The sequence below is a fragment of the Trematomus bernacchii genome, unplaced genomic scaffold, assembly GCF_902827165.1.
Source record: "Trematomus bernacchii unplaced genomic scaffold, fTreBer1.1, whole genome shotgun sequence".
Lineage (NCBI taxonomy): Eukaryota > Metazoa > Chordata > Actinopteri > Perciformes > Nototheniidae > Trematomus > Trematomus bernacchii.
The window spans coordinates 5,373,326-5,517,504 of record NW_022987851.1 but is presented as its reverse complement, the minus strand read 5'-3'; the positions used below and the strand labels follow the sequence as shown (position 1 = coordinate 5,517,504).

The window sequence follows — 144,179 nt, the reverse complement described above, 5'->3', positions numbered from 1 at the left end:
ATATATCCTTGCTTAATGTTAAGGGTGTTTTTTTTCAACTAAAACAGAAGAATCCAAAAGTAAAATGTAGTCGTGATAGCCAAGAAAAATACTAGCTGCTGTAAAGTGGGTTAGGAGTCATTGCTAGTTTTGTAATGCTTCTTAGCTGAACAGTGTTGTGTGTAATAATGGCTTGTCAACCAAAAATACATGGATTGTATGGTCCCGATCAATGCCTCTCAAATAATGAATAACTCTATTTATCTAGCCTACTTGTAGAGCTTAGAATAGTTAGCTAAAACAAATGAATAACAGTTTTGAAAAGTTAGCTAAAATAATAAAATATTGGTTTGAAATAGTTTGCTAAAAACTATGGATAGCCAGTTTGAAATGGTTAACTTAATTGAGACATATCCTTATTTTCAGGTTTCAAAAACACATTTAGTGCCTGTCTCTTTAAGCCCCTCCTCCAGAAAACCTGTCAGCTTTGATTGGCTCCCATGATAAAGATGGTTCACCTTTGTAAAGGTAGCTCTCAGATCAGGGGGGATATAGTCTATAAGTCTGCCTAAACGTTGAGCCAAAACTGAATAGTTTATTGGATCCCACTCCAGAGACCCAAATGTACGTGCACTGAAAAAGTTTTCTTACAGTTTTTGTATTATGCCCCCTTTAAAGTAGTTGGTTAAATAGTTGAAATGTAAAGTTTCAGAATGAAAACAAACCTGACCAACCTTAACATGGACATTCAGATATATGAAAAAAAAGAAAAGACAGATTCAACAGTATTCACTTTTGCATAAAAGTGTTAAAGGGCCCCTATCATACTTTCCCTTTTCTTTAATGTGTTTTTTTTTGTGCCTGTGGTCTGTACAATACAACAATGAAACATATGCATAATTTGGCCCCCTTTTACATCTACTTCATTATTATTTTACAGAACATTTGGTGAAGAACAACTTGAACTTACCCGACAGGGCTGTGAGTAACACCAGACAAAAAAGTTTGGCATCACAGATTTTAAAGTATGAATAATTTAAAGCATTGCACTCAGTGTGTTAGAGTTCTTGGCTTTTTGACCTCAAGAGTGACTCTTTGCTGTATACTTTGTTCTATACAATTGTACTGCTGAGGATTGAGTGCAAGCAACAAGACACTGTTATATATGGTTTGTGATGAGGAACAAGCTCAGTGACCTCTAGATAGCAGCGTAGCAGAAAAGCATGCTCGCAGCATGATTCAGGAGGAAATTGTGACTTTAGCGATGGACTGAATATCCTGTTTTTGAATTGTAGGATATGTGTGTTTCTTAGACACAGAAAGTGTTCACCCTCACATGCACCCAGCATCCTGCTTAAATTACCCTGCATGCCTTATCTTTGAAAATGTACTTTGAAAACAACAGAAAAGTGCAGAATGATTGGTTGATACAATGCTGCTTGTTGTTTGGACAAAGGAAATGTCATATTTCACACACACATTACCTCTTTTTCATATTTAAAACCACAACGGCAGCCCCAATTTACTTTTTAATTCCCATCTCCGGCAAAGAACAAAACAGGAGGCTGACTTTGTAAACAACTGTCTCAGTTTTTTCCATCTCGGTGCTTTGATGTGACCCTCGGTGATGCCGATAGGATTGACAACACGCTCCTGCAGGGCTTTCGGATTTGGAATAAATCACAGAGACAGTCCCTATACCCTCTCGCTGAGGTGCTCCTGGACATTAATATATCTTCCATATAGCTCACTGCCCCAGTCACTCCGTTCAGATGAGAAAAACGACAAGGTGCCTTGGGGGAAATAAATTGCATGCATGCAATTTACTAATACATGGGAGAAATAACACCTCATAAATGTCGGTATGGTAAGCGGGAGAAAGTGTAGATTTGACAGCGATTAATTTATTCTCAGCAACTCGCTGCTTTTAAATACAGAATGAAGGCGCGAGACATCACAAACCTAAATCAAGGTTTACCGTCAAAACTGTAACAAATGAGAGACACATAAAATGGAGAGAGGAGACGTTTGATATCATACTTTTACATCAGAGAGATCACAAATTGTAAAAGCACATAATAAGGTCAATGATAGGTGAAGCTCACACTGCGTTTCTCACATTGTCTGAAAGGAAGATAACAAGCAGTTATTATTTGATATCATTTTTTAATGTGGTTCTACTGACTTAAAACAGCTGAACAAATTCAAACATAAGCACCTCAAGCTCCTAATGTGATGTGGTTCTTCAGAAATAACCCTGAAATCTGTTGTCGATTTAGTTGTCATGCATAGGGAAAATGAACCTTTAATTTTTTTGTGTGTTATGTTTGATTAGGTTTTTGCCAGAAACGGTCGCAGCAGGGGATTGAATATTGCTTTACACCCACATTAATGCAAAATCGGTTGGCAGATTATCCTATGGCTCCATCGCATCTTATTTCACGGGTAAATAAAGGATCAAGAACACATTAGAGACTACTGTGGTATTTAATCAAGTTACAGCTGAACACTATTTGCCTGACATGACATAATAAAGCGTTTCATTTCAAGTGGTTAAGCATTTATGCTATAAATCACATGACCTCTCAAAATATCTCTGCCTTTTACATATTTTATGCCTCCTGCCTAATTTAAAAGAAGGAATTAGAGCATAAAATTACTTAGCTGTGTATGGGGGAGGAGCAGTGGACACACACATGACGTTACCCGTTTCCTCACCCCGAGCTGATGCCTACAAACGAGATGTTTCTTTTATTGCTGAGGAAAATGTTTCATTTAAAGCCTCCTTGACATTGTGGAAGTCCAGTTTTCTTGAGGCAGATGTGGCAGTTTCCTTTCATGTGTTAACTTATTCAGCAGCAACAGATTCAAACGTTGGGGGATGAAGGATTACATGTTGCAGAATTACAATAATTTATAAATTATTAAAGTATCTGATTAATTCAGATGTAATCTGTTGCCAAAAAAGGATAGATCACAGTCATTGTGCAATATCAAATTCATTTGGAGATAATTTTAAATGCAGAAATTGAATTTTTAATTATACGTCTGTGAACACAAACAACGTTGTTCATGCTACACTTGTAATAAATTGTATTACGTTGTCCATCATATCTCAAATGTAAACTGACAACTACTGTACTTGACCCGGAAGTGACAGAAATCAAATGATATGCTGATTTGAGTTGTCCTCTGAATTATGTATATCAATTTAAATAGACTGCACAGCCTCAAGTCAGATTAACTGCATCTGTGAGTCATTTTTAACACTCAATCAACAAAGAAATATGAAACTAACCATTAAAAACCAGGCTGCATGCCTTTGAAAAATAGATTTGATAAATAGATAAAATGAGTTGCACCAATGTTTCTTTGGCTGAAATAATGTGTTTACCGGCATCCACAAATCAGATTGTTACTACACACATTTCGTGGCCAAAATAATTTGCGATAACATTTGTCAAGATATTTAGAATATTGGAAATCTAATAAAAGAGCTATATGTAAAAATAACTTAAAACTTTGTACGTGGAGAGATATTAGGTGCAATGTAGGAACCCACAAAAATAAGTAAAAAACTTTATTTAAAGGTCCCATGTCATGGCCATTTCTACTGATCATAATTCCATTGTTGAGGTCTACTAGAATAGATTTACATTGTTCAATGTTCTAAACTCACATTGGTTTCTCATACAGCATCTCTGTATAGTATGTGTATTCACTCTGCAGCTCCTGCACCCCCCTCCCCGTGAGCCCAGTGTGCTCTGATTGGTCAGCTCGCCCACTCTGTTCTAATGAGTCCACCACCGTTACAGCGGAACATCAGTGATTATGTGTTACAATGGCGTTTGTTAGCAACCAGAAAATGACACCAGTAATGACAAACAGATGAGAATGCTGCGTGGGGTCTGGGTGCCGTGTTGGCGGGACGTTGCGCGGCTCGCTGCTGTGAGGAGCGGACAGTGTGAGCTGGGCTCATTTCCTGCTTGCTGCGTGGGGTCTGCGAGAAAGAGAGACATCGCGAATGGACGCGGGAAGGGGGGGGCCATCTGCGAGGCTCCACTAGCATCCGCAACCTTCATAACACACAAGGGGACGGGTAATAACCGGAAAAGCATGACATGGGACCTTTAAAGACTAACTTTTCACCAGCAGATGCATACTCCTCTGAGTCACAGTGCAGCGAACGACTCTCATGTTTAATTTTGTTTATTGTGCCCTTTGTTTCATTTAAAGTAAATTAATAACACTCCTTTGTGTGTGGTGCGTGGGGGAGGATGAAAAACCAAGAACAGAAAGAAATATACATTATTTAAGAGAGGCTGAATCATTTACAGGACATATCAACTGTGAAATATTTTATTTTTTTAACATTACGGTTACTACTCTACACTGCAGCAATATAACATGCTGGGTCTCAGTTGAAGCTAAGAGAAAATACATATTCGGGAGTGACCCCTCTGGCTTGAGAGAAATTATTTTCTAACGGTTGACCAAGGATGAGTAGCCTACTAGCCTGGAGTATCCTGGGAGCATTGCTTGTATAAAAATATATATATCTATGACGCAGCCCACATTTAGATCGGGACTCAACTCCTGATAACAAGCAGCATTGTGTCTGCATCATTTCATTCACAGTATAAATAGCGATCTCAATGGGAGCAACCTGTCGATGTGTTAAAAATACCACAGGTGATGAAGGTAACAAAGGGAAGCTTTCCCCAAGCTGTGCCAGTGACAAAACAGCCAACCTAATTATGTTGCTCTAAATAAAGGATTGTGATTTGATGTCAGTTCATTGCAAATTAAATATTGTTGTGTTTTTTAACCCTTATTCAACCAGACAAGTTAAATGAGGATGCTTCCCTTTTCAGTGCAAGGCCTGCTGGGAGAAAAGCAGAAGGGAATGCATTTGCACAGAAAGACCCACCGAGAAACACATATATATTTAACCACACGCACATACAGTATACACACAGCTTACAATAAAAGCCTCATATTCCCAATGACAGGTTACACTTTGCTCTGTGATTTGCTGTAGCCCTGTAATCTTAATCTCTCTCTTTCAGATATATATAATGTCAGGACACGAGACGCGACTGCAGCTGTGTACACGAGGAAACCCGCCTATTTTCTACCTTGTGTAAAGAAAACACAGGTTCAGTTCACCTCATATAGGAGCTATATTTGCATCCACCGACACACACATGCTCCCAAGCAGGGTAGTATGTACGTTGATCCATTTGTATGTTAAAAAGTAGAGCAAATGGCATCGACCTCCGCAAGAGGAGTCACTTCTCAGCCTCCAGAGGTTCCAAAGACCAATCTCACAGCAGCATAACGGGATGTAAAACATGCATGAGTAGCTCGTAGCATCATGGGGAGTGTTAGCTAAGCCAGCCTTGACATCTCTTATATAATGCTAATGCAACTGTGGGATATAACCGGGCTTTTGCTGTCTCGTGGCGACTCCACCGCAGCTTTTTTCACAGGAAATATTCCATGTTATTCCGCCTCATCTGGAATTATTATTTTACTATCCTTCTTTTTTTCTCGCATAAATAAAATGAACGACCTGTGTGCCACAAATAGACTTAAATGCACTGCCTTGCTCCCAAAAGATTCATATGGTGCTCATTGCTCAGTCAGTCATTTCAAATGTGGAAAATTCATTACACACGCATCATTGATTTGAAGCTGCATTTGCATTGTGTGGAGCCTAAGGTGTTGACTGGGTTGGAGAAAAAACTGTTTCTATTAGCAAACAAAACTCAAGCTAAAGCACAATGAGTACTTTGTTGTGTAGCTTTTATGATAATATCTTTTCTTAGTTAATACAAGCAGGAGAAGATTAATAAAGATGACATTTCACACCATAGAGGCTTTGATTTTCTCAGGCCAGCTTGTTGAAGATTGATTGGTTTAATTCCAGATCTGGAGCACGACTGGCACAACAATTATAATGTTAAGACTTTTGAAGAACCGTCACACAATGTGTCAGTTTCACTAATCAGGTTTTATTTGGTCTTTTTTGGAGCACTGCAGTGTTTGTTTTGGTGCATGCACTGCTGGATCAACACTGTCAGGTTGTGGGATTTAATGCAGTCGTTAAGAAGTCAAATGTGGCACAGCCTACAGCTGCACCCCTCAACCTGTCTGGCAACAAGCCTCCAAACTTAAAGTGACAGACAGCTCTTTGGTGCAATGGAATGAATAAAGCCTTTACCTGGAAAAACAAAATTGCATCACAACCAGATGCAACACCAAATCTGGGCTATAGTGGAGGGGCTCCCTCCCAACACAAACTATAAAACCCCTTGTTGTTAAATACCAACTATGTGCAATATGTGCAATATATATATATATATGCCGTAATAACTGTGCAATATATACCTGGCTGCTATATCTTCAGAACTGTTACAGGATGTGTAATTTTTATATATTTTTTTATCTTTAATATTTTGTGTATGCATGCTTCTTAGTTAACATTAAGCTGTCATTGACTCTTTTCTGCTGTAACAAATATACATTTTCCCTCTGTAGGACAAATAAAGTTATTCTGATTCTGAACTTCGTACTACTTTCTGGGCCCTTTCTTGTATCACAACCATCCGCCGTAATTTAATCTCATCAACACATCTGTGAAGTTTCCTTCCCATGGTGTAATCTATACCAGCGTTGTTGTCGCGGGTCCTAAAGTTTCCGTTCATTACCAAGATGTGACACACAATTAAAAGTGCGTATTTTACCAGGCTTCCCACTTTTGAAACTGTGCCTGTTTGTAACATCACATTAATCAACGCCTGGTATTTAGATTAAAAGTTGGTGTTTTTAAACTTTAAAATCGCAATTTGCTAAAACGTCTGCTCTCTGATCAGCTGCTCAATACAGAACAGGAAGGAGGCTTAAATCATGGCGGTTGAAGTGTTATTATTTTCATGATTGACCCTCTGTTGGTGCTCTCCATTCTTGCATCAATTTAAGTCTCATTTCCTGATTGCATCCACATAAGATTTATTTGCATTTTGTTTACAGCAGGCATGGACAATTCGACTCCAGTGACCATGACATTGCCTCTCTGCAGGTTGGTGTAGTAGTGAGTTGGGAGACTATCCTAAAAATGGGCTAAAGTAACCCGGCAACCTCCTAAAGTGCCCTTGAGCAAGACACTGCAACAGCTCCAGGCTCACTGCGGGAACAACACTGTGACCTCTGTGGAAAAACTCATTCAGGAATATGTGGTCTCTCATGCATCTAGGAAGAAAAAAAAAATAGAAAAATATTGGAACTGAGCTCAACTCATGGGAAATAATGTTCCTTACGTAAGAGAAAGGTTTTCAGTTAAAATGAGGAAATTGCCCTTGGTGGTTGCAATGATTAGTCTAAGTGCTAATCAATGTCAGCCATAATTACTGAATGTTGCAATGTCTTTTGCTTTGTGGCTTGATAAACTGTTTTCCTATCTTGCCCCACTCCCATCACATTTTATTTTGTGTGTTGCTGGAGGACATAAAAACTGGGCTGTTCCTTCCCACAGGGAGAGGCCGGTCTCCAGGGAGAGTTAGCAACAGGCAGACGTGATTATCCTCCATCTGTTCAATTAACTGTCAGCTTTCTCAGAAATGAATGAAAAGGCTGCAAATATAAAGTACATTGATAAAGTCAGAAGACAAATTGAAATAGTGGCCTCATGCATTTAAAAGTGTGAAAAATGAAAATGGACATACAAAATGCAAACGGGGAAAGGAAAAGAAAGAAAGGATTTAGCTAATTTCCCGAGAAGAGCCTCAAAGAATATGCATAATATCGATATCTCGCCTCTCTGACAAGCGATAAGGATAATGAGCTTTTCTTCCTCCTCTGCCGGGTTCAAGGAAAATCACATTCTCTATGTTACAGATGTAAGTCTCATTATCTGACCTGAGTTTCTTCACTTCAATTCCCACAGTCTTTGCTCACTAAGCGCATCAGGCTGATTAAAGAACTTTTCCAGGAGACTAAGCCCGTGTTATGCGTGGGTCCAGCGTTATCACACCACAGCCCTGTGCTCTGGCAGTCAAACAGATAGTGTATCCCAAAGCTGGCTTTAACTCAGACAGCAGCTCATCACCTTCCTCCACACCTCAGGTTTCCTCTTCTTCAAACAGAAATACACACACACACACACACACACACACACACACACACACACACACACACACAGATATACACCCATCAAAGCATCCATGCAGTGAAATGCACTGAACACGTTCGCAAAGCTATACCAAACTGAATCACACAGCAGCTCTCGGATGTCTGGTTTGCTTGTATTTCCACTCATATGTTTAAATATTTTCTCAAGAGCAATAAATGTATCTCCATTCTGCAGACAGATAATACATTTTCATACGAAATTTGAATCAAATAATAACAACACATTTGTCAAAACTAAATTGCAAAATATTCGATGGTTCAAGTTTTTCAAATATGAGCAATTACTGCTTTTATCCCTTGAATATGAAAGAAAAAGGGAATCTTTGTAAGACCATTTTAATTTCTATCCAAGCCAATGAAAATAATCATGAATTAAAAAACAATTAATACAAAGATTATTCCATTTATAACGTTAGGAATGTTTTTCCTCAGACAAACATTTTGAGGATGTTAATATTCTTGCAGTCAAAAAATGATATGTATTAGGATATTTCTGACGCAATTACCCAATTACAAGCGATTTTCAAAAGAAAATTACTTTCAAAGGCTCTGGCATTTTGATGAAGACAACTCTCTGCACTACTGGGCTTGAACTGAATGCAACAATTACACTTTGCAGGCAGTACACAAAGGGACTGTAGTTATGTAACGGAACGATGACACATGAAAATGACTACAAAGCAAGCACCCTTAAGGAAACTTTAAATATATATTTTATGTTTGTCGTTGTCATAGAAACATAGCCAAATAGCCAGTCACACAAGGCTGCCAGACGCTGATGGTCTGAGGCTCTTTTTGACGTTAAGCCGACCTGACAGTTTTTTCACTGTCCCCATGGAAGTAGGAAGAAGCCATCACACAGGCTCGATCAAACCGGATCTCCAACACTATTTCACCCAGGAACACTGTCCTCTTTGGAAGTCAGAGACACATTTGCATAATGACCTTTCCAACGACAGAGGCCGCTGCAAGAGGATGTGTGGGATGTTTTGGATAACTACATTAAAGTATTAACCTCACTTTGGTGTTAAAAAACATTTGTTAAAATACACATTCTTAGGAAACGAAATAGTTTTGCTAATATAGTGTTCATAACTTCACAAGAAATCTATAGATTTTTTTGTTTGGTGTATTTGTAATAGCAAAAATACTCAAAAAAAATGCAGATTTTGCACTGGTTTGTCTAAAAATGTTGTGTATAACAAACGTTAAAAGACATACATACTCAAGAGATTGATCCTCATTGGACTATTGTGTGTATAAATAAAGGATGAAATGCATACATCACAGACACTTAGACTACAACTTGTAAAAGAGGTGCCTTGGGAGTAGGTCTATTTAAGGCTTGACTATGTTTTGTATTTGATGAATAAATGCTGGAAAGATGATAAATGCAGCTATTGTTCATCTTCCCCACAAGGACTTCATTCCATCAATAGACAGAGTGATGTTTGTTTTAAGCAAAATCACTAAGTGCCCTATTATCATTCCAACTAGAGCAGTGCCCATGCAAAGCAGTTCAAGACAGGCAGAATTCTTGGTCTGTGTTATTGCTGCTCTTCTCAAGAACAGCTCATACAAATAACTTCATATTCGACCATGGGCTTCCTCCAGTCCTTTGCAATTCCCCTGCCATGACATAGTTGCATCACACAAGTCTTGGTTACTCACAGTCAGAAACAGAGATGAAATACACTCTGGTTCAGGAGGAAAAACACACACGAGTCACAGTTACTTACTTTACAGTCAGAAACAGCAGTGAAACACACCCAGTGAAAGTAGTGAGCAGGGCAAAACTTACACAATTTGAGTTGCATTGGCAGATTGGTATTGTCCCTTAGGTTAACCGCTCCATGCTCGTTAATTTCAGGACAGCAAAGAAGAGTTCAGTTAGTGAATCGAACATCCATGTAGCGTTAGTGTTCCAACATCCATTTAACAAGAAGGTCCTGCATCAAGGTTACAAGTTGATACAGGTTGAATATTGAGCTTGATGTGGGTGTACCCTTTTGGCCTGACCAAGCACAGGTGTTGTTAATCACATTGACGATGGTGCCATTCGATTAAGAGTAGCAACCCATGTCAGTGAGTGAGCATGCACAGTAATAGAGCCCTGGTACTGGCTCACCTAAATGGAATGCAGCCATCGTTAATGTTATTCATTTCACTATTACATTGAATTAAACAAAACGGTATACCATAAAGTTTGTAGTGGATCTGATGAATGTTTTCCGATATATCAAAGCACAGACGGACGAACAGACAGGCAGTTAGTAAGGTTTTTAGACACCCATCTCTGCATCTGTGTACATTTTAAATGTTGCAGTTGCATATTCTGTTTATCAGGAATATCAAAACGGTGTTTTATTTCTTGGCTGGTTGGAAGGAGACATGGTGAATTAATCATTTGGGTGCAGATTGGTGGGACAGGCTTGGCTTCCGCTGGAGCTGTCTGGGCTATGTAGGGGGAGAAGTGGACAGAAGTCTAACAACATTGGCCCTTTTTGTAATGTATTATCTCTTCGATTTACACACGGCATCTATTGCACGTCTGTCCGTCCTGGGAGAGGGATCCCTCCTCTGTTGCTCTCCCTGAGGTTTCTCCCATGTTCCCCTTTAAACTGTGGGGTTTCTCCGGAAGTTTTTCCTTGTACGATGTGAGGGTCTAAGGACAGAGGGTGTCGTATTGTCAAACTGGTATTCTGTACAAACTGTGAAGTCCACTGAGACAAATGTAAAATGTGTGATATTGGGCTATATAAATAAACATTGATTGATTGATTGATTTTTAAGGAATTAATCACAATAACGAAGTTATAAATCGATATTGTGATAAAAGTCTAGATTTCGTCTTCCTGGTTTTAAAGGCTGCAATATAGTGATATTATTTTCTGACCTTACCAGACTGCTCTCGCTGTTCTAACATTTTTCTTTACCCACTAAAGATTTATTGTAGCCACCTCATTGATCATTATTCAACATAACATTATTGTTTAAATATATTACGTGAGCACCAATGGTCAACCGTATCGCTGCAATATGGATTTCGTAAAAATATTGTGATATTTGATTGTTGTGCTAACTTTGAACTCTGATAATACAATTATACCAAATACTTCCATTAATCATTTTTAGCGCTTCTCTCTAAATGCAAATGAATGTTTACATAGAGATAAGCCATCTGAAATAGCAATTATAGCTAACTATGAATTAATCCCTGCTGTTAATTCACATTGTACATTCTGTCTGAGGTTGACTTTCCCTGTAGTTATGATGTCTTCTAAGAGACTGAAAAATGTAATGCAATGGCTGGTTATCCCATGGACAATTATGAGGACTATTGTGAGTCTGTTCAATTGTTTCCACGGTGGGATGCTTCGTCAGTCATTCTGTCCATAGATGCAAGCCCTAACCTGTAGAAGCTGTATTTGTATTGGCTGCCAGATTGAGTCAGCCTCGGGGTTGAAGACTGAGCACCGTCCCGATCATCACCAGCTTGTACGCCCTTTCTAGGTGGTTGGAAGCCCGGGGGGACGTGCAGGGAGCAGCAGGGGGTCTTGCCTCACTTCCCCTCTCTATACATGTCAGACACATGCAGAGAAATATGCCTCCAGTGTTGGATCAGTCAGGGGAAGCCCCAGCACTCTCCTCCTCTGGCTTTGGGGAGAACATGAGTTAAAACGTGTGCACCACTTTTTTTGCAACCATGATAAATATTTAGAGTGAACATTGAAAGGATTGCAGTGATAGCTGAGTTTTGTCAACTGGCCCTCAGCGCCCATCACGTCCCAAAAGTGGCCCTTGAACCACGCTTTTGATTATCATAGATACAGGATGTTACAAGTCAACATCCATTCCTTTCTACTGTATTGTTCAGTAGATTTTCGTTAGATCAGCAACATTCACATGCTGAGAAAAATTGGTTGTAATCAGTTTCAGCATCCTGAGGTCTTATCAGCTCTGGCAGGTCCCCTTTTTTATTTTTTACTCTAGCTATCTCCGTATTCTTAAATGTTGCTACCTCTGCTAAAAAAAAATACTTTTTCCCAACAACTTCATACTGGTTGTTACCGGGAGGTGAATGCTGATAACCCCATGGCATGCTCAGAGGGTATTATTCAAACTCACGCAGGCACACAGGCTTTAGAAATTGGCTGGCGGACTGTTGGTGTTTCAAACAGAAACCAACATGACAGGATCACGTTTTTCTGATTGAGGCTGTGGATTTATTAATCTGTGGCTGTTGACTGGGTTTTATTTTCTGTCAGATGACTTATATTCCTGCAGCACGCCTGCTCCCTTTGAATCAGATTGCACCTTATCAGAAGGAACAGACTGCGCCGTGCTATCTTAAGATACTGCGGCAGGCTGAGCTCTCGATCCAACACGCCGCTCGATAGGCACATTAGCCACATCATTATTGCAGGCCCAGTGACACTGCTGCTACTTTGAGGTAACCCCCTGTTGTCGGGCTTGCTAAATATCTAATTGAAAACCAGATGTTTCTCTCACATAAGCATTAAAGAGGATTGATCTGGAGCTGATGCCTTGCCCCCACTGTGATAATACCAACATAAACAAGTCCTCCAGATACAAACAGATTTCCATCTCTATCTCTCTCAAACAGAATGTTTCTCTTCATCTTGTACGAAACAAAATGTTACACCTACTTGTAATACATCCTTCTGAGGTTTTACAACAGCAGAGAAATGATAATCCTATACATTCCTTGACTTATTTTACTAATGCTTCAGCCATGATTAAATATTATATTGAAAATTGCTGCTGCCCACAGCTAGAATTTATTCAGACAGACATAATATGCTGAAAAACCATGGATCACTAAGGGAATAGAAAATGCTTGTAAAAAGAAAAATGAATTATATAAAGACTTGTTAAAGAATAGAACAGTAGAGGCTGAACAAAAATACAAGACATACAAAAACAAATTAACAAAGATAATACGATGTAGCAAAATGGATCATTACAACAAATTATTGGAAGATAACAAAAATAATATTAAAAACACATGGAATGTATTAAATACCATTATTAAAAAAGGAAATGGAAAAGCACAGCACCCAAACAGTTTTCTGTCAAAAGACAATACAGTCATTTATGACATGACCTTAGTTGCTGAACAGTTTAATGAGTATTTTGTTAATGTTGGTCCTTGTCTAGCTGGGGAAATTCCAAATACTGGTAGTAGTGAAGGTGTAGAAAGTAAAGATATAAATGTGAAGGAAACTATATTCTTAAGAGGGACTGATGAAAATGAAATTATTGACACAGTTAAAAAAACTAAAGAGTAAAAGGTCTACAGACTGTCATGATATTGACATGTATACAGTTAAAAACATTATTGAATGTATAGCCAAACCACTAACTCACATCTGTAATCAGTCAATACAAACCGGTGTATTTCCAAATAAAATGAAAACTGCTAAAGTCATACCGATACATAAATCTGGAGATAAACATGTACTGTCAAACTATAGACCAATTTCATTGCTCCCACAGTTTTCTAAAATACTGGAAAAAATCTACTATGTAAGACTAAATGACTTCTTCACCAAACATAACATACTCTATGAACAACAATATGGTTTCAGAGCAAACAGAACCACATCATTTGCAGTTATAGAATTTATGGAACACATTACTAAGGCAATAGAAAAGAAAGAATATGCAATAGGGATATTTCTGGACCTTAAAAAAGCATTTGACACGGTTGACCATGAACTATTATTAAACAAACTACAGAGATATGGAATTAGAGGTGTTGCACTATCATGGCTATCCAGCTACCTACATAACAGGAATCAGTACGTTGAAATACAAAGTCATACATCACAACTACTACAGGTTACATGCGGCGTGCCTCAAGGCTCTGTCTTGGGGCCATTATTATTTATTCTGTATATTAACAACATATGTGAAGTATCAAAAACTGTTAAAACCATTCTTTTTGCAGATGACACAAGTCTACTCTGCTGTGGGGACAATCTAGAACAGCTATTGGTCACAATGGAAAAGGAACTGAGCAGGATGAAGATCTGGTTTGACCAAAATAAATTAACATTGAACGCAAGCAAAACCAAACTCATAATATTTGGGAATCGGTCGACCAATACAGAGAAGAAACTCACTATAAATGGCGTCCAACTAGAAAGAGTAACGGAAATAAAATTCCTTGGAATAATCATAGACAATAAATTAAGTTGGAAACCACATATAAGCTATATCAAAGCCAAAATATCCAAATCAATAGCAATTCTAAATAAAGCCAAATACCTAGTTAATCAAGCTTCCTTGTTTATGCTGTACTGCTCCTTCATACTTCCATACATGATGTATTGTGTGGAGGTTTGGGGGAACACATACAAAACAAATACACATCCTATCTTCATCCTGCAAAAAAGAGCAATACGAGTTATACACAAAACTTCGTACAGAGAACCAACAAATAAATTATTTATCAAACTAAAAACACTAAAACTACAAGACCTGGTTGACTATAAAACCATTCAAATTATGTACAAGGCCGCAAATCATCATTTGCCTCATGGTGTCCAGGGACTTTTTACACGGAGAGAAGGCATGCACATGTTGAGAGGAAACTGCATTTTCAAAAAACCACCCGTACGTACAAATGCCAAACTTCATTGCATCTCATCAAAAGGTGTTAGTCTGTGGAATAAATGTAGTGATGCACTGAAAAATTGTACAACTTTATATAAAATGAAAGTATTATTCAAGAGCCAAACCATTAGTGGTTATGAACAGTACCTGTAAAAATTATTTTTGTTATTTCCTGTAATTGTAAAAGTAATTACTTCCTGATTGTTTTTGTAAAAAAGTATCAAGACAAACATGTCGCTGATGACGATGACCTAATTACTTCATTTATACTGCAAGGAAAATGTAAGCTAGAAGGGGTAGGACCAGAAAAGTTTTTTAAGCTTCTTCTTGCCCCTGTTGAACACGACAGAGACTAATTTAAGATTTATTGTTGTTGTTTCTTTTTATTTATTTTTTTTTTTTTTGCATTATCATTATTATTTATTTTATTGTACTTTGGTATAATTATTATTATTATGAGTGAGAAGGAAGAAAAGGAAGAAGCAATATATATTATTATTAGTATTGATGTATGTTTTGTTTCTGACATGTTCAATAAATTGACATAAAAAAAAAAAAAAATAATAATTTATTCAGACAGAGTAATTTTATCCTGTGTGCACCTTCAAAATGGTCCCTTGTGATGAGCCCTGTGTCACTGCCCACCCATTTGCTGATAGCCCACTGGTCACTCACCAACTCTCTCATTTTCTCTCTGCAGGCTTTTGAAGCCCAAGACTGAAATTAAAGATCTCCAGATATACTCCTTTCTTGCAGCTCTGGGTTCTTCTTTCCTCTTCTTGCTCAGCAATTTAGCTCCTCAGATGCACAGTGACTTTTTTTGAAAAGGTAGGTAACTTAAATGCAATTATTTATTGAGCTGCATAATCAATGAATCTATGAATAATACATTCATTTATTTATGCTTTCAAGACAAGTCACAAAGTCTTTCACAAGACAATAAAAGCAGATGAATGAAGCAAAAGTAGAAACAAAAAGAACATCAAACAACATATCAATCACAGTATAATAGTACAATGGTAAAGTGATGAGAACAAATGTATACACAAAAATGTGTATAAACATAGCATACACATAATACATAAATGTACTGATACATCACCACACAAACCGTATATAAATCAACATATAGAAAGATGGATAACCTTGGGAACATGTACTGTACAAATGCTATCGAAAAGCTTTTGTAAAATAATCTGCATTATTTGATGCTCGTGTTTGTTTGTTAACCTTTTCTCCCTATTTTCAATAAAAATAACGCAATTGCAATCATAGCTTTGCTTTTTGAATTTTGCTCTTTATAACAAATAACTATGTAATGTGGTAATGTGTAATTAAGTGCAGTGTCTATTGCATTTCAATGGTTTAAATGGTGATATGTTCTTTTTGGTCAAATATCCATTTTTTAAATACAATAATCTTAAGGCAGGCAAAACATCATTTCAAATTCAGTTAAAGGGGGCCTATATGATAATGTTCAGGTTTCATATTAATATTTGCTTAGCTGGCCGGCTCTGTTGTGATTGATCAGGTACAATGTGTTTGACTGCTAGCCAATAGAAGTGCAGGGTATTACATAGTGTTGAAACTATGTAACAAAAGCAAAACAAAGGAGTCCAATCGAGGCGTTTCCCGCATTGTGCGATTGTGTTGGAGAGAATTGTTGCTTTTGCAGATCATTTACATGCACACAAACCTATTAAACAAACTACTGGAAAGGGAAAACCCCCAAAAGCATAACATAGCCTCTTTAACTTATCATAGCTAAAACTAGGAGATCATTAACAGAAGCTAACAAGTCCAGGAAGGAGCAGTCAGGGTCAGAGCGGGCGGATCAGATAAACAGACTAACACATTAATAAATGACTAAACATGTGTCGAGCTGACAGTAACACACAAGAGGATGTGGCAGGGACTAAGTGAAAGTGAACTGCTGAGGGGCTAATGAGGGAATGAGTAGCAGGTGAGGGGTATGAGAAGATTGCAAGTGTCGAAAGGAAGCCTGATCTTAAATGACTGGATAGTTAAAGATAAGGCAAACGCAGATGATAGCAAACTTAAAGTGGGTAGAATCCATGACAAGCAGAGAGAAGAAAAGTTACATATTCCTAAAACTTTTTTCATGTGGTGAGATTGTAGCCGCCAACTACAGATAATAATCCCACTCAAATGACAGAATAAAATATATCTCCTGCCTGCAGTGCATTTCCTGAGAGCTTAACATAACAGCTATTGATTGCATTTGGGTGCACATCTGATGGCTTTTATAATTGTTAATATTGATGGCACTGCAGAATAATACAATGAAATTTGCAAGAACACAAGCAGGGAAATTACTTTCTGTCTGCAGCCATGCTGTTAAAAGCATTAAAGTGTATTCATGGAGTGCAGACATGTCTGTCTACCTTATTACGAGAATAAATCAGCAGACCATAAAACAGTCAAATCATGTCCTTCCCTTACATCCAACACCGATTGATTCACCTTTTCCTACTCTGATAATATTATCCTAGTAAAATGAGACAAATGAAAGGAAATTGTATTTTTGCTTTGATGAGCAGCTATGGGAAATGCATCTTATGCAAAGTGCAATCCGTAACAGTCCAAGAGTCCTCTCATGTAATTCATTTATAAATTGGAAGCTTTTAAATGACTGCACATCTCTTCATCTCGTTTAAATCGGTAAATACATTACACAATCCTGTACCATGCCAACACATATTGGCACTACTGTTTTCAGGTACTATGCACCTTTTAAATGGAATGAACAGCAAACTTTCCCCAAAGTATGGTATTCCATTCAACTTGAAGATTTGTAATAACTATTTTTAATTCCTTATTTATTTTGTAGTTGTGTTTCTGTTTTGATGATTGTGTTCTTGTGCATGTGTCTTGCTCTTTAAAATCGTTACACTGGTTTACTGCTGCTGGTTTATAAAGCACTGAATGGTTTGGGGCCCAAAAACATATTTGATCTTCTGCTTCATTATGGACCCTCCAGAACCTGCAGGTGTTCTGGGTCAGGTCTGCTTTCTGTCCTTAGAGTCAGAACTAAAGAAGTAGCAATAAGTTATCATGCTCAATATATCTGGAACAAAGTACTGGGAAACTGCTGGTCCTTTTATAATGTGTTTCTGCTGCACTATATCTTAATGCTCCTAATGTTTTTCATTTTTTTGTATAGCACTTTGAAAAATGCCTTGTGTTGAAAGATGCTTTTAAAATTAAAATATGCCTTGCCTCTGAGGTCTTTTCGAAAAACAGATCTTAATCTGAAATAGAATGCCTGAATAAATAATCATCAAATAAAATAAAATAAATCATATGAGCAGACTTTGAACACATAGTTAGTGCACAATGTAACATCTGTTATCTGATCTCTACTACATTTTGGAGCATTGTGTTGACCAGCTTAAAAATGAAGTCTCATACTTTGTTCTTACTTTGAACCGCCAGCCTATTTAATAATTTGTGTTTGTTTGTTTTTGCAGTCTGGCCTTTTGTGTCACCCCTTCCAGATAAATATATGCTAATAACCCGTATGGTAAATAAATCATGAAATATAAATAGAAGTTAATAGGCACCAGCGAAAAGCATGTGTCTCTCTGAAAACACTTTTAATGATGTATTCCTTTGAAATAAAGAAATAAAATCACCCGCCTCGGGCAATAGTCTGGAGTAGCCTGAGCATGATTGCAGAAAGCTTTTCAAAATGTCCAATCTAGGTTTTTGTACATTTACTTTGCATTAATTTACATAGTCCAAAGAGGAACAAGATTTTCTTTAAATCCATTTCTTTTTCTGTCATCACCCAATTTCTGTTTGTTTGTCTGTTTGGATTATTTGCAGTCAAAAGCACAGACATGTTGAGTAAACAAACCCCCTTATTGCAATAACTGATATTTGTTGGTTACAAACAGCACATTGGGGGTGCAGCAATCTGGAAACATTCACTCAACAAGGGGTTTGGTTTAATGATCGTGTCGTAGTTGACACAGCAGATGATAGACAATATTATTATAAACAAGCAATTTGGTTAATGCTGAGTCATCAAGCATCCCAACTGAAGGATTGAGACTTGTACAGTACCACAGTGGCAGAGCCGCTGTGTCACCTTCAGGTGTCCTACCCAGTCAGACAGAAGGATATTTTCTTCCCCGTTATTACTCTGTGAAATCGCTGAATTATGTTAACAACATTGAGGAAGTTCTTTCCACATTGCTTTTTGGCCTTGTAGATATTTGCATCAACTCTACCCACTAGAGGTGTGGTTTGTGGGCGTAGCTGATTTTAAATATTCCTGTGGTGTCTGAAGCCAAGGTAATGGACAGTCTTTACTTTCTACAAGGCGTCCCTGGGTTGTTTTCCAGCATGCTGAATCCTTGTATAGTCCTAGGAAGGATGTAAATTATATTAGGCATGTTATCAGACTTCACAGGCTTGCCACATTTTCTGCAAATGTGTGAAGCACATGTGCTTAAACCCTGACTTTGAATGCTGACACAAAGCTGGATTCAAACCATTCTCCATTCAGCAATCAATTCAGCAAAATGGATATTCTTTCAAATTCAAAACAGTGAAAAGCTTTTGGCATGACAACTGTTATACGGAACCAGGAGATATCTGAGAGAGTACTGAACCATTAGCAAATGAGGCAGTTTCTATTTACAATTTGAATTGATTGGATTGAAAGCAAATCAACCCCGGCTGGCACATGTGGACATCAGTGACAGTAACCTGCCTTCCACAGCTTAAGAAGGAACAGCTATTCTAAACCACGTCTATTTTTAGCCCTGATGAGTGAAATAAATATGGCTTAATGCCATCACGAAGGTACTGTGATTATGAAACCTTGAGTGATTTAGGGATGGCTGATAGCACCCTCTGAATAATAATTCATTTTTCATGTGGGGATATTTAGTTGCTTCTGTATGACAGTGGAGACATCCACATTTTTAACAAGGCAGCCAGTCAAAGTGGAGACTGCCTTGGTAGGCTATAGGATGTCAAAGTGGCTTGAAAATGAGCACGTTGATAGATAGTTAAAACCATGTAACTTAGCAAGTGCTGCCATGCATGTAATCCATCTCATTATCCTCAGAGCAGAGATTTTATCCTGCTGTCGCTGCAAAAGCGCCTCCTTGCTGAGATGTAGCTGTTGGATCCACAGTTTGCAAAGATTGCAATCATACCACTTCGGCACATTTCAACTAGAGCTGAGAGTCGCAACAAGTCGAGGGTGAATGGATGAGAGTAGCTTTGAATATTGGAAAATATAGCAATCTGAAAAGAGTAAATGTGTGTCTCGAAATTGACACATTTTAAACAAGTTATAATTAGGTTTTGGATACTAGATGAAGCTCTAAATTCAGAAAATCATATAGAAACATTTTAATTCCCATTACATTTATGTGAGAGTATGTATTTTTATTTTTTATTTTAAATTTTAATAAGGAGCATTTACAAGTATACCAGACAAATAACAAAATATACATGGAGACAAAAAAAGAAAAGAAAAACTGTGTGTGTGTGTGTGTGTGTGTGTGTGTGTGTGTGTGTGTGTGTGTGTGTGTGTGTGTGTGTGTGTGTGTGTGTGTGTGTGTGTGTGTGTGTGTGTGTGTGTGTGTGTGTGTGTGTGTGTGTGTGCGTCTGGGGGATTGGACAAAAAGAGAGTAATAAATGACAAAATTATAATTAAAATGAAATGAGTAACAATATAATAGTCATATATCATAGGAAGGGGGGGCATATTGCATGACCTTAAAGAAATAGAATGGGATGGTGGGTGAAATCGGACTGAGGATTATCAATTAAATCTTTCAATAAATGGGTTCCAGATTGCATCAATATCATTAGCCGCTTTCAATTTACTCGGAAGGCTTCATAATTTATCATTGGGAGTATGGTAAGTGTTTCCACTACAGCGCGGAGCCCCGTTTAAGAGAGCTGTGACGTCAGCGGCCCGTCTTTGGTTGCGTTTCCAATTGGCCTAGTACCGGCTAGCGGGTCCTAATTCACAGTTTTTCTGGCCCCATAAAATCGTGGTTCTAGGGCCAGGAACAACCAGGCTGAGTCGGGCTGTGTATGCTAAACTAGAGAGAGAATTGCTGGCAAGGGGGCTACAACTACAACAAGATGAACATATTTGACCGTGATTTAATTGTAATACACGTTTCAAAATGATGCCGAAGTAACAACATACTGATACCGGTTAGTAAAAACCATGAATTAATGCTTTGACAAGTCTGCAGACAGACGGCAGGCGAAAAACCTTTTAAAATGCGTGTTTTCTAAATGGAGATTGGCTAAGCTAACACAATATATGCTCCGACCGTCCACACTCACAACAACGGCCTATACAGACATAAATAAACCAGCGACTGTATTCACCATGACACAGGCAGTCTGTGGTTTGTACTTGTTTAACTTTTGTCTAGTTTCTGAACAGATATGAGGAGCTGTGAGCTCTGAGTGCTAACAGCTAACGGCTGTGTTGTTTTTCTGGGGTTCTCATTGAAGATGACGTCACGGCTCCGCCTACACTGCGTTACTATAGATACTACCCCAGTTCCTAAACTGTAATGGAAATGCGCCATAAAGTGAGCCAGTCCTAACGAGGCCTAGCCATACCGAGCGAGGCCGAGCGAGGCCGTGTAGTGGAAATGCGCCATTCGTGTCTGGGGGAGTTTGTTCCAAAGCCTTGGGACCACCACCTCAAAGGCACGGTCCCCCTTAGTTTTTAGCCTGGTTCGGGGCACCCTTAGGAGGCCTTGCTCAGAGGACCTCAGGGCCCGGGTTGTGCTGTGAGGGAGGATCAGGTCATTGATGTAGGCTGGGGCTTGGCCATGGACAGCTCTATATGTGAAGACCAATACCTTGAATTGGGTTCTGAGATGGACAGGGAGCCAGTGCAGGGCAGAAAGAATCGGAGTGATGGTCATTTTGACTGTTGCAATTCTGCCTATAAGGGATATTGGGAGATTCATACAACGTTGAAGGTTGTCTTCTATTGTTTTGAGAAGTGGGGTGAAGTTCAGATTTACTAACTGTCAGCCTGGGGGAAATGTTGATTCCTAAATAAGTAAAATTACCAGTACGTAGAAAAGAAGGCGATGTTTGGACTGCCATCACACAGCTATTAGATTAGAGAGGAAGAAGGGTTGATTTAGACCAGTTAATAGTATAATCGGATAATTCAGAAAAGGTGTTTATGAGGCGGATGGTTTCAGGTAGCGGGGTAGAGGGATTTTGTAAATATAGTATAATGTCATCAGCATAAAGGCTACTCTTGTGGTGTATATTATTTGTTTGTATTCCTGTGATGTTAATGTGTTGACGGATAGCTGCAGCAAGTGGTTCAATGAATATAGCAAATAGTGATGGAGAGAGTGGACATCCTTGCCTAGTACCCCTGTGTAAAGTGAAGCATTGTGATATCAGTCCATTGGTGGTGATTGTGGCCATCCGTGTACAAGATCTTGACCCATTGAATAAAAGACTCACCGAATCTGAATTGTTTTAGTGCTGCAAATTAAAAAAAACAGTTTCCCTTGTCAAAGGCTTTTTCTGCATCTAATGATAAAATGGCTGTCGGTGAGTTTGTATTAGATGTGTAATGGATTATGTTAAAAAGTCTGCGTAGGTTATTGGAAGAGTGTCTTCCTTTAATAAAGCCTGTTTGGTCTGAGTGAATAAGAAATGGGAATACTGTTTCAATGCGACTTGCTAATGCTTTACTGATCATTTTTGTATCTGTATTGATCAGAGATAGGGGGCGATAGCTTGATGGGGAGGTGGGATCTTTATCAGGTTTCAATAATAAAGAGATAGTAGCAGTATTCATGGTATCAGGAAGTTTAGAATTGTGTTTGATTCCTACTGTTAATCTGTTGAAAACTGAGGCCAAAATATTCCAGAAGTGTTTATAGAACTCAGCAGGGAAGCCATCAGGACCTGGTGATTTTTTCTTAGGTATGAGTTTGAGTGCATTATAGAATTCGGTGATTGTTCAAGTGTTTTTTTTTTGGTCATCCTTTAGTCTTGGCAACTCAATATTGTTTAGGAATGTTTCAATGTCTTCCTTGTTTGGGTTATTTGTTGTAGAATATAAGTTACTGTAGAAATCTGGGTTTATTTATTTCTTCAGGTGCCTGAATGGTTTTCCCTGCTGCGTTCACAATTGTTGAAATAGTTGTTTTTTCTTTGTTTCGTTTGATTTGGTTTGCTAGGTATTTTCCAGATTTATTAATGTGTTCATTCCAAGGAAAAAAAACCTCTGTCTGTTAATTCACCTTTCTGCAATAGCTCTATCTTTGTTTAACAGCACATACTCACTTATTGGTGGCAGCTAGCTAGCCAACAGAGATACATTGTATTCCTAATTACATAAATGTGGCAATGCAGTACGCTGTGAGTTGTTTTTTCACCCATTTGCCAGCTTCTTAGTTAACTTGTTTAGTGTAGTAAGTGAGTAACAGGATGTGACTACTTTATTAGAGTTTGATTTCCTCTTTAAATTGAGAACTGGCATTTTTCTAAATGTTCCCTGAAGGAAATAATTAGCCAAATGTCTCTCACGTTCACACATACACACACACATTGCATACACTCATACAACCACACGCACAACAACATCATCCTCCCCTGTCTTGTAAGTGAAACACAGGATTCATAATAAAAAAACAGAATACCTGTTCTGCTCTGTATACATAATTTGCAATGCTGTAAGCTACAGCATGTCATCTTTATTGCTTTGGTTAGCCATCATTTTTGGGTTTAAAAACAAAAAAACACAACCGCACTGAACTATGGAAGCACATTACATTAGGCTTGACAGAGAAAAATCACTAGGCTTTCTTGCAGTAACAAGGTATTTTGTTATGATTAGGAAATATTTTCTCTACATGACTAAATCTGTTTCCATTCTTAAAGAAAAGGATCTATGTTTTTTCAAATAATTTGTTATCAGTGTTAAGCACCTATTTGGATCCTTGTCTTACCCTATGAAACATCAGTGCTTATCTTTAACCCCATTATACAGTTCAATCTACTGAATATCAATAACTTTGGCATGCCTTAAGTTAAACAAAAGTATAACATTATTTTTGTTAAAAAACTAAATACAGGGAAATTACAGTTTTACAGTTTTTTGTACAGTTTTTTGTATTGTTTTTAAGTATTTCTATAAGTTGATTTGTTTTGTGGAGAAGGAGAAGCTATGGGAGACCACAGATGCCATTTAAACAACTTCAGATCAGCTACAATTGTGCCTTGAAAGCTGCTAAGTAATAAAACCCAATTTTGTTCTGCAATACTGTTTGGTAGCACATTGTGAGTCACTATATCTTATTAAAAGAATTACGCTCCGGTAACCCCAAATTCCTAATTTCAACAATCAATAGGCTTTTAAAGCCTCCAACTACATATCAACATCCAAGATTTTAAAAACTTTCTGATAGTCAAAACTTGCAGAAATTAATATATTGATAGCAGCGTGTAGGCTTCGTTCCAGCCTGTCCTCCTACAAAAAACAACCATATAGGTCGATTGTTCAGCAGCTTAATACGACCCAGAGTCACGTTTTAAAGTGTAGCACCTCTAGTGGTCGTGTAAGAAACAACATGCTCCCGTTGATTGCAAACGCTCCGGAGGGTCGTTTATTCACAAATAACCCTCTCTGGAGAATCCTAAATTGAAAAACATCAGTTTATCCTTGTTAATTACACAATATTGATTGGTTTAAATTGTGTACAATGCTTTTGTGTTTTTAACTTTCGATTCGGAGAAACAAATAGTTTTTTCGGAGTTTAGACACTACAGAGTTTCCGAAGACACTACACAACCCAGAATCCTCAGCTATCGTTTGGGACTACAACATCCGCTTTGCTTTACAAACCCCGTGATTAGTCCTCAAGCTCTGTGATTGGATGTTGGAGTGGCAGTGCGACAAGGTTACGCCTTTAAAACGTGATTATAGGTCGTATTAAGCGCTTGAACAAACAACCTATTTGGTCGTAATAAGGGCTTGAACAATCGACCTATTTGGTCGTATGAGTTGGAGGACTTGTTGCTTCGTTCATGTCCCTACTCCCATTGATTTCCGTTGAGATCTGGTGGACTATCCAGTTTCAATAAAGTTATTTTTAACTACATCTCTAAACTGAATTTCACAATGAGGGCCATTACCCCTGGATCCTGTTGCCACTTCACGAAGGGGGAAATGGTATAGATTTAGAGGACCTCTGCAACTACAAAAATATATCCAATCTTCCCTTCCTGGCAAAAATGTTAGGATGCACAATTTCTGGGCAGCTCAGGTATTATCCCTCAACACGCTCAGTCATTTCATCCTACTCAATGTTCTGGACATATCAGGAACTGCACTGAGGCGGTTTATATCGAACCTGAAGGTTATGTGTTGGGCCCACTTGTTTTCTGTATCAACTGAAATGTTTTTTATCCCCATTGTCTTAAATGCATATTAAGCGAACAACTTCAAACTATTAACAATACTCCAGTAGTTGTCTTGAGTATGAAAACTTAGTGTCATGTTGATGTTTAACATCCATGTCTTGTCTTTATTATATATAACTCCATTGCAAAAATTAGGAGCCTTCTTGTCACCACCTAATGGTGAAAAGTTGGCTAATGCCCTTGTTGCCTCGAAATGTTATTACTGGAAGGCTTTGTTCTTCATCCTTCCATCAACTAGTAGACGTCCCAATTTTCCAAACTTTTTTGCTCATATTCTCAAACATGTCCAACCAAATACAAATACAGTGTACCACCAACCTTACACTGGTTTCTGTTCTCTTCCGCCTTTGGAACAAAATCATAACACCGACATACAAAGTTGTTCACCACTCTGCACTCCATTATCTCTGTGACCCTTTTCATACTCACACTACCACCCACTTTGCTGAAGACATCATTCACCAACAATGCTGCAATCTGAAAACTACAGACGACGGATCCCCAACTGTGCTCTGCATGAAGAGCTCGGGAATGCACTCTGTCTCCTTAGTGTTAAATAACTTCTTAAAACACACCTTTTAAAACATGTTCTTAGCACTTGCTTTTAAGCATAATATAGTTTTGTGTATCACTGTCTCTACCTACATTGTTGTGTGCTTTTAAGCTTAGTGTTCTCATTTTGTAATGTGCTTCATGCCTAATTTTATTGTTTGTGCTTTTGTGCATGATGTTTTTCGTTTTTTATATCCTGTCTGGTGCTGGGGTCTAAAAACTAGATTTTTTAACAAAACGTATGAATATTCATTATTGTTCATTTTCTGATATTGGACAGGTCAAAGAATTCTGTTAAATATGCTACATTAAACATAACACATCATAGAATATATGATACATTTCATGTGTCGGAGAGCCCAGTCCAGATGTTTTCATTTGCATTTTCCTCCTTTTGAAGTGCAGAATGTGGGCAGAGGTCAGGTATCAAATGTATTTAAAATACCGTTGTCCGCACTAGATACCTCATAAACCATTTATCTTTGGCCACAGAGGTATATTACCTCCAATTTGTCCAACACTGAGGCACCAGAGGTGAGAGGGGTACCAATGACTTGTCATATAATATTTTCTGGGATTTTCTTAGGACCCACTGACAGTTAAACTCTTTATACTTCCTCCTTTTTTATTTCGGTGATTTTAGAGCACTTGGTGCTACACTTGGTGCCAATGCCAGAAAACCAACAGATTTGATTGGTCTCTGGAGAAAGAAATAATGCTTTGACGAAATCAGCTGCCTCAACCATTGCAGTATTGGATTTTTTTTTCTCGATGATGTGTGTTTCGGGGTCCATGACTGTGTCACCAAATATCTAAATGGTATTTCCAGTTGAGTCCTTTTTTTTTAGCATGTCTTTTATATTTATATTCATTGTCTGTACGGGTAGCAGGGGCGCCGGAAGCAGGGGGGCCAAGGGGCCATTGGCCCCCCCACTTTACAGCCCTGCCCCACATTTTCACAGCGGCGGATGCCGCGGAACACTGTACATCCTGTTTCAAGAATTCCCCTCTACTCTACTCTAAAGTCGCATCTAAAAAGAACGCAATCTGATCTAGCTCTGTATATTTTGTTATTTTTGCAAATTGAGGGGATGGTAAGACAATCTCATTAGCTACAGGCAGCGACAGAGGCTCATATATTGCATTAGGTAAAATAAAGCAGGCACACATAACAGGAAGAATTACATTTTAATCCAATCAAAGAGGACATTGTCACACCGTTGAAATGTATCCATGTACATTACAACCAGTGTTGGGACTAACGCGTTACAAACTAACGCGTTACTGTAACGCAACTACCTTTTGCGGTAACTAATAACGTTACTAGTTACCTATTCCCATTAATTAATTTAGTAATTAATAAACTAACTAGTTACTTTTTTGAGAGCAGTAACTATAACTATTACTAGTTACTTTTTAAAAGTAACTTGCCCAACACTGATTACAACCAATAAAAAAGCTTAGATTTGTTTCTTTGTTACGTTGTTCTTTGTCAGCCTTGATATCGCAAACATGTCAGAAGAACCAGCGCATAATTAAATAAAATACAGTCAAGCAAAACTGAACTTCAACAACTTCAATGTCACATCCCTGACATCCACAACTCCGGAGCCTGGCCCTTCAACCCTAGAACCAGCGCAGCCAGATGCTGCTGTCAAACGGCTTGTAACTTTCTCCAAATGTGGAGATGACAGCTTTGTACATTCTGGACTTAATAACTGGAAAAAGTGCCCAAGCCACGAAAAGTCTCATTTTCACAGAGTGTGTTCAAAAAAAGTGCATAAGTGCATCAATTAATGTCGTCTTCTTCTGTTTGCTTTAATACAGGCTGCGTAGTTATGCAGCGCCCCCACTGCCAGTAAATGGAACTGCTACAAGGAACCTTGTTAATTATGTGCTGTTATTTCACGACTTTTATTATATACACCTTGAAAAAGTTACCGAGGTCCGGACCTCGGTGACCTCAATGGTGGATATGGCCATGCCTGTAGCCAGAGGCGGAGTGATTACCACTCCGCTAGTGCCTGTAGATTTAGCATTTCTTTGACCATCACATACACACGCACTTTTTGGCCCCCCCACTTCTGAAATGAATCCGGCGCCGCTGACGGGTGGCAGTATCACTCATATGCGATTCCCGTTCTAGCTCCGTGCTAGAGCTTTTCTGGTTCGGAACCGGTTTTTCTTTTCAGCCCCCGTTTTGTTCACACCACCCAGAGCCCGACTGGTGCTGCCGCTGCTGCGTCATGACGTCACCGTTTACGTCGCTGATTTTCTCCCCAACGGCGTTACGGCGCTCACTACAACAACAATGGGGGACTGCGTCGGGTCGATGATCGTGTTGCTTTTAATCATACGAAGCCAGATTAAATTAAATAACGACTTATCCAACCTTATACTTTTCTCCAGAGTGCCGTGATTCATTGTTTATTAATGTGTTTCAGCGGCATTTACCGACCGCTTCAGTGCTGCTCTTCCACCGGAGTTTATTCTCCCGTTAGCTTCGGATTAGCTCACACGGCAGCGGCCGCTGTAAAGTATTCACTGTCTGACTGTCACACAAGCAGCTGATACATATCCTCAGTTCCCCATACTGTAAGTGAATGTGTTTCAGTATGAATTGACGCTGTTTGGCATCACAACGCTGTTATTAAAGTTTCTCTGGTATAAAATGGGTGATGTTAGCATAGCAACCGAAGCTAAACTGACTATCTTGACTACTTGTTGTTGCTATCCTATTGTGGCGTAAACCGTTTTCTACAGGCACATTTTACCGGCGTATTTTTCATTATGATTCTACTTGTGATAGTCGGACATGACAACCTGTGCAGCCCATGTATTGATTCCATCCGATAGCTGCTATAATACAAAACAAAACGTCTGCCTGCTCTCCACAATGATCAATAACAGCGAACAGATGGTCAAAGTAAGGTACAAATAAACAGAATCACACAAAGCCTGGTTAGTGTTGCCTGACTTTATAAAGTGTGTTTTTTTTAATAAGTGTGTGGTTGCGTTCTAGTCACTTTGCTCAGCGCTACTGCTTGTTACAACTTTTATTTGCCGTACTCACCTTTAACTGTTAGCTCAGGTTAATCTCGCCCCCTCGACGTAAGCGTGACGTATGCGGTTCTTGCTTCTAGACCGACAATTTTTTTGTGCTTGAAACAAACCGGATTCCGGAGCTTAGAGGCGGCTCCGCTGCGGTGTGAACAGGAAAAACCGGTGCTTTTCAGGCTCTAGCTCCGAACCAGCCCTGGAACCGCGTTGGTGTGAAAGCCCCATCAGTTAGAATCATGGTCTAGTTTGGGTTGGAGCTACTGGCCTTAACATTGTTATTCCTGTAATAGTACTTCAATCTACAAATCATATATGATAAAGTCTTTAAAATGTGACTTTAAAATTAACCATTTGCTAATCCTCAATAAGTGTTTGCCTTTCAGAAAAGAAGACATTACCTATGTTTTGTGGATGAAACAATTACCATCCATTGCATGAAGTCAATACATAGATGTGGTTTGCAACCATATAATTGCAATGTAACAAATTATTATGTGAATGAGGTAAATCAGCCTAGCAGGGATGTACTGTTTGTTAATTCAAGATGTGAATATGAGCATCATGCTTTATAAAATATGTACAATGTGAAGTAAGAATATAATTTGTTCCAACATTGTCAGATATTATATACAGTAACATTGAAGATGTTCAGTTCAAAACAAACAGAGTTTCTGAGGACACAGATTTCTCTGTCACTGTTCATTCATGCCAGGGGAAGTAATAGTTTGGATCAAAAGGGTTGTCTGCTCTCCAGGGAGGAAGACTTGGGTCTGGCCCAATACAGATGTCATGCTACTATGGACTGCTAAATCCTGGATTGCGTTTTGCTCATCAGCACTTTGCCAAACTACTGCCATTCTTTTTCTGCTCAATATTGACAGCTCATATTAGGTCACCAAAACCACAGATGCCATGTTTTATATTTAAGTCAGTTTTTGCATCACTGACAGAGGTGATGACAGAATGTGGGACTTAAGCAAATTAGGCTCACACCCTGTGCAACAGCAGTTATTGATTGTTATGATGTAACTTAATTTAGTCGTTTTTCTACATGGTTTGTGTTTATAAAATGTGCCTTTTGAGTTTCATGAGATCGATATGAATTCAATTGTAATTTTGTTCCTATGTATCAAGTGTGAATCGGATTGGAGAACATTGTGTATGTCCAAAAAATATCACATGCTATCTGTGATCATTTTCACAGGTAGGACTGAAGTCTGATTTGACTGAATAGTCTATTTGTCTATTTGCTGTGGAAACTAAAAGTGACAACATATAAGTGCTTCTATATTTCTTAATTAATGCACTAGTAATACTATCATCAGCAAAATATCAGTAACTTTTCTCTCTGCAGTAAAATAAATGCAGCATCACCGTTTATTCGTAAGTGATGTGTTAATCAGTGAAACCCCTCATCTGTTACTTTCATTTATTTAGCCATCTGTACTTTTTTTATGCATCTACAAAATGACTATGCAGAACAGTTCCTACATCTCCACAGTGGCTCTGTCCCGGCCTTGAGCACTGGCAAAAGCTAGGAGCATATCAAATGTTATCAGCTAGCCTGTAAATCAATCATAACCCCAGACACTCAATAAAGAGGCCATCAGAGATAATGCGCCAAAGGCAAGGGGCAAATATGGAGTTGTTTTAGCCATTATGTGTCACAGGAAGGGGATGGAAGCTTTTTGTGACAATATTTAGTTTAAAAAAACTTCAAACCCTTGGTGTGTGAAACCACTGCTGATCAATGGGCTCCTGCAACTGGATTGCTACTTGTTAAGTGCCTTGCTCAAGGGTACATTTAAGGCAGTTGTCTTTCAAGGAGTGAATTTCCCTTCCTCCCAAATTGCCCAAATCTCAAATCAGATTGAGACTACTACCTCATTGCTGCTGCGCTGACCTTTAAAGCTTTTTTAAGTGATTATCTTCTCTAAGGTAAATACGTAGTATAACATTGAAATTGTCGATTCATACTGTGTATTTTATTCATAATCCTAGATACTCATGCTACCTTATGGGATACCATGAATGTCTCTTTTTCCATGTTTGACTGTTTCAGCTGCACACTACATAGCACATTCAGTTAACACGATTCCATTTGGCTAAAACCACCACTTTGGGATAAGCATGCAGAATTTCAAGTAGCAGTGGTTTCATTTTTCTTCGCAGTTTTTTATCTGGCAAAATGTGAAGTCTTACAGCTTATCTTTATGCTCCCAGTTCGGCTGCTCTACTCTGGTTTTTATTGTGTTTAACAGGATTGTAGGCATGTTTATTAACCACACATCCTTCACTTAGATAGAGTATGTCTCATGTGGTATTCCACTTTACACAGCATGATTTATGTTGCCGTGCTCCAATCACTATACTGACCCTAATAACCAATTGGCCCGGCGCAGTGCTCATTTTGTCATGCCAGGTCATTTCTCTTGTTGTTCAGCAGATAATTCCGTGGTCCTGATAGTGAATTACAGCCAAAGACAGGATTTTGACCACGTGCGAGCAAGCAAGATGGTCTTGGCATGCTGTAATTATCTGAACTATTGTCCACAAGAGGGAAGTGTTATCACATTCATCCTCCCATTCATTACAGGCAGTACCTGCAAAGGACTGATCCTGTTCGGTTGTTTCTGGAGAAATGGATGAACTAGCTTGGGAGTGAGGAGGAAGGAAGGATGGAAATAGGGGGGTTGGTTACTGTTTGTCAACTCCATCTCCCATGCACATGCATACACACATAAATAATTAAAAAAGTAAGAACATTCCCTCCAAAAGCACCATCCAGTTATTCTTCCCCTATTTTTAATTGACAACGTTACTTCACTATGAGAATATGTAAGGATGGATCATATTTTAGCTTTCAGTGCCCCACCCTGACATGCTTGTCAGACTTGTGGTTCACATGAGGTCTGGGGTGCTGCAGGGGTCATACAGGGTATCCCTGATGTTTCTTTGCATATGAAAAATACAACACTTTCTTACTTGATGAAGTAATGTAAAGGTTATGGCATAATAATTGGCACATGTAGGTGTTTTATTTCGAGGATGTGCTTCTCTTTGTCTCTGTTTGCCGATGACATTTAAATTACATAATTTAATATTTTGCATATGTTGCCACTTGGGATAAAATGAGGGAAACTGACATAATAAACAAACAAGTTAATTATTTATTTGATACTTTTAACTTCAAGATCAGTCAGTAATGGGATTTAGGCTTATTCCTTAACATATGAGGGAGGATATTTTTTTCTCCTTTAAGGAATTTGCTTCAGTCACGACTCTCCTCTATGTCAGTTTTGGTTTTGATTCTCGTTTCCCTTCAGTCTCACTGCATTTCAGGATTTAGTCATATGAACCGTATTTCACAATGCATTATTTCACTTCTGCATGACTGTACACGCTGCTGTTGTCCTGTTCTCACATTTCCACCCCGTACCTTCGATGGATCTATTTTAATCCTCCTATAATTGTTTTTCCATTTGCGCACAATGTTATCACCTTCTGTTACAGATGGAGTCATTTTGACCTGCTAGAAAAGTTTGAGATTCACTTATTTAGGGGGGCTACCAAGGCTTATGTGTTTCTTTCAGACGATGCATTTGCTTTTTTCGCAGTACAATCCAGGCTCCTCCCTTGCACAACGTCACCCGATCCCGATCTCTCCCAAAGCGTCAGCGATAGTCAGGAACACACTGTAGTGGCACATCAGCGGGGCGGTGCGCATAGCAGGATAAAGCTACACTGTATTTCATCCACATAAAAAAACGATAGAGGAAAGGGGGGTACATCCCACCATTTTCCAGAGTTACAACAACTTCACCGGCCTGCTGTGTCTGATCACTCCGGCTGTCCGTGTCTGCAGACAACCGGGAACTTAAGGAACTAAAACAGGGACGGTACCAGCAGAATATCTGTTAGGTGCTCTGTCAATATCAAACAGGAAGATCGAGGCGACATTTCCCCAGAGTAACTCTTCCAAGTGTTGGAAACTTCCCAGCGCAGCATCGATCGAGGACCTCCCGCCCACTTTACCTCTGATCCACAATCCTGGAAGGAGAGAGAGAGAGTCCTGCAGCCGCTGCAGTGGATGGAGCAACACAGGCTAGAGCTAGATGGTTAAACTGCTTTGAACACTCAACACAAGACTCCATCACCTTATCGCCAAATCTGCAGCTGTAATTGGATCTCATTTTTTGGGAGATCCGGCCAGGTTCCACTTAGTGCAAACTCTGCTCCAGCCAAAAAAAAAAAGGAAGTCGCCGCAGACGTGAAATTGATGCTTTGGTACGGAGAAGCGCAACACCGATCCTCTAGTTTTGCGAAAGTCTCATACTGATCAGTGAGGGACTAGTTCGAGCCGTAGTGGGATTTGCAGAAGTTGCATGCTTGGTCTTTGTCGTCTCGAGTGAGCCTCGTTCACCCACTCTCGGCTTATCAGACCGGATCCGGATAGTTGAGGTGCCATGGCGATGTGTGTGGGGATGTGGATACTCCTGCTAGCCCTGCACGTCCAAGGTAAGCCGCAGAATTTAAACAGGGAATCATTCGAGACATATGTGCATTATTATACCATCCCCTCCCTGCTTCTCAGTGTGTGTGTGTGCGTGTGTGTGTGCGCGTGCATGTGCAGCCCTGCATGAATGGGTGGATCGATGTAATGTGGTGTGATTTGCAACAACAGTGGGAAAATAAATGAGAGAAAATTGGAAAGTGTGCAGATTGAAAGCCACTCAAAAAAGGGCTGCAGAATACTTATTTGGCTGCAATACAATGAAGTAACCCCGGCAGCAGGCAGATGGCGTAATGTGCGAACCGTGTACTCTCCAAGTTTTCCAATATCTTATTGTGATGGCAAGTCGGAGTGCTTATGGATGATAATTGAAACTTGTGGCCTGTTATCATCTTCTTCTCTCTCAGATTTATACTCCAAACTATTAGAATTGAAGTTGATGATGTCCAATTCATTCATGTGAGAAACTGAGAATCAAATCCTAAGGCCTTTGCTGTTTGTTTTTAAATTCAATCTTGATATTGTCTGTGACTCATAATGTGGTGACATTTGTCTTTCCAGTTCTCTACTTTGCCCTGAATACATACTAGATTATAGCAGACGGAGAGAGATGGAGTGTGTCTTTTGGGGGCGCAGGATGAGGTGTTGAGGGAAACACTGGTGGTTGATAAATGGAGTGATCATTTGACATTGATCATCCTGACATTAAAGCTTCCTCAAGTGGGCCTAATTATTTAAACACATGCTCAGGAGGAGTATTTGACTGTTATCAGAAGAATAGCCATTATTCTTGTTAAATTTGACACCCTTCTAATTGGAAAACACAACAAGCCAACAGTAAAGCATCATGTATACGCCCAACTGTGTTTGTGTGTGGGTGTGTGTTGTTTGTCATCCATTATCCAGAGGCGTTTAAAGGCTTACTCTAAAGTTTACTCGTTTGTTTACATCATGGACAAGTATACTCGGTCTGGCGCCTCTATTTTAAGAAAGGAATGGAAGAGGGTCAAGTGTGGTCAAGAAATGTTTTGTATGTCACTGATGTCCTCATTTTCTCTGACAGGCTGCAGCTTGTACATGTTAACTCAATCTTACATATTGGTGATTTTTTTCTAGTCAAAAAACAGTTTTCTAGGGCAAATGTTTTTCGTCACATCTCGGTTGTTTTGTTCCCCAACTCTTATGAGCCGGAGAACAAACCAAGATGTTAACCTTGTTCGCAGCGAGGCTCCTTGTGGCGTCATGTGTTTAAGACCGATTGATCAAAAGCCCTGTCTGATTTACATTGAGATGATCCCTTTGCTTGTGGAGAAGATCAGGATTAACTGGTTCCCTTGGGATTCATCGTGGAAATCTTTTGAAGCTGTTCAATCAAGGGAGTGGAAAAATATTACGAAAATTGCTCTTAAAGCGTCCTGGAAATGTCTTATTTGAGCAAAGCAGGAGGTGTTTTTTAAGCCTAATTAGACATTGCATGAATAACTTTGCTCTTCTTTTTTTTTTATGGCTTAGGGTTATTTCAAACCAAAAGGACTGCACAATTCATGCTTTCAGACATCTTCTTTAAGGGAAGGGCTTGGAAAACGGTTTTATTGCAGCATTTGGTTTGGACCAATTTCTTTTGTGATGCAAAAACAAGAATCTGGTCTTTCACCCTGAGGTTAAAGGGCGTTGCCATAAATGCCCACGGTCTTTGATGGCCTAATTGATATACAGCATGTTCCAGACTCTTCCCTCATTACAAATGCACAAACAAGTGGTAAAATGGCACTAACAAATGGAAGTAGCAACACAACCCTGTTGCAGCTATCCATCACGGAAATCCATTTGTGCTTGTCGTGGCAATAACCATTTGTAGAAAACATAAGAGTGCCAAATTCATAAACAGAAAATATTCCGAGCTTCTCGCCAAATAGATTATCAAATAAAGGGAACGTTGAGAATAATGGATCTGTGAATAGTAACAGCCGCTCTGCTTTCTTACATTAGCACTCGGCCTCCCCAGTTCTCCAGTCTGATATTTAATTGAGTGCGAATTGAGTTTGCAACCAGGTGGTTGTTTATGGCATGGCTCCATCCTGGGGTCCTGGTGCTGTGCGAGCACATATAGATATCACTCTCAGCGGTGGGATGAAGAGATTTTCCAGCTCTAATTCCTAATTTTAGTTGGATTAAACATTTGGGAAATTAATGCTGAATAGTGGAGAGCATTAACTTTGAATGTAGTCTGTTCTTCAGGAAGGGAAATTATGCAGTTGTGTATTATAATCTTTGTAATGACTTGGCAGGCGTAACTCATTCGCCTGGAGACCCCTGTTGTTCAGTTCTGTCAGTCACTCAATGCAGTCTCTCATATGGGTTTTTTACAACACAGCTGCATTATCTTTTGTGTCTCTGCCCTTTTCTGTGTTTATTTGACTCTTTAGGGTTAATTGCGCAGCTAACTGCCTGATTTCTATGCACAAGCTTGTCACTGTAAGCCTGACGCACATGAGTTCATTTTGACTTATGACAACCGGCATTCACATGGTGTGCTGCCCCAGTGTGTATTTGTTGTTCAGACTCCTTTTAGCAGCACTGAAGTCTACCTTTGTGTATGAAATGTCACGTACTTCGCCAGCATTGATTGATTGAACAGTCAGGGGGTCTGAGCACAATGGTTGGCATGTTCATAAATAGATGTTTGATGTTGAACATTGAAACAGGCAGGAAAATGTTTCCTCCGATTGGGCATGGAGCGATGACCGCCAGACTATTGTAATTATCATTTGGACTTTCTCTCTTTTGAAGAAAAACTGTAATTGTCGGTCCATGGCATTTCACATTTCCTTTGGATGACAGTTGTGATATAGTGAAATAGAAAGAGTCACTGTGGGATTGTTGGGCCTTGATGGTTTGAGTGTGAATGCAAATGGCTCTGATCCTCATGCCTTTGGGGAGTCTCCCTTTGGTCCCTGCTGAGGTGATGGATGGGAGAGAGAGCTCCCGAGTCCTGGGAGACTAGCTTGAGGGGAGCTGACAGGAGATTAAGCTTCGCCTTCGCCGTAGAAACTAATGGAGGTACTTGGCCACTAAAACTTCATCTCTTTGAGCATTTAGCTCATTGTGGTTCTGCTGTCAGCTCTTTAGCAAATCCTCCCCCAAACACTGCATGAGATGTCTCTGCAAAGTGAAGTGGCTCTTTTCTTTGGAAGTTGCCCTTCATTATTTTCACTGATTTCTTTGGCAACATTTTTAAATGAGCTACGTTTTGTTCTTCTGCAGTTGATCCAAAAGACACATTTTCAGCTCTCTTCGTATGTTCACAATCCTCATTTTAAGCCCCTTTGGTCTCTGTTTAAAGGCTGCGTATTACAAAAAAGATTAATAAAACATGAACATAAGCACTGACCTTAAATAATGGAAAGGTTATGACAAAATGGAGTGTTCTCTGCGTGAATAAGACTGCACAAATACTATTCAATGAGTGGCCTCGAGTGAGGTGCTTACATGTCACTGTGTTTCCGCCAGACCAGGGCTGAGAGGGCGTCCACCCCGAGAGCGGGGGGTGTGACGTCACGTCTTGTCACGTGACTTGAATTTTGAATTGAGCCGTCCCTTTATAGATACTATCTATTTACGTATTAGTGATGGGAATTCCGGCTCTTTTTAGTGAGCCAGATCATTTGGCTCGGCTCACTAAGAAGAGCTGGCTCTTTCGGCTCCTAAGCGGCTCTTCATTTTACCACGGAGCCTCAGTTCCGCCGCTGCGAGGCATCGGCGCTCGCAGTTCACGCGCGTGCTCCACTAGCACCCCCCGTCAAGGCTCGCCGGCAGTACACTTTCCGTCACAGGAACACGCTTTGCTGGCGGCGAAAATAATCCCACCAGACTCCTTTGCCCCTCCAACAGAGGGATGTCCTTGTCCTTTTTCCTTTTCGTCATTTCAAGCAATATTTTTTTTTGGTCGCCCTCGGCTCGAGTTCAGGGCGTTCCGAGCTGAATAAGGGCATCAAATGACGGCAAGACGCCCCCCTGGCGGAAACGCTGGTTTGGATCTCTGAATAAAAACTATTTTAGGGGATATGAACAGATAGTCAAATATCAAAGTACTGTTTGTCCCAGACATTGGCTGTCTAGGGTTACATGATATCTTGTTTTGTCAGAACATGCAGTTCAGTATCATATGTTTCCATTGGGTTGTTATTTTGGCGTATAGTGTCTGTTAGGTGTCCTCTCTTTCTCCTCTGCTTTCTTCACACTACACTGTCACCATGTTGGATCAGGATGGAAAACACGTTTATCAGGAAGCGGCAGCTGCAATTTTCTGCTTTTAAATCCCTGAAATGTGTCTCTGTTTCAAGTCGAAACGCAGGATCAGCTAAGTAAGGAAAAAGGAAATCAATAACAGGGCTCATATCTCGCCATGAGCTTTTCTGATTTGGCATTAATCTGTCGGGTCGGTTCCTTTCTATTTAGCCGACTCTTGTCGAGGGATTAATTGGTTAAATTCTTGTTCTGCTCTTGAGAATGAGAATGTCATAGACTGAATACACCTTGTTCGGTATTTTCCTTGCCGTTTGTCAGATAGCTGTTCCAACATTGGAGGATAGGTTTATTATGGTTTCTGAGTCGATGTAAATCTTCCTTGAAGAAAAAGTAAATAATCTCACATGTCGGAGGGATTCTGACAGTCTGCACTGTTTCCATGTGACTGCGTCTTGGCTTGCCAATAGCTTTTTGAGTTTCTTTGCACTATTCCTCCCCTGGAGCTCCGTTACTATAGTTTCTACTTGCATAAGTCATATCAGATAAATGCATATCATAATTATTTCTTTACAGGAACTGCATACATAGCCGTGTCTTCCCGAGCCGTTAAGCTGCTTTTTTAATGCATCATTTAGAAATTGTTATGCAGTCGTCTTGTATTTTCTGCTTCACCGGTTTAAAATAAGAAATCTTTTGGGAATAGCATGCTTTGTGTCTGGGTTTACAACTGGGGCATTTAGTCACGGGTGGATCTGGGATTGAGAGAGTGAATAATTCCTTGTCTCTTCACTAAGGGAGTTTGCCTTTAAAATAAAGCAGATCTGATCAGTGCAGCTCCCACCCCCCTGTGTGACTGCCTGAGCAAGTCAATTTACAACAGGCAGCTGGGCTGATGGGCATCCATAAAACAGTAAAGGAGTCCCGAACTTTTCTGTGAACCACAAACTGGTTGGTGATGGTGGTGGAAAATGTATCCTATGATGTAGAAATAAAGTAGGTAGGTAGCCACATTTTGATCCAATACCAATGCTACAGAACCACCTTCAAGCAGGTTCAAACGTATATTGTATTCCTGTCACCTTATTGGCTTAATTCCTGTTACATTGGCTGCTCCTCTCTTGCGGCTCTACCTTGTGAACCAGTTGACATGGATTTGTTTTAAAAAGTTGATGGACTAGTCCAAGCTGTTGCCATGTTTTCTGACTCAGTTGAATTTTGTGCTGACTTGTGCAGCCTTTTGACAAGAGCTGGCCTGCAGCTGCCTCTTACTGTCCTGGGTCGGAATCTTTTAACAGCTGCCAGAGGTATTGGGCCAATAAAGGCCTTGAATTAAACATTTAATGGCGGTTTCTTCCTGAGAACACTGTCGATCTGATGTTCTTTGCCACTTTTATATAGATAAATGTTATCAAAGTATAATACAGTTTCGAAAGGCAATAAAGTATTTACATTTTTTTTTTTGATTGTCCGTTTATCTTGAGATTTCTGGAACTTTTGACACTCGACTGCTGAATAAATGGCTTTCCCATACTGTAAAATAAACTTCTGCTGACATTTCTGACTTTGTGACCGATCTAAGAAGGCATTCTAAACTGCCTCAAACCGAGAACTTCCGTGCCGCCTTCACAAAACATATCTGCCTGTCAATCCCATTACATGCCTTCCAGCTCACCCACATGCCATCCAACGATAGATATCCTCCAGGGTGAGGCTTAAATGGAATATTAGCTTGCAGAACACATTTGAATGAAAATATCGAGCATTTCTATAATTTAGCAGCGGTTTCAATCTTCTGTTGCGGTAATGTTCAGAATCAAAGTCTTATCAGAATTTCCGTCACTGTTACAGAGCACCCAGGGTTTCGCGAGGCTCAGGGCTGATCTCCTGGCAGAACTTTACATTTTTCCCCTTTTACTTCATACCAACTTGGGTGAATCCCCCAGCATCCCCCTCCCGCTCTATCTCTCCTCTCCCCTTCCCTCCTTCTCCAGTCTCCTCGCTCTACCTTTGAGGACGCTGAGAGTCGGCTTGCTTAGCACTTGATACAAAGGGGGGTTTGTTTCATGAAATGTTTCCCTTTTTAATGAGTGATGGTGTTCACTCATTTAATATTCCGCACTGATATCTCTCCGGGAGCTGACTCCGCTTCAAAGCAACAGCGTGGTTGTAAATGGGAGTAGGAGAAGGGGGGGTTGGCTGCAACAGAGGTGGTGTGGGTGATATAAAGGGGAGGGGGGGTGCTTGGAAAACACAAACACAGGTTTATTTATTCTCTCTGACATATAGCTAAGCTTCCCATGTGCTGCAGCTTGGTGCAAAGCTCCTTAGTGCCCTCATTCTGTGCAGACAGACGAGCAAAAGATGACTGATAGCAGGTCAGCTCGTTGTCTGTCATATTCTGCTCTGTGTGCGTCTTTCATTCATGCCTGCTCCTTTCGCCCGCTGCGATCGACTTTAAAGATAATTGCTCAATTCAAAGGGATCTCAATTACTCAGGTGTAAACATTTCAGAGAATATTTCAGCCATTATATGTCACTCCACATGTGCCACAGCTGACACCATAGTTTCCCGGTGCTTGCATTATACTGAGATTGAGGTCAACCAACAGGAGTGGTATAAATTCTCAATTGTTCACAGTGTTTGTTAGTGCACATGGTTCAACTCTGCTGTGAAAGGGATGCATATGAACAGAGATCGACTGAGGTTTGGCATTGATCCTTTCCGTTTTGTTTGTGGCGTCTATTGCCAAAGCAACTAATGTAGTCTGCTATTGATTCCCGAGTTTCAAGCCTGGCTGAATTTGACTTCAATGTTGCATTGTTTTCAGAAAATTAGCTGTTCCAAATGGCCTTCACCTCCTTCCTGTATGCACAGTTTGTAAAAAAGTTGGACAAGTGAGTAATGAAACTACTAGTCCCACCTCCTTGCGGGGAAAGGGTTTCTGTTTATCCTATTTATCTCGAGCTGTAACACACTGAGTCTGCGTCAGCACTGCCCCTATTTGAACTATTGACTCATATGCTACAAGCAGAGCTGTAGGGTATGGTTGTGCTACGTTTAAACTACATTTACTCCTCTAAATGCAGTGCACTTATCTTATATACACTATCCTATATGCCAGGAAAAAGAAAGAAACAAGGAGAACATGCATTAAGGCGAGACACCCCAGGTGAATAGGGTAATTTTTTTAACTTAAAGATATCAGCTAGAAATTTCTCCAGTTAATTACTTACAATAAGGCAATTGTTTTTTGTATTACAAGTTTTCTGAAATAGCATGTTTAAATATGCAAATGAACCATTATCTCATGAAATATGCGCATATTTGAACACATTTCAGGAACCGAAATCTGAACTTTGGATAAAGCCAGGATCAAAATTATTGTTTCATTTTGTAGTCATATTAGTATCTAAGGCTTTTACAGAAGGGATTTTGGATATCTCTTTGTATCACTCCATAAATCAGAAAATACTGTCAACAGCCCTAAAATATCAATTTTCACCATGTTTTTAGGTATAAAATGTTATATAATTCAGGCTATAAAGGATATATGAACAAACCCTTCTGTAAAAGCCTTCATAATATTGATAGGAATATAACTGGAAGGTTTGGTGTATGTAACTGCTACAGAAGTGGAAATTTCGAACTCAGAGTAGGAGAAAAAACTCATTTTGAGAAAACGACCTTTAAAGATTGCAGTGTGACGCTAGCTAAACCCTCCTGTTATCTGGATGATAGCTTGCGCATCGACGCACTCCGTGAAGGTATTTCATGTTCGGGGTCATTTGTTTTTTGTATAACCTTGCTTTGTGCAAGTGACAATTGTTGTCGTCTTCTCTGTGAACGTTTTTTTCGCCGTTATTTTGCCATTTTCAGATTTAAATTTAGAGCGGAAAGCTAACCACCACGTGACGCATCTGAACGAATCACGTTGTCAGAAATTGACACCAGCCAATGATATTTCGTTTCTTGGTTTAAGACCCCTTTGCACTTTCACGATTGGTTGCTGATACAAAGGAAATGACCATATTTGGATCCGATGAGATTGTGCAGGAGACACGGAGCTTTCCAACGATACCTCTGAGGACATGGTGCAAACAGCGGTCGCGGTACTTTATGTTACGTTAGTTACGGAGAAATCTACAGACGCAAATAGACAAAACTATAGTAAAATAAACACTTAAATGTGTATTTTGTACGTTTTCCTTCCAAAAGCCTGAAAGAAAACATGTTATGGAATCAAAATAGCACAAAATCTCAAAATTGACCAGTGCAGGAAAAACGATGTTTTTGCCTGCCGTGTCTCGCCTTAAGTTCACATAGAGAGTGCTCCTGCAGCATCCCTAATGCATTTTATCAGTGACAGGCAACGTCATGACCACCTGCTGCGGTACCAGTCTGACCTTTACAGTCCTTTTTATATTCTAGACCCAGTCCAATACGGTCCAAATGTGTATTTATAATATGTAAAATAAATTAGTATAACGTCAGCTGAAATATCTTGTTTTCTTATGAACAACTGCAACGTTATGTCAAATTAGTTGCAATATTGATGTGACTAAGGCAGGATATGTTACAGTATAGAAGGAGTTAGATTAACGTTGGTATCCAAGATGAGATAATAGTAGATTTTGGATTGCAAACCATAACACATTTATGTAAAATTACAAAAATGTGAAAATACAGGTCATGATGACACCAGTATTTTTGTGATATTATTGCAGTTTATGTTAATTTGCAACGGTTTTGCATGAACCCAATTTCCTAGTGTTCTTTAAAGTAGAATGATCCAACTTTCCAGAATTACAAAAATGTTCAGTATTAAACATTGTATTATGTCCCTGTCATTGCAGCTCATGACACTCAAATTGTAGGTGTAGGGTTAGGGTTAGTGTTACAATTATTACATTACATGTTACTTGTTAGACGCTTTTATCCAAAGCGACTTTTTGGCGACAATTTGGGGTGAAGTGTCTTGCCCAGGGACACAACGACATGCTGACTGCAGTGGGGTTTGAACCTGTGCTCTCCTGATCCGAACACCAATGCACTAGTCCACTGCGCCACAGCCTCCCAATTATATAAAATGTATGCTATATTAACATCAGAAAAACAAAAAACCTTTGCTTAAGGTTATGGAATGACCTGACGTGGCATTGATGTTTTGTCGGTGTTACTTTTTAATATAAATACAAAAGTTGCCTATAAATGTCCAGCGTACCCCACCCATCTCTCTCCTCCTCGCTTCTTTGTGTTTCTTGCTGCTGAATAACTTTGCCAGGGGTTTCCACATGGCAGCTCCCACTCTGGCAGCACACGTCCTGCTTGGGCTGCGGGTCTGCAAGGGGAATTAACCAGTCAGGAATCTGGAAAGGGCTTTGATACCAGTAAAGGAATCACGCAGGGCCATTTTGTAGTTCACAGCATTTGTCAGTTGAGGCACGAAGATGCCAAATGTCACGTCAGGCCAGAGAAACAGAAGGTTGGAGGGTCATGGGTCCCCCCCTCTCACGCCCACATGTCAAGCATGTGAGTTACACCATTTATATGATAATAAGTTATGCAGATATAAGTGGCAACAAGAACACCCACTCACTGACCCTGCACCACGTACTGTAGCTCAGACTCTCACCCACCGAGTGTGAAAAGTGCAGTTTCCTGCCTTTATTGATGTATCTGAGTAAAAGATCTCCTGCTTAAACCATATGTTCTCGGAGAATGGTAATATTTATCTGGAAACGGGAACTGGCATCTGTTCCCGGCACCGTGTATCTTCTTTGTCAGCATTAGAAAACTCAAAATAGAAGGTAAAGAGGTACAAATGTTGGAATGAGAAACTTGATATACAGTCTGTTTAATACTGCAGCAAAACCCTTAAAATACTTTCCCTCTTCTGGCCAGCAGACTCGTATACCTCAGGATGCCAAGTTTCAAATGGTTCTGCAGAATGGATTTAAGGATCCTACTTTCCTTCCTAAGTCGTGGAAGAACAAGGGAAAGTAACAGACTAATGTAAATCTAAATGTAAAGAGGAAATGGATATTTACATGTAGACCATGAGGGGGGATGGGAGTTTGCAGAGGGTCATGCTGAATGAGGCTATGTTCTTGGGGTGGGGGGGCTTGTAGTTTGCCTTCAACTAGTGTTCTTGGCATTGAAGTTCTATTTAGGCACATTGGGTCTGGTTGCTAGAAGAAAAGACTTGTGCAAATAAGAGTTCATTCAATTCTTTCCAGCTCATTAGGTCTTTTTTCTTCTCCTATGCGGGAAGCCGGTGGGCCCCCCTACACCAATTTATATTCTCCATTAAAGCTATCTTCAAACAAGCGCGTTGCCGGTTGCATAATTGAAGAATATTATGACACGTAAAACAGTAAATTAAATTAAAAGCTCCATAATGTGGGAAAGATCATATTGTCCTCGGAATTAGTTTAATTAAAGCTTTCTTAATTTGAGTAATGAGTGATTCAGAAGCTCAATCCGATCTTTCAAAGCAATGGGGTTCAAGTCAACATTAAATTGAAGTTCCTTTTTCAATAGACTGCTCAGTATGGGATAATAGTAGTGGCAAATTAATCTGATTGGATTTGCCCTTCATCGCCAGAGATGTTTCAACCCTGCTGATGGTAAAATGTTGGTGAAGCTAAAAGAAAAAAGAAGAACCAATTCCTTCCAGATTGAGTGGCACTCCAGTGGAAGTGATTCCAAATAACAGGGGGCTGACTCTGTATGTCGTTATATGGGATTTGAAGAGTTAATCCTATTGATTGGGTGGTGGGATTTGCCAATGTAATTCTGGGGGGAAGTTATTCTGACTTCTCACTATGGAAGAGATTCATTGTGTGAGTTTCGAGGGCAATCCCCTGTCGCCCTAAGCCCTCTTTTCATTCCCACACGGCTGACGCTTGGTTACTGGCGTGGGGTGGGTATTTGTTTTTGCTCCGAAGACTCTGGAAGGAGTTCACTGAGGCATGAACACACGTGTGTGTGCGTGCATTGCAGAGTGCACACATGCATGTGTCCGTGCGCAGGCCCAAGGCGGAGGCAGCTTCACGTTGCCTGCCCTGCTCCCCCCCTGATCCTGACCCACTTTCTTTCCCCCCGCTCCACGCTCCCTCTTTAATTGCCGCGCGGCACACTGAGGCCATCTGCTCGACTGAGGCCCGTCGCCATGGAGATGCAGGGAGGCTTTTCGGATTTGCTCTGGACTGACCAACAGGGAAATAGAGGTCAGGGAATGGGGGTAGGGTGTGGGACAGTCATCGGGGCACCAGAACTGTCTGACAGAGACTCATCTGACAGTACAAAAGTACAACTGTATTATTAAAATGAAGCAGTCAAATTAAGATTGTCTTAGGACTTAAAAAAACATATTGTTATCGGGCAAAATCAGCTTTTCAGGAAGTGTGATCCAATGGATTAAATGGCATGAGAAGTCTCCTAAAATGCAGGGGCTTAAAATATTAGACACCAATTTGAGTTATAATGTCCTAAACATAAAACATGAACTTCTTCACATACAATTGTATTACTAAGAGTCAAGAGTGGGAAACAAACTTTACTGAGTGCTGCAAATTACATTTTCATTCAATTTTGCCGTGTTAAGATTACTGTGTTGTCTCTGTCAGATGTGTATTTAGCATCGTCTCATCTGCCTGATTCGATCATACTGAGCTGTGTTCCTTCATCCTTGTGAGTGTCTTTGTATATTTTGATGCCCGTGTTTATTTCCTTCCCAATGACACGCCTCAGTGATGAAGCATTTGTGCTGTGTTTCCAATTAACACTCAGGCGTTTTTCAGAGCCGTGGTCTGCACGGCTAGGCCTCCTCTTTCTCCTTCGACTGTCAGCTGCACTTGCATCAAGCCCGCTTTGCTGTGTGTTGTTTCAACATTCAGATATTCCATGCCTGTTCCACAGGATCATTTGGCCAAATAGCTAAATGTGGCCTTTTATTCCAGGAGAATGTTTTACTTAAATGGCTCTAATGGAGTCGTGGTATTGACCTCTGGCACATGCACAGTGTCGAGCTTTGGGAGAAACTCTTTATATTTACTCCTCTTTTAAAGGTCAATATTGGTAGCTGTCATTTCTGAAGTGCCATTTATAGGTCAATAGCTCATTAGCATTCGGCAGAGTCAAATGCAGCTGCTGTCTTGTCTAAAACCAATTCCACTTTCAAGTTCAGAGCAAAGCCACAGGATTCAGTTACACTGATCCAGGGCCCCGATATGATTAATATCACTTGGAAAATCTGGGCTTATAATACTCCAAAACTGTAACTAATGATTATTTTCCCAATGTTCCATTATAGCTAAATTGGCTGATCTTCCATTATATATTTATTTAGCTATAAAACTGAAAGAAATAATGAAAACTCCAAATTGGAAACACCATTTTTGGTATTTCTTCATGATCACCCAATGTGTTAATTGTCAGTTCATGTTCAGTGCTTAATTTTAAATAAATTGACACATTGCTTCATCACTATAACATTAAGTACGCTACAGGAATTTCTGTTGCTGCAGGAGAGCTTTAGTTAGTGCTAATCTCACCAGTAATGCGTGTTGGTCTGTCGTGACAGACAAGCTATGGAGGCAAGTGTACGCCCCCTCCATGAAATTCTACTTCATGGTGGTGTCTGAGTTACAGTGTTTTTCTACCAGATTGCTTAACAAGAGTCAGACCTCCTACGAAGGCTGTCAGAATCCACAGACTTTGAAGTCCTCACTATCTGCATAGATGCCTCACTCACACCTCTGACAGCTTATTTTGCTCCTCCATCACCTGCCAGTGACAGAGTAACACAGGAGGCTGTGACAGCGGGAAAGGTAGCTCTCTCAATTTAAACCCCAGCGAAGGCTTGATCTCTGAGGTGCCCGAATGTACAGTCGAACAAGACAATGTGCCTGTAATTGGACCAGTTATTTTTCAGCAGTGTGAAAAGATAGAGACACCGTCAGTCAGCCTAATGCTCTCCAGTCAAGGTCACAATGTCGAGCGCTGAATGTGTTGTATTTGCTTCCGTGCCCTTCGTCCTATCACAGCTTATCCAGCTGCTGCTGTGCAGGGTTGGGGTGGGAACGTGTGCGCTCTTGCACCGTAGATTATCTGCTTTGAGAGATTAATCAAATCGTATGATGTTATGCTATGAAAGAGTGACCGAGTAAAGTGTCATCCAACCAGTCTTGACCACATTTGCCCCTCAAGCTGCGTTGAATGTCGGTGTGTTCGTCTGCTCGAGGGAAATAGATTTATAGCATGACATGAACTCTTGCAATGATGAGAAATAAACTGTCTTTCCAAAGGATTATGTCATGGCCGAGCACCGTGGATGGACCTAGTTAGTTGGAGTGTTTTTCATAGTCCTTGTTGTGCCAAACTCCTGATTGCAGCTTGAATGGAGGCCACGCTAAAGGAGGACTCTAATTACTCTCCTGAAGTACACATGCTGACTACGCAGTGGTGTCTTTTTGATTTGCTTAACAAGGGTCTGTTTCCTGCTCTGTCCTCATTTGAACTGAGCTTATGGTATCATCCAACAGCGGACTCTATACTCTGCAGCCAAGGCTGTTTATGCTCAGGATGCATATACTAAAAAGATTTGTATTCCCTCTTTATAGACAGCAAGGGGAAGAAAGGTTATTCACAATTCACCAGAATGTCATCCCCTCCACCACTCAGCAGAATATTTATCTATGTCCCCCCCTTGATGCCATTTTGGTCTGCAAAATCCCTGGAGAGGAAAAATGCATTAAGCCACTCACTGTATTTACTTGTGTTGGATTGATGCTGATGTGTGAGGGCAATCCAGAGGATGGAGGATGGGAAATTGATCATCAGTGAAGGACTGTCAGGGGAATTTTGACATCCACAACTGCTTTTCACACTTTGAGCTTGGAGAACCCATCAAGCAGAACCTCCATGCCATCTGAGAATACATCTACTTACCAAATAGATTAAGATGTTGCTGTTTATTCAGTCATACACACTTCAGTGTTGATTGTATGGAATAATTAACTCCCTCCCGGTTATTATAGTAAACCCAAGCAATTATACCTGGTTACTGAGCCCTGGTACACTTGTTAGTCGTGTCTCCTCTTGCTTGTGAGAAGTGCCAAAATTGTCATGCAGAGGGACAATCTTTTCTCGAAAAGTATTTATTTGTGAAATAATTGGATGGATTGCAAACGTATAGTACCTCTAGGAGTGGAGTATATGGAATTGATTTGGAAACACACAGAAAAAATAAACAAAGAAATCCCACAATTCAGCCATATTGGCTCCAGTCATATACACATGCTAATGGTTTGCAGCAGTAGCATTTGCCGGCATAGAAGATTTTCATAATTCCACTGCAATATATCAACTCCAAATCAACAGAACATTGACGTTTGGCTTGTTTCGTTCAAGGATAAAGATCGAAATGTCTCGGTGAGTAGCACAATTACAATCACCACAAGTTACAAATAATCATGACAATCATAGGAGGAGGAAATATATAGTTACAGCTGGCTCTATGGATAGCCACACTGGTATTATTGAAGGAAATTAGGCTGAAGACTAGTATTACCTTAGAAAAAGGACGTGTGAAAAGTGATGGGTGGATTAGTTTTTTACTCTTATCAAAGAGCGCTTTACAAAATACTCAATTGCTCATTGTGGAGTATGGGAATGGCGCATTTGCAAGGTAATCCCTGGAGCAGAGGTCTGGTTTATTTACACAAAGAGCGTTTCAAAACTAAGCACAGCTAAGAGTCTGTATTCTGCAAAATACAGTTTGAATAATGAATGATATCCTTTTAAAATTCCCTGCGAGATAAACAAAAGCCAGGAATGAAAGGCTTATCTGTGTGCCTTTGAGGTCTGCCTTCCCACACACCTTGAAGAGAGTTCTCATCTGACAAATCTTTTTTATTCTCATTTTTTAATTTGAAAAGGCCTGCATGCATTTAAGAGGCGAGCCAATGAAAACTACCATTAAAGGCTGCGTTATATTTTGAATTAAGGCATTTCAAGGTTGGGTAGGAGGATCTCCCAGGAATGAATAAGCCCTTTGTGCTGCATGTGTAGACTCATTTGTTTAGCTCATCTAGATGCAGACAGTACTGATTTCCACGCGGTAGATGAGAGATTAGACTTTACGAGGTTGATTATAGGCATTACTGTAGCATGATGATACAAGTTTGTTTGAATGCACATCATTGTTGATTATTTCTCAATGTTTGCGGGAGTCTAAAACTGGCTCCCACAGGTTTGATGCCTGGATATTCAGGCTTCAATTTGGCAAGTCATTATTGTAGGTGAAATTGTGTTCTCAGATGAATTCCCTGGTTCAACAATCGTTTAACAAAAAAAAAGAAGAGAAATGCTGAGACTGAATTGGGTACACATTTTGATGCAGTCACTTTTAAAGTTAGGACGTTAGGAGACGACATCCTGCACTAGTTAATTCAGAGGATTAATTACATTTTCCCAATTAATATTCTTGACTGGTTATGTCTTTCAGATTATTCACCACCATGACTTAAACCTTAGATGTATCATTAATATTTATAGGGGATTGTCAGGAGCTGTCAGCTTCCTGTGAATCAACACAGGTTCCAAAACTCAGGAGCCGGTTGATGTGCAATAAATCAAAGAGTGATCTAGGAAAGAAATCCCACCCAGATGAAAAAAAACATCCATTTAGAAATGTGCAACCTTCCTGCAGAGATACTTACTCTGTGATGTATTAGCACAGGGAGGTTGGCTCCGCCTCTTTCTATTATATGTTTTAAGTATTGGGGGAAATGAATATGTCTAAAAGACTGAATGAGCTCAGGCAGCATGGCCGCAACTCATGCATCACAATGGAGTGTGTGTGCAAGCTTTTTTTCTCATGCGTAGTCCCCCCCCCCCCCTCCCACACACACACAGAGCGCTGAGGTACTACTATACAATCCAGTCCCCCAGAGCTTGCTTGCATGTGTGGAAGTATTTTTAGTAACATGCACATACAGCGCTCCATGTTTCCAACGCGATGTGTCAGGACGGCATCATGTTAAGGATTCAGTCAGATGGTCCTTAACGTTTCGCCCAGAGCTCTGCAGAAGGGATGTGTTTGTACCCAGCGCTGGAGGTGGGTCACGTGCTGACCTCATTGTGTGCACGAGTAAGTGCACTCTGCAACATCAGTGCGCAGCTCCCTTCCACATAATGAGAAAAGTGACTTATTTCTTATAGCTAATAGATTGATTTGCCTGCCACAAATATCCTAGACGTTTTTTTAAGAATTCGGTGAGAGGCAGGAGTGAAAAATGAAAATGGACCTCTTCTCTGTAATATATAATTTTTTCATCCCTAGAAAGGAACTGACACGCTGTATTACTCTTCGCCTCACCACTCCCAACCATCCCTCACAGAGAGCTACAGTAGTGCTGCCCGGCTATGGAAAAGCACTTTGCAATGGGAAAAACACATTGCTCCTTCATAAACACAGAGGTTAATGTCTTATTTACAGGTTTCACCCCCCACGGTTGACATGTTGGCACAGATGTCTCCCCGCCTACTTTGAAACAACACAGGCAAAGGTGATCCTAGACAGGCAGATTCATCTTCCGCCCTATCTCAGTGTTTTGGCCTAACGGAAGTCCCATATCCTCCTTCCTGGTCCTTTAAAAGATTGCAGCTGGCCTGCTTTCTTCACCGGTACATTAACTCCTGCAGCCTGCGTTGCTTCACTGGAGCAGATGCAGCCAGAAGAAAACAAAGCTGGCAGGCCAGGGGGTTAATCACACTAATCTTGAGGTCTGGCACGTTGTTGCCAGGTGTGTCACACTCAAAGTACACTTGGCTTTTCCTTTTGTTGCTGCTCTTTGACCTCTGCCTTTGACACCAAGTGCAGTATGTTTTTGTGGGCATGTAAAAAAAAAACAGGATCTATTCAAGATGGATTTTGTTACAGCCCGTATGTCAAGTTTAGATGCAAGTCCTGCAAAATGGGCAGGAAGTGAGTCAAGAGAAGTTGTTTTGGAAAAAAAGTGAACAAGTATACAGTTGAAAAGTAAACACATACAGTGGTCACAAAACACTCGGATATTTCGTCTCTGGATTTGACTGAAGATCATCAAATGGGCCCCCCTATAATTCTACACTCCGAGGGCCCAGTTGTGAAACAACAAAATACCGCAGTAACTGAATTGTATTGTAAGACGAATGACAAAACACCTTGAATTTGTTTCAGATATGCTTCTTATTACTTTGAGGGAACAGTTTCAGTTCTTTTTTCGGATAATGTTTTCTGTTACAACTTTATCTGACATTTGATTTCACATAGTGTACCAGCATGTGTCCATCTTAGATTGTTATACAATGCACTAGGGCTGCCTACATACACAAATATGTCTCCCTTCTCATTCACTGATTTGTGACATTCATATTGTATCTCAGAAAGTATTTCTTGTGACAGATTGTATATGAGTAAGGCCTGAGTTATACATCAATATATGCCAGTGAGATTTTCTATCCATATCCACTCTCGGCAGCATATTTACTTTGTTTGCAAATGTAACCAGCAGGGAACAGACTTATTTCTTCAAAAAACGAATCGTAAACAACTACTTCTGGCATATTCAAGTCATTTGAGAATGAGATTGATACCTAGTAGGGAACATCAAGGTTGTCTTTTGGCCTTGTATTGTCACAACACAAAATGCGGAATGTTCCGAGCGGGCGATGCCGCAGTTAAATTGTTGTTAAATCTGTTCCACGCTTATCGTTCCTCTCAGTTCCCAGTGATGCATGTGTGTGGTAAAATGCCAATTCGCTCATTTGAATGCCTGTCCTAAGACACAGCTGCCTACTTAGATAGCTAATGGCTGTGTTTTGTGCTGCAGCGTAGTGAGCCGAGTGTGGCGCCATGGCATTTGTTCTGACCGCCCCAAGGCCTGGTCTGTCATGGTGTATCAGGCCAGCCAGTGGCCATGACTCACACATGAACCCCTGTGGGTGCTGACGCTCACAGAGAGAAGACACAGGAGTTTAATGTTCAGCGCCCGGAAATACATTTGTCGTATTTTGGGCAAGGGGAGGAGGGGGTGTCAGGGCAGTGCTGATGCGGAGGTGTTGGTGAATATTTTCTTATCACAACAGCCGGTCCTGCACAGGTTTTTTCCAGAGAGTTATAGGTGCTCTCTTTTCTCCGGGCATCCCAATCTCCAGAACCATCATGATGTTCCTCTGCATTTGGCAGAATTCCCTCTGAGCAAACAGCATGTCCAGCTCTGCTCTCTTTGGCATCTGATTCCTTGGATTTTATGTTGATTTAGCTAATGTGTTTAGGCATTGGCCTTTTCTTTGTCTGCTCAGTCAGTGCTGTTCATAATAAACCACCATCTCTCTTGATTATTTGTAACAAATGTTCTGCTATTGCTAATTATACTTCGTCTCTTCTGTCCTTTTTCTGTGAAGTGGCATTCAGCACAACAAGTATAAAAGTTTCACAACCTGCCTGGCTTTTGTATTTTACAATCTAAAGATAGAGAACTGCAGAGAAATATTTAAACACATTTCCTCTGATAATTACTTAAACCTGGGCCTCTGAGACGTTCGCTGATATTGTTCCTGTTTTCATTCCCATTGCCTGCTTTTCTGCTTCCTCTGATGGCTTCATCTCACACACTTGACGTATTTTCAGAATCATATCCATCAATTGCGGCCCCCTGTTCACTGACAAAAACAGTGGCCGTTGTATAACATCATCTATCATCCCGGGGCCTTTGTTCAGCATCCTGTCTCATACGGGGGCTAGCAGCCAGTGTGAGGGTGGTATTCTATTTGACAGGCCAGTGCAGATGCTAAATGACAGTGACACAAAGAGGGGGCCCACCACGCAGGTCCTGACAGGGCTGTTTTCCATAGAGATGAGGCTTGACTTGACTTAAAGGCCCAACCCAAAATCAGATGACTGCACCGCTCTTGACACCTCTTTGGCCTGGTTTTCATGTTTGTAATTTCCCTCGATAGGAAACACTTTTCATGTGACTTCTGAATGTCAGATTAAACGTTTCTTTGAAGCTCACACTGATTTCTTCCTCTTTGTGTCTCTTGAAAAATGATATTCATCAAGAGCACCAGAGATGGAAATGGATTAATAGAAATGTCATATCAGCTTTAAAGGAGTCACCTTTTGTTTTGTTTTGAAAATTGGACATAAACCATTAACTTGACACCATTACACTGCAACGTATCCAACATGTAACATCAACTGTGTGTCCTGTTGAAGTGTCCTGGAGCTAGAAACTCAACCATTGTCTGTTTTCTTAGTCACCCTGGATTAGAGCGTTTGCCTCAAGAGTAAATGTAATGGTAATATTCGTTATGGTGTTTCGGTTTACCTTGTATCCATTCTCTCTGATGCCCTGCAGGAGAACTGCTGCTCCGGAACCTATTGTTTAACTGAGAATATAAAACACATACATATCTGCAGTCACATCTATTGTTAGGATTTGGATACATAGATTTGTTTTACCACTGTATTCAGATTACACAGTCTTGCCATTTTCAAAGTTGTCTTTCTTGCTTAGGTGTGTCGTGCTGGTTTTGGATTCACATGAGCTTTGTTTGTGCTTGTGCAGTTACTGTATCAGCCGAGGGCTGTAATCTTGCTGGATTAGTGCTTTGTTGTCTCCAAAAATGTCATGTGACATTGGCTTCTATTTCTCCAAAATCGAATGCAAAACGTTTACATTTGGATGTCTGTCGAATGCTAATGAAGAACAGGTTGTTTTGCACGATCAAAAATGTACAAATGTACCATCACAATGTGTTTATCCAGCACCAGAAAGAGAATCATTACATTAATGGGCTCATTTCAAAGCTCTTTCTAGGCAACTTTGATGTCCAGTCAGACTCATTGTGTGGCATCCATTAGAGAAAAGCAAAGCTTGCCTTGATTGGCCTCCTAGTGAAATATATGGAATATAAATGTAGGGTATTTATAGATCTGAGGGGTCCCTGTGAGGATGTGCCGCTTTGAACCTGACAGTGATGAGAACACAGATAAAAGCAGAGGACATGCAGTGTTACACATGTGACTGATTGTCCACCTGGAACAAACACGTTGATACTTGCGTAACACTCATTGACGGTTGTTACTCATGTTTGTGTTTTCTGTGGTGGTTCTTCAGGGCTGAAGTCACTTTGTGTGTTGCATCTAGGTTCAATCCAGGGATTATCTAAATATAAAAGATACTACACTGGATCACTGCAAGACGTTTTGGAAATGTTCTCAAGACCATCCACCCTTGTTGGAAAGATAGTATCAGTAAAGCCTTGATGAAGATATGAGCTGAGTTCTGGGAAGCATTACGTAATATACAACCTTTATTTACTTAAAGCGAGATCCAAATAGAGGAATAACATCACCAATACCTTGTGTTTTCTCTGGAACTTTCCCTCTTCTCCTTTCCAGCAGCACACAACTAAAAACAAGAAGTGAGACACCTGAAATGTTGGATCTTTAACTTAAACATCTTCAACAGAACCATGGTTAAAATAAATTGGGAGAATGCTGTGTTTAAACTGCTTTGCCCTTTATTTTGTGGCCTTGCTTGCAACTAAGGAATTGAACTAGCCTTGAATGAAAGGGGGCTAAAATGGTTGAGGCAATTGTCCACCTGTTTAGTCCCTGAGTAACCACTTTTATGACCGAGAGAGCCAACAAGCTTTTGTTAGGGAGTAGCACTGAGCTTTTGAAGCTGGATTTCCCAACAGACAATGCATAGACACTGATGGCGTATAAAGCTGTCATTATCTAAATGGTTAAAGGGACACCGTGAAGGTGAGGGGTCTGCTTTCACAGAACATGTTGTTTTAGCTCAGCACGGAAAGAACCTTTTACTTGGTTTTGAATGGTGGAATATCAGACTTCTTTGTCTTTTTTTCTCTAAAGAGGAAATAAAAAGCTTCCTGCCCTTTTCAACAGCAGTATTTCAGACTCTTTGGGTATGACAGCACATTCTCTTTTAAAGTGTACTTCACACTTGCCATTAAGAAAATATATGGATTTAGTGTGCAGCCTTGCGATTCGCCTTGAAAATAAAATAAGCCTCAGTAGAACTGCCAAAAATTCCTAATGTCTGCTTTAGCTTTTCGTAGCTTGAGCGCCTGACATTTGCTCCAGCATTAGCCATTTCTGTGTGGACTATGGAGATCATGCACCCAGAGAGTTGGATGCTACAGGTCCTGCCTTGATGTGCACTTTCTATAGAAATGTTGCGAAACTAAACTAAACGCTGTTTATATCCTGCTTACTACAGGGTAGGCTGACTCATCACAATGAGGGCTTAGTTTTCTCCTCCGGGTAAACGTTAACTATTCTTTGTACGTCCAGCCTTCTGTCGTTTATTTATAGTTATAACCCGAGGAGACTCTGTCAGAAGTCCAGCTTTGTGTCAGTCTGCATCACCCGATCCTTTAATGTAACAGCATCCCTCACTACTCCACGCCATTCTTTGCTGCAGAACTGAAATTCCACCCTGATCACTTTTTTTTTTACATGCCACTGCACACTTGTGTTTGAAGAACAAAACTAACAGCGATGACATAGCAATCTTTTGATATAATACCATAAAGCTTGTTTTTTGGTTTTCAGGAAATGAGGATTTTGAAAATGTCAGTTGTAGCACTCTAATAGGCGACAGGTGAGAAGTGTCTGAAAAGCCTGCTGCAGAATGCAAGCTGTTTCCTGTGAAAGCTTCATCTGTGAAACCATATTCTCCAAGGGCTCAAAGTCTGCCCAGGGATCACTGGGACCGTTTAAGATTACATGTCTGCTGGCAGGGAGCAGCAGATAGGTGAAAATAATTGGCTTTGTCACCATCCGCCCCTACACCTCCCCTCCCCTTTTTACTCCGTGCCGTGACGGCGAACAGAGTGACACGGAGAGGCAAGAGGAGCCCAACCTCCCAACACCACCTGAGCTGCGAGTGCAGTCTGCACCAATGCTGCTGTGGCATATAATCAAGAGAGGGAACCCTTCTGCCCCTCTCTGATTGGGTGTAAAAGAGGTTGCAGACCTAGTTTCATGCAATTAGTGGAGGGATGCCAGACACTAATGAAACACAGAAGTGTTGGCAAAGCATTATGATGAGATTGTTGGGGCACAGGAACTACAAAAAAAAAGAAGACTTTCCCAAAGGAAGGGTAGCACTGTACGGTATTTGAAACAATAAACTGGAATGGACGTGGGGGAAATTATCCACACACAGCAGGCTTCTGGGTCCGGGGCTTATTAAGGAGGGGCATTGTGGGAAAGTGAGGCTGCTCAGTATAACATGATAACTATTATTGAAGTGTTGCAGATGGTTGGGCGCAGGGGAGCACTCTTGTGGGGAAACAATAGTGAATAGGAATTGCTGTAATAATTACGCTCTAATTTGTGTTGACGGTGTTGATGCTTTAGCAAGACGCTCGGCCAAATCTGATTGGTGACAGCAGAGAGGAGGAGACCTTTTGTGTTGGCACAAAGCCTCGTAGAGGGGGAGGGGGGCTGAACATCGCAACTCAGGGATTTATTACGGCTGCTTTAAATGTCACATTTTGAATATGAAGACCGCAAAAATGGCCATGCATAAGAAAGGCTGTATGCTAACGCTGTACTTCAGACAGGAGTCTTCACAAGATCTGGCGGGTTTCCAAGTCGTGTAAAATTAGTGCTGGAACAGTCATGTGCAAGTAATTTGGCTTGTTTATGTACTTTAGCATTAACAAGGCACCCCTGTTGAGTCGGTAGAGCAGTCACGTTGGTATGTGTTTCAGTTCACTTTTAGTTGAATTTCAAATAATAAAACAAGAGCGGCAACTCATTCTCAATTAATTTATTGATTAATCCGTCAACAGTTTGTGTGGTAAGTGGATTCATAGTTTGTCCATAAAATGCATTGCCTTTGATATGTTTTGTTTGGTTGAGTCAAACGATCAAATATATTCAGTTTCCAGTGATGACATTCAAAAAGGAAAGAGCTAGATCCACCAAATGTTTTCCATTTTTGCTTTGCTTCAATGATACATTGATTTGCAATATTTGTTCAGTCCTAACCTAAACCTCAAAATAAGGACAGGGATTTCAGAGAGCTGACAGAAAGCCTTGTTTCAGTGTGATTGTGAAAAGTGATATTCGTCCGTAAGGTTGATACATTCTCAAATCTCCGATGTTTTATTCATGTCATGTCTATTAACATGGAGTCGTGCAATGAGCAGGCGTTGCAGAAAAAAAGGTGCAGCATGGGGCAGAAGTGTAACTCTGCTAGTTCAGCAGTACTTGGATAGAGGTATGAGCCTTGGTTGGCTCAGAGCGGGGATCTCTCTGTTCGCGAACCAATTAGAAGACACAAACCATCACCGGTCACGTAAAGCCAGCAAATATAAATTGGGAAATGTCTGTAAGTGTAGCAGATGCTCCGAGTTACAGGGGACTTTAATGTCACCAACCCCACCCCCCCCCCCCCCCACCCCCCTCACTCTGCAGCTATAGGGAGATCTGAACAATATCTCCGGCAGTCTCTTGAGTATTCTTCTTCCATTTTATTTCTTTGTTTGCACTTCCCCCTTAAGAATGCTGTACTGCCAAAGTGTCACTGGGGGTTTTAAATAAATGATCACGATATGCACTTATCAGATGACAGCTCTGCATTCTCTGCACAAGCCACACTCCTCTCCTGGAAGTTCAGGTTTGAGCTGTGACAGGAAGGACAAGTCCCAGCCTGCACCAACAACGCCAAACCAACCGTCTCTGTCGAAACAATTACTCATAATACCAGGGGCTCAGCCCACTGAATAGGGCTCTTGTTTAGCTGTTGCCATGTAAATATCCCTCACATGAATCACTCTCGATACTCCTGGACCTGTGCTCTACACACACCGTAACGTCTGTTCACTGTCAGCGAATAGATAGTGAAGGTAATATCCAACTAAACTGTCACCTTGAAGGCCCTAAAAATAACTCATAGTAAATCCATTTGCTCTTGGAAAAAAAGGAAATGGATGCAGGAGCGAAGGAAGGCAAAGGTCCCTTCATTGTAAGGCTCTATTCTTGAATGTGCTGTTTATTCCCCAGAGGCACAGTGTCCTTGTAAAGATGTTGGGATTTAATGTGTGGTTAGAGCTTTAGCCTTTCTGACACGCTGCTCGTAATGGACAGTGGCAGTGGATGGGCTGTCAAACCTTGAAGCTTGTTTGCACAAAGCAGAGACTGAGGCGTGTTCGCCTGGCAGCGGCGAGCACTGGGGTTTTCAAGCGTCTCATATTGGCCATGTTCCTGGTTAGTGAAATGTGTAGAAATTATACGTGACTCTGGCCAGAGAGTAAGCTGCGGCAGAGGCGGCCACACCCGGCTCACCCACACGTCTGCGACAAACCGGAAAAAAGAAGGAAAAGAGAAGCATGTGTGACATCAGCTGTGTACCAAGCTGTTTAACCGGTCTTTGGATGGGAGTCGTAATCTAGAAAAGCCGTTAAACTCAACCTCAGGTGGTTTGGACTGGTGTGTAAATGTGTACATTTGTTAAAGAGGGAGTGTTTGTTCCATTAGGGATTTGTTTGAGTTTGGGAGCGTATTGACTGTGTTATTTAGACACTATGAACGCTGAGGATTAGTCTGCTCAAGTTTGCACAAGTAGACCCGGCCATTGCTAAATATGGGTCAAATTCTTAGTATTATGCAGTGATACATCTGTATTTCATGTCATGCTTGGAAGCAAGTGCTTTGAATAGAAAGCCTAAAGTATGTTCTTAGGATAATCCCAGGTGAATAAGAGAACACAAAAGAGGATTTTGCGAAACAAAAATATCCTAACAAGTCAAGCCTTTTCTCTGTGTTTCTTAAAAATGTGATTGACATGTGCAAATTTGAGTGACTTCATGTATTTATGTGGGTACAACCTGCTTCCACTTGCATACAGGCAGTGAGCCGCTGCAGAAGTGACAGTGAGTGTACCCTAGAGGTCTAAAATGTGCTCACTTTCAACCAAATTTAGCAGAGTTTAAACCTAGATGTCGACACTTCTTTTGACCTGCCAATCATCACGGATTTCTGGGTTTCCTCTCATACTCCCATCTGAGTCGCCGGCTTCCAAAGCTGCGACATGCAGCTTTGATTAAACATGAAACATTACCCATTTACCCTATTTAAGAAGAACTACAATTATTATTTGATATGTCCTACATGCTGTCTGACACCAATAACAACAATGTTTTTTTCTCAAGCTTACAGGGCTGGGTCAATGCCAGGTTGACTGCTGTGAGTGTGAACAAACATGTCTTAATATGGGAGGAGGATCAGGGCCAACAGATTTGAATAGACCTGTTAAAGTGGAGCTAAAGACACATTAATTCACTCTCATTATACCTAGTTTCACTGCTGATATGTTTACCTAAAACAAACATTACGTAAATGTGAAACACAATGCGTTTCCTTCCAGTTTAAAGGGCATTCGGGTCGGTAAACACTTTTATTTATCTAGTATTGTATTACTGTTATTAATTATTTGACTTCTGTCAAACAGAAAGATGAGTCATCCTCAAAGAAATGTTTAAAATAAACTATCTCAGAACTCCAACGCTTACTGGCAATTTCACTTTCAAATAATGTGGCTTTTGAAAGCAGGATCAGTTCTGAGTTATATTACCTCACCATTCTGAAATATAATAATTTCACACTACAGACCATGAAACAGCCTTATCTCACCAACCAGCCCTCGGGTCTGCTGAGGTGTTCACTGCTCTCTCCTGTCTCGTTCATAGTCCAATTATTATACAAAACTTTACATTTACTGACCCTCATTTACATTTAATGTATCATATTTGCTATACTGTGTCCTGGGTTCCTGCTCTATAGCCTTTTTCTCTGTCAACTAGCCAACAGTGTATTGCTTTATTGACCCAAACTAAACCAAAGGCTACCTCGCCTCTGAGTTATTGAACAAGGAGAAGATATAAAAAGAGTTCACATGCCTCCTTTGTTGTTGTCTTTTTGTTGTTCACACATTTTATCCGACAACGTTTCCAAACAGCCTGCCCACAATAAAATAAAATAGTTTTATGAATATTGTTATCCTGTGGGCTGCTTACTCGTCTTTTTACACCCACGTTAAACATCGCTATTTCTTCTCAATGGCACATCTGCTAACTGCATCTGTGAAGCGCGAGCCAAGGCTGGAAACCAGGTGTGCCACCAAACAAGACCCGAGTATTACACTGAGACTCCTTAATTCATATATTCTGTATAGGATTGATGTTATGTTTTCCTTTCAAACTCCAGCAAAGACAGCCTTTTCAAATAGCGTGACAAAAGCTTGTCAGATGTCAGTTTTGTCTTTTTTTCTTTTTTTCTTGCATTTTTTCCTTTTTAAAACAGGTGCATCCTTTTACTTTCTTATTTGTATGCAAAAGCACTCTGCACCATATTTTTCTAGATGCAAGTAAAGGCAACAAAAAGAGACTTTTCAGATCCATATTAGCCACTATAAAAACAGTTTGAAGCTTAGAGGTATGTTACAGTGAACGGTAAAGGGAATACATATTTGTCTTTGCATTACATAAGTGTTCCCTCGCCATATTTTTCTTTCACAAACATTGAAAACATCCTCAAAGACATACCCAGGGTCCCACGTATATGGCTGTGACTACAGATTGTATTTACAATCAACAACACCTCCAGTCCTGACACGTTGCTAGTTCTTTCAACAACGATCTCCATAGAGAGCCCACATTTACTCAACATCGAAGTATAAACAGCAAATATTGCTGGAATAAGGTTCTCACTTCATACTCTGCTTAGACATGTTGAAGTGTCCTTCGCTTAGTAATTGTTAATATGTGCATAGAAATGAATGGATTTAAGTATATTTTGAAATATAATGTGGCACATTTCCGAATAATTGCATGCACACTACAATATAAACGCACATTTTGCTTGATAGCCCTTCACTGTGCTTTTAATTAGCTTAATTCAATCATTCAGCTGTGTTCTCATCATGGTCTATAAATAAGCCACATTTTTGATTCAGCTGTTCCTCAAGGATATTTTCTGCTGCTTTGGTTCCATAATGCAGTTCTAAGCTGTGCACTGATGCTCATATGAAAATGTGATGCACTACACGCTTGGTTCTCCCTCATCGCATCGCTGGGGCAAAACAAGACCATCCCTCTCTCACTGATCTGGCAACCCAGCTGTTTCCCTGCTCTCTGTCCTCTACATCCTGGTTCCACTTTCCCTTTTCTCCATGTCGCTTTAAATGTGGGGGAAAAAAAGCAATAATCTAGACTTAGTTGAGCCTCTTTGACATTGGTGGGGTATTTCCTTCTAGATTTCAAAAGAGGCCAGTAAGAAGCTTTTGTGTCCTCTTCATGAAAAATGCAGTAACCTTGACTGACCTTTGGTATGTCAGGAAGTGCAGGAGCAGAGCAACATGGATTCTGGGTGCTTTTAAGAACTACCCAGGGGAAACTGCAGCACTGTCCTAAAATGCACTTAGTGCGAAGCTTGGTCTTTTTTGTTTCATGTCAAGCATTGATTTCAAGAGGCAAAATAGAATGGAATAAATGCATTTCTTCCTTATATGGTCTGAAACTATATTATATCTCTCTTAAACCAACAGTACGTTTCCTTTAAGGATCATCCTCTATGAAAGATATTGTCGACTAACTCTCGTACAATTTTGTTGACTGATCAATACGTTTATTTCATTGAATAATTTGTCTTTATGGTCTGATTGACTAGGATTTATTTAATCAATTTGGCTTTGTCCATGCTGGTTAATTATTTCCAAGAAACATATGAGCACATCTCAGGTAAACACACACTTTAAAGTAGTGCTATTGCACAGTTATTTGTGGAGAAACACGGTTTTGTCAATGTCAATTAAATCCCCTAACGGATGCATGGGTGTAAGTCGCCTCAGAATTTCCTTATTCAAGGACAGTCGATCCTACTATCCCTCTCATTCCACTCTGCCAAACACAGATTCTTTCATCAAGAACTTCTCTGTTTACAGAGTGGGCGTCGCAAAAGTGCAGTATCTTGCTAAACACATAAAACGAGACAAAGGACACACAGCGAATAGAAGCGCTGCCTGATCAAATGAATCTCCGAGGAATGAAAGTGCTCATCAATGGTCTTTCTTATCCCGCCGTTTGTCTATTTTTGTGTATCCCCTTGTCTTTCTTGCAAATCTCCTCTGCCTTCTTTCTTTGTGCTAGTACTGTATGATACAGTCCAAGGATTCCTCGTACCCTTAGATGTGACATTGTTTTGGATGTGTGAATGAAAAATTAAAACAAAGATTTAGTTCTCTGTCAGTTATTGGGTTGTTCAACTGTTGGAGAAGGCCTTTTATTTGTATTTCTCTGTTTCTGGATCTCCTGTCAGCGCTCCTCACAGGGTCTGCTACTTGACTCAGGCCATATATTCAGTGTAAACATGTCAGAGTAAAAGCTCAGGGTGATAGCCTGAGCAAGGTCAAACAAGGACAGTGGAGAGGACACACACACAAACTGCAATATTGCTGAACTGCTATTTTATTCATGCTCTGGGTTGAGCATATTGAATAATTTGCCAAGATGAACTATAATGCATCCCCCGCCCGTTGTTTTTATTCATTAGAGGCCCCGTGTTTAGAAGCAGTCCATTTCGGGTCAATTCATTCTAAATAGAGTTGGACCTTATTTTCCCAACTTTAACCCATCCTGAAGTTGTTTGAATCTAAATGAATCTTTTACCGAATCGTGAACTGCATGTAAAACATTCTACTAATTTCAGAATGATGTGCAAAACACTAGGAAGTATTTCCTGTAATCCATAATCTTGAAAAGTCTGCATTAATGTGGCGTTTTTTTTCTTCCGTAAGCAGCTGGTTCAAGGGCATCTCTGCTAGATCTTTGAAGACGAACTACAACAGCTCTCCAGGAAAGAGTAGAAAGAATAATCAGTTATTGGCATACTGTTATGATAAGGAAGAAATATGGACACATGTTAAAGGCATTAACCAAGTGACAGCAACATGTCTGATTACTTAAACCGTCAGCGTGGCCAAAATAGAAATGTCAGCTCAGTCGGTGTCAAATTGTTGCCTCAGATGCGTCGTGAGTGCCAAGCGCTGCAGATTTATATCATTCATGGCACAGTTTCAGAACTTGTATTACTTATAGTGACAAGTATTGAGCTAAACAGAGCCCATTGCTGCAACTGCATGTCCTACATTGACTTGTTAAACTGCTCGAGTCCTCCTCCTCGAAAAAGTCTCACTAACTCAGGATCCCCATCACTTAGGGACACACCAAGGCCCAGTTGATTAAAAGGCCATCATTCTTTTTGACATTGTAATCATCAGTATAGCATTCCATACGAAACACTTTCATACTTTATGACCGGGGTTATCATTATATTCTTGCCAGTTCATTTATCTCTCTTGGCATTTGGAGACTGTAGAAAATGTAGGTGCAGGTATAAGCTGCTTTTCAAAATTAAAGCAACCATTTTTTTAATTTTGCATAATTACTTTTTTATATTCAGTAGCCTTCAACAACATATTACATTTCTATGTGTATTTTATTTTCACTTGGATTTTCTAGTTTTAAGTAGGCAGTGTTTCTTTCCATTGGCAGGTAAACATTTCGTATATATCCAACGCCAACAGTCAAGGAAAAATAAAATAGGACATTGTTGTGTTTTCCAGCAATGAGTACAAATGCAACTCACAGCTGCTAGGATTTACAATACTGCACAAGAATTGTGATATTTATGGATATCAAATGAAAGTCATGTTTGCATCAATTTCCAGCCAGCTAGACCAGACCTGTGCAGACTTTTATTACACACTTATTGCACAAGTCCGGGAAAATACATTGACAATTTATGAACAGGAAGGTGCTACTCCAACTCCATGTATTAAAGCCAGCCTATCTAATACTTCTGAATAATGGTCACTAAAGCCACAAGTGACACTTATAGGGTAATGGTAAAGGATTAAATGTAGTGTTTCAATAGTTCAAGAGTCATAAAGTCAGCAAATTGACTATAAAACATCACTTTAATTGCAATATCTGTTGCATACTATTGCTTCCAGAAAGCACTGGTCTTACCAGAAAAAGTGCGTTTGTACCACTTTTGTAAAAGCAGCTTACCTAACAATTTTGTAATTTTTATTTCAGTCGAAACAAATTGAAATGTATTTATTTCAACATTAACAGATCAATTTAATCTACAACCTCTCTACCATTATCACACAAATGAACAGGCTCCTCTTTTTGTACGCAGATAGCAGCCGTCCAGCTGTTATCCAATTATACCGCCATCTACCCTACGGCTAATACAAGTTTTTAATTCTCTCATGGTGCCTCATTTTGTAATTGGTTTATGTAGTGAAACCAACAAACAGTGCACATCTAGACTAGTAATCCCCTGACAGCCACACATGCTGAGTTTGCTAAATTAGCTCTTAACAAATAAACAACAACAACTTCAGAAAAAGTTTGAGGTAACCTCTCTTTTTAGTTAGATGTAGGAAACCATTAGAGACCTGCCGAGTATTTGGAGAGGAGTGCGGTAACTCTGAGGGATGAACTGCTTAGCTTGAAGAATGATTATACAGTAAAACAGTAGATTGCAACATAATTGTGTTACTTGGTGCTTTTTCTACCACAACCTACCATCACAGAGAAATGATTACTTCTCTTTGTTTTGAATTGAAAAAAGCGATAATGTTAGTTATTTGCCTTTCTTTCATTTTACGACATAAATGCTTGTGCCTTTCAGTCAGTTGTACGCTGAATGTGTGAAATGTTTGAAATTTGACTTCTTTGAGATTGGGAATGGATCTACTGTTTGGAGCTGATCCCAGTGGTTAGCTTTTAACAGTCTACCTGGCTTTTTGGATTGCAATAATAACACAGTGGTTGTCAAAAAGATATTGGATGTACTGTAACTACTAGGTGTGTTATCCCTTTAAAAAGTTAAAAGCAAAAACAATAAAGTAAGAATGTTGCGTACAGTTTACTTTTTAAGAAGCAGTGGTTCGAAATATGTTCTCCGTGCCGTAACATGAACAAGAATTTATCTTGTGGGAATTCATCGCAGCACTTTAAGAGGCCTCTTTGTTTGAAAAGCATGCAGAGGTTTTGGCTCTCCCACTATGGGGTTTTGTCGAGCTCCCTGCTAAAATGTACAACGGCCTCACTGATTGCTATTGTAGCAGCCGCTCCATGACCTCTGGCAGGTCGAGCATTTACAGTGCTGGATTCCTTTTCAGCAAAAGTTAAGGAGATCTTGAAAGTATAGTGACTTGTTTCTGACTTGCTGAGAGCCGAAAAAGCGGCACAAAATCAGAACCTCTCTAGCACACAGGAACACCTTTTCAGTTGTGTAGAGAGAATAGCCACACAAAAAAACCAGTTTAAGGCTAATTTTGGTTTGAAAGTCAAGGTAAATTGGCTTATAAGTCATGGGAATGGTTTGAAAAGTATAGCAATCTCTTCACTCACAACCTTTATTAGATTTGACTCGTGACGCAAGTTCCCAGGTAGTTCAAGCAGTCCATTTCCTGCAATCACAGGACTGACTCATTCTGAGTTGTGTAAGGTAATGCATGTCGGGGCAGGTTTGTGACGTTGTTTACGCTCTTCTTCTTGTATCACCAGCAGCTGGCTGTACAACCGGCGACTCTTACATCCTGACAGTGTGGATCTTTCAGGTGTTCAGCGGAGTGTGTCAGCCGAGCCAGCTGATACGAAGGTTGAGAGCCATCAGCAGAGTTTAACAATGTTTCACACTCCTGCTTTGACTGGCCTGCCTTCTGGTATAATAAAAAAACCAAAACACAAACAACCTTGGAGTTGTGTCCCGTCACAGTTCATCAGCCAAGCAAAGGCAAGCCGGCTGAGCTGTGGGAAAGATAGGGAGCGTCACCTCGGCCTGTCGGGGCCTGCTCACCCTGCAGGGGAGTGGCAGCACATTAACAAAAGGAGCCTCCTGCAACGAAGAGCGAAGGGTCTGTCCTTCACGTAATAAGCCAAGGCGTAGGACACAGACCTGGCTGCCCTGCTAACAAACTGCATTCCCGTGCTAAATATTATTCTCGATGTGGCCCTTTCTGCTTGGCTAGTCTCAGGGAGAGCGGACGAGCTTTGTCATGTGGCATTCTTCTAACTAGGTCACAACAAGTTTCATTTTAGTGCAGCCGAGCGAGATCTGCTCGTAGCTAGAAAATGGATATATAAATATTAAACAGTTTTTTTCGTCTGTTCCAACAATAACTGGATTTAAAAAAAATGGGACGAGACATTTGTATTCATAAAGTAAATGCATTTAAAAACTATAGCAAAATTATGCCGTGCATAATAATTGCTAACTGTTTGGGGAATAGGAATTCAACACACTGTTAATTGCTGCGCAGCATCCATGTTCCCACCTCCCAGGAAACAAATGTCTTTGATCATTGCTGGAATACATAAAGAAGTGCACTTAAATCTAAATGCATCTGCTATTAATGCTAGTTTGTTGGTTAATCCCCCTTTGTTAGAAACAATAAGCTGACATTTTAATAACCTGCTATTGTTATGAAGTCTCACAGTAACTCCATTGTCAAAAAATGGCTTATAGATATGCATTTTTTACATATTTGTTCCAGTTGCCTCACCTCAGCAGCAACCATTTAGATACAACATTAGCCTTCATTCTGTTACATCCATCCACAACAATGGTATCATCCTAGCGACAACATTAGCATGATACATATGAACAGTGTCGCTGGGAGAGGCGACTGATTAGTAAGCATTCTAGCTTGATAAAACATTGGGATAAAAAAAAAAAAAAAGTATGTATTGTCTCTGCCCTGCACCAATAGCCTCTAGCCTCTGCATCTCCATGGACACCAACACATCTATTATGTATGAAGGGTCGGATGTGTCACTACAGCTTGTGAGCATGCGTTGCAGCCAAGCAGGAACAGATACAAGCAGCTTTAAGAGCCACTATTGAAATCCTTCGGCCTTCATCATTCACCCATTTATTGGATTGTATTCCAAGGCAGTGACAGTGTGTGATGGGTTCACTTATATTTTACTGCTGTGAAAGATTTTTATTTTATCACCATCCGTTGTGTCAAATATTTCTTTATTTCTATTAACTTTCTTCCTTGCTGTTTTAGCTTGGAATAGCAAAGCGACAAGTCTTTCAGTTGTTTTATTGTAGAAGCCTTTATAGCTATCCAAACTGTCATAATAGCTCAAGTGGACCCAGAGATAAAATGATTAATGTGAATATTTGCCTTGTTTTCTTGTGTACTCTAAACCTATCCATCATTCTGAAATGAGTAGTAGCTGTAATTAGCACCCTGATATGCATGACAGATTAACGCACAACACAGTGTAACATTATAAATAACTTTAAACAAGAACAAACCAAGGATTATGCCTACATGGAATACCTCTGTCACAGCTCACTGCTCTTTATTTGACTCTGGCCTGCTTTGTCAAGCCTCATTCCAGCATCCATTCACAACATTTATATGTATATTGCAGCAACTTGAACAAATGCAGTTTTGTCAATTGTCAAGACACTTTGTGCTCAAATGTTTTCTACCAGCTCGGTGAGGCTGGGATTGCAGGTGAGTGAGTTTGGGAGCACAGGGTACACTTGCAATCTGTGAAGGGCACAGAGAAGATGAGATATTTTCAGCCAAGATACTGTCATTTGTAGGCAACAGATATGTGCAGTAGTGCTGAACACACTGGCATTTATAATCCTGGTGGCAGTAAGTGCTCCCTGGGTGGCTATAAACTTACCCAGGCTGCAGGGGAAAGGTGTGATCCTTAACTCATGACAAATTATTGTTGCTTCTATTCTTCCAATTGTCACTATAGGAGACAATAATTTAAGGTAATGCTACAAATAACAGTGGACAGGGTATTACAAGTAACAAAAAAAACATAGTAGACACAAAAATGATTTTACAGCATTATGTTCTTGTAAACTTCACTTTTATTTCCTCATCATTTTGCAAAACTGCAGAACTGGTAAAGACAGAATGATTCATGTTTATTCATTATATAACATGTTATTCAAAAAGCTTTATATTTGACAAAGAATATACAGAATTATTGTTTGAATCAGTAAATATATGTAGAAAACCATTAACAATCTTACTTTACATTCAATGTAATGTTGACGCTACCTATTTAAGTACTATTTCAGTACGTAAATAAGCCAAACTCATCCTATAATGTCCTTAAAACAGATCCCACACATTCAATTAGAGTATGACCACGCTTCAGGACATTGCACCACATCTTCACTCCTGTCCTTTCTGACCTTGTTTGAAACCAACTCCTGTGAATAACAAGAACAAATGCATACATGGGAAGGGACCACGGAGGAGCTGCAAATGGAGATGAGATTTAGCACTTCACCAACACTTCACCCTTTTCCTCCTGCAAACCCACCTTCACACGTACTTAAAACCACGGCTGGAGAAGTGTGAACTCGCTTCTTTCACCATACGCTTGTGCTACATCGGCTTTAAATATCGACATTTGAAATAAGTGGAATATTGAAAAAAATGAAAAAGTATATAAATAACCCCAAACTGCTTTATAGTCTATCTTTTGAAGCAACCACTGAAGTGTTTAAATGAAATCTAAATGCATGATTGAGAATTTAACCATCAATCTTTTGCAGTCATTACTTAAACGATGAACATGATGTTATGACATGTATTGTAAGAGTAATGCTTTCCTTCTGTTGTGTTGATAATGCTTGATGTGCAAACCATGTTAGTCTGCTACTTGATTTTCAGAAACAAGATTACAAACCATATTACGTGATAAAAGCTGCAACACAATGCACCTCTGTGTTTAGCCACCGAATCATATCAAGACAGACCTGCTAGGTGACTGTATGGAGGAGGGATCCAGAAACTGCCGAAACTGGAAACACTCTAGAGATGAGAGTATTGATGAGTGGTTTGTGGGACAGGCTTTGAGATACCTTTTGGTGAAAGTCAACCATCCCTTAAAGTCCTAAACCATGGTATTAGGTATCATTTTATAGATTATTGTGGGATTCAATGTTAAAAGAAGAACATTTTCTCCTCTGTGAAGCTCTGAGTGGAAAGCCTACCATGGGGGATGAAATTGGAAAGGTATCCATAGGAGCAGGTATCTTTATTCTCTATCATCCACGCTCGGGCTGAAGTAAATTGAAATGTCCATTTCTGGATTATGACTCCAAAGAGCATGACCAGCTGTTGCGGTTTCTGAGACCTTCCATTTTTTTTTTTTTTAAGATTACAGCAAGAGAGAGGGAGAGAAAACGTGGCAGAGGCACAATAAACTCTGTGATTCGAGTAACTTATTTGGAGAGACTTCAAGTGAACTTCAAATATCTCTTTAATGATCTGTAATCCTTTGGCAAATCTTCAGTGGGCAGCCGGGCTTTCAAAGTTATTTTTACCAGGATGTGGAAATCCATGATGAAATTAAGTCTGAAGCTGGATAAAGAATACATTCTGTGTGCTTGTCTCTATACATTTGAGTCCGCTATTTTTGACGCCCTTAGTAGTACAAACATAGTCATATCCTCCTGAGAACAACACTTTCCCTTTTTTGATATGGCGACAAGCAGAAGGAAGTAAAAACAGGAAGAGCCAGGTGAAAGGTTATTTGCAAGCCAAAGTAGCGCTGTCAGAAAAAAAGAAAAAGTAAACCTTGGGTCTTAATGGAGCCATTGATCGTGCGCCAATGGAGGACACACCCAGTGGGGGACTGGCTCACAGCGAGGAGACAGGTGTTCGCTCGATATCTGTCCCACTTCTTTGACCTTAAAGCTTTTAATCAGCTCTGCCAGGGAGCTTGTCAATCCTGTCAAACAATGAGCAACCCACAGTATAGACACAGTAAGGGAGGACAACTTGAGGGTAAGAGCTCCGAATAATACTCCTGCAGCCCTGAGCAAAAAAAAAAAAGCCTTACATGCAGTGTACGGCGATTTTGTTTGGGCTCCCAATGGACAGACCCCGGTGTCAGCTACAGCGGGAGTCTAACTCGTGTCAGCAGATTTCAAAGGCTATTAATGTCAATGCGAGTGATTTTATGTGGGATATAAGTGTTTTGGGGGCTACAAAAAGCTTTGGGTGGACTCCCAAATAAACAGTTTGTTTCTTTATTGGTACAGTGAGCGACATGGATTTCAATACAGCGTAATTTGAGTTGTTGAATCACCCTGTGTGACTGCCTACTTCACTTTCCCTGGTTCTGATCAATAGTAATACACTATTAGTATTTGTCAGCTATACTTTATTTCTTCATTTTATCAAAGCCCTCCGTACTCCCATGCTCACTTCACTGCATCCTTCTGCATTACGAGGCCGAATTGGCACGTTGTGAAGTTTAACGACAGCATTTTTACACGGAGGGTAATTACGGCTCTGGCGTGATTGCAGTTAATAGCGCAAGCTGTCAACAGAGCAGTCACAGAGTCACAATTTGACCACACTGAAATTACATTGAACCGCGTAATTATCTGCAGTCACTGGCAGTTCTCTTAACTATTGTTCATTTGTACTGGATGCTTCTTAGTATTACGTTTCAAACTTAAATATTGAGATTAGAAGCAAGTGATTGTTGATCCCACTGCTTAGAGTCTGGGTTCAGTTTTATTCAACGCTTAATATGTGGCTCAACGCATTCAATCCCAATCCTTGATTTTCAAGAGCAGCAGCAACACTTAAAAAAAAAGAAGCTGTGAGTTCATTTCCTGACTTTTTTTTTTTTATGCCCCAAACCCACAGCCCACCCAGTGCTCCAGCGTTTTTTTAGATGAAACTGAGAGATACCCAGAGTGATTTTGTGATCACCACCCCCATTCTTTCTCTTTACAGTTGCATTTTAGATGGGCCTGTCTGATTTTTGTAGGTACATCTTTGAAAAATACACCACATCTCTATGTCAATACACATTGTTAGGCATCCACCGACCAGAGGAGACTTGAGTAACTCACACCACCCGACTCGGCTTCCAGGCTGTTCCTTTCTGCTTGCTGTGGCTTTGTGGTTCTTTACGTATGTCTCCATGCCAGTTGCTTTTCTCTTGAAAGGCCAGTTTCAAAATGTGCAGACCTTTAAGTGCTTGTATTCTTTTAAAGCTTTCCATCAAAAATAATGTCACATATGAAGAATGAAAGGCCCAGATGCCAGAAAAAAAAGGGTCCTGAAAATTGGCTCCCCTGATGTTCTTGTTAAGTCTTTAAAAGTAGCTCCATTCACCAATATTGCTCATTCTTTCCATGCTGTAACATAGGCATACAAAATAAATGGGCAAGGTGTCAGAATGACATATAAGCTGGGGTTCAAGATATATCATAATATCCCACATGCATGTACTGGAAGATGCCGTATGGAAACATACTGAGCTGTGAGAAAGTACTGTGCATATAGTGAGGCTAGGGGACGTGTGGGAAAGACAATACTGCATCACAGCTGGAAAGCACATGCAGCAAAATATGAACATGGTCCTGAGATGTGGTGAGCATTCCAACGGTTATATGTATGTGGAACATGGAGCCTTACTCGCCTTGGAAAGATAGGCTGTGGTCGTGGTTTAGGAAATGGTTCAGTCCGGGTCTCGGAGTTCTGCCGAGAACCGCTGGATTTCATAGAGGTTTATGATCAAAACACACATGAAAAAGGGGAATTTGGCAAAGGCCAGAAGCCAATCTCTGCTTAAACGTTGCGTGTTCAGCCATCCCTACCACATGTTGGCATCAATCAATGTTGTTTTGTTTACATGTCATACTTGCTGTTGATGCTTCTACTGTAACGTTTGTGTCACATTTGACACAGCTTTAGAGTCAAGGTTACAGAGAAACTCAGGGCAAAATGATCCTGAACAAAAAGCCTGGCGACCGTGCAGATGCCCCATTTTAACTGAAGCAAGGAATGACTGTTAAATATGCACATGCATTACCAAGGTGAAACATGATTTACATAACAAGATAAGATAACATGTCCAGGGATAGAATAAATGTACCATATCTAACTTTATCAGTAACTGTGCACATTCGTCCTCCGGTGGTGAAACCAGGATACTAATCCATGCCTAAATGATGTGACTGCAGGGCAAAAATCATAATCGTGTTTATTTGTACTTAATTCCTTCAACGCGTGTATATACATGACCGCGTTGTCACAGTATTAGGTAGATGCTACTGGTGAGTTGATTTTATAGCTTTCAGTTGCATGAGATATTGTTGCATGTGATACCGGGGCTGGTAATCCGCTAAAGATCCGCTATTGTGACAACACTTGTTTGTAGGAAATGCACGGCATTTGTCAGAGTCCCATGGTGATCATGAGTCAGACACATACTAAGTGTGCTTGTTAATTGATAGCAGACTGGGGCTCCTGCCCACTGCCCACTCCAGCTGGAGTGTGAATTCCCTCTCCTATATGTTAATGGTCTCGCTGTATAAATGGCCTGCGCCGGCAATGCTGGGGAAGAATAGCTTGGTGCAACACGGAAACAAGCAGAGCCGTGTGCACATTGCCCCTGCTGTCCTGTTTAGGTCCCAACCACGATTAGAAATGCACTTTGATGACAGCCAGTTCTTTTATTTTTTCCCTCGTGTCTTTAATAATGTATGATATGCACAGCATTCGTTTCTTTCAAGACATCTTTGAAGCCCGCTCCAATCTAACGCAGAGTGTAAATGTCACAAATCACAAGTGGCTCTAATCAAATATTGATTGTATGTTCTCTTTTTCTTGGTTTAATAAACCTATGGTCATGCAACAACGCTTCTCGCTATACTTATACCAGACCTATTAACCCCCCCCCCCCCAGGCTTCCCTCTGCATGCCTGTATGATATTAGCTGGCCTTTGTCAAAAGAGGCAGAAAAACTCCAGTAAAGGTCGACACAGGTCGGATGCAAAAAACGATATTCTATGCTTTCACTGAGAGTTTTGAAAGGTCATCTTTATGGGGTGTATGGATTCCCACCAATTTCCACTGAGCATGCAGAATCTCTCCACCCCATTTCTCCTTAGGATTGATTGTCCCATTTCAGCCTTGTCTGATTTTTGAAATCTCAATGTTTTATAATGTATCCAACACAGTGCTTGGCATGATCACATGGAAGTATTCAGTGTGTGCAAGACTTATCTTTACTTGTGGACAATGGAACAGATGGTGTGAGAGAAGGATTTGTCATGCATGGTTGTCCGGGGCCAGACTCTTTCTCAGCACTTTTTGGCAGCATTTTATATGCATTTCATGCTGTATTTGCTGAGTGCTTAACAGAGGTATAGGGTGCTTCTGTGGTGCTGGCTCAGACTGATCCAGCCCCGTCCTATACATCCCACTCCAAAAGCATTCTTATAGATAATCCTGTGTGCTGCATTGTCCAGTGCATATTCAGGAAGAATGTTTGTGGTTTGTAGTTTGATAAGCGGCATTAATAGTGACTCATGCATGCAAAGTGGGCAAACAGCAGGGATGAGGGGCTGCGACAAATTATTATTTTTATCACCAATTATTCTGTCACTTCCTTTTTCTGCAAATTCTTTAATCTGTGAAATGTCAGAAAAAAGTAGAAAACGTTCACAGGGACCAAGAGGATGGATTCAAACTGCATTTTTTTCCCCCCAAATAAGAGTCCAAAACCAAAAGACATGAACGGGTTTAAAAAGCCATAAATCCTCTCACTGTGGTGGTGGGCCAAAAACATTTCTGACATTTTTGCTTCATATGTGTTTTAAACCAACGATAGACATTTACAAATAGATGTTTGATTTATTTTATTTGTTAGATTATCACAGCAGATTTGAGATTACGTAAACTCATCAGTTTAATGTGTTTAACATTTCAAACTCAAAGAGATCTTTTTCAGGCAGTCACAAAATAAAAAAAAGGTGTGCAGCTAAACTTAATATACATGGTTTGTTGGTCCTTTCAGGTGACATAGACTTAGGGGAACCTTTATGTCAAACTAATGTAGATCAATATTCATTTTCATTCTACTAAACCATTAAGGAGACTTTCATTCAGATCCTCTCTGACCTTTCCCAAGAGAGTTGCATAACATACAAGCATCATGAGGAGCTTGTGTTATTGTAGCCGACTGTTTAAAAGAAATGTGGACATAGCCTCAGTGTCACCCTGCGTTAATACGGATATTTCCGAGGGAGGTGTGTCGCATACAGCATCGTCTCTCCTCCACTTTAATATCCTGAGTGCTATAATCTGCTCACAACGTCTGACCCACTGCGTGTCACTCACTGCTTACCCTCCCCCGTAACTCCCCAAAATCCTCTACATCACATGTATCTAACCCCACCCCAGCCCTCAACTCATCCGTGCTTTTCGAGCCAATACCTGCAGCCGCCGGGGCTCTAGCTGTCTGAGACCATAATGCATCACTTTGCAGCGTGCCTGCCCCTGTGGCCCCCTTTTTATTTATTGATCAGCTCTCTCCTATTAAGACGTCCAACAGCTGCCCTGGTTTGAAAGCCCAGGAAAACTTTTGCATTATTGAAAAATAACCAGGGCGCATCACGGTGCGCACTGAGCCCATTCTGTGGAGGAGATGCTCTGTTGACTAATTGTCTGGGCGGTGAAAGTGCTCCCCAGTGTCTTGGCTTCAGATCTGTCTCATAAAGCATGTTATTATCTAGCTGTTATTGCTCTCGCACCACAACATCTCATTTCTGATCCCACACTTTGACGTTCGCAGTACCTGGATTTGTTCCCTGTTTTGCCCCTCTTTTAGTTTCGCTGCAAGGCTTACAGTTATTCATTTACCAGACAGGGGAACTTCCCCCCCCACTGTTAACTTGTACCCGGGGCCTTTTGTTTACTGACAGTTGCTTGCTATCTGGTATCAGGGGGTGATGTCATCTCGCCATTTGGTCAGGTAACGTCAGTGTTGTTTATTTTATGTCGTAGAACCGAAACTGTGGTGGCCTTGTTTGGTTAAGCTGCAGGAGGAGGGAGGAGGGTCAGAGCTCTCTGATTCTGTGTTTACACTCGATACGTGCCATACTCTCTCCCTCTCCCTCTCCCTCTCCCTTTCCCTCACCCTCTCCCAGGGCAAAATCCTTTTTTTATTTTTGGCCCAGCTTTATTTGTCATTGCCGCAGTCAAAGACAACTAAAATCCCAGATTACTTCTATCATATTTCCTAATAGACCAGAATAAAAAAGCATTCATTACAGGAAATCCACAGGCAATGTTACCCACACTGTATGTGTTAAATAAAAAACATGATAGGAAGCTGATACCAACAAAAAGAAGCCTCTGTGCCATCTTTGTTTGGTTTCTCTGAAATAGTCTGATAACAAAATGGAGGTGCGTCGTTTCCCTTTGTTTCTTTCATGGATGAATCATGATTATGCTGATATAAGATGAGAAGCTCCGTTGTAGGCGAACTGATGGATCCCCCTGACATTTGAAACGCCTTAGAGCTGCTGGAGGGGCTCACGTGTGTGGGCTTGTGCTTCTTAAACTCGCTCTGCCTCAGAAAACGATGGATGCATCTACGTTAGGTGAGAATTGGTGCGCACAGTTGACTGGCCCATGCTACGCACCGCTAACCTGGTAGTTGTCATTTTCCAACCCATGTGGAAAACTCACGACTACTGTGCCACGGAAGCTCGCTCATTACGCTCCTTTCTACCCCAAAACAAACGGCCGGTGGGAATAGTTCAAATGAAATGAACAGCGCCTTTCATAGAGCAATCCCCAGATTGGGAAGTTGCCTAGCATAATAAATATTCCCGATAATCATTAACATTTACAGCTGAGCAGATGTTACATTGTGCTCAATGAACGAGTGTGTTGTATAAAAGACTATTTCAAATTTGAACCAGATAGTGGAAAATCAGGAACAGGTCTACTAACCATCTGTTCCCGTTTCGCTTGCCTCTGCAGTCAAATGTTTGCTTGGGAGGAAGAGAGCTGGTTTGGCAGGTACACCATTGTTTACCCAAGAGACCCAGCTGATGCACCATCAAACAGTGTCTGAGTGTAGATTATAACAAATTGTCTGCCACATACTGCTCCATCTCAGAGAGCTGAATGGCCACGCTCAACAAAGAGCAGCACAGAACACGGCTGCTGCTGCTAAATGAAGTATCCTATCTGGATGTATTAAAGCCTCCATCAGAGGGAGATAGCTAGCAGTTATCCTGGATAGTAACACCATCGTTTATTGTATAAAGCATTTGAAAAGCACTCTGTTGATAATGACAACAAATTGCCACTGGTTGATCTCCAAAATACTGACATAAAAAAGAGTAAAAACGTTCCTCCCTGGGAATAAACAAGCAGCTAATGGATGTTTGTTGTGTGTGTATGAGACAGAAGATTTGGACTCCCCCCTTTGAACACCCCCATGTGTGGTCATGATTATGAATAGGGGAACACAGAGGCCTGTACCATCGCCGTGGGAACTAGGACTACGTTAAACAGTCATTATCAAGTGGCTCAAGCCAATGTAATTAACAATAGTTAGGTAACAATGGATAACCAAAGCATATCAAGCTTGAGGGGATGATGTGTATTGTTGTGATGGGCTTTAAATATGCATTTGGTAAGATGTTTACACCAAAATACGCTTGATGTTCCAGCTTGAATCACAAAGTGGAGCTGCAGTAGCATCTATACAAACAGAGATGTCATAGATTTGACCTATTTGCCTGAGTTAAATATAAGTGTTGGGGTCGAACAGAAGCAGATCATCTTGCCTTTCTTCCCAGTTTAATGACATCACAGTTTTTTTCTTGGTTTTGAAGTTTTCAAACTTCAAACGGGGACGACTCGCTGCCATTTGGGACTGACAGTGTTCCAAGTTGCTCGCTGCAGCTTTAAATAGACGACATTAATGAGTGCCTCTTCTAAAATATGCATTGAGTCCTATTTAATCTTTGCCTTCTCACATTGAAGTGGCTAGAGGTGATTATTCTGAACTTTACTTGACTGAGGCACAAATGGATTTCTCTTGGATGAGCTTGGCCCGAGTAATGCTAAATGAGCCAATCATTGTCTTTTGAAATATTGTTGGTCGCGGGCCAGTTCAGCTCAAGAAAAAAAAGGAACAATAGTGTTACATATCCATTACGGGATGAGCTGCCAAGTAGCAGTTGTTTTATGGGAAAGAAGCTTCCTAGGCTTTAGGGGAGGCACCCTGGTATTCAATTTAGGGCTTTAAAGTGATGTTATTGTTTTACATGTAAAGCAAGCAGTTTAACATTGTACTGAAGAATATATGGGATTAAAGGGATGGATGAATGCAGTGTTTTCGGTGTTGAAACTTTAATTTGATATGTTTCTCTCACTGCTGCAGACACGATAAGCAAATATAAGATGTCAATGTCATGTTCCTCATCCATTTTTGATATGTTACAGAATCATTTAATCTGTTATTCACTTACTGTGTTGTTTTCCCTTGCGGGTAATACAATCTATGATTGATTTATTCCGCCCTTAGCTCTTGTAATCATCAGAACTCTTTGCAGTGAAGTTTCCAATGCAGGTTTATATTTTGTGGTGCATTGTCCACACACCAAACGCAGCACATTTGACTGAAGGCTGTTATTTAGTGCATGACATTGTCCACAATGCCATATGCAAACAACACAAAGCATATTTTATTTCCTTTCTGCCACATCTTATTACAGTTGAATGTTCTGTGAACGGCTCTGTGCCTCGGCCACGGGAGCCTCGTCCTATCAGAGGGCCAGACGCTGCAGCAGCTGTTTTAATAGAACCACAGTATGTCTCCCTTGATCCAAGTCAGCTCACCTGGTGTGAATCAAGCCACTTGGCCATACTTTGTTTGTTTGTGTGTCCTATTGCCTTTCCTTCCAGAAATAGGACTGCTCTTTCTCTCAACTCTCAAGGCAATGTCTAGCCCCAGGTGTATTAAAGCATGACTGCCTCCCCTCTTGTCAGGGTTAGAACAAAGCAGCAGCAGCACAAGCGACAAAACCCGCCAGCCCCAGACCCTCAGCACACCTACAAATCTCCCTAATGCTCCGCCTTCCTCTCTGGCTGTTTTGCATCTGACTATTTGTCCTTCTCTTCTCTCTGTTTCTGCATCACTGGCTCTCACAGCCCCTCACAGAATCTACCTTATTGCATGTATGCGGCTCTGCCCTTCTATGGCTTTGCCGCTCTGTGGTGTAGTCTGTAATTACAGCTTTATTCTGTGAGCTCAGCCAAGGACTCCTTGGTTCTTGAGTGAAAGGGGTCCCTGTGGGCGCCTGGGGTCCTTCACGGAGGGGATTTAGGCTCTGTGGCTGTGTAATTATGCCTATTCCTCTGGTTTCCATTTGCCTGAGCTGCTGTTTATTTGGTTCAATCTGAGTGGGGAGCATCTGACTCAAAGGAGGAAGGGCAGAGGAAAGGAAGGAGGGAGGGAGAACGGGAGGGGCTGGAGCTTTTCACAAAGCCAGCCCTATTGTTTGAGAATTCAAGTGGGTGAGGTCTGGCCAGGTACATATTTATGAGGTTTTACAGTCCCCTCCCACCCCCACTTCTATCCAACTCAAGATTAATCTTTAACTAGTGTCGCCGCACAGTAAATTGTGTTTGCTATTTCAACAAATATCACAGTACAGCTGCCACGACTGGTAATCTAAGCTGTGATAAAATAGAGGGAAGAATTGCCCTGCGGTGCACGAGGACACAGGTGTTCCTCAAGGTACACATGACAAGGTTGCCAGTCCTCGCTGTCAAACTGTATTAGTAAATCAATCTGTCATCGTCAAATGCCCCCCAAGTTTAAATCTCTATAGAGAGGGTCTCGCTGATGTGGTCCGAAGGAAATGAAAGATGATGTGAACTCAGTAACTTCAAAAGGTTGTCACTTTTTTATATCATTTGATGTAGGCAGTGAAGGCTGTGCTTGAGTGGAGGCTTTATGCCCTTTCTCTCGTAATGCTCTGCTTTTGAGAGTCGTGCACCTTGCCGTGAAAGATTGAAAGAAATACATTGTTCAACTGTACTTAATAATAGGAAACCAAATCTTTCCTCTCTTTTGTGCATGCAAGTGTCCTTCAAATGGCTACCTATAGTTTTTATAGGAAACATTTTCATTACAATCGATGCCGCTGCTTAGAATGTTTGACAGCCTTCACGCACCCCCCCCCTCCCTGTCTGCTTAAGATTCATGTAAAGTTGAAGAAAGACTACATCTGATACTGCATTCTGTGGGTGTACACATAAATGGATCCCTCTCCTGTATTCTTACACATTTGAAAGCCCCCTGTGGAAGGTTTATCTCTGAACACAGCGATTATCCATCATTGCGATGCAGTTACTCAGCGTTAAAGAGCCTCTCTGTTTGTGAGCCATGTGTGTAGGTCCCAGTCCTCCACTTGAGGCCACAACATATTTTCTCCCTGTTTATGACTTTATTCACTGTTGGCTTTATGAGTCCAGTGTGATGAACGGAGGAATTTCTGTCTTTCTTCCTGTGGGTCCTAGTCTATCCATAGGAGATAATTATAGTGGTGACTGGTTGTAAATAAAAGCCAAGGGTTGTCCGACCTGGGAATGAGACATCATCAGCCCTCACCTGGAAAGAAACATAAATCAGAGGCCGAGGTAAAAAAGATGTGAGGAAGACAACAGGATGCTGCAGTCCAATGACACATCTGTTCAGATTTCTATCATTTAAGACCATGGGCCAGGTGTGAGTGTGACTCAGAATAAAGGAACAACAAAGGGCAAGAAATGTTTTTTGTCAATATTCATTTTAATGGTCATACTAATCAATATTAAAAGAAAAACATAGAAAACAACAGATCCTCAATTTTGAGAGGCTAAAAGTAGCAAATGTTTAGTATATTTGCTAAACAGATAAAAAAGAATGATCATCATCATTTTATATTTGATCATTTAGTGAATCACTATAAAGGCAGGCAGATTGAAAGGGACAGCTAATGCCAGTAGACACAATGCATCAAGACATAAAGCCAAGGGGCATGAGAAACAGAGGTTTACTCTAGAGCAGGGGTGGGGAACCTCCGACCATTTGGTACGGCCCTCGAGGTAATTTATAAACACACGCAAAAAATAAAAAAATTAAAGAAATCTAGACCGCAAAATAATTAAACAAGCGAGTGCCTGTTTTTCCTGGCCAAGGTCAGGGTCCTTGAACACAACACGAGCCTAACTTGTCATCACGTGGTGTAGTGCTGCTGGAGAGCACCGGAACGCCGCTCCGGCACTTCAAAAATTGCAGTACCCATAAGGAGCCGTACACATGCCGCAGTTTTTGCGTGGCTGTGTCTTTAGTTGAAAGCCCAGTGGCGATCTGTTCATCTGTCATACTGATCATACAGTCAATAACTTTGTTGTTATTAGCATCTGGTTAGCTAGCTATGCTAACGAATATAAGAAGCTTTTTCTACAACCAGTGAGGTAAAGGCACATCTTTATGTGATCATTATAGTTATAAAAAAATAAGAGAATAAAGTAAACAGGTATAAAATACTATATGACAGTACAAAAAAGTTGTTATTAATAAACAAGAATACAGTTTAAATGGGGAGTGATTTGTAAAATATCCATAAAGAAAAAGAAATCTGCTTCCAGTTCTGTTTCATATGGGTGTTGAGAGATGTATCCATAGATCTCCTAATGTTGCTCTCAAAGTGCACCAGATTGATGCTTTTAACTTCAACATTTAAAAATAAATCACACATCTTGTGTCCATATCTTTCTGTTTTGGTGGTCATGCCACACCGTGCACATGCATGCATCCGTGAGTCATGGTAAGATATCTGGATTAAGAGGTTGCTTTTTCTTTGCACAGCATGAAAGAAAGGCCAAATGAATGGGCTGTGATTTTAGTATTTTTAAGCAGAAGTCAATAATTTGTACGGCCCTCGGAGGATGTTGAAAAAATTGAAATGGCCCTTGAGAGGAAAAAGGTTCCCCACCCCTGATTTAGAGTTTAGTTAAAGGTCAAGATATGCATAAAGACTAAACCAATGGCGGGATTAAAGAAGGTCCGTCCTTGCTAATTGACCCTTTTTTCTACCAAACTCCCTACAGGCTCAGATAGCTGGGGAGAAGGGCATAATTGCTAGTTTTTTTTATATAGCTAAAGTGTGTGTTCTCATTGTTTTGAGTGCTTACTCTTGCATTGTTTCTTTAATAGCAGCTCCAGGCACTCATTGAAGTATTTGTGAGTAAAAAGTAATTAAAATTACAATGGGCTAGCCAGGGTTTTGCGGGGTAGGTGGCAGGGCGTCACAGCACACGATGACTTGGCTCCAACTCACTGATTACGGATGCATTGGTTCTCTCTCGGTCCTTCCATCTCATCAGAAACAGTACCCCCATGGACAAAGACAGGGTTGTAAAGAAGTGCCCATTATGTTAATAACCCCCTGAGTTTTTACATGCAACCTCCATGTACCAACCCTTTACAATGATGTAAAGGGTGCAGACGTTGCTTTTGTAGCATACTGGGGATTGTGTGGCTCAATCCATGAGTTTGACTGTGCGTGCATGTACTACCTAGGAGGCTGAATTGACTCCTTGGCTTTCAGTGCATATACTTGCTATTGACTAGAGTGCTCTGCTTGGTCTTGGACACTTGTTAATCATTATTAAATGTTGTTTTTTTCTTGTCTCTTTCTTGTACTTCTAGCTGGCGACGGGCAGATGGTGCAGATGGACTCCAGTAAGTCTGGCTTTGTGGGATCACAAGTTGAACTGCGCTGCATCTTCATCAACAGTAACCCTCCCGTCAAGATCTCTCAAGTCACCTGGCAGAAGTTCCTCAACGGCACCAAACAGAACGTGGCCATAGCCAACCCGGCCCTCGGCGTGTCAGTCCTGCAGCCCTTTAAGGAGCGCGTTACCTTCAAGCAGGCGGCCGTTCGCCACCGCACGCCCTCGCTGGAGGACACCACCATCGTGTTCTCCAGCCTGCAGCTGTCTGATGAAGCTGCCTACATCTGCGAGTACACCACGTTTCCAGCAGGAAACAGGGAGAACATGGTCAATCTCACTGTATTTGGTAAGAAATTGTGTTGAATGTGTTACAATAATAGCAGTTACCTGAAAGGCAAAACTGGCAGGAAAATGTATTTTAGAGAAGAACAATGCCTCCTTCAAGGGTGGACATGTTTACCCTGTTCATGAGAAGAGACCGTGTTAATATTCCAATACCCTACCAGTGGTGTTCCCATGATTTAAACGCTTTCGTATGGTTTGCTACAACTTCCCATTTCGTTGAAGCAAGTTGGCAAGTTTCGTTTTAACAAAATATATCCAAAGTCCCCCTGCATAGATTTGAAGCTTATTAATCTAATCTCAGTTCTTCTTTAGCTAGAATGTATTTGTCTTCATTGACACAATAGTTGCACATTCAGCACAGGTTTTTGAATGTGCGTTTGTGGGCGAATGCCTTATCAAACAAAGAAGTTACAAACTGTGTGAATAGCATGTTTTTCCAAAAGAGGGGATAAGAAAACCACCCTTTTCAGCCTTCTGATGATGATATTTTGTTAGTGTGCTTTATTGTGTTATTTAGCTTGAGAAGTGTCTCAATGACTAACTTAATTAAGAATGTTTGCCACCAAACATCTTTAAAAATGATCGAAATGTGTAGGTGCACTGTTTTCAGTAAAAAAACTAAAATGTAACCACATTCAATACCACAACCTTTTAATGTTGGTAACCAGGGTTTTTATGTGCCTTAGTCAGCAATTAGCAATTGTACAGCTTCCACATGAGGAAAACACATTTGGGAAGTGAAAAACAGATATCATCACATTTCAAGCCAAAAAAGAGAAGAAAAAACAGGTTGTGCACCCTAGCCTCAGTTATGGAGTTATTTCCTTGAAATTCTTATTGTTGGCGTGATAAGAAGTCAGAGGGATATAAAAGCTGTCACCTAAATTTGGTTTATCTTCGACTTGAGGCACAAAAAGAAAATGTTTCCAAATCAGATAACACAGGGTCAAACTAACTTCTTCCCTTATAGTGAAAGCCAAAAAGAAAACACTTTTCACAGCTCTGCTCTTCAGTGTGACATCGCCACAGGCAGTGTTGTAAAGTAGGTTGAGTTTCTTTGGAAAAACTAAAAACCAGATGCTGCTCTGGAGCTGCTGCTAAAAATCAAGTTGTTTACAGTTAATACCATTGCCACCCAACACGTCTCTATCCGTTGAGGACCTTGTTGTGTATACATGTTCATTGTTGGGGTGTCATTTAATACCAGTCCCAGATTGGCTCATGTGGCTTTTATAAAATAGGATACCGCTGAAGAGAGCACTCAATAAAAATGGCAGGTGCGACGGAAATCAATAAAGCCACTTCAGAGTGTGTCATTTGGCTTGAATAATCTCATCTAGTGGGAAACAAAGGAGCGTCTGGGAGTTAGTTTACTTTGGCAAGAGGCAGCTTTGAAAAGGTTGTACACTGACTTTGATTAGGGATCTAATTAGAAATTAAGTGTTGCTGTGTTTTCCATTAAATCCCAGTAAAAGAAAAAGCACTTGGCTTAAGTAGTCCCTGTTGCCGGGGCTTCTTGTCAGCTCTGAGTCCCCGTTTTGTGTCACTGAGCCTCCCAGGTCTTTTTAGGCTTCTGTGGCTCAGTGAATGTGAGGAACCTGTGTGTTGATAACCAACCGGCAGCGTTCAAAAGAGGCCTCTTCATGGCTTATCTTTTCAGTTGTGCATTCGCTCAAGCTCAAGCCTGCCTTTTGATGTACCAAGAGTAGATTGCTAATTGGCAACTCACAAAGGATTTCAAATTGGATGATTGTGCATTTCGGTAGGAAAGTGGGTTCTACATCTGTGAGAGCTTTGACAACTGCTTTGGCTTTGAGAAGGCAAGAGGCAAAACATTGCTGTTTTGATTTACAACACTGTTTTCATCTCTCATTCCCTTAGTTAGTTTTACTCTGAGTTCAAAAGGCTGATAGTACACAAAATTAGACACTTTAATAAGATGGAAACTGAAGGAAAAAGCACAAAATATCTGTTTAATGAGCTTGACTTAAATTCATTTTTGATTGTTTAATCCTTTTCTTCTCTATAGCCCGGCCTACGACACGTATGACCCTGACAACCCCCACAATTGTGGCCAGGCCCACGAAGCGCAAGATGACTGTCGCCACTTGTATATCGGCCAATGGGAAGCCCCCAAGTGTGATCAAATGGGACACCAGGTTGAAGGGTGAAGCCACTTTCCAGGAGACTCGCAACCAAAATGGCACTGTGACGGTGAGGAGCAACTACGTGGTGGTGCCGAGCCGCGAGACCCACAAACAGAAGCTGACGTGTATCGTGACGTACCGGAGTGAAAGGATCACAGAGAGCGTGGTGCTCAACGTGCAGTGTAAGAATCTGCTCTTTTAAAACTGCCCTATTGAGAATGTTTTAGGTTTGTTTTTTACAGATAAAAAAAACAAACATGTCCTTCAAATGAGCTGGTTTGTTATCTTCACCTGGATTTAATGTTCTTATGAAATTATGTTTTTGGTTTCCTGCTGTGTAAACCACTCACCATTGTTTACAGTAAACAAGGCCCTCTTGCAAAACACAGTTCAGACCCTTTTCCAGTTAGACAAGTTAAGAAAACAAATAAACATGTGCTGCTAAGTATGCAGTACTAAGAACATGTTGGGATACTTTTTATATACGTTTTACAAAAAGATTCCCCCTTTTTTTTCCTAATTATTCACACAATAAAATGTAAAAATGATTAAGAAAAATAATGGAACAATTGTTGTGTTGACATTTTGGAGGACTTTTATATGAAATGTCATTCTCCTATGCACCACAGGTTAGAATATTCTGTTGTCCTTTTATAAGTATTTACCTCGAAGTACAGCAATGCAAAGTAAAACGTTTTTTTTGTGTGTGGGGAAATTGTTTAAAAGTGTAAACACTATAGTTACTGTGACAGTGGTGCAATGATGCAACAGTGTTTTGGGATTGTGTTGTAAGGTGCTGACCTGACTGTGGTGTCCCTTCCTTGCAGATGAACCCGAGGTGACGATCGAGGGCTTTGATGCAAACTGGTACCTGAACCGTCTGAATGTTCAGCTGACCTGCAAGGCCGAGGCTAACCCCCCTGTCACCATCTACCAGTGGAAACTGTGAGTCTCACTAAACCCTAACAAAAACCCCTTAAGGCTTAGAAATCAAGACAGCATTGCTACGAGTTGTTTCACTCACAATAAAATAAAGTGTTTATGTGGAGTGCTTAGAAAGGCAATTTTATAGAATGGCCTAGTCGAATGTAGTCTGCTCTTTTCCGACATTTGTTTCAAGGCAAATATAGATATACATACAAGAAAGTAATCTCTAAAGATAAAAACACTCCAGAAATGTTTCCCCGTTTTATTTATTTGTTTTAAAATGTGTAATGAAGATAAGCCTTTCAACCTGAGGCAGAGCACAGTGGTCCTATTACGTCTGCAACACACACCCCTATCTGCCTGATGGTCACAGATACTGGAAGATGAATGGGAGCAGAACTCGCTTTGCTTCGCTTTTGGGGTTTTGCTTTGAAGTGTGAGGACCAGTATGCAGGTAGAGGGCTAAGAAAGCGCAATTGTTAATGCATTTGTGCTCATGAGGGCAGCGGTTTATCCCTGACACACAGAGAAGAGGACTGAAACTGAAAACCGGAGTATGAGCCGTGGATTAGGCCGGCATTCCGCAGGGCTGACAGCAGTGTTTTTGCCTGACTGTGAATACATGAGCAAGAAGAGATGCAAACATGTTTTCACGGCCTCTGGGAATCTCCCAGAGGCCCCGGGTTTGATCTGTTTTTAGTAATTGCATGAAAGTCGGTCACGCAGAAATTATGTAGTTTACATATGAGCACCGACACATGGAAGGAATACATCCAAAATGTAGATTTGTTACACCATCATTGGCCCTGATCAAACACCATGATTGGTTTTGGTTGTAGGGTGCAAAATTAAATGTTAAGTTAATGCAGCTTTTTGGATACAAAGCAACTATTGTGAGTGTATCACAGTTTAAAATGAATGTTTTATATGGTAAAATTGAGAGATAAATGTAGCAATTTGTCGTGTAATTGCTCCGTGAACGCTGGGTTGAGAAATATGTCACTGGACTTGAGTGGATGTGGATTAATAGACCATTGTGCCCTCATTGTATCTACTCTACAGCCCACTGTTGGATTTTAATGAGGCATGGGGAGTTTTTTTTCTCCCTTATGCATAGATTCAGCTCTTGGGGCAGACACACTTATACACACAGCAGCTAAAGAAGACGACAAGATAGGGAAGCTTTGACCTGCTCGGGGTATTTTTTCCCTTTATCAGAGGCAAAGGGAGATTTAAGGAGATAGGGGAGGCTAGCGAAGGAATAGGAGGAGGCTGAAGAGATGTGATCTAGAAAGACGAGGGCACTGTGCTGACAGATAGGAGGGGACGGCCATTGCTGCACTGGAAATGAGATGCCAAATCTGTTGTGAAGGTTCCCCTGGGCTCCTGTGTGGAGGTCAGCACAAGGCTGTGACGGAAGGATCCGGAGCAGGCTGGCAGGATTGCGTCACACTACACCACAAAAACACACACACACGAGAGGTGTAGCCAAATCTAGTAAATACTAATATATCTGTGAGGAGGCCCACATCATTTTTACTGCTAAATGAAATGTAAATATGATTTATCTTATTGAATAGATAATGTTAAAGGTTTATTTTGTAATTCATTGGGTTCATATGGCAGCTATTTGTTTTTCTGTTTCCACACTTGCTTTGTTTCCCTGCATTGTGTGAAGAGAAAAAATAATCTGAGAATCTTTGATTTTCTTTGTTTTTTTAATAGAACAATGCCAGGGCTATTTCTCTAAATGGGTTAATTGGGAGCTGCACAGAACTAACGGAGACTCTACAAAACAAAGGACACACCCTATTTGAACTTTATTGTTTGTTTTTTTGAAATGTTTGCTTGTAGGGCATTCTTCACTCACCACGCTCATTTATTGAGTCTGTTTCAAGTGCATACATCAGTTTCCAGTGCGCCAAAAGAATACTAAGTAGGGGTAGTGTTGTTTATCATCTAAAATAACTCTATGACTTGTGTGCTAGGATTTTTTTTTTTTTTTTTTTCCTGAAAAGCCATATTCACACACACACACACATGGGGCTCTATAAATAAGAAAGCAGTGTTATTCTTATCACTGCGTTTTGCGGTGTGATTACTTCTAACTCCACTCTAATTAGCTGGCTTACTTATCTCCATTGTAAAAATGTGATTCTATTATTCATGTCAATTAAAGGCCACAGTAAGGGAACTGTTGGTGCGATTCACCAATGGCTGTGGATAAAACGCACAGATCACTTAATATCCCTTTAAGGCAAGTTTATTGCCCCTTTTATTTACCATAAGCAATTAGTAAGTATTGCTAATGCTTTCTTCGTCTCATCAAAGACAATGAAACCGCACGCTCGACATGAATACACAAACACATTTAGGCTAATTAAACGGATGTATGTTTGATTAAAGACGTCCTTTATCGCTACTTGTTTGTTTGTTCCATGTCCAGAAAGTATTAACTTTTTCTCTTTGAAGAAGATTTGAATTTCCTGTAATCAGGCCTCTGTTTCCAATGTAAACAATCTTATTTTGAGACCTATAAACTAGGGCTGTGCAATTAATCGTATTTTAATCGCAATTACGATTTTGGCCTGCCACAATTACGAAACCAACATAATCGAAAAAAACGATTATTTTGCTTTGCTAGGTTGTGACCGTGCACTGCAACATATTTGATCAAATTTATTTGTATTTATCATATTTATATATGTTTAGTAGCTTGTTGAAGTGCGCTCCAAAATATTTGTTGATCTTGTTTATTGGTATATATTATTTTGATATTATTTATTTAAATGTAGATATAAATGTATCATTTATTTTATTTATTTTTGTATTGGTTTTTCAGTTGAATTATACGTTCAGGGAAATCAACAGTTAAAAAGATACTGTTCAAATTATTATTTGTATTTAAAAGTTCAATAAATGGATGTTTTCAAAGTCAATGAATAATCGTATTTAATAATCGTGATATCAATTATTGACCAAAATAATCGTGATTATGATTTTTGCCATAATCGCACAGCCCTACTATAAACTAGATTAAACAGACTATGAATAACAAGAGCATTTTAATTGAAGGCATTTAAGCATACACAGACTGTTTTATTTTCAGTATTGAAGTTCAAAGCCACCTCCACACAATGCGGGTTGTAGTAGCATGGCGTGATGATGAATGGACTGTCCTTGATACTCACACACACACATTCAGATGTCTTCGTACAAATTCTCAGGTCGCCGCAGAATCTGTGGTGAATAGCATTTAGCCACCTTTCCCATTCTGCAACAAATCAATTGGGCTTTGCAAGACTCAGCATTCGATAGAGGCTCACAAGGTAACTGATTATTGAATCGTGGCACACTGTACTGTGGGTTGTTTGCAGCTCTCTTGTACAATGTCGCCAAGGTGGCCAATGAAAAACAGCTCCACCACAGCTCTTTCTATTACCCTTTTGTTCCCAGCTATGGACACTTTATCATTGAAAAATGTAACACTTCATATGAAGGTCATATCTGTGAAGCAGTTTAGCAAGCCTCATTCACATTGTAATGCATATTTAGGGCTAATTCAAATGATGTATACATACTATAATCATTCATGAATATGTACAGTATGACATGATTTATATACTATAAAAAGTGGCTGACATATTATATTGTAAGTTCAGCATTCATTGTGCTTTATATGCTTTTTTTACGATTTAAATATTATATACCCTCTCTTATGTCTACCACTTTAAATACTGATGAATATGCTTGCGATGCATACCTGAAGACATGACATTTCTTATAATATATTAAAAAAATAAATCTCCAAGCTTTTCATCCTGACTTGCCTAGAAAATCTGCTCCATAGTCAGAATTTAACCTCATATGGATAGGCCGTTTCTAAGTGACATGTTATTACCATGCCACTGTGTCTTTCCCCATGTCACTGAAGAGCCTTGTTGAAAGCCTGTTTAGTGCAGCTCAAGTGCTTGATGTGTGGCCTTTGTTAGCATGAGACCTTATTTAGTTTCCTCTCTTATATTACATTTAATTTTTTTTCTCTGGCTGTAATCAATAGAGCTTTACATATACAAAGTGTAGGGTGTAACCTCTTTTGCATAATCCTTAAAAAAAACAGCGTCACCCACACCCAGCATCCCCACACAGTCACAGCTATCTGATACTATCACAGTCTGTAGCTCCACTTGAGTAGGATCCATTCACAGCAGCCGATGAAGCTCATCGAGGGGAAGCTAACAGGAAACGTCTTAATTGTCGCACAATTTGATGCCTTTTTTCAAGCCTCCGGGCGCCACAAAAAGGGTCCAGATAATAGACAGGAGGTTTAGTTAGCTCGTGATCCCTGACCTCAGAGTGTGCTGACCTGATCAAAGGACATGAGCAAGCCTGAACGCGGGAGAGAAAGTGAACCATGAAGACAAACACCTCAGGCAGGGAGACGGGCTCCACTTCTCATTGACAGCCCAGCATTTGGTAGATTCTACATTTATCGCTTGATCAGCTGCCTCTCTTGACAGGCCCCCTGAGTCTTCAATCCAGCCATGTGAGCGGTGCCGTAGTTGAGCAAAGAAGCCCCCGTCCTCCACCCCCCACCCTTCCTCCTCCCACTGTCTGTTTTGTATTCCACCTGCCAAGAATGCCTGTGTCCTCAGGCATCAACTATGTCTTGCCTGTTTGGACCTGCTGGGATTCCCTGTCCTCATAATTTAGTTTGGACTTGATGGATGATGGCTGAAATATAGCGCTGTCAAATATTTCTGGTATTTATCTTACCCTCGCACACACATCCAGGTTTGTTTGGCACTAGAGACTGTATTTTTCATGCGCCTTGAATTGCTTTTGCTGCTCCTAGGGGAGGTTTTTTTATTTTTTTTTATAGCTGGGCCTGGTGTAATTCTGCCTTTTTATAGTGTCTGTATTACCGCCTCTTTCTCTCCCCACAGCTTGAACGGCTCCCTGCCCAGTAATGTGGAGATCAAGAACAACACCCTGTTCTTCAAGGGACCTGTGACCTACGACCAGGCCGGCACCTACGTCTGCGACGCGACCAACGGCATCGGGACTCGAACTGGCATTGTGGACGTCAACATCACAGGTAGGTTGATACAAGCGCTCGCTTCCGTTCTCTGTCTCTTAAGTAACTCCGGCATGGCTTGCGTCAATACAGTACCCTGCTAAAGAGAACCATCAAACCCCCTATTCAAGCAAACATTCACACACACATGATGGAAGATGATAGTCTGTGGTTTCTCGATGCTACTCCCACCTGGCCTGGCTGTGTGGCCCCCCCCACTGCACTGTGAGGAAGGTGAGATGAGCTTAAAAAAAAGCCTCTGTGTTTGTGTATCATCGCTACTCGCACACACTGTGAGAACACAACAGCCGCCCCCTCTCACCCTGCCCTGTTACGCACCCAGGCGCATGTGTGGGAGCGATATAAAGCAGGTCTATTATCAGCGCCTAAAATAACATCAAGGAATATGGGGGTTTGAGGTGAAGGTACTGTATTGATCATAGTTTGCTCGCATCACGCTCCCATTTCTCCGACCAGCCCGTGCCTCTTTTGTAGTGGAGCTCTGCCTTCGTTCTTTTGTCTCTTCTGTCTTCTGGGGAAAACAAAATGCTGAACAAAACTGATTCAGTTCCCGTGCCTTCCACATAATCGCTGGCACACACGCACAGTGGTTCCTCTGGGTTTTCACCCATAGGAGACATATTTTGCACTAAAAGCCCTCGCTATACCAGATTTCACTATATGAACTGTTAATGTGGGAATCTTTTTCTATTGCTAGCAGCTGTGTGTGTGGTATTGGGAGACTGTGACAGTTTTGCTCTGGTCGGACTGGAAGGACTTTTTCCCTTCACTCTTTGTTCTACTTGTTTTCTGGGAAGCGGGGGTGTTCTAACTTGCATTGCTTTGCATGTTGACTCATGTTGTGTCTCTGGGAACGCTGGGCTTGGTGTGAAGTGAACAGCTGTGCCTTACAGTATCATTGGATACCTTTTTTTTTTTTTTTTTCCCTGTTTCCTCTTTTTCACTGTGTTATTCTCTACTGCTTAGGGGTAAAGCTAGGAGGAGAAAGCAGCTCGGTATGGTGTGATGTCATTACCTGCGTTGTGAGAAGTTGTCAAAGGAGAATGAATAGCCCCATACTTATCAAGCAGGAAAGTGAGGAAGTAATCTAGAGTCTGGAAATCACCCAGAACCAGCTTGTGTTGAGTAATTGTGTTCCAAAGACATTGTACTCTTTGATACTGTATCCCTTTAGAGTAGGAAAAACAAAGTCACCAAAGTAATTTTCTATTTCTGCTTTTTCATTGATTGCTTAAATTATCAAACCACACTGGCTTTGTCCCTGTGGTCTTTCTGTGTATTCTCCTCATTTATGTTTTAATTGTATTAAGTGACTGCGGTGAATAGCGCGTGGGTGCATCATTTGAGCACATTCAATTTCAATTTGAATGTATACATATGTAAAGTTTTGCAGGGTGTTGAGCAGGTTAAAGGAAATGTAATGCTTGAATTTGAAGCTGTGAAAACACTCTTTGCTCTCAGCGGGAGCTAGCTTTTACTCCCTGCTACTCTGCATGTTTACCGTAATTAAAATACTTAGTTATTACATGTCATCTAGAGACCTATTATTATGTCAAAGAAAGGTTTTACAATTTTTCCTTGAGCTAAAAGAACTCAATCTTTGATATCTTGAGATTTACTAGATATGTAGGTGTTGTCATTTCTGGGTCTCCTGTGTGTCTTTGTTGCTGCATGTTTGTCTTGCTTATAGCTTAACTTAGTCGATCTTGTTTAAACTCTTGGTCACAGCAGTTACTTCGCGTTGTACATCTAATCACAGGTGCAGTTCAAGAACTCATAATCCTCCTTCTATTAACGACGCAGTCTTTTGACTTTGCTAATGGTAGCTACCATAGCTTGATAGCTAACGATGATAGCTAACGATAGCTCTCCTCCCTCCCTATGATGCTATCTCCTGTTCTATGTGCCTCATGTTGGGTTATTTTGCCTGCCTCCTTTACTGGTAACAGTACATGTGTTCAATGTAGTATAGTTGCAAGGTTGGAGGCGGAAATTGTAGCGATAGACAACCCAGTCTCACGGCATTTCGTGTTATAGTCACGACATTTAATCTACTGATTCATGTTCACCAACACGATTTTCCCCTTTTTTTCGTGTCACACAGAACGATTTTAAAAGCAATGTATTTCTATTGGTAGTGTGTTTCGTGCCTGCAACACGTCTTTTTGTCCTGTTGGGTCTTGGAAGACCGGAAGCTGTGTGGTTCATAAAAATATGTTCTTTATATATACAGTCTATGGTTCTTACTCAATATCAAGCCACAATTATTGTTTTTATTTTTAAATCATATAATGTCTGGAAAAGAAATGGGGCTCAGAGCCTCAGAATACTGAAATCTGTATTTTTTTAAATATTTTTTTCCTTCTAATTTGTTATTATTTTCTAAATAACACACTTTTATTTACTCAACAATAACATACAATTATGTTTTTATTTATTTTTTAAATTCCATAATCTCTGGCTTTTTTGCCGTCCGTCAGGAACTGAATTTCAAAATAAAATAACCGGAAACAGATACACAGCCACTGAACTGATTACCCAAGATCCTCAGCTATGGTTTAAGCTCGGTGATTGGATTGTTTAGCCGCAATGCACGTTGGGATATGGTGTTTATGCGATATGAAATCCGAAAAACATTTAAAAGAAAATAATACATTATTCTGAGTGTACTTGCTTTTCTCTTTGAAAGTTATCACATAACGGCATTGTAATACACGGTTTGGCTGCATTAAATATTACACACCTGCCGTAGTTATTTATTTATAGAGCCCTGATTAGAAGACTTCTGGACAAACAGGAAGAACTGCCACGGAAACTGAATACGTGACGTGGATCATAAATATATCAGCAATTAAACAACATCTTCAATTTCTCTTCACACAATACGTCTCCTTGCAGTATCTACTAATTCGGCTGACTTTTAGATTTGATCCAATTGGTAGATAGGTTATATTTACACCATAACGGTGCACAGCTGATAGAAAAGGACTTTGAATATAAGAATGTAAATACTGAGTTGAGAGAATAGTCAGGGGTTTTGGGTGATGGGAGACACATCTATGGATTCAGAATTTCAATAGCTTACCATTAAATGACGGATATAACTTTCTGTCTGTGATACAAATCAGATATTAATGTGTAGAAGTAAAACATGTGAAATAATATAGCAATATGCTGTAAAATTATGTGAAAACATGAATAAAACTACAAATCTTCAGATGTTATACATACATAAGTGTCCTACACTAATAATACAAAGTTATTATGGCTGTGTGTACCTTGTGTGCACCGCCTAGTGGTTAAAGCACGTTATTGAATTATTGTTTTAATGTGTTATAATTGATGAATAAAATATTAAGAGTACATACTTTCATAGGGGGAAAGTAGAAGGTCAATGATAGAAATATAGAATATAAAAAATCAAGAAGATACTGTAAGTGATCTCTACAATAAAACAGTTTAGTGCCGGATGTACAAAGATATTAATAGGAGGATGTGCAAAACAGAAAAAAACGAATGAACCTTTATTAACACATTAAATAATACTTTAGATTAAGGTCTTCTTTTAAATAAGGAAAAAGCTTTGGGGGTATCTATCTACAGATAAATATTAAGCCTGACAAAGTACCGTCTAATATATTGCTTTCCTGCAATGTTAACTATGTTGAAGCACTTATTTTAACTGATATTATACATATGAATTATACTCTTATAAGATGTATGTAGATAGAATAAAATGTGCAGAATATGACAGTTTAATGGTGGAGGTATAGACACATATTGATAGATGTCTTTGATGACGCTGCACTGTTGAGGAACCTGCGACCCAAGTTGTTCATTCATTGCATAACTACACCATAGTTGTGTATATGATATGTCAATAAACCTTAGAAAATATTGAAAGAGATGTGCAAAATAGCCATTATATACAGTCTTTAATTAACTATTAGTAGAGAATAAAATAGAGAGAATTAATATCACATTCAATCTTTCCCACTCTAATTAACAGAGCACTGCAGAGCACTGACACTTACCATGCTGTGCTGAAATCTTTCAAATGTAGCCTAAAAACCTTTGCTTTAAAATAAAACATCTCTCTGTATAACAAACTGGCTGGATGCTAGCTGCAAGTGGGATTCTATGTTGTTAGATTGGCAAAAGTCGAGATTTTTTTAGAGAACATCCCCTAAAGGTCCCATACAAGCCTTAAAAATATATATTTTTGCCAGTTCCCATAGTAACAGTGACAAGTCAAAGGGAGAGGAGCTACCCCCGTAAAACACAGTTCAGAGCTCCAACATGGCACCCAGTCAAATCGCTGGTCACAAACAGCTAGAGTAAACTGTCAAACATTAGTATGGTTAAGGTTGCAGAGTGCAGAAGCAGCATGTTCAAACCGGGGCCGAGCTGTCCCTGCGTCTCATGCAGGTCCAACATGGATACATTACAGTGGGACGGCGCTTGTGATCTCTGCTGATATTGTGAAATGCTAGCCTGTCTTGAGCAAGCTTGTCAGCATAATCTCCCGCACTATCAAAGAACACCATTACGTTTCAAGGATGTAAGAAATGTTCCTTTTTAGAAGTCATTACTGTGAATGTAATGGCAGACACTGCATCCGTTATGAAGACATAAAAGAGTCTTAGAGGTGAACTTGAGGGTGGGCACGGCGTTTCCTTCTAATTCTTTTTGAAGTCTTCTATGCAGTCTTGACATTGGCTGAGCTTAATGACCCGGTGGTGGAGTTAAAGAAGTATGCTGATGCTTCATTAACTTCAAAGAGCATCTTTGTGCCTCCCTACAGCCTGAGACAGGCCTGGCTGAGACGTGGAAGGTGAGAGAGCCCACTGCTGGCTGCTGTTCAAGGCTGCACCATGGGGGCCTTAGTAATGCTAAGTGTTCTCCCTTCGCAGAAAGGGAAGGTGACCAAGCCGTTAGCTGCAGGACATGCTCAGCAGAGCGACCAGAGCTGAACATTTCTAGACTAGTGCCAAACATGAGTATTTCATTTCCTTGTTATAGCACATTACAATGTTTTTGGACTAAGAGGCCATCCAGAGTGTTTCTACCGTCAATAAACCTTCGCTAAACCGTATCTGAGCAATGACAACATCTATCAAGCACTTTATGCCACTATCACACAGTGTTGTCGCTATAGAGACCTAGATTTATCCAAATGCACTACTAGCTGTATAATGCATGGGATTGGCAGCAAAGCTTTTTATTTTCATTTTGAAGTTGATTTTTAGATTGACACGGCAATATACACCTGCCAGGGAGGCAACCGCATGCTTCCAGTGTCACGAAGATAAAATATCCGTGACAACTTGTTTGTATCACAGAAAAGCTATTTCCTCACAGTTGGAAACAGCACTGATGGAGCACTTAAAGAAGGCACATTTTAATCAAGCTCCTCAGTTTTCACGGACAGATTTGTGGGAGCCGCATAACTGTCACCTCGGCAGATAGCGGGGCCACGGAGCACCTTGTTTCAATTAGTTTGGGGATAGTGTTTGCGGTGGAAACGGCATTGCCTACGGTGAGGCACATGGGCGAAGACGGCTTCTCCAAGGACATGTGTTCTGCAGATATGGTGTCGCTTGTCTGAATCTAATGAGCCACTCTCCTGTTTTAATCAATCCTCGCTCTCAGGTAAAAAAGAGGTGAAAGAGGAAATCTGAAGGAAAAAAGAAGAGCTGGAGGGGATCTATGGCGAGAGAGAAGAGCTTCATGGAAAGGGCCTGTTCTTAGCAAACACCTCTCTCATTCATATTCAGTTCAGAACTCTCCCGAGGGATGGTGGACAAATCGTCAGGTCTGATTAATCAGCAAATTACTAACAGGCATCAGAGGTCATGTTAAAAAATGTAGATGATTAAACAGCCTCACAATGAAGGATATTTTTGACGATTGATTCTTAGCAGCTTTTCAACCCGCCTGATAGGAAAACATTTAAATATTGCAGCTGACAAAGCCGCAGGAAAAGAGCTGAATAATGCAGTTTAACCTCAAAGATCCTCCCCAACTTAAAAGACTCAAATCAGTCTTTCATTAAGATAATCAGCTTTCCCACCATCACACTCGAAACAATTCCAAGCTGCCATCTTTTCCAGCTCATAATGATGAATGGCGGTTTTGTCAGGATGGCCTTGCAATTATGTAATTATCACCCCTGAGAAAGAGGATGTGTGTTTCTTTTCTCTCAACAGCAATGTGACTTGTGGGAACATTCCTCTCAGTGGAGCAGCACATTGACCGCAGAATTAATTTGTTTACTCACTTGAATAATCTTTTGAACTTGATAAGATATTTTTTAACCTTGACTATCCCACATAATTGCGCTAATCTTTGCGAGTTGGGGCCGGAGTGAGTCAAAGACAATGCATAATTCTCGCCACATTAGCAGGATCAGCTGTGAAGGATAATATCAAATCAGCTCGGGGTCAGCCAGTATGTGATCCTTTCAGCCATTCCACTTACCGCCCAGCAGCGCTAAGTTTCATCCCCTTTTGTCGAGGCTGTGGCGCAGAGTTGCTTTAGTGAGCAGAGGTGCAGTCAGCTTTGCTATAGGGCTTTACCACTCGGGTTAAGCTGGATGGAGTGAGAGCATTCTCATCAATTTAGCTGGAAAGTGTGAGGATGGATCCCTCTGTAAGCACCGGTGCCGAGATCTGTTCACGCTTGCATGAACCTGTGTTAGAAAATGAAGTTGAGAGGGACCACACAGTGAAAATGAAATGAATAAAGCATAGGCAGTCCAATGGATTTATAAATAAATAACTAGATCCATGTGACAGAAGGACATGCTTCAGTGGATCGGATTTTTGGGGGAGGATTTAGATTCCAGAAATGGACTCCAAAGCAAACAGGAACTAGAATTGTTGTAAAGGTGTGAGTATTTAAAGGTCAGTGTTAAAGACAGCGAGACACAGTGGTAGTGAAATGTTTTAACTTAAAAAGTGTTCACATTGTGGGTGAAACTTCTGAAGCAATTGGAAACAGGACTCAGAGAGACACGAGGAGAGCTGGAGCTTTGATGGCAAACACTGGTGGTTTATTTGGAGCTTCGGCCGGAGAAATCACAAGACATATCACGGGCCACGATCTGTTCAAATCAATTCTGAAGAACCCTCCTGTAGCTCCAGGTTTTAACTAGTTCAGAGTGTAATAATCAACATTATTCAATAGATAGACTAAACCGCTGAGGACACTGAATCACATTTGTTGTCGCTTATGGCTCAGGGTCATCTACACCCCAAGAAGGATGTGTTCCAGGTGTCCCACAACAATAACTATCTCTGACCGAGAGTTGCCCGGTCATAAACTGGTAACATCAACAAAATGCTAGGGCAGCCCCTCCTCAAGGGAGATAACGGCTGCTCAAGGTTGGTCAGCTGCGTCAGAGGGCGAAGCAGGACATGCAGGGCAAATTATTCCTTGACACACATAGTCTTTTTTTAAACGTATTTACCAATTTCACTTGAATTTCTTTTTGGCTCCACATTAACAGTTTGAGCAAAAAAGGCCTTTGCATAGAACATTAGCTCTCTTTGTACAATGTTTCCAAATGCTTGCCACCAGTTTGGCAGGAAAGCAAGTTCTTGGCAGCAACAAAAGGAGCTTTCGCAGCATCAATTTAATTTACAGAGCAGGAGATGTTATTCTTGAAATTACAGTTGATGTTGTTACTTTGGGAGAGAACATGTAGCAGCTTGAACTGGATGCATAACACATATTTTGTTATTGTGATATTATACTTATACTTAGCTACAGTTAGGCATTTGTTGACATCAAGTTTCAAGGCTTTGTGCACAGCTAAAGTGTAGTTATGACAATGAAAATCTTAGGTCACAGGCTCCTCCAACAGTGCAACACAATAACACAGATAAAATAGTACAAGTAAATAAAATAAAATACAATATAATGGAAACAGAATATAATAGAAACAGTGCAGAATAGTCTAGTAATTGGAATATTAGGCGCTTTCACACCAAGTACTTTGCCGTACTTAGTTCATCAGAACTTAGTTAATCAGAACTCTTTAGTTCTGATGAACTAAAGAGCAGATCGCGTTCACACCAAGCGGCAAACTCTGGGGCAGAGCCGGGAGGCCAATAAGGAAGTGCCATAAACTGCAGGTCATCTATTGGCCGATAGGCGATAACTGCAGAAAGGATGAATTTCCATAGACCCCCATGTTAAAATGCCCAACTTTACACCAGACATAAACATGTTTCTACCCCTGGATCCAATACAAATTATTCGGGATATAGTTCGATTCCACCTTCATGATTATTAATTGTTGAGTGCATTGTTTTATAACGCGACCCTTTTATTTATATTAGGTCTTAAATTGTTTGCATAAATTAGGGCGTGGTCACTTTGATGGACAGGTACGTGCCTCACTGTCAGCTAACAGCAACTTGTCCACTCTGCTAGGCTACAACGTTAGCTATAGTTGTAGTTACTGTACTCGACCCTTTAGCCGTGTTCGTGGTGATTGTGCCTTTTAGGGAATGTTGTTACAAATTAAAATGTCGTGCTGTGGGGTTGAATGTACTAACAGAACTTCCAAGAAGTCTAAAATGATAATATTATACATGTTAACCCCGTTAGCAGGTGTTTGTGTGCTTGTTAGCTTAGCTTGTTATATAGCTTATTAGCCAGCTAAGGACGTAACCCTTTATACATGTATATATATATATATGTAGCGTCCCGGCGGCGGAGTCCGGCGTTACAACTGGAGATCAAGGAATGCAGCGAAACGCGGACTTGGTTCGCCTGCAGCCGCTGTAGTATTAGCTAAATAAATTATGTTGAACAAGGCTTATTAAGCTGAACATCGCCACAATTGTTCTGCTATGTATCAGTACTTATTTTATTTTATTAACGTGTGAATGACTAGCATTAAGAATAACAAAAAATAGCTAATTCTCTTGCAGATTGTCTCGTTTGATTATGAATGTAACGTTTATATAGTGGAACTACACTGTTTTATCAAAACCAAAGTGCCACGCAGTAACTTGGTATGCATGTATTTCATGTTAGCTTAGCTTCTTAGCCTGAGCTAGCTCTGTTACTTCCAGCTCGGTGGCAGCAGGTCCCGCCTCGGCTCCGCCTCTTTGCCCTTATTTGGATCAGGCGGGAGTTAGACTCTGACGTCACTGTCGAGCCGTTAGTGGCCGACTCCGCCTACTAAGGGCTTCTCGGCAACTCAGCAGAATCCTATGGGTGATGTCACGGACACTACGTCTACTACTACCTTCTCATGAACTAAGTTCTAGTTCCGTATTTTTTTGGTGTGAACGCACATTTTCGGAACTATACTGGGAAAAGTACTCCGGTGTGAAAGCGCCTATTGATATATGAGTTGCAAACAGATGAATGTTATGTATGTTCTTTCAAAAGTTCAGGTGTTTAACATTCTTATGGCCTGTGGGACATGTATGGTGTATATTAAATATATTGACTTACAAGATAATTCCCTAAAAAAACAGTCTCTGGTTCCTTCTAATTTCTAAGTAAATGAGCAGCGGTAAAATTGATGGTTTGAATTGGACACATTCTGGAAAAAAATCTACAAAACAGTTGTGCCCTTCAAGCCAACCCTATTGAATTATACCCTATACTTACAATTGATTCTTCACCAATCTTGGAACCCAGAGGCAAGGGGTTATATCTTGAGATTTTTAGCAGATATCCAGGTCAATAATTACTTTCCTTTGGGCTGCTGATTGTTTCAATTCCAATAGGAGCATAAGATGCAAGAACGAAGTTGGATTTGAGAGACAATAAAGTATACAACTTGCTTGTTTGAGTAGCCAGTTGACAAGCTAATATTACGCTAGTCAGATAATATCCTATGGCCGCTGGGATTGCATTTTTGCAAATAATGTCTGCCCTTTTGTTCCCCAAACTGACTGTTAACCTGCCTTCAACAGAAGCCTGCCAAAATGCAATTGGTCAATAGTACTTGGACAGCAACCAGAAACCAGAATGCTTAAAGTGCCGAAATGGTGTCCCCTTGCCTCAAATATCAATTTTCTAAAGTTTAGTTCCTAACTGTCTTGTTTCAACAAGAAATACACTTTGAGGATAAGGCGGTACATTTTCATGATTTTTGAAGAGAGACTCTGTGACAAAAAGTCTACCGTTGTAATACTCTAAGCTTCATCTGGTCCACCGGGGCTGCCAAACACCAAAAGCAATACAAAACTGCAGTTAGTGGCTTTAAAAAGAAACTAGCAAACTGTAAATAACATTGGTTGTTGATGGCATGGTTCACTTTTATCAGCTGCGAAACAGACTTGTAGCTCTGTCTGTCACCGTGACCAAGGTGATTGCTTCGCGTGATAAAACTCGTGAAACCGCGACGGGAACATCCTTGAATAAAACAAGTATCGCACCATATATTACTGACATCTAACAGCAGAGCTGCTCCACACAGCCATTTGTCTCCTTTCTTTCCTCTGACAGAGACAAGAGACATTATGATGTCAGCTCTGCACAGGCTCCTCCAGCAATGTGAAATTTGTTTGTCTTCGCCTGTCATGGTGGAGTCTGTCTCAATTGCTGCTATAGCTGGAGCACATTGCAGTGTCGCTTTCGTGCATTATTCATAGATTCAAAGGCCACACGCGTATATCTTGTATATCATTGCACCCTCACTTCAAGTACATGCATGCTGGCAGTTGAGGAGCTCATCCAGTGTCTCGGTCCAATGCTCTTAATACTAACTTCTCATCACCCTTGAACCATCTGATGCAGCATCTACAAACCAAGATGGATTTCAGGTCTGCAGGCTGATAGAGGGACTGCGTAGCCCCCGACATCCTCTCTACAGGAGGGACTGCTTTCTGCTCAGATCCTGCCAAGAATACACCTCATTATCCAAATGAGACATTAGCAAGAGCCGCTCCCGTGCTTGCGCACTATAGGCCGCCCCATAAAGCCTCCGCTGTGTTTTGCTCTGCCAGTGAGAGCACTGAGGGGGAAGATATTGTGGCTGCAGCTCATTTTGCATAAAATGGAGGAGGGGGATGCTTACTGTGTAAAGAGGGACAGTTTTTATTTTTTTGTTGAGGAGAAGAGATAGCCCGGCTGTGAGAGTGAAATGGAAATGTCACAAGGGGAGAGCATGGGAGAGCAGAGCAGCTGAGATCGTAGTGATTTATCTTAACATTTGTTTCTGCATGGCTTGCTGTTTCTGCTCTCCGGAGGATATGCAGAGGAGAGGGATGTGGCAGACAGATGGAGCAGGGGGATTGGCTAGGACCCTTCGGCCCAGCTCTGCTTCTCTTCCTCCTCCTCCCTCCTCCTCCTCCGATTCCTCACCGTCCACCCATGTGGTGTTGGATCTGTCACGCCTCCCTGACAGCCTGATGAAGTAGGTCAGACGCTGTCCCAGGGTCTGACCACTGGCTCCAGAGCTGCTGTGTGGTGATTCACTCATTACACACACAGCTCCAAAATAACAACAAGGAGATTGAAAAAAAAACGACAAGGAAAAAACCAACAGAGGATGGTGCAGGGAACAAACATGGCCCCGACCTCAGCTGGCTTAACGCGTTCTAACATGCAGATTTGTTTACTGCATGTTTGATGACCCAATAAGGTGTCCTTACAATACTTAGCAGTGAAGCCACATAAAGGCTAGCAGGGAAATATAGAGATGGATTCATAATGGTGCCTTTTCTGCAAACATGTTTCTTAAAAGAGCATTGGTGTTTAATTGTTTTAATATTCATTGCTCATTAAAAGCTCATTTGTGTTGAGTGTTTGTTAGGATAAAATGACAATATTAATACTTTCTTAAAGGAAACAAGTATGTTTCAGTATTTTCAGCCACAGTAGCCGTGTTGAATATATTTGTTTGTGATCTTAGTCGTGCTTCTTGTAGATGACTTTTTAGTTTATTTCAACTATAAACTACCGAAAGGGTAACGCAAACATTGTCAAAGTTGGGAATCCTTAGTCACCAAATAAATAAGAAAGTCAGAGATTGCTGCTTCTGCTTCAAAGAGATGAAAACATGAAGCGTTTCCTGTTTCTCTGACTGGACTGTCCTGCAAGTCGTTGCATGTTCACAACCCACCAAAGATGATGTCACGAGCATTTTGATGCATGTTATCTCCTTCAGCACATCCCATGCCTGCTGTCCTTTGCCTGGTTTGTGGGGAATCGAATTTGAATTACTAATCTGAAGTTGTTATGGCATTTACCTTCCTGTGAGGCAAGCTCATGCCTATCAGTGATAGCAAAAAGCTAAAATATATATGTACAAATGGGAATAAATGGCAGATATTGTATATTGGTGTGTGATGGGGTGAAAAAGAGCTTTGTCTTGTCTTCTGCTTCCCGGCAGCATATTAAATTATTGTCAGTGATGAGCTTTTATTCGTCGTGGCAGCATTACATTTCCATGACTTCACAACCACTGGCAAATTCAGACAGGGGAGTAATGAGGATCGTTGAAACCACTGAATAAATGCGTCTTCCCCGTTTGTCCCCTTCCTTCCTCACTCATTACGCCATTCTTTATTTGCCGTTGTCGCTCCCCCGCTTCTCAGAGGCACTCGCTCCATCTTCCTTTTTCCTCCTTGTTGCCACTCGTCAAACTCTTAGAGTAGCCCTCTGTTTTCTTTTCATCTTCTGTTGTCTGCGGCGTGTTCCTCATTTAGTCGTATTTAAACACCACTCCCTGCGCCGCCCTTTGAAATCCCCTCCCATTCTCTCAGTCTCTCTGTCATAACACCTTGTCCGAGTGATTGCTCTAAGACTCAGGAATGTTTGTACCTGTCTAGTACTCCTTTTCTTCATGTGCAGACATGACTGGAGCACACCCAGGAACAGTACCTGCAGGACAGAGTTGGGATACCGTTTCTCTCCCTTTTAAAGCCCCCTATGAACAGTGTGCTGCTGGCTTGTTGTGTGCTCTCTCCTACATTAGAATTACAAAACCTTGCTCTGAATGTATGTTGTTTTCTGAAGCCACAAATCTGGCAAGAGTGTGCATCATTTTGTTTACCATTTGTTTCTCTTAAAGACTCCCTCCTGTTTTACACAAATGAGTCAGAGTGAGAGCACTTATCGGATTGCAAAGGAAACAGATTTTGTCAATGAAAATGGTCCGGGGTTGTAAATCATCCACTCGATCAAGTTAAATGTGAGTGTTCAAAATAGTATGATTAATGCAAGACAAAACAGCATGGTTGCAGCACCTAAACGGCCGCAGTATTTCATGTTGTTCATTACCTGTATACATCTATCATGCTTTTGGATTGAATTATAGCCTTTCATAGCACATCCTGTCATCTATTAATCTCAATAGTACATTTTAGTTGTAGCAACTCAAGGTTACCCCCCTATCTGCGTTTTTTCAGCGTGGTTTTAATAGACACTGCTTTTTGTTGCCTGGAACAGTATCAGGGCTGCTGTTGTGCTGCTTTGAGGTATTTTGTATCTACGTGTTGGCAGGTGTTGCCTGGAGCGATGGCGTGCTGGTGGAACGCCTCTTCCCTCCTACGTACCCCAACCATTTCAAAATGTGTTATATTATTAGCGTTTCTGTAACGTTCGCACCATAGCTACTTTTATTTCACATTCTCATAGTATGTACATAGTAACAAAGGCACAGCGCTGGTGAAATTGATAAATACTTCCTTATCTTCTCTCATACAAGGCCAAGGAGGCTGAATGGGAGGTTGCTATGTGACCTTGCGGATGGATAAGTACATAGCTGGATAACGCCGTGAGAACAGACACTCTTCTTTGCCAATACACCTCTTTGAGTTGCAAAACACAATCAGCATGTTCCTTCACTGCACTGAAGTGGTCTGATGAGCGCTTCGTGGCGTTTCTTAGCTTCTTTCTTCTGCTTTTCAAGTACCTCCAATACAGAGGTAGACCTGAACATTCTATCCTCCATTATATTCCTTTAGCAACACGTCTTAATGGCTCCATTTCTAAATTCCGGCATCTTCCGAGACCTTGGAGGTGGATGAGATGGCCAAAGAGTCATAACAATACCTGCATGTTTACATCTGCTTTCATGTCTGTATTTTGTATGGACTATAACCCATTCTTATTAGCTTTGACACGCACATTCTTTGAAATATGGGTGTCAGGAGGTGCTGTCACCTGATCCTTTATAGAAATGGAGGTGATAGGGAGCACCTTTGAAGGCTCACTGCATCTTCTTTTACTGCCTCTGTTCTGTAGTTTTTATGACCCCGCCTTGTGTTTCGCACGTCTAAGTAGTCCATTTCGAGGCAACTATAGAAATGTAAAGACAGGGAGCTGCCTAATTACGGATGAGAGGGAAGACATAGCCTAGCATTAGAAGGCAGTTGCTGGTAGAGGAGAGGATTATGGGAGAATGTTTTTTTTTCATCCTCTAGATTTTCACCCCGTCTTTGAGCTTGCTGGAAGGATGTGTTCTCGAGCAGGGGTGACCTGGCCCTGCTCTCTCATTCATGTGTGTAATGAAGGCCTCTGTCTGAATAATCCCATTAGGTAGTGAGATTAAAACCTGAGCTGATATTTGAGACTGTGCCCGGCACCGCTTTAGAAATTGGAGAGCTTTGCTGCCGGCCCTGGGAGAGAGGGGGCCGATGGAAGAGCAACCGAGGAGAGTGTCTGTGTTCGGGAGGTCGTCGCTCCTTTGGACTGATAGGGTGCCATTGTAATTAAAGGAGAGGGGACGGCTCCAAAGCTTCTCTCATCTTCGCCCAAGTCCATCCCTTTCTTCCAGAGTTATGCAGAGATTAATCTTTTCCACTTAAAAGCAGTTCTAATTGAGTATAATGGTTTTGATCTAACCAATAAGGGCAATCATTTAAAAAATCATTCTCTGCTTATAAGGGAATTTGTCTTTTAGGTTTTGCTTGATGAGTAGCCGAGGTTTTCAGATCGGCTGGTTGTTTTTGCCGTAATGCTCTGATTCGACTATATATGACTTCCCGCAAGGCAGCAGAGAGAATTGTATATCTCTAAGGAACGTTTAAGATTGCTCAACACAAACCTTTTATTTTGCATCACTTATGATTCGTTTCCAATCCCAGAAAGACATTTCCACATCACCGAACCATAATTGACTATATTAAACAGTTTCTTGTTTAGGGCCATACGGAGGAAACCGTGCTGTCTGACGTTTGTTGGCTTTACATATTGACATCTTCGTAAATCATTTGTGCAGTTTAGGAATGGGAAGATGATCGATGCGTTTAAGAATCAATGATTCGTATCTTTAAGAAACTTAATTGATAAGCAACTTACAGAAATAGGCTAAAAACCTGGATAATGCTACGGATGAAAATAAATCCTACACAAAATGGTCTCAAGTGGAACGCTGTATAGCTCACTTGGTTGAGCTGGCGGTCCATGTACTGTGGCTTGGTCGCCAAGCAATGGACCCCGGTCTGAATCCGGCTCGGGGCCATTTGTTTCATCCCCTCAGTCTACCCGTTTTAAGCCTGTCTCTACAATGAAGGCACTGGTTGCCCAAAAAAAAGGAAAATGTGTCAAACAGTTTTGTGTGATTGGTAAAAAAAACACAATATACGCTATTCCTTTTTGAATTGGCACATTTTTACACTAAAAAAGCTGCTTGCCTACCAACTGTAACAGGAATAATTAGGATATTTTTTGTATGAACTTGTTATTCTTTCAGGAATGCTGAACAAATGTTTTTGAAGTGTTTCTTTGTTCAGGTTACATTTTGTCTTAGATTTGCAGTTGTATGTTTATATTATTTCAATCGCTTTTTTAGATATAGAAACTCCATAATCTTAAACACACACTTATACTCACACATGAATACTTATACTTAGATTTAATGCCATACGTTTCCATATAGCGTACATCAAATTGTATAAGAACACGAATACAGTATACCCTTTTCTTTTTAGATGTGTTACATTGTAGGGTGTGACATGATGATGTTTATTCATGTAAATGTAAGTCATGGTGGATCAAGAATGAACATGATGTCTTTGTCAGTCAAATCTGCCTCCTGAGAATTGCAGAACCTGTTTGATCTGATCCAGCTTTTTTTCATCTGATGAACAGAGATAATATATATGCTTACTAGATTATGTGTCATAACAGGATGGTAATACAGAAGGCAAAAATAGCATCATGGCAGTAAATCTCTTCTTTATCTCATCTGACTGTGTCATGCCTTGTTGCATACCAAGTCTGTAGTTTGCCCTGCGTGAGCTGGGCTCTCCCTCCCTTCTTCCTCGCTGTTTCCATCTCCTTTGTCTTCAGTCCTCTCCCACACCATTTCTTCAGTATCTTCTTTTTGTTGTATCTTTTCCAGCTCATTGTTGAGGACTTGGAAGTTAAATGTGCCTGTGCTATGCAGGTTTAGACAAGCGCTACCTTGTGCGCCTTGAGACTTTAATCACATTTCATAAAGACGTCTTTTTTGTCTGTGCTTCAGAGAGCTCTGCATTTTTATATTTTGTAAGTGAAGATGCGTATGTAAGGGACATTGGCTTTCAGCGCTTTGATTCACTGTAAGCTACAGCTGTGCTTGTTGTGAGCGTTGTTCCCTTCCCGTGAGGAGGCTCTAAAATGGTGGAATGAATGTAATGTTTCAGTTTAGCTCTAGATATGGTATGACGCTGGCAGTTCTGAATTCAAAACAATGTCTTTTTGAATTTGCAAGGCTAAATCGTAGCTGTTACTCTCTTGCATCTTGGGTATTGTTTGTCTCTTGCAGGCAATTATTCATAGTCACTATGTTGTCTTTATAAGAGCACGTCTTTGACTCATTTGATACTTTTCTCTTTACTGAATAATGTATATTTTTCTGTGCTGTCTGCTCTGCTGCCTGACTGCAGGAGCTTCATGTTTATCAGCTCTCTTGATGCATCATGGCTGTGTATGCTTGGCTACTAATAATCATCTCTGCAAGTGTTCTTCCATTTCATTACTGCTACAGTGATGATGAAGATGCTTATATGTCATGATGCACTCTTTCATGCTGGACTGTACTACAATATATCATTCTATGTACTACTAACCGACTAAGCTGAATGTATTAACTGAAAGACTGAAATGTTTTTTTATAAAATGGTTTCATTTTCTTCCACCTTCAAAGAGAAGAGAAGAAGCTATGGTTGATGCATGTTGACAAACTTCATTCATTTTGATCTCTTCAGTTGTTTACTCTCTGTTTGAACTGGCTCTTTATTTCATCTCTAACACTGCATGTGCCTGTTACCGACGGAGCCTTGCCACACTCGGTGAGGTCTCCTTTTGGATTGGGGGGGTTGGGGGGTTGTCATGGCGCCGGGGGTCCTTCCTTTTCCCTTTGCTTTTCCGTCCTTGTCTCCCTTACTTCATAAAAAAAAAAATCTGCACCTGCACAAATGCACCTCCTCCCACCAGAGCACTGACACACTCCCTTCCATCTGTCTTTTCCTACCCAGAATTCCCTAACAACCCGCCAACCAGGCTCCCTGACGTCACGCCGAGCCAGTACAATGCAGGCGCCGCCATCGGGGGCGCTGTGGGGGGAGTCGCCCTGTTGGGGGTGGCGGCCACACTGCTCTCCGTATACCTGCGCCACCGCCAGCGCACCTTCAAAGGAGACTACAGCACCAAGAAACACGTGTTCGGTAACGGGTACAGTAAGGCCGGCGGTCTGCCCGCACACCCTCCGATCCCCACGAACCTCCTGTACCCGGACGACTCAGACGACGAGAAGAAACCCGCCCAGATCAGCGGCCCCGCTGGGTTTGAGGCGAGCGTGCCCGATTTTGACCCAGAGCAAGAGGACCTGAAGAGGCCCTATTTCACTGTGGATGAAGGGGAGAGCCGAGATTATGATGAGCGGACTCTGAATTTCCAGTATGATCGTGAACCTGAGATAGCCGATGATATGATCTCACAAACCGACGGCTCTGTCATTTCTAAGAAAGAGTGGTATGTTTAGTGGCATGCTACAACCAAACCCTTTGGTCCCCCTCACCTGCATTCCACTGCACCCTTCACCTCCATCACCACCCCACCCTCCCATTCGTCAAGCTGCCCCCAACACAGCCCACTATCCTCAACCTAGTAACCCCCCCTCCCCCCCCCCCCCCCCCCCCCATATCAGACCCCATCCAAACTAATCTCAATTAGAAAATCAAGCGTCTATTTAAAGTGCTAGCAAAACATCAACTTCTCAACATGACAGCATTGGTATCAGTTCCATCAGGTGAATGGGCAAAGAGTACAAACTAAGGTATGTAAACGGACTTGAGTACGAGTCCAGACAGGTGATTGGTTGATTAATACTGGTGTAATATTCTTTTTGTGTATTTTTCCATGTTATAAATGTATTACATGTATAAAAAGAGACTACAGGTTGAGGTTTTGCTGAGCACACTTGTGAAAGTCCTACACTGGATGTGCGGATTTATTTCTGTTTTTTTATTGCCATTGCCGTTTTTGTTATTTTTATAAAGTCTTTTTGTATGATTTTTAAGTGAGCAGAGATATGAGAGTTAAATGTTCGACATAATTACAGGTGGAGTTCTATGTGTTTGTAATTGTGTGGTCAAATGTTTCAGAGAAAAACAAAAAAAACGCCATACAGCACCTGTGTCATTTCTGTTTCTCACTGGGGTTAGCGTCCATGAAACTCATTTGTGTACAGCATTTACAGCAGATGTGTTATGTGCTGTGTTCCAAAGACATGCTTAGTATTTCTTGCTCCCCCCCTGTGTGTATAGGCTTGGTTTAACTTAACTGAGAGGGAGTCGGCCTACTGAGCCATGTGGCAGATACAAATTGAGTATTTTCAATAATTTTCCCCTCAAATTTAAATAACGCTAAGAACGTTTCCACATCAGTGAATAAGAGTACAGCAGAGAGAAGGGCTGCAAAAATGTCTACTTTTTCATTGGTGCATCACAACCACGTCCAAATAAGGTTTGGTGAGTCTCGGAGTCATAAAAAAACCTTCAATAATGCTCTGAAATATCATGATTGTCACTTGACTTTAACAGGTTGACGAGCTCTTGATCTTACCACTATAATGAAATGTCTGTTTTATTTTCTATGTTGAGTTGTCATAATTGTGTTGTTCTAACCCTTCTTTTATCAAATGGATGTCAGAGAAAAGTGTCTGAGGAATTTCCCAAATAATGACTCTGCCTCTCCTTATAATATGTGACTGTGTGCTGAAAGAATTGGCTTAAGCCCTTACACCAACAGCATTTTCTATGAGGAGATGTCCATGGACACAAAGGACACGGATAGGAGAGAAATGTCAACAGATGCTTACATTTGTGACTTTGAGAGAACATTTATCATGTAAAGGGAATTGAAAAATGAATGGTGGCCATGCTGGAGTATAAAAAGTCACCTGCTGCTTTCATTGGGTTTATTTTCCATCTGTTTATTTTTTTTCTTTCTAAAATGAAATTCTGTATGGGGGATTTTAAAGGAATGAATGGTTGTCCTTTTCTTAATCATCTGAATCTGCCAATAGGGCTGTCAGAAGGTGTTATATAGGCTGTATCTGGCTTTTTTTTTAAATCACTGTTAATAAGTGCCAGTGGATGGATGGAGTGCAAAATGCATTTCCTTGGAACAAAAAAAAAGTTCAATGTGAAATATCCGATAAAACCGATGCAAAGGAGTAAATCGGTGGATATGGGCATCACATCTGACTCGCTCTGAACAATATAAATATGTTATTAAGCCTTATTTTATGCATGTTTTGTGTTGGAGTGGATGAAACACAAATTTCGTTTCGGTATAAAATCCATTGGGTTTGTCCTCATTCGCAGCTCGAAAGACGACACTTTGTCAGTGCTGTCGGTAACAACAAAGGTATGGGCACACCGTACCCAGGAACAATATTGCAGTTAAACACTTAAAAAAAGGTATATAAATATATATATAAATATGAAAAAATAACATCTCCCTGGGAGCAGCTCGCTGGAGATGTGAATGTTTTACAGTCCATGCTTGTCTACTGTACGTTTTTAGATGAGCATGTTAATCATGAGCCTCAATTTCTATTGTATTTTCAACACAAGATTAACATTACAAAAGTGGGAGATAAAAAGGTCTTATCAAAAGCCTGTTGATTTCAGTTAAGATTCATTTTCTACTGCCTTATTTTAGTTTTTGTTCGGTGTATCCACTAGAGATTGAGAACATACATGGTGGCTTACAGGTTTTAGCGAGAGAAAACTAAACGACAGCAGCATCTGGGTTGCTACTTTCAAAGTGCAAAAGCAAATCCCATTTATATTGCCTTTATTTTATCGTTCACTTGATAAAAGGTGAACGGCTTTGCTGAAACTTCTTCTTTTTAATTCTACAGACATATCACAGCATAATAGACACAAAACGTTTTTATCTTTTTGTGCATTCAGTGCCTATCAAAGACAGGAGACAGATGCTGCTCCAGCGTTTTAAGTTATTCATGCAGAAGAATAACATAAAGAGTAATATTGAAATATGACACAGACTGCAAACCTCTTAAAATCAGACAAATGATCGTTCTTCACTTGCAGTGAATTGTAGTTAGTATAGTGGGGATGTTACTCCCCCCGAGCTCCAATTTGATACTAACAATGTGTCTTGATCTCAAAATCAATTCATCTCTTAGAAGCCCTTTTAACGTTTAATGATTGCTTCACGGTGACACAGCACTTTTTCCTCTCTTATCAATAAAGACCCTAAAGAGATCAAACGTTGTCACATATCGCTGACTTTTCAAAGCACAACAATTGAAACATGAAATCTAGTGAAAAAAGATTGAAATCCAATTTAAAAAAAGCAACTTTGGCCCCAAGTAGAGATCAGACCGACTCCTTTTAAAGCACAACTTTAGGGTTTAATTTCACCTTTTTTCTGCATCCATTAGAAAGCCACTGCCACACTTGCTTCTAAAACGGTAGAGAAAGAAAAACAATTTGGAGTGGACATTCTGTATACTGGTAGATGTTAACATTGTCTTCATGTTGTCAGGGTGTTATGAGTTTCTATTTTGTAATACTGACTGTAACTTCATTCCATCCTAATCTACTTTTTGTATTCAGTATGTTCAACATTCCACTGTAAATATTGTACATACGGTTGAGATTATAGTTGGGATTTATTTAGGGACAACTGCGTAGGGACCCTGTCATGTAAAATATACCTATTTTGACTGCAAACATAGAGACTTGGTGATGGATAGATGAAGTCGATGGATAGCTTATTTCCAAAGTCCAACCCTAGAAACGCTCCTCCGGTACGTTTTTTTAAAAATGCCACTAGCAGCTTCACTGTCATACAAAAGGGGTGACGCATACAGTTTGTCGATGTAATGTTATTGAAAGAAAATCAGAAGAGAGAAAGTGTCTGTATGCAGCCATGTGAATGTATATTTCTGAGGGTGTTACAAATATGAAAAAAAAAAATCTATTGTTCAATTGTGATGACCCAGTGAAGTAACTTGTATTTGTTTTAAGCATTAAATGAGTTCAATAGTCAACAATGTTCTGTCCAAGTTCGCTGATTGGATAGATGTACCGAATATGGTCTGCAACACATTTATTATCCCTGTGTATTGATTTTGGTAATTGCAGCTCTTGTATCCCTGTCGCCTCATGCAGGTGCTTATTTGGATTTATTTGTCAGCGAAATCACCTTCTGTGAGGCTTAAGTGTAAAACATAAAAAGGTTTGTTCTTCAAATAAATGTTCCTCTGGTTTGACAATTCAACACATTGTGAGGTCAATATATAAACCCATATGTCGCTCTGCTCCTATCCAGCTATGAGACAAAGTCACAGTGGTGTATTCCACTTTCATTGCTGTTCCAGTTTTCAGAATCAAAATCAACTTGGGATGCATCCATGCTACCCTCCATTGTTTGCTCTAGTTCTAAAGCCTGAGTGCGAGACTAATCAAATCATTTTAAAAAAGCCAATACAATCAGTCATGGTTAGGAAATGTCATTCATTCAGACACAATTTCTTAAAGGTGTTGACTGCTTTTGTCACAGAAAAGGTCAGTAGTGTAGTATCACGATGATCATTTTAGTCAGGCTAATACATTAATATAAAAAAGGATGCATATAATCTAAAGCAAAATGTCTCCAGTGGTTATAACTGTACCTTTTAAGTGTTTTTCCCTTTTAATTGGAGAGCAAAAACTGCCAGGCAGATGTTGGTATTGAGTTCAGCGCTTAATGAAGCTGCAATGATATGATGAGAGAGGCTCAGTGTAGAGCCAGACAGATCTGTCTCAGACTGTGGGACTCAAGTGCAGACATCTGCACCGTGCACATTAAGAACAGCCCAGAGTTTGCAGCTGCTGCCATCCATTTGCTAAAAGAGCCCTTTGTAGCCCAAGGGGCTTTGATGGCACATAGGCTTTTAACATGCATGGCCATCAGTTTTCCCTCTCTCCTGACAGAGCTGCGAGTGGAATTTTACATTTCCTCTATCAAAGTACTCTTAAGATGAAATATGGCTGGATTTTTGTTTTAAAATATGTTTCTCATGGGCCGTAAATTCAAAAGTGAATGTGTAAGAGCACCTCATAGTGATGCTACTCCATTCAGCACAGCGTAACTTCACAGAATACTAACTACAGCTGGGCCGTATTAAAGGAAGTGGAGACAAGTGAAAAGTGATACGGCTGTGCCCGCCGTGATTTTGTGTGTAGCTCACATGTTTGGATTATACTTCTTAAACTTTATGGTGCTCATCATTTCAGACCAGCATTGAATTTGAAGCCGAACAGTAGTTCTGACAAAGCAGCCCCAGTTCCTTCACACTATTTGGTGAAACACATTAGCATTCCATTTTCTTTAAGCAGTCAGTTTGATTTATAAGCCACAATAACTCTCTAAACTTGGGAAAGAAAGATTGGTAGCTTACGTTGCAAGATACTATTGGCTTCTGTGAACCATTGAGCTGCCGATAAGCTAAGAAGTGGAGAAAAAATATATCAATATGAAAGACTTTAGGAAAGCCAGTACCACAAGTCGTTAAACTACAGTGATTAAATGGTTAATTAATATTTTGTATATGCGTTAGCAATTTCTTCAGGCTGGATACAGGAGGGTCGTTTTACATATTGATCAGTAAGTTTGCTGCACTTTGTTGCTTTGAGGCCAGTTTGTAAACATCTCTAAATACTGATATAAGACATCGGATCTCTTCACAGGACTGCTGTTTCAATTCAAGACTCATATTCAGTGGACTCATCTGTGTAAGCAACATGAAATGATCTCTCAGTTGTTGTCACAAGAGACACAGCCTGCAGAAACATGCATATGTAATGTAAAAATACCCATGATGTGTTAATGCATAATTATTTCTTGGATCATCATTGTTCATGGCTTCTAGAAATATGTTGGGTTTTGCTCTTTCTATCTGTTTTCAATGTGTACAGTCACATGAGGTTGTCCATAATAAAGATGTATTACTGTAAATGACACTATTACTCTTGTGTGTACAATTCTCAAAGGTCCAGAAATGTAAAATGTACACTTCGCCATGGTAACGTTACAGTAATACACAGCCTTCAGCCTTTGAAAGTATGAAGATTTCATCAGCTACACCATTAGGAAAATGTTTCAAAGGTTTCATAATAACATTGTATTTAAGTGGTCTCAAAGGCTCATGTACTGAAGATATGTTGAAAGATAAAATATATACTTAAGGGATATGATAAACGCTAATGTGCTCTAAAGTGTCTTGTTAAATGACAAGATTGTATTGTATTTTGACACAACTGTCATGTGTCACAAGTTATAAGTCAAAACCTACTAAAAGTACTTTTATAGTTAGGTTTTCAGACACTGCTGGACATTGTATATGTATGTCACTGAGGTCACATGACACTTAATTTCTTAGCCGAGTGACTCGTCCTTTTTCTTGGAAAAGGTATTGTCAGTTATTCCATACTGCTACAGTACTTTGTTACTAATCTTGACGTTACTCCAGAAAAAGCTGTAGCTCCGTGATAATGATCAGTGAAGAGTTTGCCCACTTAAGCTGCAGATATTTCCCCCCTCACTTGTGGTATTTTCTTCGGTTGTCTGATCAAAGATGTCCTGAAACTACATTTTCTACATTTCAACTCGTTTTTTTTTCAAATTCGTGTCTTCTCAGATTTTGTCTCTCAGGCAACAACTAGCGCGACTAAAGTTGACACATGTTTCACTTGGAGCGCCACCCGAAACCCAAGAAACATAATTAGGGAAAATATTCCTGCCATGACCAAACCAGTAAAATACAGACAAACTCACATTTACAATTATCCCTTTATTCACATAACTGGGCTGTTTTTGCTCGGTTATGTTGCAGCTGACTGAATGTTCAAACACCAGTATGTAGATCACAAGTGTTGTTGAAACACTGCGCTGACACCTGGCTGTGTTGTTGACATGATTATATCTCATTAGTTATTTGCCATCCATGTAGGCCTTTTTCAATGCCTGGGTTTATGCTTTACAACAGTCTGTGAGTACAGCTGTGTACACTTGATACTTTAGCTGTATTAAACGTCACCTATTATGCAAAATCCACTTTTCCATGTCTTTTATACATAAACATGTCTCCCCTCTGCGTTAAGAGATTCTGAAAGTTTCAGGAAAAAAGATTCACTCTCTTTCTGTCCTGATCCATTTATATAAAAACCTGTCTGAAAATGAGCTGATCAGATTTTGGCCACTTTATGATGTCATAACGATTTTTTGGCTTGTTTAACCATTAGCCAATAACCAACCAAGCTAACCCCCCCCCACCTTATCACCTGAATCTCCTCCTAGAGCACCATTGTGTTCTTTTTAACCAAATCTCTCGCAGAGGGGCGTGGGGAGGGTCTCCTTATTTTTCATCTAAAGTAACAGACCGAGAATCAGCACTTTAGAAACAGGGCTGAAACAGAGGGGTTTATGGGATGCTACAATGCATGATCTGTTTGGTATTTCGAGCCAAATACTTCAGAGACATGTTTTGTATATAACTAAGAACTATAATATATTGATGAAAAACAGTATAATAGGGGACCTTTAAATGATACACACAAGGCATTTGGCTTCTCTATCACGCGTTTTATTTGGATTGTTTATCCATCAGCCTGTCCGTTTATCTGTCGGTTCCATTCTCAAATCAAATCAAATCAGGTTTTATTTATAAAGCACATTTTAAAACGATTTTTGGTCGAGCCAAAGTGCTGTACATGCAAAAAATAAATAACTTGTGTCTGTGATATCTCAGAAATCCTATGAATTTCTCCAAATGTTGCACACACATCATGGACTGAAGGATAAACGTGTTACATTATGAAGGACACTGTGACCTCACATCTGTCAAATTATTGCGAAAGGGATTCTTCAGGAACCTCTTGCAGGAACTTAACCCAGGTTCAATAAATGTTTCACCCCTAAAGTCTCCACAGTGATGCACCATCCTTGGGATCTTAAAATAAAGAGCACAGTCCGCTTTTATATCACTCCAGAGAAAAGAAGAACTGAATCAAAGGCGGTAAAAAATCTTCAGTGTTTAGATGATAATCCGGTGGGCATTATGGCTGCAGACAACTTTGGAAAAACCAACAGGGGTAAAATAGATTTTAAAAGTATCCAAACAGAAAAAGTCCAGAGTTCTCCAGAGTCATTCCCCCGAAACATATGACTACTAGCTGACTACGGCTGGAGCGTTGGAGAAGGAAAACAGCACATCTTAGTCATGGCCAGAAGTATTCAACTACCCTTATGTCCCCTTCAAGTGTAAAGAAAACAGATTATCCAAAATAACATGGCAATCGTTAGTACTAATTGCTGTTGACCTAGCATGGTAGTATTGGAAAATTGTATTGACCTTAGCCTTGTGGAAGACTCGGGTCATGCGCAAAGATTGCCAAATTATACGGTTGGACAGGCTTATTATAGTCCTGACACAGCCTCAGTGTCCAGGATGTATTGATTGATTTTGGGGCGTAAAGGGATTTATCGACAAATGGTAAAAACAAAACAAAGAAATTCAACCCTAGCTTTAACCTTGACAATACATTACGCTCTCTCTTTTTGGGTTGTAGCCGGTAACCAACACCATATTAATCAACCTTAGCTGATTTCAAAACCATATACAGCTATACATGTCAACAAAAACATCATGTCACAATGTCTTTTTTTCTTCAGTAGGACTTTACCTAAAATAAATAAATCAGACTGACATTTCATCACAAATCTTATGGAACATGTAAGATGATTAATTTGAGTCAAACAGCATTTATATACATCACATATTGCTCATATTCTTTGCATCATAGGATAAAAGCAATATAAATAAAGAGTTTAGTAAGATTGATAAACAAAGATCTATACACTGCTTTTCTCTTCTGTCAAAACTGAGCACGTACTAAATTATTTGCTACTTGCTTCATCAAAGAGTCATAAAGCACAAATCTAAAACCCACCAGACTCTATTGATCATCTACAAAATAAAAGTAAGTTGTTTCTAGAGAGAATCTCAAAATGATTTGTTCCCACACAAGGTTTTTATGTTGTGTATCGACTTGTCCTGACACACTGTTATTTTTATTATTTTAAGACTTTAGAGGCCTCTCTCTGCATTTAAATGTGATACAATCATGCAGTTTAGTAGTTATCCATTTAGTTTTCCATTCTGAAAAATAGTTTCTGACATTGGTGGTTAGTTTCGCCTTTGTTTGAAAAAAACATGTTTTTCACATTACCTGATCGATTAGGCATGCAGTTTACACCCCACTCATAGACAAAACAAGGCAATTCTATTTCCAGAAAATGTGAGATTATAATGAATTGGCAATTATTTGGATTAACCCAGGATCAATCCGCTGAAATTATTATTGGCTTATTTTGTAAATGAGACGGCTCATAAACAAAGGGCCCCGATCCCATGAATACATTTGGTGGCATCTTGAGGAATCCCTGCAGTATGGCATTGCTGTGGGGACACACACACACCAGCCCCTGCTTTCACGCCCTCCCATTTTCAGAGCCGGTCATGGCATGAGCAGCTCTGCTATCCAGCTGCGCATTAGCGTTCTCCAATTAAACTCAGCCATCCCAGAGCAGAACGAAAGCTCTAAACCCTCTGGTGAGAAAAGTGCTGACAACCCTCATCTACAAAGTCCTGCTGGGAATACTGTGTCCCTGCGACCATTTACCCAGCGTCAAATAAGTTGTGTGTGTGTGAGTATGTCTGTGTGTGGGTGTAGCAGGGGCATAGTTAGTGTGCATACCCTTCATCCGTTTGTTGACCGATGCCTTTTCAGCACTGAGCCCGAGTGACCTTAGACACACAATAACTTTTAATGAAACTAAAACCACACATTTATGATTCCAGTGAGAACAAGTGTGGAGGAATTTGAGATATTTGCATATTTGTGGTGAAAATCTGCTGAAAATTGTTTGTCGAAGGCAAAGTCCTGTCTTGTCACAAAATTAAAACCTCTTTGAATATGAATTCCCTCCGGGAGTGGGATGATGAAAGAGATTATAACTGACATTATCCCTGAGATCCTCAATTACACAGGCACTGGGCGTGGCCCCAAGAACAGAAAGATAGATTTCAAGGACATGATTTATAACGAGCACATGATGTGAATGCATATACAGTCACAATGTCCATCCTGTGCCCTCTTTAGAACAGCTACAAAAAATAGGATAAAAGATGAATATAATTAATTATATCAAATATACTCTTCTTGTTTTGGTCGGGTTTACTGTTTACATGTTGTCTGTTTTCTCTGAGTTTGACTTCAAATATTGATCAATATTATATATTCATATATGACTAAAAATGTTTACAGGCTGATCAATCTTTAATGCAAGGCTCCACAGTGCTTAATGAGGTTTCCACAGATTTGTGAAAGTATGAGGTGTAAGTTTAAAAAGCCTTTATTATATTTTAGAAATAACATATATTTAGGTAAATGTGACTTTATAATGTGACGTTTGACTGCCTTTCTTCAAATGATATCCCATGAGTCATCGTGCATCTGGGTATGTAGGGAGCTTACCATTTCTACTTTCCAGCAATACCTAAACATATTGTAAACTGAAGATTTTTTTTTGTACGTTTTTGTAACTTCACCAAAGGGCTGAACCTGGTGGCTGGGTTTGTTGGACTTAATGAAGCTTCCTTATTTCCTGTGCTGATTTATTACATTTGCCTGAGCATTAGTTTTACATTTACATATATTAACAGACTGAAATATGAAGTTACCTTTACTGTGTAAAACTATTGGCCATATTTTTATATAAAAGACTGATTTCAGTGTGATGCAGTTTGGAAAGAGGATTTTTAGACATGGTTTTCACCACCAGGAGTGCAATTGTTTAACCCTTAAATGGGAAATCACATATCACAGCTTTTTGGAAAATTTATTATTGCCATTTTCTAAATAAAACCCATATGGCACTGTTGTTACAGTACACCCATATTACACATTAAAACCTCTATTAAAGCCCTATTATACCAATATTACACCGTAATTACACTTTTACAAATGGACGCAGTCTGTCAAATGACTGTATCCCCAAGGATACAGAAACCCTTTAAGGTGTTAAATAATTTAATAAGAAATTGATATTTGTTTTATTCAACAAAAGGAACAACTGTAAATACAAGGTTTCTTTGCAATCTGTGTTGACGTGTTTCTATAGGACTTATACCATCCTAAAGCCACATTAGCCAGTGTCCTTGGTGATCATCATGCATGAATCTGCTGCTCTCACTGGGAGAGAAAATGCATCACAGGGTCAAATCTCCCTCAGCATCATTATGTCAGTTGAAATAAAAAGGTCTATGGTCCTCAATTTAGCTTTCCAATAAATGAACCTTCACCTGTTCTGGAATCACCATCTGTAAGGAGAGCTCTCCCGTTGTGACAATGTGAGTTCCCGCGCCTGACAAATGGGACAAAGGGGTTAAATTAAGAAACCACTGTCCCCCCCTCCCCCAACCCTCGCTTCTCTGACTATTGACTCTCACAGCTTTATCAGTGTACATTAGTGTCAGTGCCAGTCTACATTTAGACTAACAGTGCCAGAGGAGGCAGCCCATCAGCACATACAGGCATGTCTGTCGTCATGCACAGCCAATGACCCTTTGTCACAAACAATTCTCATCAGCGGAGCCACCAGGCCGAGGCTGTGAGACTGTCCTCTGCTCAAAACAAATAATATTAAAGGCTAGTTTATAAATTCAAACTGTAAAGCTGCACTAGGCAGGATACTTTATCCCAAATACACCTATATTATTGGTCAAATTCATGAAAAAGTCTCCCTAATTGAGTAAACGCCCAAATTAAAGTGGACGTTGGGAAGACAGGACACGCCATTGCGAGATTCATAAAAACTAAAAGTCTAAACAAAAATATATAAATGATCTACTTAAAGGTTGATTTTTGCCTCATTGACACTTGTTGTTAAAATGGACACTTTTGAGGTCTGAAAAAGGCTCATAATCACCTTTGGCAGATACTATTTCACACTCCAGGTTACAGTCACTAAAAGGTATGAGCTGTGGCAATTACATTATACATTTGATTAGTTGTTAAAAGAGCAGACATTTATACTTCAACAATTGGAAATTAGACAGCGATGTGAAGACATTGGCGAAAAATAAGCATTGGGATGTGATTATACGCCATGAGGGACACACAGGTAGCTGCAGCAGCGGCAGTCTTAACAACTCAATTATTTTGGGGCACCAGAGGTCATCAGAGAATATTTAATTGAGTCCAAAGTTCTACATCTTACACTGCTTCACTTCTCCGGGAATGTGTAGATGTCGACTTATGGGCTTTGACCCCCAAACTCTGGTCTTTGAAGGTTTTGCATTAGTGCTAACTTGAATAAATCTCCTAAATCAGCCACAAATGCAGATGCAGAGCCAGCCATTGATTATATTACAGCCTTATTTGCAACTCCATCTTTGAACAGCTGATCCATGCAAAAATGCAAACAAACTAACTTATCCTCAGAACACAGCCAGTCGGGACTAATTCCCCTGAAGTCTTATGGCCGGTTGCCATGACGACATGACATGTCACAACCAATTAGCGGTCACAGGAGGATTGGCTTTCTGCAGCAGCAGGTTTCAGTACCCAGGCCTGAGGTCAGTCACCGAGCTAACATCATGCTGAAGTTGCTATGTGCCCTGAATGACAATGGTATTTAATGCTACATCTGAGAAGGTAAGCCTGTCGAATGGATCTGTTTCAGATATAAGGTGCATTGCTATGTTTACAAAAAAGGCGATCTTGTCCTTATTTACAAAAAGGATACAGAAATAACTAATTTCACAATTTTCTGATTCGCCGACTCGAATGTTTTAGGTTGGGTAGGGTTGAGGCAACAAAACGCACAGGGTTAGTTAAAAGAAACCAATGTTGACTAATTTATATGAAGCGGCACATGAACTGTGTCATGTGCTCAGTTAAAAGAGAAACCATAAATGTTAATGAATGGCTTTACAAGTGATACACCACCCTGTGATGGTGACCTATTACTTATGAAACACAGCGTTGTACACACATAGGTGTTTCCAAATGTCTCTCAGCATTTAATTAAAAAAACGCTCCCAGTGCTCTTTCAATGTTTCTAGGTTTAGCGTTACTCATTGCGAGGGAGGAAGACGATGGAGGTCAAACACATATTGAGTCTACCTGATAGATTTTCTTCACAAAACGAGCTTTTCCGTCTTTATGTGAGCTTTCATCAGACCGACAAGGCCAAAAACAAGCTTTCTATTCAATATTCACAGGTGGCCTTTTTCTGAACAGTTTAATATTTTCAACACAAAGCACGTTCTTAGGAATCAATTGAAAAAAATTGAAAAAAGAAGCTTTCGTTTAAAAATTCGTTAGTGGTCATGGGCCCTTTAATCTATTAAATATGTCCCCTCATGTTGTAGTTGAGAGTTGAGAGTAATGTACTGTCCCATGAATTTCTGTCATTTCTTTTGAAAATGGTATGATACTTTAACCTTATGCCAAACTTCATCATCCATGTTGCAGTTGTTTTGCTACTGTAACCATTTGGTAAATGGAGGAAGTAAACATGATTACCAGGCACATACTGTACTATAGAGATACAATATATTTGCTTTCTGCCTGATGTAGATTCAAACATATTTGATTTAATTTGCCAATCAAAGTTGCAAATGCATTACCATAATTATCATTAATACTCAATGACTGATGACATGTTTATTTATGTGTTCCTCCCTGACATCGATGAAGGCGTACAAGCGGATGATCACTGGGGCCTTTTTATCTGAAGAGCTTTGTCATCTTGTTTTGCTGAGAAGTTGGCAGCAGCCGAGCCTTCAGAGGAATTCCTGATTACTTTTACAACTTGTTGATCTCTGTTCATTACTTGAATTGTGCATATTGCGGCGTTTGCGTTGTATTAGCCACACTCTGTGTACTCAATCATTAAATTGCTTTTAGTGCTATTGTTGCTTTGCCATTACGTGACTCTTAGGGTTTGAATTGCCATAAAGTCGACTCATTTAAATCTGTAAGTAGTTTATCCAACACTTTCTGAAAGACTTGTTTTATTGTTTACATCTGTGACATGGCATTCAGCTTAAGGTTTTACATGCAGTCATTAGCATAGCGAGTTAGTACAATACTTGTTGGTCACCTACACATCTGCCTTGGGTCTTGGTGATATATCACACAGTGAGGAATGACTCACGCTGCATGAATGGGAATCGACGCAAAGACATCCTGTCATGAAGCATCTTGTTGAAAGGAAATATGATACACGAGTTGATTTAACAGGTTTCCTTTCTTCTAATGAAAAGCCTTGTGTGGTAAAAGCTTCCTGTTTGAATGGACGGTATTTAGCAACGGCATGAGGATACCTGGCTGAATTCTTCTGGAGTAACTTTGCCTAATGGGCCACTTGACAAGAAAATACACAGAAAAATGTCCACTTTAAACCCCAATGTAAACATTTCCACCCAACACATTCAGGTTGTTTCACATCATTGCCAACTGTGTCAGATAATTAACTAGTCCTTGTTCTAATATAGTGAATGTGGTATTCTCAAAAAGAAAATAACTACGTCAGCTAACGCGACATTGTATGAAATGTGCCATACAAATACATTTGCCTTGACTTGACTTTTAGTGTGCACATGTTTAAGCATGTACCTTTTCAATGAATGAATGTTTTTTCCTGAGTGACCCTGGGGCCAAGCACAACATGTGCTCATGCCACTGACAAATTCGTAAGTACAGCCCCAACAAATCCCATCTATCAGCTGGCTGCAGTGCAAAAGAAGTACCACACACAACTCACATGGCCTTGATTTTTTTTTCATGTGAAAATCACAGATGACTGATCACCAAGACGACCGCTCACAGTGTTTTTACTGGAGGGCTGCTATTACACATCATGGCTATTACAGAATATGTAAGAGTTTGGATAAAACATAAACAAAGATGATGGAAGTAATACAGTTTATATAAAATGATCCCTCTGATTCTATAAATCGTTCTAATAATTTATTAAATTATATCCGTATTTTGCAGAAATAATATAAAATAGCATTCTGTATAGTGTCATAACTGAACCTCCTACCATCTCCAACATTGTTTTGATCAAATACATTGAAATAATAGTTCATCATGGTGGATGAATATGCTGATTTTGAGAGAATAAGTTAAATGTATGTCTTCTAATCTTCTAATTTAACTCCATGAAAGTAAGCCGCTATTTCCAGAGCTGTCGTAGTATTCCCTCAAACTGTTTTTTTTCTCTCCCTAAACAATTAGATATGGTCAAAGAATGATTTCACACTGACATATATTAGATAAACAGGAAAAAACAGGGAGAAGTTGTCTATATTGCAAATTCCAGCAAATAGAGAAAAACATTTGAGTTCAATAAGCGTTATTCACTCCCCCCAGGCACAGAAACGAACACGACTTTACAGTAACACAACGCTGCATCAGCTGTACACCATACACCAGATCCTGATACATAAAAACTATACCCTCTAGTGCAGCAATAAACATGGTGTTGTGGGATGTTAAGAAAAGGAGCTCAGTTACATGTATTGTTGTTAAATGGAGTTTCAGCACTTGGGAGTGTTGTTATAAAACAAAACATGGGGCAATGTTGTTGTTTTTCTTTTTAGTGCTGATTAAATTGCTATATCTGATTCAATGCTTGTGTGTTGTAGCACAGAAAAAACAGGGAAAGTGATATTGGTTTCCTACCTTGCTATTGAACGATACATGAAACCAGTAATAATGCTTTTTTGTGTGGATGTTGGTGTGCTTTGAACATTGCGAATGTTGTTGAATTGAAGATCCTGCTTGGTAACTTTATTTGTGCTGGAATTATTCAGACGACAAATTACATTTATAAGACTTTCCAGATGACCACGGATAGGCAAGTTATTGTAGGACTCACACTGAAATTCCTGCGTTTTTGCAACATCATCAACGTCCCTCACCTGTGCTGATTGACAGAAGTCAAACCCATCCTTAGTCCTGTGTACACAGTCGTGTTATTCTAAATACCTCACAAGCTTTTAACTTGCTCAAAGGTCAAACAATTTAACCAAGTAGCTTCACCTTAGAGGGTGTTGCCCTTCAGCCACCAGAAGGCCCATTGACTTAAAGGTAGGGTAGGTAAGTTTGAGAAACCGGCTCGAGATACACTTTTTGTTATATTCCATGGAATGCTCTTAACATCCCGATAGCAATGAATATCTTAAGTGCTTTGACAAAAAATCCATAAAAAAATATCATCTGTGGAAGCCGTAGTACTGTAAAAAGCACGACCAATCATTTTAGCCGGCCCGGCTAAAGTAACTGGATGGCCTACCTGCCTGTCAGCCTTCCATCTGTGCACAAACTTATCTCGTGCCCTCATTGGTCATGTGCGCGTTTGTGTGTGTTGGAAGAGGGGCTCTTGTAAGGAAGTGGCAGATTTTTACAGCTGTGTATTTTCAAATTCTAGCGCACTCGAGCTGGTTTCTCCAAAATTACCTACCCCACCTTTAAGTAAAGAGCTGTCAAATATCACCAGTACCAGGATGACAAACATGACAGCAAAACTGCAGTGGCAGCAAACAATGAAGGAAAATATAATTACATTTCAAATGTTAGAAGACCCAGAGTAATGTATTTATTAATTTGTGAAGGTTGTATAGAGGCATATTGTCAGACATGTGACTACCTGAACAGAGAGAAGCTAATTCAGTACTCGACACTTTCTAACAGGAGTTTGTGAAATGTATTTAATAAAGCCTTGGTGATGTGCTTTAATTAAAATAAAAACCATGCTGCTCTATTCAGTTTTAAAATAACGATAACACAAACTTCAGTGACAGCTCATGAACAGAGCTGCAGGGCAGGCTGAAAATACCTGCAGGGCTCACAAAGAGAGCTTCACGAGAGAAGAGAACCAAAACAACTGGATACAAAGACATGAAAAGACAGGAATAAAGAGCATTCCCACACACACACACACACACACACACACACACACACACACACACACACACACACACACACACACACACACACACACACACACACACACACACACACACACACACACACTGACACACACACACACACACACACAAGTCTTAGGTATGATTTAAATTGCACATTTCCTATTCAATGTGGTAAACTATTCTGTTTTTGTTTTTTTTAAAGACTATGCAATTTGGTCCTTTGGCTTTTGAAGTTGATTTAATCGTGGCATCTTCTCAGGAAACTGACAAATGTCTCCGAAGTGGCAAGAGGAAATTGCAAGCAAATGAGGACTTCAAACTGGCAGACAATTGCGTGTCATGATAATCTAAAAATAAATATATATATATATGTATATCAAAAGAATACCTACATTTTTTCTTTTTTTCTTTTCATTAAATGTGTTGGCTGCTGATGCCACAAAACAAAATAGCTTTTTTGTCTAATATAAATTTACAATATTAAGGTACAGAGCCTAATTAAGAGAAATGTTGTGCAATTGAATCAACATATCATAAACCTCTATTCCTTCCAGGTTATATTTATTAAAAACCCTTTTAAACCTTGAAAATACCTTTACATTACAGGAACTGAATAGGAGAACACATGTTGTACTACTTGTGTTAAAAATCCATGGTTTTCACTAATAACCTTGTGAATTAAGTTTTCTAACAAACAAACAAACATCTCAAGGTGATGAAGAATAATCATTTACATAGAAACACAAACAAATATGTTTACATTTTGAGAATTCAAAGCTCTTCTGTACTTCTGTATGTAAGGGCCGACTCCATAACCGTCTGAAACATTTAAAAAAAGGCAAAAGAGCTTTCTTATTTTATGACCAAATTACGAAATGACTATCTGACCCGTGTAATGCGCGTCATATTGAAAACAGTTTCACAGTCATATTAGATTGCATATCTTTGTAACATTGACTCATGTAACTGTGTCCACATTCTTTAATTACATGCTGTTTTTAATACGAATGACGGAGATTTATACCGCAGCAGATGTGCCTATTTAAGTGACGACAACTTCATTGTAGAGGAGCCTGATATGATTTTGCGTACCTCATAATTAAGTGCCTGTTCATCCATCAGGTGACGTCTCTTATGTTTGCTGAGCTGCAGTTCGTGTTGTAGCAGCCCTCTCCTGTCATCTATTTTCAGGCCAGAATGAATCAGCCTCTCCTCCCTTTTTTGTTCCTTTTGACACCCGACAAAACTCATCGCCTCCAAGGGAATTGGAGTAGAGGGTCTTGTTTTGTTCTGGCAGTTCTTTCAGGAATGGCCATCAATCAGGTGATCTATTGTGTTAGTGAGGGACCTTTCTCTATTGAATTCATCACTTGCTCCAAAAAGCAGATGCTACAAAGGTATTGAAAGTTTGCAGGGTACATTATAATCTGATGTGAAAGAGCCAGACTGAAAGTCAGGGGGGCAGTGCCTCATAATGATTTCACTGCCAGTGTATATGTCAGGACGAAGTGACCCCATTGGACGGCGCCTTGGATCCCACAGAATTTTTATTACATTGATATTCACTCATGATTATCCTCCACACGCCATGTTCTGGTACACTGGTCCCCACAAAACAAAAGGAGCAGCTTGGAGTATTTGGCATTTTCCACTAATGGAAAATAAAGATTGTGATGAAGCACCGCAATGAAATAATACAAAAAAAATCTACTTTTATAATTGGCTTTTTTTCATAAAAAGACCAGCACAATAACCTTTATGATTGCTTCTGTTTAATCTGCCTGACATTGAGGTTTTTCAATAGGTTTGTTTCATGACAGATTGTCATGAAACAATAGGTTTGTTTCATGACAGATTGTTGAAAAATAAACAATGTTTTTTCCATGAACAAACCAAATATTGAGAGATTTGGTAGAATGTCAGCAGGCTTGAACAAATAGTGAAAACAGAAGACAGGAGTTGGTTTGGATTTGTCCATTTTCCTCCAGCTGATGGATGAGAAGGACTGTGGTGAGCTATAGTGAACACATTTACTTGTTGTTTCAAAGAGTGCAGAGAAACTGGGAAAAGGAGTACTTTGTAAGGCTTAATTTGCTGGCATTGTCAGTCAATGCCTGTGTTCTTCAGGCTGCCCAGACCAAGGATAAACAAAGCTCTGTTTAGAGAGCCATGGATGGAGGGGAACCAGAAACAAAACAAAGATCTTGGTGAAACTAACTGCGTGCAGCTTTTCTGCAGATGAGGTCTTTGGGAACAATGTATGTTTGTTTGGGGTTAAGACAGAAATATGATATTATTCTGACAGGCCTTTAGGTTACCGATTCCAAAACCCATTTCTCTACCACAGTAATGTCAGAGCAAGTTTCACAGCATCTCTCAGCACCACTTCAGGACTCAGCCGTGCAAAAGCTGCATTTTTAGACATCTCTTAGGGATTTGTTTATCACTAAAACTTGCAAATGCCCACAACAAAAACAACTACTTTTTCTTTGTGCCAAACACATAGAATAAACCTCTTTTCAACACTCTACCTTAGCAGCTGTTTTTCTTGCAACTATATGCCCAATCTTGTCTTGAGAGTGGTTCATTTTCATGTTCCCAGAGTTTATAGTCGTTACACAATGTCCTCATTTGCAAGTTTGTTTTTAAAAGAGATTTTTCAATATCATGGCCCTTGGGATGCCAGTGACAAACACTCCAAATAGCACTTCAGAGAAAATATTGTAAACAGCTTTTAAGCATGGTGAATTAATCACCTTTCTCACATACAGGTATTGATTCTTCACTCTGCATTTTTCTTCCAGACATTTGTTGATCAACTATATGCTCATCTCTTTTACAGGTTTCCTTTGTATTTAACATTCTATTCAGGTTCTCTGTCTTGTGGTTTTCACACTGCACTGTAATTATCCCCTGCCCTGATAATAAAGGCAGCCTGTGTCTCCACCGGTGCCGTGGTGCTTGTTAGGCTGACATTCAATTCTGGTTCAGGCTCAGTATATCTCAGACAATTGGGTGTAGCTTTCAATTGTCACTGTGTGAAAGTTGAAATAATAATTTGGGCTTTCCACCTTCTGCCAGTCCGGACCAACATGGCTCCCACACAGTGTCATGCTCTGAGGGCTGCTGTGGAACAGTTTTGTCAGCTGTGTGGTGTAGGAGTGGGTAATGACATGCTTTTACAGATTTCTCTAATGAGTCATGACAGGCAAACATTGGAATCCAACCGTGGCTATTAATTTCACCCGGTATGCTTGATTTGAATAGTTGTACCGATGCACATGGTAACCGGTTTTACATTTTAAAATATGAAATAAAATGTGGTTGGAAATGCGCCTATAAAACAGATCCTACTGTATTTCCTTCACAGGCATCGTTTTAATATGTGAAATAAAATGTGCAACTTTACAGCTATAATGTTGATATTCTGCAGATCCCTTCAAACATTCATGATAGTGTTTTGCAAAATGAATATATTTTTGACTAGATTTTGAGTAATATACTCGTTTACTTTCTGCCAGATAATTGGATGGCCAGCCTCATATATGTATGAAGTTACAGCCATCAACTGGTTAGCTTAGCTTAGCACAAAGACAAAAAACAGAGGAAAAACATTTTCTGTCTTTCTAATTTCTTGTTTTTTTAAATATGTAAATAAGAAGTGCGTAAAAAGACACAATTTGTAATTAGGGTAATTATTTGTTGCACTATATTGATGCACTTAAAAATTCAACGAGGGATATTTTGTTCCACAATTTGTTAGACTATTAGTAATACATTTGCCAGTGAATTAAGGTATATTAAGGCAGAAAGAGAAATGTGTTTTTGGGCATGATTGACAGGTGTTTCAGGCTATGACAATCAGCTGCTTACTCATCTCACTTACTCAAATGTACGCTTCCCTCTCCTTTCCTTTGTCTTAATATGGACTTTTCTGTTGCTTCAGTGACTGCCAAGATATCAATGGTGGGTCAAATTGATCATTCAAAACATTTCTTCATCAAGTCCGAGACACCCCTTCCATGCTTTTCTGTAGTTTAGTTGAAACACTTATGGTCTTAAAAGAGGAAGATTGGTTGCCACCATTACGCCGTTCTCTTTGAATCCAGAGTGAGATTAAGGGAAAGGTTCTCCTCTGAGAGTTGTGCGATAAAGAGTTCGTCCCTCCCGATGGCCTCGAGAGGCTCTGAAGAAATGATTAGGTTCATGTGCCACTCAATTATCTGTTCCCTTAAAGCCATCTCTTTGACGATGCAATTATACAGGGTGAATGTGAATGAGAATGATGGACGCTGTGATGTGGGGCTGGCCACTGGTGGAGCTTTACATTTGGTCAGCTTAATAGATCGCACATGTCTTGGCAATGTTTGTACACATTCATTCACAAGACAAGAGTCATATTCTTTACGGAAAAAAAAGGGGGGGGGGAAGCAAAAGGGGCAGCATGCAGAGGGAATGACGTTACTCTTTCCCATCTGTTCAATTAATTTGCCATGAAAAGTGCCCTGAATGCTTTTTATAAACTTTCAGTGTTTTTCTGCCACCTTCTTCTGATTTTCTGCCACTGACCAAAAACAAGTTGGACACCGTTGTTTCTCCTGTTAAAAGATCATCATGATGGTGTTGTTATGGCCGGGCCCCTGGGTTTTTATGGACAGGTTTAACTGTATGCTCCCTGCCGCACCGGATCATGTTACTACTGTTCCCCCACTGAATCTCCCTCAGGCCCAGCTGCCTGGCAAAGCATTCATGATTAAATGTGAGACACGAGCCGTCCTGCCAAGAGAAAGCTGGAGGAGGGGTTTCTACTGTAGCTTAGGAAGACCACAGTTTGGAATTTCTTCACTGTTTGTCATACACACAGAGAAAAATGAAAGCAGATGTAGAAGCAGAGGGAGGGGGGAGAGAAAGGGATAGAGGGAATCATCAAAGACAAGAGGTCTCTCAGGCAATAGATACTGTAGGAATACATTTAGAGCAATATTTGCAAAGCAGTATGTGCTGTATAGAAAACAGCAAGCCAAGAGGGGGTTTTAATTATACAACATTCTCATGAGGCATACAAAATATCACTAGCTATACTAAGCCACAGTGGGTGGAGATAAATAACCACACATTTTTTCTGGCAAACATGCTAAGATACATTAAAGCTCCACTAATATTATAATTATAGTAACGGGAAAAAGGGGAACAGTTTTTTATATTAGCAATGAATGAAATGACTGTGTGTGTATGAGGTTTGCATTATGATCCCACAAATAATTATTTGTCAATGATGCAACTCTTTAGAACTCTTTAACCCCTTTTGGCACACTGCTTTTGTCCTGGTACTTTCAAACACCTTTTTTTTCCATAACTAGCTACACCACCTTCTTAGAAAGAGTTAGCGCTTTAAGCTAGCTAAGAGTTGAAAATGTGGCGGCTAGAAACACATATATGTATTAAGGCTGACTTTTTTATCAACCGCAAACAAATAGTCAGTTAATTAATTTCTCCCTAGCAGCTAAACAATGAATACTTAGCTTATACAGTCTATGATAATTAGGGAACATTAAACTCTACTGTGGCAATGTGTCTGGGATTTTCAAGGTAGCTAATTAGCATCCTGGCCAAAAGATAGTGTTGTTCTACATCAAGATAAATGTATAACTAAGAAACAGCTAAGCTAACGAACACTACCTGTAAGCGCCTGAAGGCTGGAGCTGACTGTAGGACAAATTGGTCTCGCCTGTTAAGATTTCCGACTAGTCTGTATAAGCTAGTGTCAGTCAGTCACTGTTTATTTGGTAACATTTGGTTTCCTTTTTCTGCATCAACCACCCACACATTCAGAGATTCATTGATCAAAACTTTTACTACATTCACTGATTCCTACTCATGTTGTTCTGTTCACACTATTTAGGTTGCTTTGAAAGTAGGGTAGGAGAAGTTCACAGCAGCTTCATCTCAGTTCAACACAGTCTCACGGCATTTTGTGTTATAGTCACGAAATGAATCTATTGATTCGTGTTCACCAACACGATATCCCCATTTTCTTCGTGTTACACAGAACGATTGTAAAAGCAATGTAAATAATAACAAATTAGAAGGAAAAAAAGATTTAAAAAAATACAGATTTCAGTATTCTGAGGCTCTGAGCCCCATTTATTTTCCTCACGGACGGCAAAAAAACTCCGACATTATACGATTTAAAATAAAAGGGATAGGGTTAGGCTTATGGTAAGATATTGAGTAAGAAAAGGTTTTTATGAACCACACAGCTTCTGGTCTTCCAAGACCCGACTGGACAAAAAGACGTGGTGCAGGCACGAAACATACTACCAATAGAAATACATTGCTTTTAAAATCGTGTTGGTGAACACGAATCAATAGATTAAATTAATTTCGTGACTATAACACAAAATGCCGTGAGACTGGGTTGCTCAGTTAGCAAAAATCAGATGCAGCTGTTTTGGCTCTTTCACTGTGTGTCAACATGCAGGGATTGAAAACATTTAATTTGATAAGAAGTATGAAGTCACATGTAAAGGGACAGGGTCAATCACTTCTCCAAATAAAATACAGTTAAGTAAGAATGTTAAGACTGGAGAAATTGTGGAGGGACAACAATGATACATCTTACATTTTTTGACACCCCTATTATTTTATGAAATGTCCAATATGCATTAAGGCACAGGTCTTAATCTAGGGTAAACATACACTAAAAAACAATATTTATGACCATATCAAAACTAGAAGACAATTGTAGGACAACAGTGTGCAAACAATAATACAATATGATTTTAGCATACAAACTCACACTAACCGTACTAGGAGAAACCAACCAATATTACAAAACATTATTCTCTTCTTGTGTTGCCACTGTGCACATATTACTTGTCTGATAACCTTGCTTTGTTTTGACATATGTTGAAGTATTGTCTCATGATGATGAATTTTATTTTCCGTAAACTGATTGGAAGGCACTCTGTTTACCATTTGTCACAGTCCATTGACAGTGGTTTCTGAATTAATGTCGCTCTCACATATTGTGATGGGGGGGGGGAAGGGCCATTAAAACATCCGTAGCCCAAAGGCTTAAAGTAATATTAAGGTTGCCTGTGGGAATCATTGATTCATCTTCCACTATGCTAACCTTTAATGCAATTGGGGATTATTCTCAGCCTCTCGTATACAAACATTAATCTCATGTCCAGGTCACAGTCACAGGTTGGATTGGTCACACATTATATGTTTTAATCCAATATGCCAGGTCAGGAAGAACAAAAGGTGCCTTGTGAATTATAATCTATGGACTGTATAAATGATTGGAAGATCTGCTAATACTTTGAATTGTTGTGTTGCTGATCTTTTCCTTTTGCTCTGTTAAATAACTGCTGGTCTGAACTTCAGGTTTGATGTTCTATTTTGGGAATAAAAAGCTTGTTTTATATATTATTTGCTATACCTTTTGTGTGGAGGTCTTTGTCCCTTGCAATTTTTCAGGATTTTGTTTTGAGGACATAATTACACATTGAGCATTGAGTCTTGTGTTTTTGTCACCTGTTCTCAAAACATGTATTGTTTCTACGAAAGCATGAGAACAAAGAGTTAAAGATAATTAAACATTTGTTTGGGTAAATTAGATTTTTTTCTGTTTTTCCTTGTAGGTGGCGAAATCTGATGTCACTGTTGTCAAGAGAGGGTGGAAGAGAAAGACTAAGAGGATTGTGAGAGAGACAAAGAGAGACAAAGATAGAACAAGCCATGGTGTCTGATTGAGGTGTTTGATCCAGGTCATGCTGCGGTCTAATCATTGGCTCTGTGGATAGCCACTGTCGGTCGGTGTTTTTTATAAAGGAAAGATGGTTGTGCAGGTCTACTTCTCTCGGACGTAATTCAATTGGAAAATAAATGAGTTCTGTTGGTAATTTGGAGATAACCTGTGCAGTGGCCGAGCTTAAAAGAAAGATAAGAAACGACACGGGAATGAAGACAAGAAAACGAGACCATTTTTCAGCCTGCCATGGCTAAATTAAACTTTTCCCGGTCCTCCTCAAACTTTAATTAAAACACACACTTGCATGCACACAGGTTCACAAAGCCATGCTCACACGGTCCCACATCCCACAAGATAATCCAATAGGAGTGTAACCGGTTACAGGAGCAATCAAGTAGTTTAAAAGAGATCAGTAGAAAGTGAGCGGTGAGCCTAACTGGAACACAGTGAAGCTTCTCTATCTGTCCCTCTGTTGTTAAGATTAATCAGCGCTGTACACTCCCAAAGCCAATGGTCCTTTGAGTCGTAAAACATTGAGTTGTAGTGGGGTTGTGTACATTCATCCTAAACACAAACACTTCTCATTATTTCTTTCCAAGAAGATAGTGATGGGTATTTGTGTTGGTTTAATGTTATATTTGTTGATTAAGGCTGCTAATCCAATACAATGAAAGATAGTAGAAGCTTTAAATAGATACTGTATCACCTCCAAGGTTCTTTGTGACTTTCCATCAGCCTAAACTAGACTGTTGAAAATAACATATGCCCTGGTGAGCATACAGTTATGTCAGTGTGACTGTTAAATCTGAGGTTTGACAGCTTTGTTTCTTTGGGAAAAGAGTCAAGGTGCATTTAGGTGCATTAGAAAAGTTTGCATTTTTTATTTCCAACAATACCAAACATGTTATTGTAGAAATGATCCCTGATCTTTTGGACAAAACTTGCTCTTATATTTATGACTGTAATATTTTATTTCAACTTTATAATTAACATACATCTTACTACTTATAAAAGACCACTTTCCATCACCACCTCTTGTTACTGCATCACAGGGGTCCATCAGGCTCAAGTGGAACTGCAGCCAGTGTATTATGAGTAACACCACATCCCTGTTGTGTCACAGCAGGATTTTGATTGGGTTTAAATTGTCTGTTATTAGTGCAAAATGTGGAGAGGCATTGTAGTCAATATTATATTTTGACCTGTTAAACCTGGTGAAAAGGCATTGAAGGAAGTCATACTAACATGGAGGAGAAGTTTCAACATCAAGACTGAATGGATCACCTGCATCTGGTGTTTGAATCAAGATTCCCACTAGGGTCCTTGTTCCCAATCCTCTTTGGAATGACACTGTTGCAGCTCCACTGAAACTCAACAAAGACACATGTAAATGGTGCAGAAAACCTCCACATGGTAGCACTTTGTGGATGGGAGCATTTAGCGACTTGTCTCCAAAGCAGTTCTCCTGATTCCCACATGATTACGAGTGAAAGACCCACTTCTCTCTCAGTGTAGTGTGATGGTTGGTGGCGACACCTCGATCTGCAATTAATGCAGTTTTGAGGCATAACAAGTTGGAAACATGTGCAAGGCCAGACACACAAAGTATAGGGCTATTCACTCTGTGTGAGCTTTGTCTGCAGTCTCTGAGGTGTTTCACTGCATAAAATTCAATAATTTATTCGGTCTCAAATAAGACTCACCATTGTTTTCAGCTGTCCCACACTCAATGTTGTGATTTAAAATGCGGCATGCATTTCTAAGCCAGACAGTCACAAAACATACAGCCTCCTCTAAACCTGCTTATTCAAGTGGCATATTTTTCAATCTGCAAAAGCAGGAGAAAGAAATAAAACCTTATTTGTATTTCCTTCAAATGAAATACGAAGCTGTGATGTGAGGAATAATCACACGTCTAAATCTTGATTCAGTTACGATGGACTACTCTGAACTGCTCCACTGCTGTCAAGGTAGGGTTAAGGTTAGCTCTGTTTGCTTTGGATTTCGAGAGGAACTGTGTGTGTGTTTCCTGGGCTCTTGGTGAATAATAAAGTATGTTTTTACTGCGTGGTTTTGACATTTTTTCTCTCTTTTTCTTTTGCCACATTTGAGCTCTTTCCAAAAGTAACAAACTGAGCCCAAAGGAGGCAAGTATTTAATGTTTTAAACTGGTAGCTATTCAGTGTCTCTTACAATGGAAAATATTAGTTTTTGTTTTACTCTGTGTGTTTGTTTGGGCACATTTTTTCAAATTTGTATCCAAACAAGGACAAATCAATCTTCTATAATGCACTCAAATGTCTCCTCTGCTGGAAGTAGCTGCAGTGATTTGCAAAGAAACTGTATTTTTCTTTGTCTGCACTGATTTATTTTCCAAAGACTTACAAAACTTTAATTTCTTTGGAGGGTCTTTTTTTCCTCCCAATGCTCTTTCCCCTCACAGATATCCCACCACAGACCATTTTCAGGGACCGCAGCAGAGTCTTGAGATTCCCCTGCAGTATTTAGCGGTGGAAGTAAGTAGCTTCAGCAGCCCGATGAAATGCTTTTGAAACTCTGGTGTCTGTCTAAGCGGTGTGTGCCTGAAGTGGCGCTGCATTCGGCTGGGGTGAGGGGGTGATGGTATGCGTGCAGAATCTCAATAGTCACCCCTGTTACTTGGTCTGAAGCAGATCTAAGTTCAGCCAGCTCCTGTGAGTGAGAAGAGAGATTGTTCTCTTGTCTTTCATGACGAGGACATACCTTCTCCTTTTAACTTTAAATCATGAGCCAGACTTCAGAGGGCAGGTCAGGTTTACATTAGCCCTCTGCTTTTTTAAGTATGTCAGTGGAAAATATGCATAGCATACCATTCCATATGGTACATCAGAGTGAAGTGGAAAGACAATTCTTAAAACACTCAGCTTTTTGGACAAATTTTACTTTTATAAATACCATTTAGATTCCAATATGAATACACAGGGACTGGAATTCTCTGTTGAGATTGCTCAAACATTTCTTTGGCTGACCTTCGTGGCAGTAATCTCAAATAGCTCACTATTTCGCTAACTGTAATAGCCTTAAAATTGCTGTTTGAGGTGATGGGTTGTATTTTTCCCAGTGGTCATTTTTTGCTGCTTCAGCACAGTTCCAAATGACTGCAAGCGGCTCTGCTCGAGTATAATAACCTGCCAAATGCACTTCTGTTCCTTTTCTCAAATCAGTGATTCCTGCTCCATGTGGGGATTTGATTCTTGAGACAAAAACAGATTGGCGACACAAATTCTTAACAGTGGAGGTAATTCTGCAGAATCCCCCTGTGTGAATTTATTTCCACCTGGACAATTCAGCATGCCCTCATACTGTGTTATTCTCTCTGCATTCCTCCTCTGTGGCAGGGACGCTGGGATGAAAGCATTTCATCTATCCATCGATTGCTCCCTCCACCATGAGTGCTGCATCATGTTTTGACTCAACTGTTTGCCTGAAATCTCAAGCACTGTGGAGACAGCCAATTGTAGAGTTCTTATAGCAATGTGGCTTTCCATAAAACACAATGCACTGCACATTAGTGCCAGTCTCTGGCATCTGCATTCCACTCAAGCAGCATGGAGGCTGTGCCCACCAGTGTGATAGTTCTGGCTCACATACAGACATTATAGCCACTCTATCTACAGGTCTATATGAGTGTGGACTGTTTTCAAACCTCTTCACCAGAGGAGAAGACGTGTTTTCAGAAGGTTTATTTTTAACAGTATGTGAGCATGGGGATGTCTCCCCTACAGATGCAAACAGGACACTCCAACACGTTATGTCATCCAACAGCCTGGTGTGATTCACCAACAGAGAGGAACATGTAGATTTTATTGGCAGAGAGCATATTTTTAGTCTCTCTTTTCCTGTATCTCACACAGAGATGAATAATGTGTGTTACTCATGAATTATGAAATCATTCTCTTTTATGAAAATCTAGTTTGGAACCTTTTTTTGTCTCGTTGTGATTGATATTTAGTTTTGAAAAACAACATGACTCACATAATGGATCATTTTAATCAGGTGATAAGTGTGAAATTAGGAGTTTTTGTTATTGCTAAGGCATTATATATTATATAGCCATACCTCCAACAAAAAGAGACTTAGATATGAGCGTCCCCCTGGAAAAATAAGATGTACATTTTGGTGAATGTCTGACAATTGGACAATATGCTTTTTTTTGTCTGCATTTCAATTTTTTGGAATCTATCTTTAGTTGTTTGTAGATGAGAAGGAATTGTCACTAATTCATATTTTTATATATATATACGAGCAGGCATGCTTTTAAGAAGTATGTTAACAAACAATCTTTTTTTTGCTATTCTTTTTTTCTCTGTTTTGTAGTCGGCATACAGATATGACAACGAACAAAACAACTAATCTATTTTCCAATCCATTTCATGGGCTTCTGGACAAAGAGAAAAGGCAACAATTCTCATGGCTGTTGATGTCTTAATTGTACCTTTTCATTTCATTTAATTTCAAACCTTTATTTAACCAGATTGGTCCCATTGAGATCATAGATCTCTTTTTCAAGGGAGACCTGCAGCATATAGGTTCCACATGAAACATAACACAATAAAGGACATCATACATTATATTTACAGGATACATTTACATAGTTATAGACATTTACAAGTACCCATAGTATCAACGAGCATTTCATTTAGCCTAGCTTTAAAAACATGCAGAGGAATGAGATTGCTCAGTTTCAATTCTTGCTGAAGATTGTTCCAAGCAAGTGGAGCTGCGCACATAAAAGCTGTCTTACCTAAGACAGTCCTTGCTCTTGGCACATCTAACAATACTACATCATGCGATCTCAGACAATAGCTGCTTGCAACTCTCTGTGTTATCAGAGAGCAGATATAATACGGGAGTTTACCCAACAAAGCTTTAAGCTCTTATCATGACTCTAAAGCAGTACGACACAGATATTTACTAAAGCCACTACAATGTGAGTATCGGCAAGATAAGTTATCTGTGCAAATGAAACCAGTAGATGTGAGTTAGCTGATAAATGGATCTAAATGAAACCTATATTCCTGTTGTTGAGAGTGCAACCTATTTACACTATTTTGAATCACAATTGAGATAGGCTTCTGAACAGATAATGTGAATTTAGAACAAAATAAATAAGGACAGTGTGAAGTAAAGTTCTGCATAGTACAACGTCATACATATGTTATGATTACTGTGGACTTGTGAATCATCCAAGTAAATGTGCCTGTGGCCATCATTTGTTGTGCTGTTTCCAGAGCCTTTATCAGTCTTTGTTAAGATGTTACTTTTGTTCCTAAATTGGAGACAGGACATCAAAGAGGACATCATTTCAGAGAACACGATTACATGCCAATTATCTTTTTGTTTTCAAATATTTTGCTATTTTAGATTTTAAAATAACTTGGAAAGGTATAGCATTCTGCCATGTTGGAGGGTTTGTTTGTTTGCTGTGGTCTCTGCTCTACCTGATGAGGACAGACGAGATGGTTATCTCTCAGATGGTCCTCTTTGAGATGGTGATCTCCAGAGTCTTCTTCCAAGGAGCTTTGTCTGTTTTGTGTTATTTTCCCTATAAGTAGGAAGAGGTCATGGCCCCAAGGACAGGTTTTGTTGGTAAGTTGCATGTTGTCTAAACACAAGTCAGTACAGGAGTTCTCCTTGGATGCCATTAAGTAACATTTTGAGTTGTAGGTCTCTTCCCGAAGCCTGACTTAGGTTGCTTTTCTTGAAGCAGGTACATTATTTAATATTGCATATTCAAATGAAAAGGTGTACAGAATAGCATCAAATATCTACCCTTTGTACATGACAGATCCAAAATAAAAGCAGACACAGGAGAGAGTGCTAACTTACTTATGTTATAATATATCACATTATTACAGTTGTATTAGGAAACAAAGTTGATTTATAAGAGATCACTATTTGTCATCAAACGTTTAACATATTGTTGACATTCTTGTGAACAATACAACAAATTGTATTTTTCTCAAAGCTTGTTTAATAGTTTTTATATATGCAATCACATTTTGTATGATCTCAGGGTGCAACCACATGGCTACTGTGACTATAAGCACATCATAAAGGTAATTCAATTCGTCTGACACTGAAAAGGTCCAACCTTGGAGAAAGAGCAAGGCTTCCTGTGTGGAATTTCACATGACTGAACATTGAAATTATGTAGATGCGATCTCACCATGTTACGAAAGGAAATGTGATACTATTCTTAATGAAGCTGTGATGCAAACACACTAATAAAAAACAATGAAAAGGTAAAAAGTGCAGCTGATGATAGACATCCGGAAACATAGACATGGTAGAGGGTGAGTACAAATGCATATTAGAGAGCAAATTCACATTCTTGTGCTTAAATCGAGCAGATTGCCGGTGTGTACAAAGGAATCAATGGTAATTTTCCAAAGATAACACAAGCAATCCAGTGTAGGAATAAAATATATTTTATTTCAGTCTAATACTTACCCCCAGGGAGGTTATTTGAGTACATATGTGTGTGTATGGTGCTTGGAGATGACACACTTGCTTAGCAGCGGGGGCAGTACAAGGGGGTGGCCTTTGGAATGGGATCTGCAGACTCAACAGCCCAAGTGTTGCTAAATTGAAAACCTGCTCTCGAACATATCCAGACTGACTGGGTCTGTTACTCAGTCAGCTTTTAACCAGGCAAAGGAAATTACAGCCGTGACCTCGTGGCGCCTGCCAGAGAGAGACACTGAGAAGTAATTTTGCTTACACGGGAAAGAAGGTAGCAGAGGGAGGATGAGGTGGAGAAGAGGGTACAGATCTGTATAAGCACTGCGGTTCCTCTAGTTTAGAGCAGTGAGCAGCCATTAAATCAACATTCAACACATAGAGGAGTTCAGCTGGGGCATGAAAGGGCTCCAGAGCGAGAGAATGCTTGCTAAAGCAGACTGGGAGCCCTATCACAAACGCTGCACAGCCAGCTCTTTTTATGGGTCCAAGGCTAGTTTTAAGATTAGTGGTGATGCACGGCAAAGGAAACTGCATCAGAGTTACCGTACACTTTAAATCATAGAACAGAAAGAAAAAAACCTATTGGACAAGCCACTGAAATGATACAGGTTCATATTTTTTTCTAATTAAAGTGTTGCAGTTAACGGGCCAGTGGGCAAAATGGATGGAAAGTTATGTAGCTTTTAAAGTAAGCTATTACATCTTGACAGCAGCTACCGGCTTCCTGAAGTTAATAAATGAGTGCAATTCACTTCCTGGAGCGACGTTGCGGTTTATTCCCCCATTAAGAGGCACTGGCCAACCCATTCCAATCATTCTTTAATTACAACTGTTGTTATTTAGGCTGTCACAGGAGGTAATACCTCATGACAGCATCAGGATCAGCTTGGCAGCCTGCAATCTCATATTCATTGACGGGGGCTTTGGTGCTGCTCGGCTTCACCCACCCCGCCAGACTCAGCGGTGCGCCAAACACTTCCAGCTGATGCCTGTGTGGTCACATGGAGACCTGCAGCTTGCCCTGCTGACGTTGAGGGTTGTCTGTTTAATCATGAAAACATGCAAAGTGTTTTTTTTCTTGCTGATCACTTCACCAGATTGCCTTAACGTACCATTGAGTCACAAAATGTTTACACAGAAACAGGAGAGGCTATAAAGTGAAACAGAATGGCTCAGCAGGCATTTATTCAACCATGCAGAGACATCCATCCATTATTGTCCTTAACTGCCAGAAGATGTCTGAGAAATGCAGGAAATTATGAAAAATGACACATATGATAATAAAAAAACTATTATTCTGTGGCCTCAGGTGTTTCTCATGTTGGCCCAGCAGGTCCAAAACAGTTAAGTTCACAATGAGCTTAGTTTCCTCTTAATAAACAAATCCCATGTGTTTACAATTTGTGTTTAATGAAGTGCTGCCCTCTGTGGAGTGATACAGAACAGCAATAACACACCAACAAAACCCTCCTGCCCCCATCGTCCCCGGCCCCCTGTCTCATTTTGACACATGGGGTGCACAGACAGACCATCAGTGTGTATCTAGGTAAAATAGGATGCAGACCTCTCCAGAGGGTGAACTACTGTGGAAAAGAGGATGACATCAGGAACCCCAGCTCCCAAGGGAGACAGCTCTGGAAACATTGAACTTTAACAAGATTACCAACTTGGGGAGGGGGTGGAAGAAGGAGACAAAACAGCATGTGCCGCTTAGAGTTGGCAGCATGAAATACAGATTTATGAACTCCATTAAACCACATTTATTTTCTTTATTGGGGCCTGCAGCATTTACCCAATGTGGAAAAAGGGTAGACAACAATTCTCCTCCAGATAAATGACTAACAGCCTGGGCATTTCCACATAAGGTAGCTGTATAACTCATGAATAGAGAGATAAAAGCAACCAGACACCTTGACTGTGACACTCTGCTGGTCAACCAGCGACTTTTGTAGGCCGAGCAACAAAAAGCAGCCACTGTGGTCTTTGGAACAGGTGGCCATCTCAGACTGGCACTGGTGGTTTGGAGCTGGCGTGGGTTGGTAGCCAGACTCTCAATCTGTCCACTTGAAAACTCCCCGGTATTGCTGGAAAGTATTACAGACCCTGTGGAGGAGATAGCAATTACAATTTCTGATGGGAGAGGGGAAGAGCGCCAGGAGCCACATCCATTCTTGGAATACGATCAGACTTATGACTGGAACCTTTTTTACAAAGCGCCACAACATAAATGTCCTCTTAATATCATCAGTGTGGTGCCTTATAGCTTTCAATATACTTCCTTTTTCACTGTCATTTAGTCACATTGCCAGGGGAGACTGTACATTTAAAGACATCATTAAGCTGTGAATTGTCTTGCCAGTGTTTGATGAACCACACCGGGGCTCAGCAGGTACATGGCAAGGATCTGATGTTAAAAACCTGCTTCCATTTAAAGCCTGCATTGCTGTATTCTGTGACAGATTGCATTTGGAGTGGGCATAGCGTGCTCCAGCTGGAGACTGCTCACCCTTGGCCTCTCACCTGAACTCTTCCTGCTCTGGTATGTGTGACTAACATGTTCTTTTGGGAGAATGGTAACACTAGAGCCCACATGTTTTGGCTATTGAGTGGTCTACAGCTGGCACTTAAACAGTTTTTAAAACAATTGGATGGTCTGGAAGCTGAATACTGTGCCACTCTGCATTTAAGTCATATTTCTCCAAAAAGGGCCATAAGCAGCAGTGAGGAAGTAATCAATTTTCAGGCCACAGCTTCAGTTGATCGGTTGCTTTTGCACCATCAAATTGTTGCCAGATCTTCCCTAAGTAGTGACTGCACCCTTGGGAGCCCACATATGAATCTGTAAGCTCTGCCCTGAGGAATGAATAAGTAATAATCACATGCAAAGCAGTTATTCACTGTGTCCCACGAACCCCATGTGACCTCCGACTGGCAGAACGTCTGAGCTCTGCAGTTAACAGAATAACTCGCTGGGTAGAAGTCGCACCCAGCCAATGGTGTCTGCTTGATTTATTGTCAGGGAAATTTGATTCTCCGTGGGCTACCAGCCGCCATAAACGTAATGCCACTAAAACCCATCAGAGCTGACAGAGGACCGTGTGCGGGTCCATGACTGTACTCTATGTTTGGATGCTCTTTGCAGCAGAGAAAAACAAACAATAACTCATATATCTGGTACGCCTCAATGAACTCTGGGGAGTAGATGTGACAAGACCGAAGATTGCCGCCACCTTAGAAGGAACTGCAGCCACAAAAAGCCAAGGTCAAGTCTGTCGGCTCAAATGTGCCCCAGCGGTGGACCGACGGCACAGAGAGAGCCACTGCATGGATGGGTGCATTACACTTATTGAAAATCAATAGCAATCTTTCAGTGGCAGCCACAAGACATATTTGAACAACAACCTTTACTCAATAGAGTTTGGTCGGATTTGTATGCAGGTTTTCCATTGCTGAGAAATCAAAGGAGGTCAAAGGGTATTATACTTTAGAGGTACTCAATAGTATCATTGTGTTTCTTAATTTTGGTGACACCAATGAGCTCCTGCATGACCTCGGGGGCTATTTGTCTTCAGGTCGATTGTATGTTCCTGTGCCCACTAGTGGTCAACATGGATAGCGTTCAGAAGCAATACCACTATGTATAATTAAATACTTCTGCATTTTAATATGTTTTTGTGAGGAATGCATAGGAACGCTATTTCCAGCTAAATCTACTAAAGTATCAAAAGTAAAACATTTATTATTTTTTAGCATTAGGCTATTTCTTCTAAAATATGGTGTAGTAGAAGAAGATAATATAGGTAATATTGGGCCTGGTAATTGACATGACTGTATTGTATTGCAAAAGCACTTTATTTATGTGTTGTTGTATTTCTTCGGATTTCATGTATCTGTAATTTTCTGATATGTTACTGTGCAATGCCAATTTTAATATTTAGTTGGTGAAGTTATAATTATATGAGTAAAGATCCCACAGGCACAGAGGGCAGCTCAGGGGTCCTTTGGGTGAAACGCAAAGAGGTACACGCAACTCGTGCAGTGTAGTGCTTGTACAGTATATTTCAGGTAAGCTAATGATGAGGAGTTGTATAACTTATCAACACAAATGTATGAGTAAAACTTGAACAAACTAGCGGTAATGCTGATAATATATTTATTAATATTGTATTTATCGTAGTTTAGTTTTGCCAGTTTAATGTCGAGCGTGTTATGTATTGCGTCACCTGCTAGCTTAATAGGACTAGTGTTTGTTTTGTAACAACCTTTAACTAAGTAGCAAGTTGTGTACGTGTACTTAATGGTGTCATTTTGTGTGTTTAGCGAGTTAATTGTTGGTAGACTTTTTGTTTTAAATGTTTAATGTAAGTTTTAGTATTTGTATGAATGTTAATGCAAAGACATCACTCATTCGACCGTGCCGAGTGTATAGTATCGTGCATGCAGCTCCATCCAGTGATGTGCTTGAGCTTCTATTTTTCAGAACGGAAGTACACAATAAAATGATTGTATTTAAAACGTATGCACGTCTGACAGTCCCTTTAGAGTTGACATTAACTTTCCCATACAGTAGTCTAAATATTTAAAACAAACTGCAGTTTCTGCTTTTGTGACTAGAAAAGCAATATTCCCTATGCAACTGGAAATATTCATGGAGAAGATCATTCTCTCTTTTAACATTACAGCTGTGGTATTTTATTATAGAAAAGTAATGCAGTTAGTTCAGGGACAGATTTTCCTTTTCATGTGATCAGCATGGTGTTTAAATATCTTTCATTGCCTGATGCGATGGAGGTGTAGATAATGACAGTGCTTGTGTTGGTACTGGCACTGTTGGTGGTTGTGAAAGCAGGAAGCAGAGACATGCTGTAACTCAATCCCTGTGCCTATTACTTTTGGCAATCCACAGTTTATTCTAAGACAAGGACAAAGCCCTCTTCATGTAGTACTGCCTATTGTGTGAAGTGTTGGGGAATTTCCAAATGACTGCTTTGACAACACTAAGTCACAGGGCAGGCATCAGAGAATATACCACAACATAAATGTGAGTCTTTTCTAAAGATTACACAGTACACACAGACATTGAGCACAATCCAAAGTGAGGCATAAATATTTGTCCGTGACTCATTTGACTGTCATGCTCGCCAGATCACCTTATTTTTCCTCAACTGTTGTGGCGTCTGGACTGCACTCTGAATACTTTTCTAAAACTCCTTCAACAGCTCCCATCCTTGAGTGGTTCAGCAGGATCCCGGAGTTCATATCCATCAAAGAAAAAACTCAAAGATTATTTATTGCATCAACACTCAATGTTTTGTTGGTTTTGATGTGATGCTCGGAAGTGAGACTTGTATTCAGTAGCATTGAGCTTTGTAGTTCTACCACCATGTTTCTGAATCCTCAGCAATTCATGTTCTTGAAAAAACATGCACTGCAGTAATTGAATCATCAGGCACCCGTTATCTGCTACAGTTGTACTATCTAACTTTGGCTAATTGAATTTGAAGGTGTTGTTGGCTGCACATACTGTAGAA

The 144,179-nt window shown here is 40.2% G+C and overlaps 1 protein-coding gene across 1 annotated transcript; it reads left to right on the top strand.

Moving 5' to 3' along the window:
- Positions 1-32,557: 32,557 nt before the first annotated feature.
- On the top strand, positions 32,558-107,988 carry nectin1b (nectin cell adhesion molecule 1b). Its single transcript, XM_034112920.1, has 6 exons — positions 32,558-33,417; positions 81,354-81,725; positions 83,754-84,053; positions 84,699-84,816; positions 89,745-89,896; positions 107,335-107,988. The coding sequence occupies exons 1-6, from the start codon at positions 33,366-33,368 to the stop codon at positions 107,838-107,840; spliced, it is 1,500 nt and encodes a 499-aa protein (XP_033968811.1). The 5' UTR covers positions 32,558-33,365; the 3' UTR covers positions 107,841-107,988.
- Positions 107,989-144,179: the final 36,191 nt, after the last annotated feature.

Excerpts from the sequence above, each read along its gene's own strand:
- nectin1b (XM_034112920.1), top strand. The coding sequence starts at position 33,366 with ATGGCGATGTGTGTGGGGATGTGGATACTCCTGCTAGCCCTGCACGTC. Across the intron at positions 33,418-81,353 it reads GCTAGCCCTGCACGTCCAAG|CTGGCGACGGGCAGATGGTG; the intron begins GTAAGCCGCAGA and ends TTGTACTTCTAG. Across the intron at positions 84,817-89,744 it reads ACCATCTACCAGTGGAAACT|CTTGAACGGCTCCCTGCCCA; the intron begins GTGAGTCTCACT and ends CTCTCCCCACAG.